The sequence below is a fragment of the Ricinus communis genome, chromosome 6, assembly GCF_019578655.1.
Source record: "Ricinus communis isolate WT05 ecotype wild-type chromosome 6, ASM1957865v1, whole genome shotgun sequence".
NCBI classification, from domain to species: Eukaryota; Viridiplantae; Streptophyta; class Magnoliopsida; order Malpighiales; family Euphorbiaceae; genus Ricinus; species Ricinus communis.
Window position 1 is genome coordinate 23,886,179 of NC_063261.1, and position 118,850 is coordinate 24,005,028.

Genomic DNA, 118,850 nt, shown 5'->3' on the forward strand with positions numbered 1-118,850 from the left:
ATCAATAGGGATATATATATATATATACCTTTCACATCTCACCAACATGTTTGGAAAGGTGACTTAAAATGGTAACACCAAAGGCACAACACAACATAATAAGTCAGGGAATTGGCCATGCATGAGATTACCAACAACCTGAATCCGTTGTTCAATGAGCCAAACTGTAGTCTTAATTGCCCTTATTAATTGACCTTTTTTAAAAAGAAAAAAAAATGAATTATAAAGAAATTTGAATGAGAATTTTTATTCAGTCGAGCTCTCTGGCTCATGATGAGTTTTGCATCAAACCAAATAAAACGTAAATGTCAGTAAAAGATTTTGGCACCAATCAAACTGAACAGTAGTTAGCAGAAATCAAATCAAGGCATCAAAGAAAAATAAATAGCTAATGCCACCAAATCCAAAGACATGATGATAGTGGGAAACTAACTCATTGCTTCACTGCTGCATAAGAAGCAATTTGACATCTTAGATTTTGCCCCACATTTTCAGGATCCTACATGTCCAAGCCTGCGTCTCAATCCAAGAATCCATCCAGTCGCATGATATCAAGAGAAATAAATGGTTTTAATTTAACTTTTAATCCATGTCACACGTTTCTTTCTTTCCTTTTAGTGCCATCACCACAAGCAAGAGGATGTAAAATTAGCTTCCCAACTTGTTGCATTCTAGTTTGACGCAATAATATATAGATTAGTCATGCAAAGAGAGTGAGACAAGTGGAACAAGGTTAGTTCATATTGTTAATTAAGAATTCAAGTGTGGAGGATGGCCATTGATAGTGGAGAACCTGAAATTACCACCTAGCTAAGTAGAACATAATGGAGGTCGACTTCATGAGTAATAAATCGATCACTAAAAGATATTTCACCATACTTGACTTTTTTCCATCTCTGTCAAGATAATGTTGCTAAGCTGCTTCTTCTACTAACAAAAGTTTACCATCTTAAACTCCAAATCAGCATCCCTATATAATCTTTAACTTGTTTGTGTGTGCGCCGCATGTGAGCGCACTCGCAAGAACAATGCTTGGCTAGACCATATTCGTTTTGATAATGATTGAACTAACTAAAGCAGTCAATTTCACTTGTCAATGAGGGTTATACTCAACCTATACCTGGTAAAAGTCCAGCATGAAAACACAAGAATGTGGTGCCAAATATAAATCTATACCAAGAATCTAATATCAGTGCTGTCACTAAAGCAAAAGAGAAGGATGCATCTGCCAGAAAGATAGAAACAAAAAAAGGATAACTGCTCAGTATTTGGAAAACGCCATACAATTTTCCGAACATAATTTGATTTCTAAGGATGTTTATGAGCTAAACCATGTTCTAATGTAACTAAAATTGAAAAGATATCATGTGTGCTTCTATCCTAGCTGATATTAAACTAGCATATCAATACTAGCCATATAAACCAAAAGAAGAAGCACAAGAAATTACACTCCTAATTGTGTTCCCATTAGTAGGTACTACAGGGTTGATACAGTAGCCTACAGCAGACTTGTTCCTGCAAAAGGTTGTGGGTACAATTTCCCTTCCCTTCCCTTCCCATGTGCGAAAGAAAGTCAACCTAGTTAAAACAGAATATTGTCAACTTTGCTGCAGACTTGAGCTGGGACTAGCCCACTCAAAACTAAGCATGTATCCATAATGTTCATACACAGGGTTCTGCACATAAAGAAGGCGACTACACACCTCACTAAATTATGACAGCAATCAGCACAAGGATATTGGTAACTCAATGAATATCTAGTTTTCATACCCTCTATGGTCAATGCATTAAAAAATATGCAAGCAATCTTTCTTTAACCTGCAACACAAGCTGTTCTCTCCATGGAGTTCAACCCTGATTTTTGAACTCTTGGAGTTCTAGATATCTCCACAAAACTCATTCAATCTATCAACTATGTGCAGTTAAGCGATTGCTCATCTCTTTTTCAAATTAAATTGTAAGTTCAGGCTATAGTAAACAAGATCAGTATTCCTCTCCAAAGGGGCTTTGGCCAGGACTTAAATTAAGCTCCTTCTGCCGCCTAAAGTAACATGGAGAAGGCAAATCTAATGAAATGCACATACATGATAACAACTCAAAATTCAAAAAGTTGAACTGTCCAAAATTATAACTTAAATATCATTATTAGAAAAGTTCAAAATATAAATTACCATTGTCTCCTCAAAATCATTAAAATCCCAAAGCAAGTTGGTAATTTACCAAAGATATATGCTGCTATCCATAGAATATACCACCTCATATATTCTAGAACTAGGATCTTCATCTTAAGATGACCCGACAACTTCATCTCTACCGTAGATACGCTGAAGCTCACGGGTGGCAGCTTGATATGATGCTGATAAGAAAAGGAAGATAGATAATTTTGTGAGAGAGTATATATTTACCTTCATCAAATCACATTCGTGGTAACTGTTAATGAGTTTTATGAAATCCTTTATATATGCATTACCTTTCCAGCTACGAAAATTCTTCTGATTAATTGGTGACCCAGTCACAGTTTGGATTGCTTCAAATAGCATCTCTTGTGGAGTGTTCTTCAGCTCCTGAACAACTCCATAAATGGTTTTTCCATTCTCAAAGTAAATGTGATTGTTGGGGTGCTTGGTCTTGCAGTTAGCATGACGCTCAAATTCATAAGCATTCAGAGCCTGCATGATGCATTTAATGTCAGGAAACTATCAGAATATTCTTTTATTGATTTTCATTAGAGCAGCTAAAACTATTATGAACTAATTACCTTAGTGAAGTTGCATTCCTGGCACCCACATAGATACCCAGCTCCCTTTATAAGTCCTTTAAGATTTTTCTGCCAAGAGAAGGTTAATACATTACAGAAAAAGCAAAACTTAATCAGTACAGAATAATGCATGTGTTCTCTGAACAATTCCACACATGATATAAGAATCTCACCTCCCTTGACCATGAAATATATTTCACAGGAACCCCATCAAGCATGCCCGTTGATAACAAACTTTTGACATTTGAAGGAAAGTTGTTTGGGGCGACCTTCTTAGATGGCCTTCCATCTTTATTCTTGGGAGTAACATCAGTTTTTGAATTAGCTTTTGGGACATTATTCTCAACTGGATCAGCATTTGACTGTACACAGTCTTCCTGACTGGGTACTTCTGAAGTCTGAGCTGAGCTCTGATTACCCACTAATACATCATAGCCACTGATGATACTGCCAGGGGGATTTGCCTCAGGTTCATCATGAAAGCCTCCAAAAGATATGCCATTGCTCTCACCCTTGTTATAATTGTGACCCATGGAAAGGATATTAGAATCCCCTTTGTCCTGGGCAGAACACATAGATGTGATGTTAGAATCTGCCTTGTCATAGTTCGCATCAATTGATATGATACTATCATCACCCTTGCTGTAGGAGGGACCCATAGAAATGAAATTCTCATTTGGTTTATCATAGGTGGGCCCCATCGAGATGAAGTTTTCGCTTCCCTTGCTAAAGGAAGGAGACATTGATATTACATTGCTAGCATCCTTTTCATATGATGGACCCATTGATATAAAATTAGCATCCCCCTTATCATAGGGTTGACCCATTGATAAGATATGGCCATTTCCCTTGGTATAATCATGACCGATCGATATGAAATTTCCATCTTCCTTGTTGAAAGAGTGTCCCATTGAAATGAAGTTGCCATCTTCTTTACTGAAGTTGGGGCCAATTGAAATCACATTCTTCCCCCTTTCATTATAAGCTGGGCCCAAAGATATGGAATCGGTAGCACCCTTGTTATAGGCAGCACCCATTATAATTGCATTTTTATCTCCTCTACTGTATGGGTGCCCCATGGACGCAGAAATGTCATTGTTAGAGTCCCTAACTTGATTGACTCTAACTTTTCGGATTCCACCAAAATTAATACCACCAGAGGCATCCTCAATGGAATGTGACATCGACAAACCCATAGAGGAATTGCTACCATAAGGGTCATTGAAATCCTTTCTTCCCATAACCATGGTCATATTTCCACCACCAGCAGAAGGAATATTTCTATCCACCATATTGACAGTGCGCACAGCCTCAGTCCCAAATAGGCGGTCACTGAATTGCCCAGAAACTGACTGAAAACTGGAAGCATTTTGCCATGGAGAAACATTCACGTGAGGAGTTCCCAAAACTGGCCTATTACCGACAGATTCAACTGCTTGCTTTTTGTTGCTGAACAATTCTGGTCCAGTGGAATCCATAAACCACTGATGGCCACGCTTCGGTTCAATTCTTGAGTTACTATCATAACCTGTCTCTCCATCAGTTAGACATCCAGTATCTCTTGGCATCCAAAAGCTTTTGTGCTGGAAAGACTGCCAGAAACAATAAAAATCGAATTGAACCATTGCAACTTTAACAAAACAGAAGTGGCTAAGAACACAAACTGAGAATTGAAATTCCAAAAACTATCACAAAGAATGAAAAAGAATTGGCATGGATATGAGACAATCTGACTCATGTCATCTCCAATCCCTAACCAACTTTTAAGTTAGAGAATAGCTGTGGATAGTATAATAGCCAGAGAAACGAAAAACTATTGCATTGGACACTCCAATTATGATGAATTTTAATTTCAAGGACAACCTCCCTATTCTACAGAATTAAACACGTCAAGTCCAAGAACAAAAATACGACACTCCAATTCTTTCTCGAAATTTAGGGACTGAGTAGCTGAAGTGAACAACCCCTCAACAATTGGCACGTAACAATAACACCGACTAACAGATCCATGGAAGGCCACATTCCAATTTCAAAGTCTAACTTCATTTATAAGATGATAGATTCTATTGTCAACTTATTCTTCATGTGTGTAACTTGTAAGTCCTCTTAATTATTATCTAACTAATTTCCAGCATCACTACAGCGACACAAGTCTATGGTTTGACTGAAAACAGGATGTTAGGTGCAGCAACAAAAAAAAAAAAAATCAGACATGGGAAAAAAAATCATGTGCATGCATCTGTGGCTTTACAACATATCTTTCAATTCCAGTATGAACACATTCCTCTACTTAAACAATAGTATGCCATAGTAGCAAATATAAAATCATGCTTGTGTCAAAATATATTGAGGTAAATTCACATCAGTCGCATAGATGTCAAGGAATTTCTTCACAATTAAAGGTGGATTGTTAAATAGAAAATGAGTACCGAAATCCTAAGGATACAAGTGTTCCATCCATAGTGCAATTAAACTACTCCTTTACAGCTGGAAATATCTAATTACAACTTTTTATAATACCATTTTAATATTTCAAGAATTTCGATGAGATGACTTAGTTGCCTTAAACAACGCTTCTCCTTCTTTATATTTTACATCATCTTAAATTGGTTCCTTTCCTTTTATGCTAGTTGGGATATTTTTAAAGAGTTCCTATATTGAAAATGCTCATAAATGTCATATTTCCTAATTAAATTAATCAATCATTTGCAAAGTAGGCATGGCATCAAAGAACAAACTGTAACGAACTTCAACATCCCACGATTTGTTCACATGTAATGCATTAATAACACGTTTTAATAACCATATCATCCTACTTGAATTAGACACCTAAAATTCTAATTTCCTCCGAATCCGTTCAGTAAGCTACTAATCACTCTTTAAAAGCAAAGCTTAATTATTGTGAGCCTGTTTCAATATGCATTTTATGAAAGGAAAACAAAAGGAAGCGGAATTGATAGCTAAATAAGTTTTAAAATATGGGAGAAACGGCAATTCATGAACTTGATATAAAGAAGGCTTATGAAACTAAATGTTGAGATTTCCTTGAATATGTCATGGAGAGGATGAGATTTTGGAGCCTAAATACATAGTTGGATTTAAAGATGTGTTAGGATTTCAATGGAAAGGGTTTAAAATCATAATGTAGGATCCCTTCCTTTAACTTATTTAGGCCTTCAATTGGTAGACAACCAAATCTAGAATCCTAACAATAAAAAGTTTAAGAAAGGCAATGAAAAGAAGGCATCAACTTTTTAAAGAGAAGAGATTCATTTTTGTCAACAAAACCTCCTCCAACCTCCCATTGTATTGTATATCCCTTTTCTCCTCCTATATTTAATGGCTAGTATCTAGAGAATGAACAAGACAATACAAAGGGAGAAGCTTGAATGCATTCAAGAAGTAAAAAAGAGGAGTTAGGATACAACTAAAGGAGAATAGGGTGATCAAGTAGCTCATTTTCAGAGATGAGAACACACAAGGAGTTCCCTTATTCATCCAAAGCACTTTTGAACAAGTCATTACGGAAGGTTAATTATAAAATATCAATTGTGGTGGTATACTAATGCTAATTTGTATAATACAAAGCATTGGATTTTTGTACTAGGGTGAGTTTCCCAAGGGTGACATCGGGGAAGTTTATTTTAGAGCAAGAGGATTTTTTTTCTCCTTTATGCTTTTTGAGTCGAGGAATGGGGAGTTAATTTCATTTGCACGTAATAAATATGTGATAATCCCATATTTGGAGAGATGGGATCATGCAATTTATTCCTTATTCATTGAACGCTCTTTTAAGTAGGTCATTATGAAAAATCATTCAATAAGACATCAATGCTAGCTATGTATTATTGCTTATACATTAGCTTTTTGAACTAAAAATATATGCTCATGCAGTGAAGTTATGGCAGTCAATTTCAAGGTGAGAAGTTTTCTTTTTCTCTCTTATGCTTTTTGAAGCAAGAAGTTCCCTTTCAATATGACAATTTGTGGAAACTTCCCTCTTTCTTGAACCTTCTTTTGTTGGATAAAAATAAATAGATTTCGGTTAGTTCATGATTGAATCAGTAGAACAAAGATACTACCAAGATAGGATAATTGGCTAAACTTTCAAGATTGACATTTGGGACCTTAGTCAATCTATAAGGAGGAATAAGCTAGCTAAATGATCGCCAACGCATTTCAAGGAGAATCAACGAGCTCTGGCTCCAGATCAGAAAGAAAATATGGTGTTAAGTCTTTTTTTTAGGACATCAAGCAACAATTCGCAATTTAATGAGAAGCTTCAATTCCATGGAGAAGAATTTGAAAGATAAAAGGTTGTATCTTAAATATCTTTGATATCAAGTCTTTTACTGTAAATTAAGCAATAATTCCAAATATGTTGATAAGCTTAATTTTAATTTTTCCACATAAGCGAATTTGGAAGATAAAGGCTCCCTCTAAGGTAGTTTTCTTCAGATGTAATATAGCAAAGGAGAGGCTAACAATTTTCAAAAGGAAGTAAGATAACATAACGCCATCAAATCAATGAGGCATCTTTCAATATTATTGGAATTCAATTAGATAGTTACAAGATGTTGCATACTCAACGTTTGAGCATTTCCCTCGTAGACATGGATGATTAGGCAAAATCATTAGCTCGAAGAGATTCTTTCGCACATGAACAAAAGAGAAGCACTTAAATTTTGATCTTTCAAACGAGCGTCGAGCAAGGAAATGGAATTGATAGGATAGCTCTAAAATGTTGCATACTCAATGTTTGATAATTTCTCTCATAGACATGGGTGATTGTAGGCGGAAGAGCCTCTTTCGCATTTGAGCAAAAGAGAAGCACTTAAATTTTGATCCTTCAAACTAGTGTCAAGGAAGGAAAGGAATTCCTTCAAAAGGAATTACGAGTCTCTTCCATTCTTAGACATACAAAAGTGTGAATCATAATTTTGATCTTTAGATTTTGAAATGGACTTCATAGATGAACAAACTGTTTTGGATTTATAGATTTCTTTTTGCATAGACAAGCTAGCTTTTGTATGTGTTGGCAATTGGTACTCCTTCCGTGTTGATTACAACCTTGTTGAAAGAAGAAAAGCAAGCACATGCTCAATCCTTTGAGACAACCATTTCCTTCTAATCAAGCAAAGAAGCATCTAAAGCTAAGTTAGATGACATAGCATATTCCAAGCAAGCAACATGAACAGATTTGCCTTTATCACGCAATATACAATGTACGTCATCTCAACCTAATCTTTTTCTTAATTTTCCTTGTATTGTTTACAGTAATTCATTCTAGCTTTACAAGCCAATAACATTAACTTGCATGCTCAAGTTATCTCGGTAATTACTTGCCCTCTATACCAAAGGCCTTTAAGGGAATACATGGTCGTAGTTACAAAGCACCAAAACATTCCTTGATTAATCGTTTAGGATCTTGGAAACATTTCCAATTCATCTCCAAAATGTTTCAGGTTTGTTTTTGTAATTAAGGAAAATCAGAAACCAATTTCCTATTTGAAAGGAGTTTCCTAGAAAAAAATGGAAATGGAAAATCAACATTAAGTAGACGTCCTTCATGGAGTATGTGTTATTGTTATGGAACTTGGGCACTTATATTTCAAGAGACTTGATTCCTTATTTGATATCCTTAGAAGTATTTTTCTTTTAATGATTCGATTCGTTTTTGTGCGAGATAGGGCCTTAGCTTAGGAATTGCATATGCAATCTTAAATTTAGCACATTTTACATGGAAGATAATAATCTCCATAAACGACCATAGATGTAATGCTAACTTACCTTTTATATAGAGTTGCCACACTATTACTATCGTGGTAGTATTTGAGTGGATATGTTTTGTCTTAATTCTTAAGAGCAATTTCTTTTGCCATGTTTTGGAAATTATGTGAAGTTGATTGATGAGGCTATAGGTTTCAATTTTTGTAGTTCCTCTTTTTGCTTATTTGGATGGATGTGTTTCGACTTAGTTTGTCAAAAGCATTATTTTTCTTTGCCATGTTTAGGACTCCAATAAAGTTGATTTATAAGGCTATAGGTTTCTATTTTCATAGTTTCTTATTTGCCCCTCCAATACACCCCATTTACTAGGTTCCCTTCAAATAAATATATTGTTTAAATGTAGCATGTTTATAACATGCCTACTTGGACCCTACGAAAAATGTTTGACATATAGGAAATGATGACAATTTAAGGTGCACTAAAGTGACGGAGGGTTCCATTAAGGATTAGATGATAAAACTAGCACCATCATCCTTGGATACAGTATATCACGCCATCAGGAAGCTATGTTCTCTTTGGAGTTCTTCTTATAATATCCTTTGTAACTAGACAAATTACCATTGAACTTCTTTAATCAATTAAGCTACATGCCTATTTAGGTCTTCAATGAGATATTTCAGCAAGTCCATCCTTGAAAGAACATTGGCGTTCATCTGATATTTAGAAGCTGAATACCGAATTTCCCAATTTCATAGCAAAATATTGAGATGCCTCCCTCCATTGATGCACATAATTCCAAAGCGATTGAAAACCAGTGGAAGTAAAGTTGGTGGTCGGTATATCTTAGGAGGTATAAGGATTGGCAATTAGGAGTCACAAATTGGCCTTTAGACTCCCATCACTAGTTTGAAGTGTTTGAAGACCATTGCTGGTGGAGTAAAGAATCAAAATCAGTCATTTGCGATTAAGTTTCAACTAAGAATTGAAAGTTGAAATTTCAAAAAATTAAAGGTTTGAACCTCCCAAGGCCCATCTCTAGCTGCCAACAGCTAATAACTAACTACTACAACCAATCGAAGAAAGCCTAAACTTATTAAAGACTATCGCCTAAACCTATAAAAGACTCTACTCAATAAAATCATGAGCTGGATAATATTCTCAGAGATAGATTTCTTCCTAAAATTGAACTCTTTATGTCAAAAGACATGTGCATAGGCAAAGTGCTTTTTTCATCAGATTTTTTCATCTTTAATTCAAAATACATTACTTTCCTTTAATTCACTCTAAAATGAGACATAACTCCTACAGAGTCTTTGTGTAAGAGTTTTTTGCATGGCCACTGTTGAACCTGCATATATCTAATTAATCACAAACAGAGCATGATCAAAAAGCATAGGGTGCTCAGAAATCATTCAAACTGCTCAAACCAAAGGTAATTGAGCTGATTCGAACTGTAAACCGTGGTCTTTTACTAAATGGTTATTTGGTTTGGTTTGGATAAAAGTATAAAGCGCAAGTTTAGTCTGGTTTTATTAAATTTTTCATATAATTAATTAATATATATCTTTCACAATAAATTGACATAATTTTAGAATTTCATTATATTTTTAATTTCTTTTATATAATTAGAAAATAAAAAATGAATAAAAATTTGTTGTAAATCAGATCTAAAATGAAATATAAAAAGTGAGTACAAAAACTGCTTAAACCTATCAAACCGCCCAAACCAAACCTAAACTGCTTATATATAACTTAGGTGGTCTGACTACTTTTCACGGTTTAATTCTGTTCGAACTTTTTTAAGGGCACATTTATCGGTTTGGTTTGGACATCCTATTCAAACCGAACCAAACCATATACACCCTAATAAAGAGCATCGTCTCAGCCTCTAGATATCAAGGTTTAATGATCTCTGTGATTCTAAATATATTATTTATACCCACGCTACAAAGGATAGCCAAAAATCAATCCCATTCCTCAACAGAATAAAATTGCAGTTGCAACATATATAGGAAAGTAAAACAGGAAATCAACATCAACTGAAGAAACTAATACAGAAAATTAAGATTATCATCCATTATTTATCTACTCACATGCACTATGCACTACAGAGCATTGCGATCAGTTTGTTATACTCAAAAACTATTATCAACCAGCGGCTTATCAGTTATCCGTAAAACATTTAACTTGTAAATAACAAAGCAATATATTCTGAGTTCTATAATAACAACAATCAGACTTCAAAGATAGAAAATTCAATGGAAATAAATTGCAAACAACATTCATAGAAAAGCTTTTAATCGTAGCAAAATGCTTCAATAAAGAGTACCATTTTTTTTTTCGCCGAGTCGACAACAACACCAGGTCTCTTTAACTCGATTCACACTCAAAATTGCTCCGATTGTTAAAACAGTAGGTCCTTGTCACGACGCCGTTTTGCTAGTAGTAGTAGTAGTAGAAGCCACTTATAAACATGATCAAGCTGCAGCGGATAGCCATGCAAAGCAAAAACCTCAGCGTTTTAAATTAAGCACAAGAAAAGGCAAAAACATTACAATTAACCTTCTGATCAAACAAAACATGCATTTCATAATCTACAGAGAGAGCGAAAAAATGAAAACTCTCCAGTTGTAAGAATAAAACCGCATTTCTATAGAGTAAGGCAAAGAAAGAACTGAGAAATTGAAAGCTCAAGTGTTGGAGGTTTAACGGAGACTACCTTCGCCGGAAAGATCGCCGGAGAATTATCCGGCGCGAATTGAAGTGTTTTGTTTTGTGTAGTTTTTATAAATTTTATGTTGTTTCTTTCTCTCTTTTTTTCTTTAAGAGCAGAAAATGACTTGTGTTTGAAGAGTACTAGATATGAAAGGAAAGAGAAGAGAGATACACTGTGATACTTCCGGAGTATTGCTGTTTATGGTGTGTTACATGGTCACCGTCCACGTGGATTTTTATTTTTGTTGAGGTGGGTTTGAGACCGTTGAAAATTTTGACTAATTTGGACAGGTGATTTATGGTAATGTTAAGGTGTAAAATGGTTTTGAGTGTATGTAATTAAGGTAAGTACAGTGTAAGATATGTTAGCTACGTGGTGCCCTCTTATTGGTTTGTTTCGGTGGGGTTATCTGGTGGATCAGGGCCACACTACAAGTTTTTTATTTATTTATTCTTTTTCTTTTTCAAGAAATATTCTTACCTTATAATTGAACTAAAGAAATAAAAATTAATCTCTCTATAATATAAGCTTTCTAAAAATAAATAATTTTAATGTGAATTTGGCCTGATTAAGATTAATTTTTGTTAATTGCATTCAAAATTATGTATTATTATAGTTTCTTAATTTTAGCTACAATGTCGAATTCAAATACACGAGGATTTGAATGTTAAATTTGGTATGAAAATTTTAAGTTCAATAAATTACAGGCAATACTAAATTTTTGTTTGCAGAAAATAATTTTCTCTTTAATATATTTTTTGGCATTTAGTTGTAATATTAAGAATTACTTAAAAAATATTTTTTAATATTTAACTAGAGTTTAGATTTTTTTTGAAGTAATAATATATACTATCATGTCTCATACGTATATTAGACTTAATTTCTTGAGCCTATAAAAGATAATGAAGAAAGAAACAAAAAATGAAATTATATTTAAAAAAAATTATAAAATTGATTGTTTATATGTCTTTATTTTTATAAAATATTTGAAGTCTACTTTTCATTCTTAAAATAGAAAGTTATTTTTCGATGTTTTGAAATAATTTTTCTTTGATCAGCAAACTATTTTTTTTAACTTATTTTCTTTTAGTATCCCAAACATTGAAAAATAAGAAGAAAAAGAAACAAACAGAGCCTTTGTGTATAATTAAAATCTCATTATTTAAGTTGAATTAAAAGAAAAAAATAAACTCGATAGAATGCATAATAATTCTAAATAAATTAACAGATAGAGTAAAATAGTTTTCTAATGAATTTTCTTTTATATATATATTTTTATTATACACTAAATTGATAAAAATAATTTATATTTATTAATTTTAAATAATTAAATATATACTGATAATCTAATTTAAAATCTAAATCAATATATATATATATATATATTATTCATAAATTCACTATAGTGTATATATTTATTATAAATAAGAATTATTTAATTATTATCGTTATATATCTTGCATTTTGAGCAGCTTCTAATTTATTTTATTTTTTTCAAAATGGCTTGTTTTTTAAGAAAAATGTGAAATTAGTCGAATCCTAATTTTCATAGCAGAATTCAGCAATTTCCCATTCATGGTTCTTTTTTGGATACTTTGTTGTTCATAATTGTCTAGAAAATCTAAAAGATAAAGTAGTGAGATAAGTGGACATTTAATTACAAAACTAATTGATTTTTCATATTTGGGAATTTGGTGAGGGACAAAAGTGGACTTTCCACTTGGCAAAAGGCACATGACACCTTAGATTAATTTTGCAAGCATTTCTTTGCGTAATTAGTCAACTAATCTAATCACTAATTCTAAATTTTTTTCTTTTTTCTTTAAATTTTATTTTTATGAAATATATTAGAGAATAAATATTAATATAAAATATTTTGTGAGCTGTGACCCATTTATGGCAGTTTTTTTAAGAAAAGAAACTGTGGGCAAATTTTACCATCAAATTTCTCCATTTAGACAACTTGACTGCCTAATTTCATAAAATTGTTAATTAATTTCCATCAAAAGAATCTTAATGCAGATTTCTTGCAGTATTTAGACTTAAAACTTTGGTAATAAAGGTTAACCTGCTAAAAAGTCTAGCTGACAAGTATTATTTTCCTAATGGGTCGAAACAATTTTTTTTTTTTTGAGATCAGTTGAGTCCTTCTTTCGGAAGAAAAAAAGAATCGGGACAAAATCGATGAAACGAAAGAGATCTAAGTGAATGGAAAAGAAAAAACAAATGATGAATTCTATTTTCACTTTAATGAAAGATGCTATAAAAATAGACCACTTTATGAAACTTTTTATCTGGATAAAAATCAAGAAAATTCAAAATTAGAAATATTGATAATAAAAAAAATCTTATCTAATTTGAAAAACCTCCTGTAACTATTTTTCTTGACTCGAACTGTTGGAATCATCTATTACGATATATAAAAAATGATCAGTTTGAAAATACTATATATATTTAAATAATAAATATACATATAATAAATATATTAAAAATTAAAAATATATAATATCAATTCAATTTTTATTAAGATCCTAAACATTTTAGTATCACAATTTTTGAATTTAGACAATTAAGAATTTCATTTGAAGCCTTAAAGATATTTCTCTTCATCTTGTACAAATTTCTACATACTTGAGAAGAGCTGTCATTGAATGGAATATGCCTTTAGGTTCAATTTTTATATACCATTATGATAATAAGTCACCTAATGACAAAAAAGAAAAAGATATTAACTTTTACTAACATTTTAAGTTTATCATAAACTTGAGATTATATCAATTAACCATATGGCTTTCAATTTTTTCTTAAATATTCTATCACATTACCGGTCTAAATCAAATAGTAAGAGTTTATTTTATAACTTATATATTTTTAATAAAAAGATATATATAATTAATTAATAGTCAAGAGGACTTAAATCTTATAAAATTTAATTTCATATTTTTTTAAGGATTTTTTCCTTAGAAATAACAAAATCGTAAAGCTGTAAGATAAAGAAGCAAATAATATCTCAAGAATAGGGACATATAATAATACTACAAGAGAACTTAGGTCTTATAAAGTCGTTATTTATTAGTTTTCAGACCATAATGTATTAGGATCTGACCCAAATACCATACGTGCATAAAAAATTAATGTGTTTTTTTTTTAAATAATTTATAGTCATTAAATCTTTATTGGATGTTTATTAAACTTACATTTTATGTTTATTATTTAAACGTCAAACGTCCATTCTTTGCTAACTTTATTTTGTTGAAAAAATATTTATACAATAATATAAATATTTATAATATAATTTTAGCTTCACAATTATTTTTGTTTACTAATTATAAAGACGATTTACGTTATGTCTATATTATATATGTTGTTTGAATCAATTAACGAATACGATGTTCATTATTGATAACTATCCATTAACAAACAAATAAATATTATGCTTAAATGATGAATGCTTATGTCAATTAAAAACATGTTTCAATATCTATTACAAAAACAGTGAATCTAATTTTCATAAAAAATCAATATCATTTTTATTCGTAAATAATATTTCATAGTAATATGAGGAACATATATAAATGTATAACTACTAAATTAACAAAAATATATTAATAAACATGTAAATCATAAATGATGAATATTTAAAAATTACCAAAATAAAGAAATAAACATTATTATAATAAATAATTATATCATACTTATAAATGATGAATAATTATTTCCATTATAAAATATAATACTTATGGCTATAAAATTATCAATTATATATGGAAGAAATTATGAATTTGTCAAACGTGTAAAGTTAGTTTCATTCACTGATAATGTAATTTTTTAATATATCAAGACTTTCGATAAATTATATGATGTTAACTCTAATAAATAATTTATTTTTTTATTTTATAAAGGCTTAATAATATTAAAAATCTAAATATTTGTCTCTTTTTATAAATTTGGTCAAATTTTTAAATTTTTACTTAAATGATTCAATTTGGCTAATTAATTACAATTATAGCTAAATTAAATTTCAGTTAAAATTGGATACTACTCTCTTAATCATAGATACTAATTTCTTTTTTACTTTACTAATATTGTTTACCTCTAAAAAAAAATGCACAAAACCACAATGAGAATGAGAAAAAAATGACTTCACCCTCCATTTTTCATCTTGCTTTATGATTTTTACTTGTCATTTATTTTCTTGTTCATTTGTAATCCAATCTTGACAACTCGTGTGTAATGTGTAAATATATGTGGCAATGACGTATAAAATATTGATAATAAATAATGACACATCATTCTATTTTCACTGAAATTTTAATTTAACTTTAATTATAATCAATTAGTCAAATAGAGCTATTTAAATAAAAATTAAAAGAACAAATCAAATTATAATTGAACGTAAAGATTTATATTTTAAGTGTGATTAGATCTTTATTAAAAGTATTTATATGTTTAATTTTTTTAAAATATGACTAATTAAAAAATTTAAAAAATATTTTAACAATAATATTAATTTAATTATCTGTAATATAAATTTTTTATATTTATATTAAAAAATCTATTTCACATATAATTTTTTAATAAAACATTAATTTTTATAATTAATTTTATTATAATTTTTTTTAGAAAGGTAGCCTAATAAAAAAGAAACAAGGACAACATTCTCATACGTATCTCCTAAGCTGTGGATCACAAAACATTTGCGTAAGACCATGAGCTAGTTGAAAAAGCCGACGATTTAGTTTATGAATTATTCCATGGTCAATTAATATTAATGCTATGTTAATTTATCTTATTTAGTAAAAAATATAAAATTAATAAAATTAAAAATAATATTTTAATATTATAAAATATATTAATAAACTAATACATAATATTTTATTAAAATTTAATCTAATTATAATTAATTTTATATAAATTTAATTATGTAAATAAATTTTAAATTTATAAATAAATTCTATAAGTTTATGGATCTCAATCATTCTGTTATATGTATATATGTTCAATGGTAGTCAGGTGGCATCATAGGTGAATTTCTGATTTTAGCTATTATTGATTATTATTATTATTATGTATATCGCATTGTTTAGTATATTACCTGTAAAAATGGGCCTAATCGTACCGACATGTAAACCCAATGGAAACGCAAGAAAGACTACTACTCATTGGGTAGGCCTACTTATGGGTCCAAGTGGGTTGATGCCATTTTCCCAATGTCTCTTTCTTTCCGATCCCAATTTTAACCCTCTTCTTCTCTTAGGAATCAAGCATACCCACTTCTCTTTCTTTCTTTCTTTTTTCTTAAAAAAAAAAAGATCTTATTGTAAGTATCTTATAACTTATGAGAGAAACATGATGAAATAAAAGTATATATACATATAGATCAATAAATAAATAAAATTATAGATATTTAAGTTGTTTTGACTCTTAAACTTTACAGTTAAATTCAATCGGTCTTTTTTAAACAATTTTTATGACCAATTTAGCCTAGAAACTTTGTGAATAAGTCCAATTTAGCCTTTTTTTCTTAGAAAGAGTTGCACCCGCCATAGAATTTAATTTCACTACCCAACTCAACTTGCCCTCACACGGGCTATAATACCCAATTTGGCCATCAAAATTGTTAAACTCAATTTGGTCTCTTCTTTCATGCTCTTATTATAGCATCTTATTCGCTAAGAAAGGACTAAATTGAACGTGTTTGAAAAGTTTAGAAGTTAATTTAGCTATAAAATTAAGAAAAAAAAAAAGAACCGAATTGAACCCTATTCCTTACAGCAATTAGCAAACTACTCAATACGAAGAGGATTTCCAATTCAACAAGATAGAGGAGATGAATGAATGATTACTTATGATAAGTTACCATGACAAAATGATAACCTTTTTTTCAGTTGATTTTTATTATTCTTTCAAATATATTTTAGGATAGTTTTTTTGGGATCCACACCTTTTTATATGGATTTAATTGATGACAGAATTTCATCTCTTATTTTCTTTCTCTTTTCCCTGAAACTAAATTTGATCTGATATTCTAGCTGAAGATATTGACGACTGCCTACCTACTGCCAACTACATTCTTAAAGTTCCCATACATTGTATCCAATATAGCTAGTAGTGTTTATTATTATATATAATTATGTAAAATGAGAAATAGAGGCACAGTAAAACGAGACATGCCATATTAATTATGTAGTTTATGCAATAAATCTCATAATGGAAAAGAAAATTACAAGGATTACTTCATAGATACAGTCATGTGCATTCATAAGCTACTAATTTGGTGAAGTAAATTATATCAGTTGCTTTACTGCAGAATGAGTTACTTACTGCATAATGTAGATACAGTCATGTGCTTTCCCCTTTGTTAAAAATAAAATAAAAATTGATTAATAATTGCATTTTATGGTCTTACAACTATTTTCTTTTGGTTATATTCAAAAGAGAATTTCATTATGAGGATTGAACTCCTGCAAACACTAAATTTAGATCACTGAATATAGAGGCATTGTCATTTTCTTTATATATATGTATCGTTCTTTCCCCTTTCTCTTCTTATATTTAATTCAAGTATATGTTATAGTAGGAGATTAATTACATACATAACTTAGGGCATGTTGATTTTACAGGTATGGAAATGAATAGTGTGACTTGACATTGAAATAACTAAAGTACCTAACTTTTGACACACAGAGAGACTTAGAGGACCTGAAATATGCCATAAATTCTTTCTATATGTCTTTCTTTTCTTTTCTTTCACTCACAACAATCACAACAAATATAATTTTATATGTCTTGATGGAAAAGATTAGAACTGAGAGTAAATGGTTTAGCTATTATGAAGTTACTTAAGCTTGTTAATTAATTGATTTATTACACGCATAAACATAACCGAAATATAGATAAATTTGAAATAAACATTATTTATCAAAATGTTTATAATAAAAAGAATTATTTTTTATGATATTCAGAAAGGCTTGATTAGTATTTTAAACGGCTTGATTAGTATTTTACTTGTATGAATAGGAGAAGTATCTTCTTCAATTTTTTTTATCACCATTTATTAATATTGGCGGAAATTCATAACTTTTATGACGAATATACAAAAATGACCATATTATATGTCTACAGCTCAATGGGTTTTCTATAAATAAAAAATGAGAATTTTCTTTATATTCAAATACAATTCAAAGTATATATATACATGTATACTAGTCATTCAAATGTGAAATAAGGCCATCGGTAATGTTATCACAAAAAAAATAATAAAAGAAAGTGTGAACTATAAATCTCATTATCCTAGAATTGCTATTCAAAATATATTTGAGTACATATTTTCATAAAATTAATACCCTTCCCATCTATCATAATTATGAAAGATGGATGATTGATGTCAGTCTTTTTTTTTTTTCCGAATTAAAATTCAAAACCCTAAACCCATCTTCTTCAAACACAGACAGTACAGCCAAAACCATTCATCTTCTTCACCTAAATTATAGTCTACTTTTGGCCTCTCCTTGAGACGAAACCAATGGCCCAAAAACCGGCACAAGCTGTGAGGTTTTTTTGTTGAAGAAGCTCATTATGGCCTTTTTGAACCCATGACACAAGTTTAAGGGTCAAAGTGACCCTTTTGTACACTAAATAGTAGCATGTGCACCACATCATGCTTGCCTCATGACTATGTAATAATAAGAATTTAAGAAAGAAAAACTTTTTCCACTTCCATCAATTGCAGATAAATAAGATTTTCTTAAGAAAAAAAAGAGAAGAAGAAGAAGAAGAAATTCCCATTTATATGCTATGATATTTTGTGTCTAAGAACAAATGAATAAATACAAATACAAGATCTGTAATTAACCCTAATCCTACATCAGAAAAAAAAGGGTTTTGACATATATATAGTATCTCAAATTAATTTACAAGTGTGTATAAGATCTACAAGAAACAGTCAACCATTGGAGCTGTCTTCCCAAGCCTAAACAACTCAACATCATTCTCATAAGGAGTCAAGTTCAAATCCAAGCACAAAACCCTTCTGCTATTTGATTTCTTCATGACAGGCGGCGCTACGCCCGCAGGCTTCACCGCCATTAATTCTGCACTGCTAGTTGGAGAAGGAGTGCTCAGGGAAGAAGAATCATTATTGATAGCTCTATGCCTCCTCATATGACCTCCCAAAGCTTGTCCTATAGCAAACTCTAGACCACAGATAGAGCACTCGTGGGTCTTAGGTTTTGCTGGGGATGACTGAGTCTCCAAGCTTCCTACATCACCATTCGTTAACCTAGGCTTCTTATGGCTGGCACGGTGCCCTCCCAGTGCTTGAAAAGATGGAAACTGACGATTACATGTCTTGCACTCAAAAACACGATTTGAGGAATTAATATTAGTGCCTTTCATGGCTTCAAAAGAAGGGAAAGAAACAATTTCCCTTCCTTGTGATAGTAACATGAGGCAATTAGCCATGGATAAGCTATCGATCTCTGCTTCACGAAAGCTTCTTTTCATGGTAGAAAAATGTGAACAAGATATTTAGTGGGTTTGTTTTTACTTTTTTCTTTTTCTGATTTAGTATGAAAGAGAAGAAAATTAAATAAAGTAGGAAAGAAAGACTAAGTTTTGGTGTTAGGGTGAAGGTATTTATACAGTTTAGGTTAGGGTTAGGCTAACTTGTTGAGCATGCTAACTGAAAGGAAAGTGTGGACTTTTATAGTTGACTTTTATAGAATGACGTTGGTACCCTTGTTTCCTTTTTTCTTTTAAATTATAAATGAGATACTCAATCTAGTCGTTCATACACTGCAAGATTGTTGTTGTTTAGATTTATTGATAAAATTTAATAATTTTTTTAAATATTTAATATTTTATTTATGGTATTTTAAAATGAAAATAAATTAAATATTTTTATATTTTTAAAATTTTAAAATTTTATTAAGAAATTAATATAAAATTATTTTAAAAATATTTATTAACTGATTTTAGTATCATATAAATTTGATATTATCCATATAATTGTTATTGTTATTTTTTAAAATTAGAAATATAATATTAAATTATTATTTTTTAAATTAAAATTATTATTGAATTAAAAAATAGTTTATTAATTAATACGATGGTAAAGTATAATTTATATATTATTTTTTATAATGCAATTAGAATCATTATCTTAAATAAAAAATTAATTTACTAATTAATATAAAATTAAAATAACATTAATGTATTATTTTTAAAATTTAGAATTATTACTTTTAAGAATTTAATTTATTAATTAAGAAATTAAGAAATTATATATAAAATTAAAATTTATATGTAAAAAATATATTATTTCAACATAAAATATTATGTGTTAAAATATAGATATTTATATTTTAAAAATTAATTAATATATATATATATATATATGGGAAAAACTCCCTGTCCTTGTCATTGCCTTATCCGTCAAGAAAGAAGGGTATGTCAGCACTCATATATACCATCACACTAAACCTGCAAATGCATATACCTTTTATTTATCATAAAATCTTATATCTCAAAATTAGTAATAAAAATTCATGTATGTATTTACGAACGTCCGTGAGTGCTGACATACCCTTCTTTCTTGACGGATAAGGCAATGACAAGGACAGGGAGTTTTTGGGAAAGTAAAATAATTGAACCATATCTAATTTAAACTGTGGTCTAATATTAATATAATTATATAACACAAGGGACACACACATACATAGGCCTCGTGTTCGGGAAAGTCCCGTGCGTATGTGCACGTAAGCATGACCGCCTAGCTGAGCCAATACTCAGAGAACGAGTCAGGAGCTGAGTGCTGGTCGGCGAGTTGTGATTTTCCTAGAACCTTCAAATTTCTAGAAGATTCTTTTCCCGGGTATGAATGGGTATGCGGGTTTGTGCAGACTGGATTTCAGGGACCGTGTATTCTTTTCTTCTTTTTTATTTTTCAAAAAGAAAATTATTTCTTTCAATTTCCAAGAATCTATTCACATTCTATAGGATAAACATACTCTTATTCATGCACCATTCAGAAATTTCTCACTTTAAAATTATTAATATATTTCTGACTTTTATTATATATAAAAAAAAGACTCAAAAGCATATAAATATAATAATAAATATATTTATAACTTAACTAAAATCTCAAAATTAAATTCTACATATATAATTTTGTTAAAATTCTTCGTGGTATTTTACCGCACGTAAGGATGCAGTCCGACACGGTAAAGAAAAGAAATAGTTCTTATAATATGGTATAAAGGGAAGATTGATCCAAAAAAGGAAGACAAGTTTTATGCCCCTTCACGTAGGAGTCACCATGAAGAAAATACATATATTAAAGGAAGGGTTTTTCATTTTTATTGACATATATATAACTTAGTAGCGAAGAAGTTGAGAAGAACTTCTCTTTGAAGTAGTACTTCAAAAGGGCTTTAATTGTTTTTGCTTACGTGACTTAAGGGTACTCACTCACTATCTATCTAACTAACAGCCACTTGCTCTCATGTAATAATAATTTCTTATATTTCTACGTAAGGAGGGATCTGACTGGGACGTCTGTTTTTACTTATGAGAATCCAATGATTTTTTGGGGTTTAATTAATCTTCTCATTGTCATTTGTTTGATATTCGTAAAAGTTTATTATGTTTATGGTTTAATATGATAATATATATACCCTTGTTGATTTTAACTTTATAATAGTTGAATTTAATAATTAACAAATATAAATAAAATTAATTATCCAAGAAAATGAGATTATATTTAGGTAGGATCTGTTTCCTATCCGAAATATTAATTATGATCCACGTGTTATATTTAGATAATTGAATAATTTTTTTAATTATTTTATATTAATTATTTATTCGTGCATTGCACGGCTGTTATTATTATTTCGATTATAAATTCAAATTGATAAATATAATTTAATAAGAATTTTAATATTTAATATTAATTAATAATATTTTAAAAATAATAGCAAACTAATTATTTTAAAATGTTATTTTTATTTTTAAAAAATTTTAAAATTTTATTAGTGTGATAATGTAAGAATATTCTAAAAATACTTATTAATTAATTAAAATATAATATGAATTAGTACTATAATCAATATTACTACTTTTTAGATTAAAAATTTATTATATAATAAAAATTAATCTATTATTGAATATAATATTAAAAATATTATTTTAGATATTATTCTTTAGAATTAGAATTATTATCCAATTAAAAAATAAATTATTTGTTAATATAATATTAAAATATAATTAATATTTTATTTCTTAGAATAGAATTAGAATTATTACCTGATTAGAAAATTATTTATTAGTTTATATAATATTAAAGTACAGTTAATATTTTATTTTTTAGGATTAGAATCAGTACTTAATTAGGAATATAACTTATTAATCAATAAATTAATAAAAAAAATTATAATTTCATATGTCTAAAATAAGTACACATGTCAAAATAAAAAATCTATGTGTCGAGAATTAAATACACAAATAAAAAAAAAGTCTTAAAAATATATATATATATAATCATAAAAGAGATTGGAGAAACAAAAATGAAAAACTGTTAAGAAATCTCTCTCTCTCTCTATATATATAGAGAGAGATTTCTTAACAGTTTTTTATTTTTATTTTTTCAATATAGCCTCTTGAATATAATATCTATTTTTTGATTAAATATAATAAAATAGTAGTCTTATATTTGATGTTTAAATTTGCACAGTATTTTGAAAATATTTTAGTCTGAATGACTCATTAATTATCCAAATTCTATTGGCATGAAAATAAAAATAGATTCATATTTCTCATCTAAATATTGTGTATATATATCATAAAATATATAAAAGTGCGAAAGAAAGAAAGACATAATTTTACTAATTCATTAGTTAATTAGGTTAATTTAGTTTTTTATTGATTTAATTTTATGATATATAATATAATTCATTTAATACAAGTCTAATTCTAAAAATTTAATTTTATTATAATTTTAATTAATAATAATTCTAATCCTAAATATAGTGTTTCAATTATATTTTTAAGATTATATTAACTGATAAATTAATTTTTAATTATATAATATTAAAAATAGCATATTGAGTAAATTTTAAATATTAATATATTTAATCTAATATCAATATAATAAGTAAAGAAAAATAACATACTAAATATAATAATAATAAATAAATAAATAAAATGCTGCATAAGAGAAACAATTAACACACTTGTAATGCTAATTTAAAAATATATATTATTTTATTTTTAAATAATAACAACTTAAATAGTTGATATTTCATATAATGTACATATCTAAGAAATAAACAGTATCAGAAATGATATGAACTCATACTCTATTCATTGTCATTCTATAAAATGAATGTAAGAAATTACTATTCTTTTATTATATATCTCATTGACTCATCAGTTCTATTTCTAAAAAGAAAAATAAAACAAAAAGCTAACAACTAGTTAAGTCGGTTCTATTTCTATATTATTATTTTTCAAAGAAACAAAAGAAAATAGGGTCAAGCTATAAAAGTTGAATCCAGAATGACAAATATATACATCAAACCCACTTGTAATTCGTTTTGCTCTAAGTGTTGATTGGTTCATGAGTGTGTAATGAGTCACAATTCATCCAATATATGGAAACCTACCTCTCCTTTACTAGAAAGGAAAGCAAAAGAATAAAATAATAATAATAATAATAATAATATCGATGTGGGTTGTTAGAGAACTTCTATGAAATAGGGTTTTGTTTGGAAAAAGTTATCATAAATAATATTGCAAAGGGATGACTCTTGACTGCAACTTCTTGTTGTGAGGTTGTTTAACAAAAACAAACTACAAAAACCCACTTAACATGTTTTTTTCCGAATTAAGTGGGCAAAACCACGTTCAAAAATTATTATTATTAGTTTCGAGATTCGTTTTGAAAAAGAAAATATAGATATTTTTTTTATAAACATATATCAAAAATTAATCTAATTAATTTAGAGTCTGCCGTATAAGAGCTTTGCAAATGTTTTTTTTTTTAATACATTACAACAACCTTAAAGAAACCTCTATATGTATTTATTAATGACTCAAACTGTTTTTATTTTATAGTTACCTTAATAAATTGACTTCCACAAGGAACTATTTCCTTTTGCGTGACAATTTGTACACTGCTTAACTTCGTACTAATCAAATAATAATGGATAATTATGTTGATGAGTAATCGGATTTGTTATTGGATAATATGATATATTCATTGACCATGATCTTAGTTTCTTTTTCCCGAAACCACAAGAAAAAAATATAATATATTATGTTATATATATATTTATTGTTTTGTTATTTTAACTAGAAAGTTAGAAAAGTAAACTTAGTACGTAAATTAGATTAAATTAATTTGGAATATTTAATTGTAATTACACCATAGTTTAAAAATTCAGAGCAAATTCTTTGTTAATTAAAGTATTATGAAACTAATCTAGATTATTCTTGTTTAAGAAGAATTGTTTATACCACATTCTTCATTTAGTCAGTTTAATCAATTAATGGGTGGCAATTGAGTAGTAAGTAAGAAAGACAATATATATTGTATTATGATCATTCACGTACCTGCTGAGGTCTTTGTGATTCTTTTCAGAAAATATTTGGTCGCAAATACTCTTATTTTGTTATTATTTTATATGTTAAGAGAATGTGAAATCACATATATTATTAATGAAACTAATTAGGGTTTGGAGTTTTATTTTTAAAGTAAAAAGTATGAAAGTATGCCCATCGATTGACTGGTCTTTAACTTTAAATCTGTAAGATTATTATTCATAAAAATCAGTATATTAAATATATTACTAACATGATACATTTATTTACTAATTGGGTATTTCTTGATATATATATTTTTCTTTTTGTTATCGATCAATAAAATAATTTATAATATATTGTATTTTATTATTAGAGTGAACTACATATAGTAATTGATAATGTAATTAAATTGTGGGCATCTTCTCTTTATTGGTGAAATAATCCAATATGTATATATATACTTTCAAGTTGGAAATTTCCTTTAGAAAAATCTTGATGAGAACTATCTAGTGTCCCATAAATGGTTTATAATTCTATGTCTGAATTTACTTGGCATCAATGAAAAGGAAGGAAGAAGTTATGGTGATTGGAGAAATTAAGCATTGGACTTAATAATGATCACTCATATATCAACATCTAGATGGTAGACTTAACACCAATCACAGAATGTGACTTATGTGGCTAATGACTACCATGAGAGTATGATCGGTTAGCATTTCCTGTTGGAAAGTTACTGAAATTAATTAAATAAATGAAGTGAAGTAGGTAATAAACCTTTAATCTTAAGTATCTATTAGGGTTTATAAATATTGAAGATAGAAGGGAGAGAGAGAGAGAGAGAGAGAGAGAGAGAGAGAGAGAGAGAGAGTCCTTAATTTTCTTTCAAAAAATACATATTCGTTTTCTCTTGTACTGAAAATATTTAATTAATAACTTAAAGCAGCCAATGATTGAAAATATATAACCTATTCTATTGGATAATTTAAAGTTCTTTGATAGAATTTAAAAAAAAAAAAGTATAATTATCAATTTATCATAATTGTTTGTTTTAATGACGGTATTTTTTTATTCCGTACTGGCTCATAATATTAAAAAATAAAAAATATAAAAAATAAAACCCATTTGTGAAATCAAATTAGAAAATTTATAAGATCTAGAAGCATCACTAAAAAAAATCCCCAAAAAAGAAAAATTAGATCTAGAAGTAAACTAGAGTGACACCTCCAACTTGCAATGCCGTGCAGTTAAATATACCTCTTAGTAGTTGCTATCTAAATAAAGTCTTTCTTTTTTGTTTCATAAATATTATATTACATAGTAATATTTATCAAATATCTTTATATTACAATTTTTATAAAAAGTAATTTAAGCGCGCAATGCACGTTAGTAATTATAATAAACATATAATTATTGCTATTTTTTCAAAATCTGTCATTATTATTATCATATTATTATTCATTCGGCAATTGTATTTTAATAATTATAAGACGACTCAGTACCAATTGAGATAAAATGGCATTAATTGATGTGTTAAATTAATGTAGCAAACTAGGAGTTTGGAATAATGTGTATAATGGTAGTTGATGACTTATTGGAAGAACTTGGTTTTAATTGTACGTTGCTGATCAAATTTGGCTTTATCAGCTCTCTCCCTCCTTCCCCCAGTTCCCACTAATTAATTGGTTAATTTCATACAAACACTAATTTTCTTCTTTGACTAAATGTTATTATCTCGACTTTTATATATTAAAAAAAACATTAAATATTCAATTATTTTTTATTTCAGTTTTTGTTATGATATGTCGTTCATTATTCTTATAAAATTATTTATTAATTTTAAATGATTAAAATACAGCTTTATAAAAATAGCAAGTGGGTAAAACGTAGGATAAAAATAGTAAATTATGCAGCGTGAGTCTATTATTAAATATTTTCAAGTGATATGCCAAAAAGAATAACTAAAAAAACTAAGTCTTTTCTTTTTTATAATGTGTGGATTTTTTTAATTTAGCATTTTTAGTAATTTTTAATTTGAATATATGTAGAATAATATTAAAATCTCTCAAATTTTATTAAAATTTGCATTTCTAGCTCCAAGAGTACAGTCAACATCCCATAAAGAATGGGGGAGAAACAAGTAGTCTCTTATATGTAATTAACTTAGCAAATAAGGATAATTAAGTAGCATTGACTTCTTTAGAGATTAGAAAAATTTAGGTAAAGCAAGTTAATTAGATTTATTGTCTTAATCACCAGCAACCTCATTTTAATTAGCACTCACAGTCATTATAATTCATAGTCCAAATAATGAAAAAAAAAAAATATCTGCTTACTAAGTAGTCTATGCAAGAGCTTGGTTTCCCTTGTTCTTTCCTTTTCTTTCTTTTTTTTTTTTAATTTTTTTGTATATTTTTATTTCAAGAGCACCTCACTTACATAGCAAAAATTGTTGTTGATTTTGTATGCAATGCACTGAGAATTATGTTGTTTTTCTTTCTTTTATTTTTACATTTTTACTTTTATTTATTAGACGCAATATATGTTGTATTTATATATTAAATCTTTGGTATTTTAGTTTAGTGATAAAATAAAACTATTTTAATAAATATTTAAATATTTATTACTTATATCTTATATGTTGACTATAAAAATAAAATTTAAAATGATAAAGCGAGCTAAATGTTTATTCAATTAATTAAGATCTATATTTACTTGTTTGCAATAAATATTAGGTTTTTTTTATTATTATTATTATTATAGAAAGGAAAAAGTAGAGATTCGAACTTAATATCTTTATTCGAATTGCATAAAGCTCTCTTATCAGACAAAAAATCTGATGGTGATCAAGTATTATTATTTGATACTATTTTATTTATTTTTAGAATATTTCTTCACAAAAGGAACTTCTTTTTCTTTTTTCTTCGAGTAGGATGATTTCCTTTTAAATAAAATAATATTTTAACAGACGCATAAGTCTCTTCTAAAAACTTGTTTTTTAATGAAAGTTACATCTTTTGTACAATTGGGAAGTGGCCTTATTAATGTTTCATATATGAGAATTTAAAATTTCTTGAGTTTCAGTGTTTCAATTCCCTATTTACCAATATTAATATTTCTAATTATTATAAGAATTTTGAGAATAGATTAAAATAAAAATTCAAAAACAAAAAATTAATACCAAAAATGCGAATATATCTCTTTGATTATTAGTTTTTTCCCACATATATTTTTCACAGAAAGCAATATACGAAAAAGTAGAGTATTTATTTTAATTCTTTTACTTTTTTTTTTTGTGAATTCACAGAATAGGGCTAAGAGGGTTCACATGAGTGTAGTAATTTTTAAGAAGAATTTTCACGGTGACCGTTATTTGAAATTTTTTAGGTCAATCTTTTAATGGGCTTTTTCCATAAAAAAAATTTCGTTAGAAAAAAGATATCAAAATTATATCTACAAAATATTTGAAGAATATTCTTAAAAAAATATTATTATGACTTCAGTTTTTATTTTTTTTAAATTTTGTCTGAAGAAAGATACTAAAAATATACCTAAAAATATCAAAATGATATATTTTTAATTTATATTATTGTGATTTCAATTTCTATTTTAGATCTTTTACTTTTTCTTTTTATAATTTCAGCTGAAAAAAAAATACTAAAAGTCTACCTAAAAGCTACCAAAAGTTTATTTATTTTTAATTGTATTGTTATGAATTTATTTTTTAGAATTTTTTTAAAAAAAATACTAAAAATATATATCTATAAAATATTAATAGAATAGAATTTTAACTTGAATTACTTCAAAATCGGGTAAATGAAATAAATTTATTATTTTTATTTTATATCTCTATATCTGGTATTCATGAATTGAATGATATTACATGTTTATAGTAATTAGTATATTTTAAAGACATAAAAATATGTGTTTTAAAAAATATATTAAAAATATTACTAAATACAATTTAAAATATATAAAAATATAATTTAAATAAAATTTAAAAATATTTTTGACAGTAAAAAAAATACTAAAAAAATTATAATACAATTCTAAAAAAACCGTGTGAATAAAATCTTTTAATATTATCGTAAAAAGAAACTATATAAAAAAAACTAAGCGCCTTCTCCTGTAATCCTAAAAGTCCCTTTATTTATTTGTCCATACATTTCAATTATTTGATGTTGCAAGGCAATTTCGTACTGTGTCGAAATCAAAGTACAAACATAACAAATGTCTAAAAATTGGACCAATGCCCCCTTTTCTCCCCCCTGTGGTCCAACAAATATATTTATTTCTTGCAACTCTTACATAGATTTCTTCTTCATGTTACACTGAATATCATTGTTATCCTAAAATATGACTTTTGTTTTTGGTTTCTCTTAAGTAATACCTCAGAATAAATTCTCTCAGAAACTTGTAAATTTCCAGGATACATACATAGAGAGATTGGTGCTCTTTTTGACAGAAATTCATTGAGTTAAAATTAAGAGTGGGTGTTTGATGAATAATTAAAATAATAATAAATGCAATTAAGAGGTATAAAAAGAATTTCACCGAAGACCATGAACTACACAACAAGAAATAATCATTTCATTATATTCGTTGCATATATTTTATATAATACCTTTAAATGTTTATAAAAAATATCCAAGAAATATTTGAATAAAAAAAATAAAAATGTGAAAAAAAATTATATTCATTAAATCAAAATCAATTAATATAACAATAAGAAAAGAAAAGTTATAGCTTTAATCAACAAGAAGATGAAAAGAGAGGGAAGGGGCTAAATTAGAAGGAATATTTTTTGTATATATATTTTGGTTGAAATATTATTAATTAAAGAAAGAGCCACGTGCAAGTGCATGCCCCCTGTTTTCATGTATTTTGCTTGGTCAAGCCCAAGTAGCCACTGACTTCGGCCTGAATTGCCACTAAATTAAGGAGTTTGGGAAATTTGAAAACTTATTGGCAATTGTATTCAAATTGGATTCAAGAATTATAGGTCTCTATCCGTGTACTTATTTCTTTTTACTCTTTTTTTTTTTTTTCTCATTTTAGTATTCATAGTTAATCAAATTAATTTAGATGTGAATTAGGACTTTTGCAGTTGCATACTAAGACCCAGATTCAAAATCTTAATTAAATTAGAATTGTTTTTTACTATTTCGTTAAAATTGACATCTATCAAGTTTTGACAAGAACATAAAAGGGGATTTTTAAGTATTAATATAGATAAGAGTTGAATCTTAATTAACCCAAACAAGTACTTGAAAAGTAAACCACCAGATAAAAACAATATATATATATATATTAGAGATATAAAACTATTATAAGTCTCACTTAATAATTTATCTTTTTCAAATAGATTGATTTTTTGATATAGTATTAAAGTTTATATAAGAAAAGGTCTAAGATTTACTTATCGGCTATTTTTATATTATTATTATTATTAATCAAATATTTACAGTGAGTCTGTATATACATAAAATTTAGAAAACAAACAAACTTATAGCTATATCATACGGAAATAACCATTTATGCATAATTGATGTTTCTTTTTTTATTTATGTAAGAGTCAACAAATCATAAATTATACAACATGAGATAGTCATCTCTTTATACGTATCATAAAATTAGAAAATTTACTTGTTACCAAAGAAAAACAAAACACTCTTGTTACTCCATATGCATAATTGATGCTATTTCATAATAAATAAATATATAACTATATTTATATGTAAGTTGTTAATGTAGGGCACACATATTTCAAACAAGTAGTACTTAAGAATGTGAACCAATAGAATATTATAAACATATATAATGTGTGCGTGTGAATCTACAAATTCAATTAAACTATTCATCCCAAGCTAAAATGCTAAAAAGTCAAGAAAATAAATATAAATGTGTACGTATAAGCAAAGATGAACATGTGAATTGTCAACTCAAAACTTTCAAAAGAGTATTTTTCTTCTCAAAAGTAAAAGAAAAACAAATTAAAAGAATAATAATAATATAGATGCGTTTAACACGCCTCATCATATATATTTATACTAAAAAATTATAATTGTATATTTAAACTTGTGAATTTATTATGAGAAATAAAATGGAATAAATTTAGTATATATATATTGCATAAATTAAAAAAAAAAAAACTTACCATTCAACTATTAAATATTTTAATTTTATTTTATTGAGCGTGTAGATTTTTATTTTATCCTGTTAATTTTTATCTTGATTAAGAATTCATAAAAGTTTTCTTTATTTTATTAAAATAATTACTTCTATTTCTATTATAATTAGGGAATACTGTGCCCTTTAATTAAAATAAAATAAAAGAGAAAGATTTAGGAGGATGGTAAGGCACGATTCCACGTACACAAGCAAGGTACATACAATATGCAAGTAGTGAGGCCTCAGCAGAGAATTTCGTTCGAGTAGTTGGCCAATATTTACAAGCAAAGTTTGATATATATATATATATATATCATACAATGTAAGGGTTTGACCGCACTTGCCGCCGCCAACCCCAACCAGTCTTCTGCCATTCTCCGCGTTACCCTACTGTTGTTTAGTTGTTAATGGATATTATGCATTTTTTTATAAATATTAAATTTTTATTTTATTATTTTTAATATATTTTTAATTATTTAAATATAAAATAAAGAATTAATTTTATTTTCTATTTTATATTTAATCAATTATAAATTTCTATCATTTTATGTACTTGATTAATTGTTATTTATTTATTTTATTTTTTATTAATAAAAATTAAAAAATATTAATTATTATTTAAATATTTTTTAAAATGTCTTTATTATTAAAATTATACTTTTTAAAATAAAGTCAACATACTTAAGATGGAAGCCATTTAGCAATTTGATAATGTTTTTATCTCCAAGTTAAAGAAATATTTTAATTTTAAATCTTGTTATCAACAAAAATTTATTATATTTATATTGAAAAATGTTTATAAAAGCATAAAATATATGTTTATTACAAAATTATAGAGTAAAATATTATCTTTTGTTAAACACATATATATATGTGTTTATTTCTCACAAAAAAATATTGTTAACGTGTAATATTATGTTCTTAGATAATTTAATAATTAATAAATTAAGATTTTAATTGAATAATAATTTTTATCCTAAAAAATTAATATTTTTAATATTATATTAACTAATAAACTAATATTCTAACTAACAATAATTGTAATTCTAAAAATACAGAATTTTAATTTATATATTAATATTTTATTAATAAATTAAATTTTAATTATAGCATAATAAAGAATTAGTAATACTTATATTTAGAGTGATGTTAGATACAACCAAGAAACCTATTAATAAATATTCTTAAAATAGTTTCTATATGATGATATTAATACAAATCTTAAAATCCTAAAAATATTTTAAATTGCTATTAATTCTAAAATATAACAAATAATTATAAAATATTAAAAAACTATTAAATTTTATCTATAAAATAATTTTTATATAAATATTTATAATTAAAATAATAAGTACAAATTATAAGTGTTTTAGCTAATCGATTTAAATTTGGTTTTGAAATTAAAATTTTATAATTATGGATACAATTTCAGTACAATAGAGGTACACCCAATGAGTGCTAACCTTTGTAAGCTAAAAGCCAAATTTGCTTTGAGGAAAGCTAATTCTAGTTATAGTCCAAATTAATAAGGTGAAATTGCAAATTGAGGGCCTAAGCAAGTTTAAATAGTGGGGTTGAAATTCATTTATGGTGAAGGAATCAAAGTACTGTACGTACATTGCCGTACGGTACAATCTCCACGGAAAGAAGGAACAAAGGAGACGAGTCAAAAAAAGAGGTTTTGAAGTCAGTGAGAAGTTCAGCAACAGTGTTGCTAGGAATGATCCTCTTCTATGTCATCACACAACAACCCCCTAGCAGAAGGGGGTATTATTATTATTATTATTTTTTAATTTATTAATTGGTATTTATTTAATAACTCAACGGCTAAATTTTAAAATAATTATTTTTATTTATTGAAAGGCGTAATGAATGGTTAGCTACATAAAAAAAAAATAGTTATTTTTTAATATTCATTATAAAAATAAAAAAAATTAAAATTCAGAATCTTTTAATACTAATCACTATTTGAACTAAATTTTAAATATAAAGCTTAAAATATTCTCTAGCTAACATCACTAGTGTGAATTTTATTATATAATAAAGATTAGTCTCATATTTAATGAGATTTTAATAAAAATAAAAAGATGTAGATTATTATTTTAAAATTTAACTGAAAAGGTAGTTTTGTTTTGCCAGTCTAATTCTCTGCCAATTTCAGGATAATTACTGACTAATATAATACACAGTTTTTTCTGGGTGTCAGCTGCCCATTGGATCCCAATATAAACAAAATGGATGCCTTCTAGAATCACCAGGTCAAGCATGGAAGCAACACTGTGGGTTTAGTAAAAGAAAGGATAAAGAAAAGTTAAACAATAAGGAAAAAAACAAGATTTATATTTCATCATCTTCTGGGAGTGATTGTTTTGTTCAGCAGCCACCATCACATGCAAATTATTCAAACAAGTTAAACATGATCTAGAAGGTCTTCTTTCAGTCTGATTAACATATTTTTCTTTAAAGGGTAAATATATTTTTCTGGATCAGACTGTGCATCAACAATGGCTTAAATTTGATCAATCTTTAAATTAAAAAAAAATAAATGTGGCTTAATATTTTATATAATTTTAGTTAGCTATTAGGTATATATGTTTAATATTTAATTATAATAAAATTGAAGCGAGTGTGATCATATCAGCAATAATGCACCGAACCCATTAGAATTTTAAATTTAAATATATTTGGACAATAGCAACCTTTTGACAAGTTCTCGTGTTGCATCCTTTATTTTTTTCTTTTATATAAAAAAACTTAATAAAATTGAAGCAAAAAGATACATAGTACTGTTCTAAAATTAATTTAGCTCCAACAATCAAGTATCTGACATTTTATTAAAACAACTTTCAAAAAGAAAAAAAGAAAGAGCAAATCAAAATGTCTTTCTGGAAGATCCCTAACAAATCAAAACGACAGCATAAACATAATATGACCAAAAGAAAGAGCAACTAGAAAGGGGTGGAAAAGAAGCTATAAAGTTTGATGATTTTATAGTCTAATTTTCTTTCTTTGCCAGAATAGCCTCTCCAGTCAAAGTTTTGCATGACCTTATCTTTAATTACTTTTTCCTGTTAAATTTTCTTGAACCATCTTTTCTGAACAAGGAATTAGTTGTTGTAAATTTTGGGTTAGGGTTACTTTATGAAACTTCTTCTGCAACATCCTTTGTTTCTTGATCTGATATTCACATTCACAAAACCAATACCTTGGTGGTGTGCATTATAGCACAAGTCAGAGTTTTGCAACTAGGAAATCCTTATTTTTTCTTCTTCGCCAATGGCTTAAAAAAAAAAAAAAAAATTTCATATTATAATAATGGTATTAAATGGTAGGTAGCCAAATTCCAAAATCAGATATTAATAATAATAATAATAATAATAATAATAATAGCCTCAGCTTATGCATGTTCTCATGAAATTATTGTTTTGACATTTGTAATTCACTGTTTCTCTTGTTATGGAAAGTCAGCAACTAGAAGGTTGATAAGCTTCAAAACTAACCTATGAACTTAATGAGGAAATAATGATAAGTCAAAATTGATGAGGAATTATTAATGACCCTTTCAAACTCTTTTTTTTTTTCTTTCTAATGAACTATCAGAAATAGTTCCAAAAGAACAAAAGAAGCAGAGCATCAAAAATAAACATTGTAAGGTTTTGATTACTTTGCTGTCAAAGAGAAACCATTTCCATTTTAAGGAGAGTCCAAGATTACAGAGGAGACTGTAAACTCTGTTAAGGCATGAGCAACAGAGAGGGTTAAAGCAGTTATTTGCATTCTCTGTCTTGTTATTTATCCACCAACAAATAAAACCTGATAGAATTTACTGGGTATCCTTGTAACTGTAAGGATTTCAAGGGAAACAGCCAAAGGACATTAGGACAGTAATAAAACTGGCCATCCCTTGCATAAACTCCGAATTAGAAATATATTTCTATGTTCATTGCTTTGTAAGAAGTTACATACACTAATTTCCCAACTGAATCCACATTCTGCTCTCCAAATAAATAGAAGAACTTGTTTTAAGTAGGAACAGAATCATCACATAAATGGATTGCTAAATTAACTCTGCAGGTTCCAGTTCTACAAAAGGCTACTCTTTAACATCTATAGTTACATGGTTTAAAGTTTAGTGCCTTTTGTACAGCGCCAATTTCTTTATGCTTGGCTTTCATCTCGGGCTAATATTTTCATCTCGAACATGACCTGGACTTAACTTTCTTCCCCAAACCATAAGATGCAGAAGTAAAGAAAGCACGGCATGTTCCAGGGTGAAAAAGCTTCTGCATCTCTCTTGGGCCTATAAAGCTAATATCCCATATAGTTGAAATAAAACCTCAAACTACAAGAACTTCTGTAATGATGACCTCAATACCATACATTTAAACACTTCCACAAGCACGATATTAGCATTTACTTATTGAAATTGATAGTCAACAATTAATAGGGTGATCTTTTATGGACTTCAGTGATTGTACTTTATAGTATCGCAGCATTAATATTCTAAGTGATACTCCTGAAACTAAAGACCTCAATCCAAAGCTGATCATACAGGTTCATAATCAACCAAGTCTCAAAAATCAAAGAAATATATCCCATTAAACCATAATTCCAACTTGGATTTTTTTTCAGCTGGTTAGACCAAGGTTTTACACCCTAAGTCTTACTGAATGAGATCTACAACTTATCTCTGGAAAACTGTCAATCTTACATCTATAAAACCATCATTAAATGCTCCCTTGGCCCCCACCTAAGCACATTTCATGATATTTGTGTTCTAGAGAATGCCACAAAAATTCTAATACATGATTGCATAGCAACTCTCAGTACTCAATTCCACACACTTGCCGTAAGCAGTCTGTCCAATGCTCAAGTATCCTAAATGAACAAAACCTACAAAATTCAAAATGAACAGAGCATTACAAGAAATATAAACAGAGAACTTAAGAAGTTCCATAAACTCAATTACTTCATTATTCACAAGGGTTTAAGCAATCTTCCATTCTTTCCAACCCTCGGATATTATTTCAATTCACTTCATTCATCTCAGATTCCTTTCAAAGCAATCAGATTAAGTAAACAATTGAAAACAGAAAACTATAATGATGCAAAATATTTGAAATTCAAGACTCACGTTTCTCTTTACAAACACAATTATCGATATCAGTCTCGTCATCATCATCATTCCTTCAAAAAATCCTCACTTTCCCTAAATTCGTGGGCACCATTACTGTCATTATCATTTTGGTTCAATGTCCCAAACTTCTGCTTGAAAGAATCTTGTCTCTGTAACCACATCATATGTCCCTTCAAACCAAACAAAGATAAAAGGAACAACCCATTACTGAAATGAATCCATTAAGCAGCTAAAGACAAAATTTATATAGAGTTACCTGGAGTGCAGCAGCCCAACCAATGAGAAAAGAAGCAAACCAGAATTTCTTGTCATTGAGTAATTGCTTTGCTTTCATTTTTATAATAATAACCAATTATTCTTTTTGTTTTTGATGAAGAAGAAAACCCTAACCCTAGAGGTATTGTAGAATTGGGGATGATCAGTTCACTCTGGTTCCTGTTTGTTTTACTCCAGCATTTACAGTTCCAGATAAGTGATTCGGGCATGGGCATGGGCATGGTTTATATTCTCACCCTTATCTTAACTGAATAAATTCAACCCGACCCGAGACTTAATTATATATTTTTCTCAATAAAAAATATCAGATATATGTAATTCTGACTTATTTAAAAAATGAATAATAAAAATTAAAAAAATCAGAAATAGAATTGATGCAAAACAGTTAAAGATTTAAATACTATTTGAGAACTCCTTAATAAGGTTTATATATATATAATATTTAAGTGAATATGAAAATTTGCATATATTTTCTTGGCAAGTCTTGCTTTTTATTTATTGAGAATGTCTTGCTTTCTGTGACTCATTTTACCTTTTTTTTTTTCTTTACAAAAATGAGTTCATTTATACATCAGCATTTTCTTTTTTGAAGTTACACATAATGATAATGCTTTAGTTTTATTTAGTTGTGGAAAGTAATATTTAATTTTAATTTTTTAAATTACATAAAAATTTCCATTTTTTTCTAAATAAAAGATTAAAAATTTGAAACGTACGCTTGTTTATCTATTTTTTTTTTACTCTCTTCATTTTCTTTTTTTATAATTTAGAAAAGTAAGAAATTTTTAATAAATTAGTTGTTGAACATTATTAAAAATTTAAAATATGTTATTTAAATATAAAACACTCAGAATATGTTTCACTGAATTCGAGTGTTTTTTGATAGAGCATTTCTACAACTAAACAACAAACCCTAAATTTCAATTTTCTTAAAATAATTTTCTCCAAAGGAGGCCTTAAATTCTTAATTTCTTGCATTACAAGATATGCATTCAATTATTAGGTTACTAATAATTCAACCCTTGCTCCTGATCAGATTGGCAATAGATCATTAACATAGTCATGGAGAATTATTAGTCTCTACTGGTTTGAGTATTTGCAATATCATATGAAAGAATGTGTGTTGTAAGATCTATATAAATAAATAATATAAAGTTAGACAACTGGTTCTTACAAATTGTTCTACTCCATCTCCTCTCAGATATTACAATCAGTTACCAAGGTGCAGCAGCTAGGCTTTCAAACTGAAGCTTGGTACTCAATATGTCTGCACTTATAACTTCAGCATCCACCTTTGAAGCATTATTCCCAGAATCTTTAGTCACCACCTTCATTGCCTGTTTCTCTCCTGACTCGCTTATTGTCTTGTCAGTTTTATCTATACCTTCTTCCAACTTCATCATTTCATAATTATGCTCTATGAGCTGAACGTGCCCGTTTTTCGACGGACCCTTGAGCTGTTCATACCTATCTTTCATTGACAGCAACATATTCAGGCGATCCATTACTGCCTTAACATCAAAGCCATGCAATCTCAGATTAGCAAGAATTTCCAAATAGCTTTGGAAAAGGTTTCTGGGATCGTCCACTCGCAACTTGGATGTCTTCTCTACCAACATGGCGAAGGTCATCATATGACGCATGGCGACCCCTTCCCGGCTTGCCTCCTCAAATTCAATCAGAGGACTAAAATGTGGTTTCTGTGGCAAGAGTCGAAAAACTTCCATGGATTCAATATCTCCCCAGACAAATGAGCTTTTATGAAAAGGCATCTCTTGACTCTTCACTAGCTCTGTGTCTCTAGGAACTCTGTTGCCTGGATGTCCTGGACAATTATAATAATTGTAACAAATGGTTAAGCTCGTGACAAAATTATTTCATGTGAGAACATTCCCAAAGGAAATGCCTGAAACAAAGTTTTTACAGCATACAACCTCTAAATGAAGAGGAATGAAGATGTTGCCACCATTTGTGAGCATCATATGCAATCTGATTTGAATCTAACTGAACCAATAGAAAATTGGTTTCTTTTTATGCAAACTTGTCCGTTAAAATTGTATAGACAATAGGAAAAAAAACATATCTGACTTTTCTTGTGACATAATAAACAAATATTCCTTTGCTTCCTGAGAGTGTTCAAAGATTCAATTTGAACTGATTAGCTAACCAGAATTGAACACAAAAATTCAGGCAAGCTTTAATTTAGGAAAGGAAAAATTAGCCAAGGTGTATATTAGCCTGTCTATATTCGAGTCAGTGATTACCACTAGTTGAGAAGAATGAATGATGTTTGTCAAATTTACCAGATAAGTAAAGAGATAGCTTTTCTCTCATTTCAGTGCCTGAATTGGAGGCAGATTCACAAATCTGTTGCCGATAATCCTTGTCATGACTATCAGACACCGGCATCTCATCAAGCACCTTATCTTCCATGTCAATAACAATATTATGCAGCAAGCAGCATACAAATATTATTCTTGGCAACCTATTTTTATCAGGCAGCCACATTACTCCATGAATAATCCTCCAAATTTCCTTCAGTCTTGTCAATGCAATCTGTGCTAATAACATTGTCGCTGAGTGTCGGTTGTTAAACTCGATCTGATGTTCCTGGTGTGGATGTTGATAAGGTGTAAATAACCATGGCATTAGGGGAAACCCTGCATCACCTATAATATATTCTCCCAACTCTGTTCCTTCCATGAGCTCCATCTTCTTCCCATTTAGCCTTTTCCCTTCTTCTGAAAGTTTAAAAAAACTTGAGTTCTGGAGCACAAGGGCATCGCTTAAACTACCTGGATACCCAACAATAACATCACGGAATCTCATGTCGGGGTCCACAATTGCTTGCAAAACCATGCTATGATTCTTTTCCCGATCAATCCATACGTCATTCGAATGATCAACAGCAGGCAGTGTCATGACAACGTGTGTAGTGTCAATCACCCCACAGCAATTAGGGAGGCTATGTATCTTCTCAAACTTGGACTTTATGGCTGCCATTTCTGTTTCAGTTGAAGGCCAGCGAAGATGGTGCAGCCCTCTTTCTTCCATTGCTTCCACAAACCGCCAGGTTACATGAGAAACAGTTGATTGGTTAACCCCAAACGAATCACCAATGCTTGACAATGATTCACCAGAGCTAAGTCTCCTAAGAGCAATGGCTACTTGGTCATTTGGAGATAGTGGCTTCCCATTGGTACCAGTCAAGTTAGATTGCCTAGCCTTCAGATCATTATTCACAAGTGAACAGATATAGTTGAATGTCTTTCTTGAAATTTTGAAAACAGATTCAAATTTCTTTGTATTTCTTGATCCAGATAGAGGACCTAATGAAAGGATTACAGATTATTAGTTGTGTATGTGCACATACGACAATCATATATCAGAATCTTTAAGAGAGCAACAAATTATAAAATATTCATGCAAAACAAGGGGATGTTTGGTCTTGTATCATATTGGAAGAGCAGCAAAATTAAACAAACAATAGTCCTTAACACCAACATACACAGATACTTGCATCTGAATTCACAAGAAAGTTTGATTATTTAGTCCACATGCAAAAGGACGGCGTGAATGTCCTAAATACAAGCAACCACAATAAAATTTCTCTTATAAATGTAATCGATCAGGCGCAACACTTAAGTTTCACAAACCCATTCAGTTCTGAACTTTCTAGAGAATTATTAGATGTTTGATATCAAGCTCAGTAACTTATAGCAAGCATTGTCCCTATGAGGCAAACTGGAAAACATACTTCAGATACAAATAAAGTGTATCAGTTTTAGTACATAACAGTTATAATTTCTGATCAGTATCTGGAGGAAAACATTTGGAAGCCTACAAGAGAGCAAGGAGTTCATGAAGAAAAAGAAAGTTTCTCTCTTAAATATTCTGAAAAAAATAAAAATCACTGAGAAAGTAAATAATTGCAGAAAGTTTGCTCTTTCTGCAAATGCTTTTATTAAAGACCATTAAAGTACTAATCTGGTACATATCTGAAGAGCATAACAGCAACCAGCTTAACTCTTAAAATGCTGTTACCAAAGAGACGTTGACCAAAAATTAACCAAAAAAGACAATATGAAAAATTAAGAGCTTAACTATTTTTCCTCTCTAATCATTAGCCTAGATGATGTAATTCAGATCCAATGCCACCAATTTCTTGCAATTTATTAATAAGGTTAAAGTGAAATCAAGAAGCTAAGTTTCAAGAGAAACCAATGCTATGTTTGGTTAAAATCCATTAAGGAATTCATTTCATTTAAGAAAAATACACGAGAAAGAAAGTAAAGTGGAAATATAAAGTTGAAGGAGATATTTTGGTGTTATGGAATACATTGATAAACTAATATGGAATTCATTTGAAAATTCTACCTATTTTGTTAGAATTTAGTTTAGCTATAACTAATTCCACACAAATTTAAATATGTAGAATTCTAAATTAACTTTCATTTCATTCAAAGCATGTAACTTTGGATTTGCAAATGAATACCATGAATTTTATGGATTTCAACCAAACACAATGTAACGCAACTTTGACAAGTAGTGATGCAAAATTTTGCATGTCAACCAAGCAAGATCTGTTAATAAATTTAATCAAAAGTTTTTCCTTTGCCTTTTTTCCTAGAAGGAATTCTCGTATATCTTTGTCTCTTTTTAAGAAAAACAAAGAAAAGTCAAAATCACTATTTTTCATACAATGAAATGCAAACAGGAGGATAGAAAATCAAGCATGAGGTGTCTCAACTTATATAAGGTGCCCATGTTGATTAATTTGCAGCTATGCAGAGCCATAACCAAAACAACCAAAGGTTTTACTTGCATAGATAGTGCTCAATCAAATTGTTGGCTAGGGAAGGAGCAAAATATGAGTTTTAGATATCAAAAGTTTCACTTTCTAAATAGATGAAAGAATTTGAAGACGAAAACAAAATAACATAGAAAGAGAACCACTGATGCATAAGGCTAGGTGATGAACAAAATTTGGGTTAAGTTCCTTGCTCCAATCATAACCAGTAAAAGAGATTACATAAATACGATAATCTCGTAACTAAACACTGGAATCATCCCCTTTGATCCAACCAGATGGAGGTAGCTGCCCCCAAAACTTCATTATATTTCTTAAGCATTATAAAAACCTCTCCACTAGCACTCATCAAACTAGTAAAACTAGGAAAGAAATGGACTTGACCCATCACCTGAAATTCTATCAGAAACATAACAAACCTAACTAAAGCAGTTAATAGTTATAAACAACAAAGCATGATTCTCTAATAAAGCAGAAAAAAATCAACAAAACCACAGCAAATTGATACAAGAAAAGAACCATACAAATAGATTAACAGCAATCCAATTGCAAACACAATTCTAAAAGAATGTAAAAAACATGTATAACACTAATTGGTTAAAGAATATAAACCATAGACCAAATTAATATAAACTCAACCCAACCCATGTCATAAAAATTCATCCAATGTAAAGCAAACACAACCAAAAAAATTCCTCACGAAACACCATATCTTAGAAACTAACTAAGAGCAATACGGACGTATAGAACCAACCAACCAGCAAAAGCTCGATATAAGAAAAATCGATCAGAATCAACAAATAGTAAAATGTAAAGAATGTGTACCAGTAATCCTTTTAGAGAAATCATCCCACCAATCTAAAGTTTGTTCTTGTTTCAATGAAGACAAAGCAGAAGCCAACACATTCTGGTCAACCTTCTTCTCTGCTTTCTTTCTTCTCTTTAAACCTCTGATGGGTCCCATTCAAAACCCAAGAAAGACTTTAAAAAAAAAAAAATCAGCAAGAAAGACCAAAGAACACACGAACAGTTTATAAAAGACTGAGACTAATGGTTCGGCTGCAAAAGGGTTTCTAATATAAGTGATCTTTTTAATGAGAACATGCAATGATAATGAAAAAACTGTGAAGGAAAGAAAGAGAAGAAGAGAAGGGAATTGAGTTTAAGGAGTGACGTTGAGGGGCTTATTTTCTTGCTAAAGAAAAGACAATGTAGCCAAAGAGAAGTTACACAAGCAATTTTCTACATATATATATATATATACACACACAAACACATATGGGTTCTTTCTTCTTTCTTCTTCATTCGTCTTTCATTTTAAATTTTATTTTCTGTGCTTTTGTATATCTAACTATAATAATAATTTTTTATTTATTTTTCTTTGCTTTCTAGAGTTTCTACGGTGGATTTGAGTGTTTACGATATTGATTAATTATTATGCTTCCAAAGTGGAAATAAGAAGTGATCCAGCAATTAGATTTCTTCTCTCAATGTAGTTTTTATAACTAAAATTAACAAATACATAATATAGGTGAGTTCTAGGGTACGTAAAATATGATAACTTAATTTTTCTTTAAATACTTTTTATGTATTTGTTCAATAACGATTTATAAAATTTAAATTAAACTTACATATAAAATTTATTTTTTGAGCAATTTATATAAAAAGATTTAAAATTTAAAATTTATAAAATTGTACATAAAAATTATGTATTAGAAATTTTTTATGTAAATTTATTAAAATTTTAAATATTTTTATTGAATAAATACATAAAGAGATTAAAAAAATTACATCTTTATAAATCACGATGCTATAAAATTTATCCATAACAAGTCAAATTCGGCAAAATTTAAAAGTCTTTTTTTTTTTATGTAAAATTTAGTTAATTATATGCTTTTATTATAAAAATAAGTGTATATTTCAATTTAAGCTTGAATTCTTTCTCTATCAATTTATAACTGAGAGACAAAAAAAAAAGAAACAAAACCTTAACAATTAGAAGGAAATAGTCACAGAAAATATAGTATAGAGGGCCGAAGTACTTGTCAGGAGGTGTTAACGTGCGATTGAATCTTTGTGATCTTCTTAAATAAAACACAGGAAGAAATGAGAGATCTATGGAAATCAAGTAATAAAAACTGAAGAAAAAAGAAAAGAAAAGAAAAGCAACCAATAGCGAAGTTAGTTGATGGAAGAACTTGCACTAGCAGAAGTTCTTTACATTAAAAATTGGATAGAATGAATCATATTTTTCCTTGATCTTTGTTTTTGGTATATATTGTGAATTCCACATTTTGCCTGTGATTTAAAAATTAAAATATTTAGACTAAAATTTAAATTGGATTATATGTTTTGAGACTGCATAATTACAAATATAACAGAAAATAACAATTGACAGTCTTCATTTTATGATTCATATCACAGAAAGAAAACAAATTAGAACAAAATGTTCTTTAACATCCTGAAACACTTCCAGTCTTGCAGCAGAAAATAATTCCATGTCCTGATAAGAGGTATTATGAATTTAAAAACTTGCCTTTACTTGCAGGCTAACTGGCTAGGTGATGCATTGTTCTACATTGCTGATATACCATTATTCAATACCTATTTTCCATCATCTCAAAATCTTTGAACCTTTTTGACCCACATCCGCATCTGATCAGCTTCATCAGAACCTTCGAATCATTCGTTCGAGCACTAGGATTATACCCTCCAGCCTTCTGATATCTATTATTACTGCTATCTGATCTATAAACTTCTATAGACTTTGAAGTTGGTGCAGAAAACTCCTTTTGCTTCAGCTTTATAGTGCCAAGTCCTTCAGGTTTAGTTTCTTCGATTTCCATTTTCACTCTTCGATTATCTTCTGTCTGTGTTGACACATTATAACCATTTATGCGAGCAGTTTCGGCCTTGTAAACTGTGTGTTCATCAATTGAACTCCATGAATTACTTTTGCTTCTAATGAGTGGAGAATTCGAGTCCTCAGCCTCACTGCTGGAGTTGTTCATCTCTGAGGAGCGTCTGGAGTTAGATGATGATGATATTGAGTCGTTGGATCGAAAGCTTAAAGAAGTTTCCAAGAGTAGTGACCCTTTCAGAACGTAGTCTTGGCCATGACAAGGGTATATAATGTCATCATCTGACAAATCTTGCCATAGGAACGCATTCTTGTAGCTCCTGGATGGAAAAATCAATCAAGATTCCTGAGAAAACTGAGAGAGAAAACACCAAAATGTCATGTTATTGAAAATTGAAGCTTGATAGTCATACCTTTTTGAAGCCCAAGAGTACATGCTTGCCATGCCTTGACCTCGGAGAATTTTTAGTGTATTCATCACATCTGAAAAAGGAAAGAAAAACAAACACTTAATCAACATAATGATATTGCAATCTTGAACTTGTAAAATTCAAGAAAAGAAATTTCTCATACACAAATATATTTATGAGTGTGGTGTCTTCTATATTATGTGTTACCTCTAAGATAGAGTCCTTGAGAAGAAGAGAGAGACACATCAACAAAATGAGGATGTTCAAGCTGTCCATTTCGGGATAGATAGTAGACAACAGCTACCTTCTTCTCAGGTTCAGGCTTTAGTTGAATCTGCATCTTGGCTTTTCCATCATTGGTTTCTTTGTCTTGATATTTCATTGAAGTGAAACCTCCAATCTCTTCTGTAGAATTGGTAGCCATTACAGCAGATAAACAAATCAAGAAAGCTTGAAGGTTGAAGATGCTTTGGAGCTGATTCTCAAGAAAGGCTTTAAATATTTAATCTTTTAAATGTATTTTGAGTACTAGAGATTTAGAAATTTGAGCTTGGAAAGAGAAGTGTGCAATTCCTGTTTTTATAGAGGGAACAGACTGGAGGAAAGCAGGGGAATTGTTGAGCATAAAACGGCATTTGGGTAGAGACAATTGCTAACAAACAAAAAAAAGGAAACTATTGAAGTCATCATCCTCTATAAGTTTGATCATTAGATAAAGTTTCCAAATAATCCTGATTCCATAGTATATTGTTTAGTGTTTGGAATTTTGACTATGATTAGTATTAAGGCTCTCTTCTTCTTATATGCACAAAACAAAGAAATTTGGAAATTCAAGTAAAAATTCTTAAGAAATGGGCTGAAATTTCTTGTTGCTTTGAGGTTTTGTGAATGACAAGACAAATAAGTATATTTAGAGCAAATTCCTGAGTTAATGCTAACATGTTTCTGCTCATAAGTTTAGGGTCAAATGCTGACATGGCTCCAAGCATATTGTTCTTAAACTATTAGCTCACGGACCAAAGTGAACTCAAGTCAAAGTCACCTCCATGAGACCATAAAACCCAAATCAGGGAGATGTATTTGGCATTTATCTAATGTTCAAACTTTCTATTTGCGAATCAAAAGTGACAAACTCACAAGCTCCAAGCAGGAGCTATAATCCATGAGGAATAAGGGTAGGTATCATTATCATATATCATATGCTTTCGTATTCATGTCTCCTCTTAATCCATGCAGTGATTCTCTACCTCACATTCTATTTTTTGTATCTATTCTTCACCTTGTGTAACTGGCAAGTCTTCATGCATTCTTGTTTTCTCAGAAGAGGATGCTGCAAATCAACATTTCTACTGGAGCTGAATTAAGTCATAGCCTGTCAAAGAATAGTAAATATAAGAATGTTGAAACAATTTTATATTTCAGTGCTAGATTCTTGACTCAATCTGATATGTGTACAAATGCATGGAAACATACAGTTAGGAATTCAAGAATGGAGCAAGAATTGATAAGCAAGGACATGTGAAACTGAGGAATATAGTTCTCACCTTGATTAATGCAAAGGCAGACACATTTTTTCAGAATCCACACAAGAAACCTTGTGGTGCACACCTCTCCTACAGCATTATAAAATTGCCAAAAGAAAAGAATTCCCCCAGTGTCTGGACCAGATCAGATTTAAATCCTGGTGCTTTAGTCAATAGATTGGGTTCAGAATTCTCTAGTCTTCATCTGCATATCTTTTAGCTGCAGTTTTCTGGGATGACATAAGCTCGGGAAATAAACAACAATGTTGGTACTCCGCAGCAAATTTATATATAAATTAAAAGGATCACGTTTTTACAACTGTGTATTTAACTCAACTGTTTAACAAATAAAAACTAAAGAATTCAAAATTTTAAAATCAACTGCCTATAACTCATCCAAATCCAATGAATAGTGATATGGATTGCCATGACAAATCTGACAAAGCACAATGACTAGTACATAAATGCTCAACTTGCATTAGAATTCGTTTCAATAATTTTCTTGTTTGGGCAAGCTGTAGAAATATGACCTTTCTGATTACATTCATAGCAGGTCCTCCTCCTCATCTTACCGCTGCTTGCAGCCAACCCATCATTATCAGCTTCATTACTTGTATCTTTGGGTGCAGCACTACTTGCATTTGTATTCTTATCAGCTTCATTTGCTATGACTGTGTCTGTGGCTGCAGCACTTGCAAGTACTTTTGGGCAGGCTGTAGAAACATGACCTTTCTGATGACATTCATAGCAGGTCCTCCTCCTCATCTTACCACTGATCGTGCTCAGCTCACCATTATCAGCTTCATTACCTGTGGCTTTGGATGCAGCAATACTTGCATTTGTATTGTTATCAGCTTCATTTGCTGTGACTGTGTCTGTGGCTGCAGCACTTGCAAGTACTTTTGGGCAGGCTGTAGAAACATGACCTTTCTGATGACACTCATAGCAGGTCCTCCTCCTCATCTTACCACTGACCGTGCTCAACTCACCATTATCAGCTTCATTACCTGTGGCTGTGGGAGCGGCAGTTGCATGTACTTTTGCTCCTTTCATAGGAACAGCACAGCTTATCTTGATGGCTCGTCCACATACAATCTGCTGATCCAACTTTAATGCCATCAACAATGAGAGATTGTCCGAAAATTCCACATGGCCATACCCACGGAATTCTCCTGTTTCCTTGTCTGTACCCCAACGTACAGATGATATCTTGCAACCTGAGAAAAATTTCCTCAGGTCTTCCTCAGTTATATCCCATGACAGATTTCCGACATAGATTCTGTTGTACCCCTCAACAATTTTTGGGGCAAAATCAGACACTTTTTTGGCTTGAAAGGTGCGGGTTGTCTTGTATGGTTGAATTTTAAGAAAAAATCCACCCCTGAATGTGTTAAAAGCTTCATAAGGATGATGTGGGATAAGGAACTAACTTATTTTTAGGTGGGTAAAAAACACACATTCAAAAGTTACTCACATGTCAGATCCATCAAGAGCCAAGGCCCGCTTAGCTGCAGCTTCAGTCTGTAAGAATGATTTTAGTAGAATCAATACAAACTGACGAACTCAACCACTAAGTTATTAAATTATTTAAAACTTTGAAGCTCTATTTCAGTTTTAGAAAAATCAAAATCTAGAATATAAGATGTAATTTATTAGATCAATCTCATGCCCATTATAGATTAACAGACTGTAACTTATAGCAAACCTGATGCTGGTTTAGAAGATGAAGCGAGTTAGTCTCTATGTCACTGGATTAATCTAATAACAGTTTTCAACTCTACAGAGGTGATCCACAGTGGTAGATCTTAATATTTTTTGGCAGGTATGGAGTAAGTCCTCCAGAATTTCCAATTCAAATGCAGAGCCACATCAACATATTTTCTGCATAAGATAAAGGTAAGAGGTCTAAGCAGAAAAACACCATGCATTCAGGTCAACTGGCTGCCTTGCCAGTTTCTTAATTTGTTTAATGGCCATTTCAAGCACAGAAACAGAATTAGAAAATCAGGACAGCCCACATGCAGTCTCTATGATAAGCATCTGAATGCTCGTATTCAACCAATTGTCTAAAGCTCTCGAGTCCCAGGGCTCTTTATCTACTCCTCCAAATATCATAAGATACACGCCTTTAGTGATCATTTTTTCCTGTTATGAACTACTTTATGGAATGCAAACGAAAGATTCCATCAAAATAGCCAGACAGGAAAGATGTTCTAACTTCATTTATATAAGAGAAGGGTAGAAGAAAAAAGTAATGAAACTAGTGGAAAAGCTCAGTGCAAGAGCATTCCACTTGCTGAAAAATCATTTCGTTTTTCACCTCACATCATCTCCTTTCAGGTGAAAATGCTTAATGCGATAGAGAGCAAACGGGAAAAACAGATGAAAATGTGCATTTGAGAAATGCTATAAAACCGTTTTATATCCTTATGATAGTTCTCTAAAAACACTTTCTTCAAGACAGTTGGCGCCAGTTAAAAACCCTCATGTGATATAATAAAGAAGATAATTTGTTGGGAGAAATTCGGTATTAGAAATTTATCTTAAGGCTTATTTAAAAGATACAGGGCAACAAACAACCTTCAAACTGCAAGTTCAAAAGGATTGATAGACAGGGAATATGTTCAATCCAGTTCCTGTAGATCCTGAGAAAAGCCTCCGTGTGTGTGAGAGAGAGATTATTTTTCCTCATTTTGAATTCAGATTCTTCATAGGACCTCACAAGTTTCTGTCACTTCTTTAAAAGCAAAATTCCTGTAATATTGGTACAGGTTTTGGTTGGCCAGAAAATTTTTCTGGTCTGCAGCAACTACCCAATCTTATTTAAAATTAAAAGACTTTTATGTTGCACATTTTCATATTCATTAGTCAACAGTAGATTATGAGAGAGAAAAACCTTTACCAATAACATTGTTAAATGTTGAGATTTCTGTCCAATTTAAGTTACTTTTGCAGCATAGTTAAGAGAATTAACCTATTGCGAGAACGATTTAAATTTAAAAGGCTACAATTACCTTAAAACCAATTATGGCAATTCCTCTGAACTTCCCACTGTCAGGAAACGTCATACAATCAACTTCAGTTATAGTGCCACAGCCCTCAAAGTAACTTCGAATATCTTCCTCAGTCGAGTAGTAGGGAATGCCTCCAACATAAACTTTTGTAGCAGAATCCTCACTGATTTGACTGCAAAGAAACATATTCAAATCAAAATTAAAAAAAAGATAAATGCAAAGGATAATAGCAAAGCAACTAATCAAGAAATACACTTTGATTAACATCCAAATGAAAATAAGAAGCATTTAGAAAAAAAATGACAGTGACATAAACTAAACAAATCTCCAATCTCCAATAATTAATAATACTTTCATCAAATGGGTAGCATCAAAATCCAAATCAAAGATCAGATGTATATGCTCTGGAAAGGAAAGTTACCTTTCACTGATAATATTTGTTTCTTCTGCAACCTCTTTTGCCTCATCACCTACTTTCACCTCCGCATTCTTAGCCTTCTTTTTCCTGTTCTTGTTCTTTTTCTTCTTGTTCTTTGTCTTCTTCACTAACCCATTATCACCATCACCCATTAAAACCTTTTCTTTACTTTCTCCCTCCTCTCTCTTTCTCTTCTTCTTTTTCTTTTCTTCATTGTTTTCAACGTTATGACCCTCACCTACTAAACCCTTTTCATTACTGTCTTCAGTTACCTTATTTTCTTGATCATTGTCTCTTATACGCTTTTGGGCATTATCTAATCCTTGCAAAGCTTGCTTCTTTCTTCCTTTTTCCCTCTTTGACAATTTTGAACTCTGTTTTGCTGCTTCCAGAAGCTCTTGAAGCCTAGGATATCCTTCTTGATTTGTTGTTAATCCCTTTCCGTTAGACACAGTTTCCACTAAACATTCGGCCCTTGCTTCTCTTATCTTTTGCTTTAGCTTCTTGTTTGATAATACCATTGTTTCTCTGTTTGCAAAAACCCTAACTTTTGAGGGTTTTTGAACATTTCTTTAGTTGTCCTCATTATTTTTTTAAATAAACAAATAATTTATGAAGTACTCCAAACGTCGTCGTTTTAGGGACGGATAAAAACCAGAAGCATTACAAGTTAGGCGGATAACATTCCCTCTCTGCCAAAAAAATGGCAACGTGTGCTTCTCTTTTCAGCAATACCCAGATAAAAGGTACCATTCAATTCTGTGCTTTAATTTCAATGTTTCCAGTAGAAAAATCCAATCTTTTTTATCAAGTCTATTTTGATTGCTGTTCTTCGCTTCATTCTGATAGATAAATTGCTGAATTTCTGACTCTTTTGTTCCTTCTGTAGGGTGGAGGCCTTTAGTGCACAAGAAACAAAAATTCAACTTTTCTGTAAGTACCCGTTAACTTGTTTAATCTTGATGGCTGTGGGATAATGGATAGTTTAGAAAGAACATAAGATAAAAAAAAAAGGGTTATATTTGTAATTACTGATGCTTTTAGCATTTGAGAATGGATCAATGTTGGATTAGCAATACGTTCTATGAAAAAATTCATTACGAGGTGATTAAGGATATTCTAAAGTGATGTTGCCTTGACATAAGGTTTTCTGTATAGATTAATAAGCAGCCATGTGAACAAGATTTGGATTTTTTTTTTTTCTTTCTTTTTGGTTTGTTGCGCTTAATCTACACTGATTACGTTGTTGGGCTAGTGTCAAACTCATCCTAGACTTTGTATCTCCTGTCCTTTAGCCTTCTTACAAGCTCACTATGTTCTTGTCCGTGGGATATGAGCTATCAAAACTACACTCAACTGCAAAAGGATGTAACCTTCGCATCAATCTGATGAATTCTCTGGCCTCTGTTTCAATCGCATCAATCTGATGAATTCTCTGGCCTCTGTTTCAATGTATCTGAAATCATGTTTATGGTATATAACCATAGCAATGTGTGTCTGATTGATGTGAAATAGCTAGGATTTGATGTTAAGTGTTTGAAAGAAGAATCAAATTTAAATATCAATCTGACTTTGAGAATTGTTATACATACAACTTTGGTGTCTTGTTTTTTATAGACCAACGTGTATTTTGCTGAATTTATACCTTTTCTAGCTTTCTCTGGACTTCTTTGATGTAATATAATCTTAGTTGGTTTCTTATTACTAGTTCCTTAGCATATGCTACTCCATAACATCTGTAAGAGTAAGAAGAAAATAAATTGCAGACCATGTCAAAGACAATGCTTGAGGTTTACATACTTGGACTCATTGTTTTATAATTGGCAGGAACAGTTCAACTGTCTAATAAGAAGAAATCCAAGTGATGATTATCATGTCTTGCAGTCTAGCATTCGTTGTTCTGCAGTAAACACTGAACTGTTGCCCACATATGCAACCATTTCAGAGCGCCCATTAAACAGTTTTGAGGACGTCCAGAACATCAATCTCAATGTAGTAAAAACATCTGAAGCTACCTCAAAGTTCATTCAGAGTTCAGTAGTGGCAGATTTAGACCCTGCCACAGCAAAGCTAGCAATTGGGTTTTTGGGGCCATTTCTCTCAGCATTTGGTTTTCTATTCATTTTGAGAATAGTAATGTCTTGGTACCCTAAGCTTCCTGTTGGAAAATTTCCATATGTAATAGCTTATGCTCCCACAGAACCGATTCTCGTTCCAACTCGAAAGGTGATTCCACCAGTCGGAGGAGTGGATGTGACTCCTGTAGTCTGGTTTGGATTGATTAGTTTCCTAAATGAAATACTGCTTGGACCTCAAGGGCTTTTAGTCCTTCTTTCTCAACAGGTTAACTAGTGTGCTTATTGCATGAGGAGGCAGGATATGAATTGGTCATCTTTTTTGTATAATGTGATGAGACTTGCATGGTTGTAACTATGTGACGAATTTTTTTTCGATTTATTTAACCATGAGATATTAATGGTTCTTATATATACATATATTTTTAAAAATATATAAAGTGTAAATCTGTTTGTATTATATACATTTTATTTACAGCACATGTTTGGATCAATTATAATTTTAATTTGAGATTATTCTTATAAAAATTTTAATTATCACTTCAGTTGATTATTACTAAAAATTGAAAGAAAAAAGTAATATCAAGCATTTATTAGTATTTTAATATAATATAAGTATTTATTCTATATTTTTAATTAAATTAGGTCAATCTTATCTAAATATCAAATACATAATCATGTTCGAACTGTGGATGTATGAATTCATTTTATAAAAATAAATTTAATTTAAATTTATTTTATTTTAGATAATTTATAACATTAAAAATGTTAATATTTATTTTAAATTTGGTAATTGATTTATTTCTAGAAAACTTTTTAGAAATATCATAAAATTAATAAAAAAAATATTATTTTTACTGTGTGAATCTTTTTCAACAAATACTATTTTCTAATTTTTTTCAAATTTATGGTGTGATTATTTTTTAGTTATTTTTTAATTATTTTTTAAGTTGTTTTACCCGAAAACGAAATAAATGACTAGAATTTTACACAATTTATGCATTCATTATTACACGTTTGAATATGCAGTCTAGGGATATACTTATGAAACCAAGAAAAGTTAATTATTAATTTAAGCTCAATTAGTCATTTACATGGGCATTGCATTACCATTGTTATTATTTTAATTATAAAATTAAATTTATAAATAAAATTTAATAAAATATTTAATATTTAATATTATTTATAATACTTTAAAAATAATAAAATATTAAATATTTTTCTTAATTTATTAATACTTTAAGAGTGCAATAATATAAATTATCTTAAAATATTTATTAATTGATTTTAGTGTTATATAAATTAATACTATCAGTATAACTAATATTACTATTTTTTAGAATTAGAAGTAATTATATAATAAAAAATTAATTTATTAGTAAAAATAATATTAAGAATATCATCTCAAATGTTATTTTCTAAAATTAGACTCATTATAAAAACAAATTATTTTTGCTATCAAAAAGTTTTGCCAAAATGTTGTAACTTCAAGTTTTATTACAAAAATAAGGTATAGTTTATGTTAGGTAACCTTTTTTTCTAAAATAGTATACATTATTATTGAAAATTAAATGTATTGATGTATATTAGTGAATTAGAACAGTATTTATAAAGAAAGATACAAGAAAATATAACTAAGGATAAGACATACATTTAAAGTTAAACAATAACAACCCAGATAACATATTATCCTCTACACTCTACCGCAAGCCTGTGCCAGAGACACATTGAAATGATGTTTCTTAGCATCCCAAGAAATTAAATTTGAGCCCAGAAAAGTTTCATCGCTAACAGCAAAACAATGTATTTGTAAATTTCGAGAATGTACCAAACCATAATTCATTGTGTCTTTTTACCACCTATCAATGAACATTGCAGAGTCTGTTGACAGAAAAAGCAGTATCAGGTGTTGATGATAGTGTAACATATTGCAGTGCTCGAACTGTCTGTCTATAGACATCACCATCATCAAGAAGCGTACCCATTGTTTTAGATAAAGAGACATAGCGGCAGAAGTGGGGCATGGCGGACTCCATTTTGGTTCGATCAAGCAGATCCCAACTGTATTTGCTTTGAGATAATAACAAACCATCAGCTGTTTTAATAACCTCCACCCCAGAAAAGAAATGCAAAAATGGGCCTAGATCTCGAACAGGCAAAATCAAGCTTTAAACCGATTGCCATCTATGCTAATGATATAGTAAAAACCTAAGAGACTAGTGATTATACTGGTAATTAAAGAATACAAGTGGGATGAGGTGCTAGATTCCTTAAGCAACGTTCAGGGTTCAAATTCTAGCATTAAAACCTTTAAGCAATGTCGAGGGTTCAACTCCTAGCGTTGTGAATGGAGTAAGCTGGGTTAGGAGGATCACTCCTAATAGTCTCTGCAGTACCGGATTCGGGTTAGTTAGCCCGTGGGCTGGATAACAAATGAGAGATAAAAAAAAAAAAAAACAGTTGGTGAATTTAATTAAAAAAAATGGTACAAGAATTAAATAGATGCCTCATGAACAAATTGATGGACTAATTAATTACTAATGAACAAAACTCTGTTTTTTTTATACTAAAAAGGAGATACCCAATAAAAAGGAGTCAGTAGGTCGTGAATTATACAATAGAGCCGGCTCAACACGCTTTGTAACCCTAGGTAATTTTTAATTTCTAGTCTTATTAATATAAATATATTTTAAAAAAAAATTAAATTTTTTTCTTATATTTTGAGATGTGAAATTATTAATTAAAGTTTTATTTTCAAGTGTAGAAAGTAAATATTTTTCAATTGATAATATATCTAAATTATTCAATCTTTTTGTGACACGGTTGAACACAAATAAAGTTTATTAATTTCAATTTTAAAAATTCATTTTCGCTCAAGCTACCATAACGAGATTGTTAATAGTAATCTATAAGTTATTCATGTAAAGAAAAAAATTATTTTTTTTATAAAATCTAATATTCTAATTGGTATTTTTATTTCCTATTTATAATTTCATAAATTTTAATTCTGAAAATAAATATAAATCACCAATATCATAATGTTTTAAAAAAATTTCTAAATTTAAATAACTTTTTTTTTTTCAAATTACCATCATTAAAAGTAATTTTAACTTAGATATATAATATATTTAATGCTTGCTTTTTCAGTTTAAAATATTTTAACAAGTTACTAAGTTGATAATTAAATTAAATTAAATTTATTTTTTAATAAAATCAAAAAAATTATAAATTAATACTTATATAATATATATATACTAAAAAATTGAGACTCTTAGTTTCTTATTTTCTTGGACCCTAGATATAGGTCTTAGTAGTTTATGTCTTGAGCCACATTGTTTATACTTGCTATAAGTATGAAAACTCACCTAATATGAAAGAGAATTTTTGAACATAAAATCTCGCTCTTGCGACTTGAAGTAAAACTTATGAAGTGTACAAAACTCAGTTTTCAACGAGCAATTTCAAATGGTATTTGCTTGCATACTTATCTAACAAGTTTGTCAAATGTCACCCACTTGTATTCTTAGCCTAATTAGTATAATTCTTACAAAGTCTAAACAATGGCTTGAGGACAAAAAACGAACAAATTAGCACATCTTAAGCTCCTTTTACGTATCATGAGATTATGACCCTTTAACAACATTGTAACCTATATCCAGTACTGTGTGAATCTCTTGACAAAAAACAAAACTTATGGATGATCAACATACATATATAATGACCTTTAAGATCGTAAAATCCTGGCATGATCAGAGTTGAAGCATCCAAACCCACTAGAGAAGAGTCGTATTTAGAGTAAGAATTCATGTACCTTTTGCTTTAATTCTGTTTACGCTATTTCTAATGCAAATAAATTATTAGACTAATCTGATTTTCTTTTTCTCTTTTTTTTTTTTAAATTTTTGAACAGAAAATAATTTATTCAAATCTCGTGTATTCAGACACTTTTAAGCTTGCTACCAACAAGAAATATGGATGACAGGATTAGTAGTATGCCTGATGAGATCATTTTCCACATCATTTGTTCACTTCCTTTTGAGTCTGCAATACAAACAATTTTCCTTTCAAAGAGATGGAGATTTCTATGGGATACATCTCTGGTGCAACATGGCACGGAAGAGGATGTGGCTAGTGCAATCTGTAGTTTTCTTGAAAATTTTAATGAGCGAGATCCATTAACAAATACCAGGAAATTTCGGTTCCATTTTGTCCATGGCAATGTGCTTTTAGCTATCATTGCACCTAACAATAAACTCTTTCTTGATTTCTCTGACGAGAAACAAGAATTTCACAGGCAGTTTAAGTTGCAATTAGAGTTCAATAATCCCCAAAACCTTGTCAGCCAGCCATCTCCCTCTACTTTCTTTGTCAAAAATCTTCATTTAACATCAGTTAGCTTTCTTACAAGTGAAGCAGTTTCTTCCATACTAACGAAATTTCAGTTTCTTGAAACCTTGAAAATCACTTGCTGCAACTGTTTACAGTCTTTAAGTATAGGTTCTGACACAAAGCTTTTAAGCTTGACAATCTTCGATTGTCTACCGTTAGAGTTTCTCCATATCAGATCCTTTAAACTTCGAACTTTCCGATATCGTGGATCACTACCTTCCTTTTTGCCTGAATATCACTATAACTTGGTTGATGCTTTTCTTGATTTCAGACAAGGTCCTAGAACTTGTAGCATCATGACTAATCATGATCTTGACTTGGTTCTTTTAACTATAAAGAATGTAAAAATACTGACTCTATGCAAATGGACATTTGAGGTATGCAGTAATATTGATAAAAGGAGAATGATTGTTATTCTTACTGACTTTGTTATTGTTATATAGTTAATTGTATATATTAATCTTCAAATCTTCTTGGTGCAGGCATTGATCTGCCCTGTGCTGTCTACATTTCTTGCAGAATTTCAGTTCTATAATCTAAAAGAGCTGTGGTGGATTGATAATTCAGATCAAGAATATGATTGTGATGCCTTAATCTCTTTCCTAAAACTATGTCCCTCACTGGAGCAACTCTTTGTCACAGTAAGTTTTCTTTGAGTAATAGAAAGAGATGGAGAATTAATCAAGCTCATGCTTTCTTTGTTTCTGATGCAATTCACATTTTCTTGGTTTCTCGTTCCTTTCTTCCCTTTTCTTGTGGTGTTCAAAATAAGCTAATTAACTATTAATTTTACACCAACCCTTTTGATTGTGTTAAGGTATGGTACTATGGGTTAACTTTTGAGTATCTGTACTAAATTAACTTTCAAAAATAGTGATCATGTATCATATACTAAATATTTTTTTTCACTTTATTATAATATTTATTAAGAAATTATTAATACTTGAGATCCAATTTAAGTGCAAGAGCGTTTAGTTTTGAAATGAAATTTTTTGGGTTTATATTCTCTTATTCGCACTAAGATGACTCATTGCAAGACTAGCTTATTATGGGGACAAAAAATCCCTACAATTTCTTATGATTTAAATTGTAATGCTGATGAGCAAATATGTTAAAAGTTGTTATTGTGATTCTAATGATAAACACAATTATCTGTAATGAGTTATTACACCAATATGCAGATTGATCCCAAAAGCTACTATATGGAAAGGACTGCAACTTGTTCAATACAAGCTGGTAGGAATACAAAATTGAAACACCTTAAAATGGTTAAATTGGATAGGTTTTCAAATGAGGCAGATGAGATACACTTGGCTAAATGTCTACAACAGATCATCACTAGTGAGCCACTAATCTTTGCATCAAGTAATGGAAGTTGCATGAGAAGACTGATTCATGACCCTCTGCACCAACTAAAGCAGAAGGGTATAGGCAGCTTGGAAGTGGCAGCTGGAGCACCGGGGCATGAAACGAAGTTTTCTTACACATCTGTCGAAGTAAGAGATATGAATCAATTGTGCCCTAAGCATGTTCATATGGACCTGTAAAAGTAGACCCCGCACACACATCTGTATTGATGAAAATTAAACAAAAGAAAAGAAAAACATTGGACATATACTTATCATTCAAAAGAAAATAATAGAATTATTTACTCATTATATGAATAATAATGTATGACTGATTAAATAATTATTTTTAATGAGAAATATGTCATTACTTGGGTCACTTCTATTTCTATTCTCTAGATTTTTAATTATTCATTACATATAATACTATTTATACCAACCACTTTCTTTATACAAAATAACATTAGAAAAAGAATGACATAAAATAACTTATTTCACTAATAATCCAAATATCAAATACTTATTTCTTAGTACAACTCATATAAAAAGAGAGACACGTAAGTTTAATTGATAAATTACAAATAATTCTTAAAGAAAGCTTCATTCTCTTAATTTATAAGGAATTCCGACGAAATTTTACATAAAAAAATGAAATCATAGAAAGGTACAAATGATGATTATATTTTATATTTATTTTTATTGTCACAAAATTTTAAATTGTTATCACTTTTAATTATATTTCAATTCAATTATTTTCGCAAACGAGAGATTGACATATTGCAAAAACATCTAATAAAAAATTAATAAAGAGAAATATAACATGTCAATCTCTTATCGACGAGATAACTAAAATTTAATCAATATCAAAATTAAATAATTTAAATAAGAATAAATTAATAATTAAAATAAAACTAAATATAAAAAATTAATAATTAGTTATATTATTATTCAAGTAGGAGACTATAAGGTGTGTAACAAATTAGAGATCCCTTAAACACTGAAGTCAAAGTCAAAGGTTTTTCAAGTTCAATGCATTACGTGAAGAAAAGACTAATGACAAATTAACAAAGGGATTATCTATTTTACATTGGGTTTGTCTTTTACTCTTTAATTACAAGAAAATTAAAATTAAAATTTGAAGTGGGAAACAAGAAATAAATTAAAGAGCTAAGAAAATTGAGATGTTTTTATTGGTGAATACTTTGCCTTATGGGAATACTTTTGTCTCATCAAACTCATTGTTTGTGAACTTTTATAGACGTCTCCACCTCTTAACATCACCAAGTGAACAAACAAATACAATGTGAATGAATCTCCCTATATTTTGTTCACACCCATCTATTTTTAAAATAATTTCAAAAATTAAATTTATGTCAAATAATTATATATTAAATAAATTATTTTATATATTTAAAGAATTCATTATATTGATTATGAAACTTTAATATCAACATAAATATATTAAATTTTTTATTTTTAATCAGCAAGTGTCCTGAAAATATTAAATATCAATTGTTTTAAAAAAGTATATATTATTACTTATTCATACTTTGAAAGAAAATAATTATTTTTATTACCTTTAATAAATGACAATATAAATTATTTATTAGCCCTAATATTATATATATAGTTTCTAACTTTGAAGTTATTACGATTAAAAAAGTTTCTAACTAATTGAAAGTAATTATTTATATATATATATACTAAATTGGGTTAAATTAGATTAGTTTGGCGAGACAGGAATCCTCATATTGCATCATGGTATATTGATTTTAATAGGTAATATTAATTTTCATGAGTTCTTAAATATTTTTATAATATTTGATTTTATTTCTTTTTGACTATATTAATTCTAATCACATTGTTTTAATTTTTTTAAATATTTTTAATATATGTCAAATAATTAATCAAAAACTATTTTTTTTTTTATCTATTGTATATATATCATAGGATATGTTCATAAGTAAAACCAAATTAATAATCACATGATCATCATTAAGATTTATTATTAAATAATTAAATAACATATAACAATGTTAAAATTTTATATTATCAATCTGGAGACCAAAGCATAAATAGTCTACGAATTATAAAAATTATACTATTAGAAGCTAAATAAATAAATAAAATTATTTATTAAATATTAAACGGAATAAGGCATGAAAAAAATAGTAAAGAAAAGATTGAAATTTAGTATCCAATTTCAAGAATCCAACCTATTCTTCTTTGATAAATCATATGATCTTAAATATTAAAAAAAATAGATAATATGTTGTCATATTATTTGTTAATTAATTTGCATCTCGAGAAGAAAAAAAAAACTTATTTTACATATTCAAAATTTATAGTTACAATTCATCAAAGAATGAACCACTGGCACAATAATAAAATTAAACATTTAATATTTTGCCTTTTTAAATATTTTTATTCTAATCACATTGTTTTTCAAAGTATACTTTTATCATGTTTTAAATATAAGTCAAATAATTAATTAAGACATTTGCTTTTTGTTTTTCTATTTAGATTTGTTACATGAATATTATAATACTTTTTAAAAGTAAAATCAAATCAATAACATATGATTATTACCAAGATTCATTATGAAAAATAAATTAATGACTAGGTTATAAATAGAAAATATATATATAACTCTTGGCACAAAGTATACTTTTATCTACTCGCTCACTCCGCTCCGCTCCAACATCTGTCCTTTAAACTGGTATATGAGTTATATCTAACAGATTGCGAAATAATTAATAGGTGATTTAGTTTGAACTTAACTCTCACTTTTTGATAGTAAAAGGATAACTTTATCAGGATGAGTTGTAATTAAACAGAGCTTTCTGGTTTTGTTCAGGGTTTTGAGCTGTGAGGCTGAATTGTAGCCTTAGGCTGAGTAGTATTTTAGATGCTCAACTATTTGGTTATTGGTCCTCTTATGAGGTTCCTGTTCCTGTGATCTTATATTTACTTGCTAAAAGTGTAATCTCTTCTAAGGAGAACTTCCTGATAGAACAATTGCAAATTTGGACAAAACAGCTTCATTGATTGAACAAGTAATAGACAACTACAGACCACTTTAAACTAGGTGGAAAACAACATCCAACACCCAACACAACCAAACTACAAAGAGCAAAATAAAGAAAACCACCACAAACTTTATTACCCCTCAATCTTTAGAAAAAAAGAAGAAAAGCGGAGGAGAAAAGTTATAATCTTAAAAATCATTGACGGGTAGTGGCTCATGTGCACCATAACCGATGAAAATGTTATCATATACAATGGCAGCAATGGCAGAACCAATCAATGGACCAACCCAGTAGACCCAGTGATTAGTCCATGTCCAGCTTACTACAGCAGGGCCAAAGGAGACTGCTGGGTTCATTGATGCACCATCAAAAGCTCCACCAGCTAAAATGTTGGCACCAACAATGAAGCCAATTGCAATTGGTGCAATGATTCCAATGTTCCCTTTCTTTGGATCTACTGCTGTGGCATACACAGTGTACACTAGGCCAAATGTCATCACTATCTCAAACACAACTGCATTCCATGAAGATACCCCTGATGATAAGGCAAATGCTGATGTTTCCTGTAGTGAACAAACCACAATCAGAATTGGTTAAACTGTCATGAATTACCAACTTTGCATCAAGCCCTTAAAAAGGGACATTTCATATATTTCATCTTCAGTTTGAATAAAAATAAACTTGTTGGTTAGGGAACATGTTTCATTTTTCTAAAGGTGTGAAAAAGAGTGGTCATGCTTCTGTCCCAAATGTAATGAAATTTAGCAGGACAAAATATCTTCAAGTTGTTAAGTAAATTATGGACAAATGGTTTCATACCAATCCACCAGTGGAGAATTTAAGGAGCAAGCAAGCAACAACAGATCCGAGCAACTGAGCAATCCAATACAAAATCCCTCTTAAAAGAGTAATGTGTCCTCCAATAAATGCACCAAAAGTGACAGCAGGATTTACATGGCCACCAGAAATATTTGCACCAACCGAAACAGCCACAAAAAGTGCAAATGCATGAGACAGAGATGCAGCTACTAGGCCTGACGGTGTTGTTGACCCACCATCGGTTAGCTTGTCTGCCAAATAAAAAACATCAAACCACCATTGGTACCCTTCTTAATTTTATGCCAGGATTCTCAAGAACAATTTATATAAACAATATTGATTGGTATAGATACAGGTATATAGTGTGTTAGTACTGGTATCTTACTAAAAGCCATGCCGGATCCTTCACCAGCGAATACGAATATGATCATAGAAAAAAATTCTGCTAATGCCGCCCTGAGAGCATCAGGTTGGCTAGCTTCCCCTGGATTTCCAACTGCAATTCTGCTGATTGGCATTTTTGGTAGAATTTGAGCTTCTTCAGATGTCGTTGCTGCCCAGAAGCTTTTCTTGCTTTTTCTGTTATTTGTATAGCTCAGTGAGGAGTGAGTCTAGTTCCCTCCTTTATATATATATCAGAAATAACGGCTGAGGAACCGGTATAATCGGTACCCTGGAAATAGAATTGAGCAATTAAGTCACATGTCGGTGACTTTACAGCTTGTGAAAGGGATTTCTAGCTATCAAATGGCGACACGTGTGTGGTGGAGATTGAACTCAGCCTCGGCTTAATCGGCAAGAACGAGGAGATGATTTAGTACATTGCCGACCAAAGAAAGGAGGGGCGGGTCCCCCTTGTATTTACGTGACGTGGCGGTCTATTATGCGAGATGGGCGGCGAGTTTCTTTGGTTGAGAAATGGACCGACGCTTGAATGAGTTTTGAATAATGAATATTCAAACTATATAAAAAGAAGAAAAAAAATGTGTTTCATTATTTGTAGGGTTTGCGGTGGGGCCACTAAAGGGAAGCTTTTGGGTAGGCTCTTGTGGGGCCCATTTATGATGGACCTATTTAATCACGTGGACGGTTACCTAGTGGACTATCATAAAATTATGATGATCTTGTGGTGGAAAACATGCCTATCATTGATTTGTGTCTTTTATGATAACAACATCAATAACACATAAACAAAAATAATTAATGATTTAATCTACCAAATATAAAAATAAACATTTATCTAAAAATAAAATTGACTAAAAGAATATAATAATTTTCATATTTATTAATGAGTTCCTAACATATAAATATATAGTTTATAGTTTGTTGCACTTAAATATTTAAACTGCAAAGGATTAGTTAATAAGCTAATAAATTCAGTAAAAAATTATTATTATTACTTAAATAGTTTAATGGGTTCATGTCTCTCAATTATAAGTAGATGGAATATTAAATTTTATCATATTTTTTTCGTCTGCAATTAAAAAAGAAAAACAAAAATATTTAATAAATTTTAATTATTATAAATAAATTAAAATTACCTTATATAATTTATTACACATATTTCAACATAATAATAAATTTAAAAAAAAATTAATATATATTAAATATATAAAATTGAGATTCTTTTTTTTTTTTTTTAAATTATACGAGAAGTAGTTTCATAAATACTTGGTGATCTTATAAAATGATTTTGAGCAGAGTTCTTGGATCTCACAAGGAGGGAAAAAAGAAAAGGGATGTTGGACCTTTTTGACACGGCAATATGCTAATTATTGCAAGAAGAAGCCAAAAATAATAAAGATGTTAAAGGGGAGACACTATAATTTGTTTACTTATCAAAAAATTGTGTCAGTTTTTTTTTAAATGTAAATAAAAAATAAAAAATAAAATTTTGTGCTTATTTTTAATAAAAATAAAAAATAGACTTTTTATATTTTTAAAATTTTATCCATAAAAATATTATGCACTAAATTACAAGTAAGCAATTGAATTAGGTGAAGATTAAGTGGTACATCCATCATCTTAAACTATACATATCAAACTAAATTACTAGTAACCAATTGAATTAGGTGAATTTTAGTGAAATTTTACTATTTTTATAATGAAAAATAAATAAAAGAATTATCATATTATTATTTTTTTCTATCTAGTTTATGCCTTTTAAAGTTTTAATAAAACCAGAAAAATTAGTTTATTGTCGCACTCAAATTATATTTCTTAATTTATTAACTCTATATTTAAAATTTGTGATTGGCTCTAAGAAAAATGATCCTTAAATTCAGTTTTTTTAAGAAAATAATTTGAATTTCTGAATTTCTTCTTGTATGTATTTGGATTTTTTTTTTTATTCTTTTTAAATATAGAGATTTAAATTTTGAAGTAATACCTCGAGGGCGACAGAGATATCATTTTTCCGAGAGAGGGATTGTGGTCATCAAATGAACAAAAACATTAACTGCAAATAAGCTCTCATTTTCAAGCGATCACTTGTGGCAAATTTGTTGTCTTTTCTCTTGATTGAGTTTATAATGTGATAAATTATGTGTAATTTTTTTTTTAAAATATCTCAAAATTAATAAAAAAATATTATTTTTATTATCTAATTTTTTAAAGTACTATTTTTAAAATTTACAGTAGGATTATTTTTTTATTGTTTTATCTAAAAACAACTAAAATTGTAATTTTTAAAAAAATAAAAAAAATTGTATTTTTAATATTTTAAAACAGTAAAAATTAGAAAAATTAAAAACACTGTAAATCTAATAAAAATTAAAAACAAGTATTTTTTATATTTTTTCTAAATTAAATCCAAGGGAAAGTATTCAAATTAATTTTCTTTTAAAGCAGGCAAAGGGCAACATCTTTTTCTTATTATTGGACCGACCTCTTATTGTAGTACATAGAGACTCTGATTCTGTTGCATCATCTCATAACTTCCTACCGACAAAAGCCCAATTAGCTTCGGCAATTTTTGTTGGGCTATGGAAATAAGAACAAACAAAAACTCATTTCACATTCCTGTAAAATTCAGAGGGAATGGTGTTCATAGTATGCTTTATTCTTATTATTATTATTATTATTTGTATTTTTATTTATTGGGTTCAATCAATTTGAAGTGGATGCTTGATTAATAGTGAAATTATAGGATTTCTCTTTTTGTTTTCATTATTATTCCTATAATATATGATATGTGAAGACTTGAATTCTAAAGTCTTAATTATCTACATAAGTTAACACTATCAGTTAAATTTATGAAATTAATTGTATATAAATAAAATTCTGTTAAAATAAATAAGAATTTCCAAAATTAATATATCTTCATAAAATCAATAAATTCTTTTTAGTTTTATCATTTTATTTTAAAATAAGTAAATACTATGTGGTTTTACCAATTTATGATTTTAAATATGTTTCTTTTTTAAATATATATAGTTACAAATTGTGATAAAAGAAAGTATTTTATTGTTAAAAGATTTTGATACACAATAATTTAACTATCTTTATTTCGATTAGTTATTATTATTATGTTGCTCATGTTTGGCAAGGTAGTTTAGAGCTTAACAACTACTAATTTCTCTATTTAACCGTCAAATTGATCTCATCAAGACAGTCAAACAATGAATACTAAAAATTATTAAACTCTAGATTTATGTTATCAAGCATGAGTAATATAATAATGATGGTCGATCGTAATAAAAATAGTTAAATTTTACAAATCGAGACTTTTTTATAGCGATATACTTTTTCTTGTAACGATTGTAATGACAATATTTCCTATTGTCCGAAAAGAACACATATTTAAAATTATAAAACAGTAAAACCACATTATATTTATTTATACTTATCCCTTTATTTTATTATTTCTGCTATCTTGTTTTCATATTTATTATAAGAAATTTCTTATCATAACTTACTCCAACACAATATTCATTTTATTTAAATTATAAATATTATTTAACACCCTCTTGCATAAAAAGAAGTAGACCTAAAAATAATTTCAATTTTAACTTGTGATAGTTTCTAGAGGTTTCCCTATTCCACCACATGTTTTCATCAGAAATATAAAGTTTAAATAAGTGAAGGCAAGACTACCCAAATCTAACAAGAGTCCCCTTTGCAGCTCCATGTTAGAATAAATTTTGTTAAATGGCTACATGTTCACAGCTACACAAAAGTATGTACAGAAGCAACATCTAAAGAAGCATCACAAAACTATTTATCCATATCAATGGTTAAAACAGTAACAAGTAAATGCAAATTACTTCCTAATGGTAAATCTTTTTCCTAATCTCTTGCACATGGCCTCTCACAAATTCAATCCTGCTCGTGATCGTCAGCTTTGCAAATTAACCTTAAGAAAAAGAAAATCTAAACTTGCCAAATTAGTATTCCTGCCCAAATACAGCAACTCAGGAGAAAAGCCAGTCCAGTAAATCTTCATAGTTATTACCAGCAGGAACAGTTTGGTAAGTGATATCCGATGAGCTGAAATTAGCCCAGTCCCAATTCTCATCTTGTCCTGAATTGGTCTTTCCATCAATAATTTTATACCCATTTACACAACCAGAGTTGTGTACGTGATCAGTGATTATGTTGCTGTCAACCTGCTTGCCCTTCATCCCTGGAAAGGAGAAGTTAACAATTCATCATAATCACAATGAAGACGAGCAGTAGTGACATATTGCAAGACAAGCAGGCGATTATTTGTGAAGGTACTAAATGATCAATGATTATGCATGAATTCTTGCTAATTGATCAATGACCCACAAAATTTTGAAACCAACAGTTTGATTAAACAGGATCATTGTACCCTAATCAAGAAACAAAGGAATTATATATAAAAGTACAATGGTCGCTAATTAATTGGAAAGATAAGGTAGTTACCACTGTAATGGATCCAAGATGTCGACTCTGGCAGCTCTAATAAATTGTTGCTCTTTTTGCCAATTGGAACATTCAATGGAAGAACACTAGTTCTATCAGAATTGTGCACAGAATCGGAGTCTTGAAGGGTCAATACATTGTTACTGTCAATTTTGGCAGTTGGAGAAGTATCACTGATGTTACAAGAGGAAATATAATCAGTTTGGTTTAGACTGCAAAACCCATTAGTAGTTATTAAGCTGGAATCATCAGCGATTTGAACAACCCCATCCCCACCATTTTCATTTCTTAGAACGCAAGAAACTGAGTTATTAGCCCTACTCTTGGCCTCATCAACCAACTTCTCTAAAGCATTAACCACCGGTCGCAACTCCTCAATCGATTGGGAATTTTCAAAACACTCAAAAACAGAAGAAAACCCAGATGCTACATTCTCTAAATTCTTGTTTCTTTGAGTGCTGCTACTCTTAATATCTCTCTCTAAGCCTTTGATTTCATTCAAAAGAGAAAGTGCCCGTTGCTTAACTTTACCGTCACTGGCAATGGGAAGATGGTTTTCAAGAAAAGCATCAAGTATAACATCGACAGAAGGATGGCCAAAGGAGTAAACCTTTCGTGAACAAGGAGAGGAAACAAGAAGAGCAAGTTGAGCATCACAAAGCATGAACAGTTCTGCTGCTTTGTTAAAAAGGCCGTAACGTCTTTTAGTGAAACTAACAGATCTTTGCTTCTTAGTTTCTCGCTTCTTCATAGGAAGCTTTCTTGTTTTAGCCATTGCTGCTCTTTCTTCCTTGTTTGTTTTCTTTCCAAACAAATCCAGTTTCTGTTTGGAGTTGACAGTAGTGATATAGTATCCTTTTATAAGGGTCGGTTCCTCGCCGATCTACCCTTAAAAAACCTTTTCCAAGAAACTTCCCTTTTCTTTCCCCTTGCAGCCCTATAGGCCCGGAACTCCTATTGGTCGGCAGTAAATGAGAGAATCGAATCCCATACTTTTAAAAAAAAAAAAAATAGAAAATTTCATAAGCAAGAATCTATCTGGGAATTCCCTATTGATAAATTTACCTTAATTAATTACAGGTCAAATCATTTTCTTTGTTTTATTTATGCTTTTGTTACACGTTCTAGGTATGTTTTTATTGATGTGTTTGGTTGGTTGTGTGAGGTTTTTATGTTAGAAATCCAAATTTTTTATTTAAATTTGATATATATTTTTAATTATACGTTAAAATAATAAATAAATAAATATATTTATTAATTTTAAATGATAAAATATATATTAATTATTTAATACTAAAATATAAATATTTATATGTTAGTGTAACTTTTCTACCTATAGTAATTCTAGATACAAATTTCTCATTATAAATATAATATTTAGATTAGAATCCGGCGGAGTAGCTTTTGAAATTTCTCATTATAAATATAACAATCAGATTAGAATTTGGAGAAATAGCTTTTGAATTCATAAACTTTCAAAATTTTAGTGTTTAAATTTAATTCAATCATTAACTTGGTTTTGTAAAAGGATGCCATATTTTATATGATTTTATATTTTAAAACAATATATAATGTAATTGAGAGAAATGATCTTTAAGAATGATAATCTTTTCAAACATAAAATTATTAAGAATATAAATAAATAAATAAATATATATATAGAGATTCAATTATGTATTTTTGGAAGATAGTCATTAGATCATGTTAACTTTTGCATGCCCATCATTTTCTTGACATGATGTTAGTCCATCAAAAATTATGTTCTGACCCTTGTCTGTCCATCCCAGTATCCCACTAAACATGCTTTTTGAGTGTGTATTTATGCATGTTGTGTTAAAGATATGCATACAAAGGTCCCTCACTTTAGTCATTAGCCCATCCATAATATCTATGTGCTTTTGCTCTCTCCCCAGTACTTGGAAAAAAGGGTTTTCTATTAAAGAAATACTAGTTTCCAAAATCCCATCTTAAAATTGTCTTCTCCATGAAATAATTATCTGAAAATCTTTTGATGTTCATAGAAAAATACAAGGTATCCACATTGTTATCTTTGCTATATTTGATTTAGGTAAAAACAAATTTGATACTTTTTAATTAATTAACTTCAACTCAAACTGGGTATTTTATAACTTTTAAAGCCACCTGTAATACTAATTAAATAAATAATTTAGTTTTTTTTCTGAAATTTTTTAAATATTTTAATCATAAAAGAAAATATGTGAATCTATATTTCATATCTTTAAGAATAATAAGAATTGAATGATTAAAATTAAGTAATTAGAGTAGAAGTATATACAAAGTAAAACCTAAAATAGGAAAACAAATCTAATTAACTAGCCATGTGATCTTTAATTTAAAGGCTAGTACACTAGAAATAAGGCTAATTATAGAAACAACAAAAAGTATAAAAACCCACATGTTATTCTTGTTGCATTAGTGCAATATAGCAGCCAAAGAATCTTATGTTATAAATAAAACATCACATTGCTATCATCAATCAAAAGAAACCAAAAATTGTTCAAAGAAAAAGACATGAATTCAGAAATAAACCAAAAGTATACCCAATTGATAACATTAACCTAAAAGGAAAAAGAAATTTTTAGACATAAAGAAAAAGAAAAATAATAAAGAAAGAAAGGAAAAAAAAAAAAGAGGACCCAAATGGACAGAGCAAATGCACTGGCAACACATAAAAAGCCCACACACAAACCTCTCAATGATGTCTGCTTCTTCTCTAGTTTGTGTCTCTCTCTCTCTTTCTATAATATAGTCTTATGAAACCTTTTCCTTTATAACATTGCCATGGCCACACTAATCTCACCAGCCATTGCACTTTTTTTTGGTACACTTTCACCCAACTTACTATACAAAACAAAACCCACCCACACTGGTTACCTCTTTTGGCCAACTCAGCACAGCTGTAGTGCTGTGTAACACAGTTACCAACACATTACAAATACCCTTAATTTCTTAATACTAATAAAATTTTATTTAAATTTATTTAATTTTATACTAATTTTCTATCAATAGAAAGAAATTGGCATAGTAGGAAGCTGAGTGACTACAAACAATAGAATATAAGAATAAACAAAACATAATTTAATTTTCTACAAACAAAATCAAGTTGAATTTTAATAAATTATGTGTGAAAGACTATACATCTTTAATTCATATAATTTTAAATTAATTATATTAGGGTTTGCTTATTTTCTACTAATTATGTACTTTAGTCAAATCTCCTCTTTATAACATCATAAATCACTAAATATACTTGTAAAATTAACTGATATATACTATAGTTGTTATTTCCCCCCCTTATTTGAAAGGAGATACAAATAATGTTTTTTTCCTTTCAACTTTGACTGATAATTAAGAGTTTGCTTCAGATTGAAGAGAATTTGAATTAATTATCATAGGTTATTTTGCAAGGCAATTAGTTATTATATACTTGAACCAGTCAAATAAATAGTTAATAAGTTGCTATTAATGATGTTAGTCATAAATTTATAAGTTGTTTCTTTTATACCATAACAAGGCATGCATTTACTACAATTGGTCACATTAATAAGTTGTCTTCTTTGGTACACTCCACATGCTCATAAATTGTAGTTACAAAATTCACTAAATATAAAGATGAACACAAATGGTTGTTTTCATTACAAAAGCTCTATGATTGAATATAAAAAGGAAATAGTAAAGTTCAATATGATCCTTGATTTTTTCACAAGTAGCAAATTCACTCCCTTTTGATTTTTATAAGTAAATAAGTATGGAACATTCAACTTATAGACTAATGCAATCTTTTTTTTTTTTTTTAGTTTTCTTTAGAACAAAAAATCAATTGAACCCTTGAAATTTTCACAAGGGCCAATTCATCCATTTTTCTAGTACAAAAGTGATTTTATTTTGTTTTAATTAAATTTTTAACTAAATTCCTATTTGTAATAAAAATAAAAACCCAAAATCAAAAAAAGGGTTGATGTGAGAAAAGGTCAAGCGTCATCATATTCCACTACATTCTCTTTCTAAAAATCAACCATGAATATTCAATTATTATATAGAATGAAAGATGATGGCTGGGGATGATAGTCGAGATTTGAGAAATTAAATTTCCTGTGTTAATTTTTCTACATTTTAAATATTTATGATTTATATTTTTTTCTAAAATTATAAAATTACTTTACTCCTAATAAAATAAAAATTAATCTTATTAGTCTTAAGAAAAAAGTAATTCTCCTTAAAATTTGAATTGATCCATTTACTTTTAAATCTCAATGATAAAGGACTAAATTAGTCCATAAATTTTATACATTTTAGCCACCAAATAAATTAAAAAGAGACTAAATTGACCATATGCAAAAGGTTTAAGGATCAAAGGGACTTTATTCTAATAAAAAATGGAAAATAAAATAAAACTGTTACAAATTACAATGTTATTTTTGCCGGCACTTGACCGTTAACCTAACCACAACCAAAAACCAGAACAAAAACATTTTTTCTAATTAAAAAAGAAAAAGAAACGTTTCTGTCTCCGTCTACTTCATTTCTGATGTTTGGTGCTACCGTGGGTGAGACTTGACATTTCCCTCTTTGTCCGCCTCTTTTGACCCAGTCCCACTCTCCTCTCCCTCTCTCTCCCTCTCTTCCATTTTCTTTTTTCCTTTGAAGAATAAAGGAAAAGAAAATCAAAGACAGGAAAAAAATTTATTTACAGTGATCAACCAAACAACACAGATCATTAGAAAATAAAGAAAAAAGAAAAGAACCCAAAACAACAAGAACTCACAGATCAAATCGAACTCACGATAACACAAATCAAAAGTGGTTCTCTTCAGTTTTCTCCCTCTAAATTTAAGCTTTAGAGGACTGAAAGTCAGTGAAAGAAAGAAGCAAAAGAGAGTGATCAATTAGGGTTTGTTTTGTTGTGATATTGGAGTGAAACCCGTTAAAGAAAATCTTTGAAGATGATGATTTCTAGGGGACTATTTGGGTGGTCCCCACCGCATATACAACCGTTAACACCGGTATCGGAGGTATCCGAGCCACCGGAGTCGCCGTCTCCTTACTTAGATACAAGTGCAGAAGCAGCTGCGGCAGCTGCAGCGGCGGCGCAAGCGGAGGCGGAGGAAGAGATGGAGGAGGCAGAAGAGATGGAAGCGCCGCCTGCAGCGGTTCCGTTTACGGGATTGTTTGCGTGTGCAGATGGAGTGGATTTGGGACTTATGGTAATTGGTTCAATTGCTGCTGCTGCTCATGGAACTGCTCTTGTTGTTTACTTGCATTATTTTGCTAAGATTGTTGAGGTTTTGAAGATTGCTCCTGATGAAAGATTTGACAGGTTTAAAGATGTAAGTTCAAAGTTTTCCCCCCTTTGTTTTTATAGCTCAGGTGTGTTCTTTTAGATGAGTGTACATTTGCTACTTAGATGAGCTTGGTAGAGGTATTAGTTCATAATTGGGGTTTCAGACTTCTGATTGGAAATTGGTAAGGTTGCAATTTTGTGGTTTGCTTCAGTCAATTGGAACCATTGATTCAGTACAATCTACAATTATTTTCGGTAATTGGATGAGGAAGCGGTTTTAAGTGTGTATTGTGAAAGGTGTGCTTTAAAATCTGCATGGCTTAGTTTAGTTTTATGGCTAGCTACTAAGCGAGCGCTTGTTGACATTGTTCTGCATCTCAAGAAAATTGGGGTTACTTTTAGCTATTCGACATACTGTTTAGTTGTTCAATTAGTTTAAGCTAGGTGTTTCATTTGGTTTTAGAGATATGGAAGTACCATGTTATGTCTTATGAAGTCAAGTTTCTGTCAGGAATGTGTTTTTGATACACTTCTCAAAGGGTTGAATTATCGTCTTTATGAATAATAGAGAACAAAGAATACAGTTGGCTTGGCACAATAATATATATTTCTTGTAATGTGGTTGGGCTAGTGGAACAGATATCACTTGTGCGGAAAATTTTCCACTCATTCTTCAGAGCAGTTTAGGAGCTAGGGTTTATAGTTTTAAGTCTTTAGCAACATTAACTTTTAACTTCAGCAACTGAAGATATGATTTCAATTAAGTTCAATTAATGATCAACCTACTGTGGTGAAGACAGTTAAGAAAAATAGCACTATTAGTGAAGTTTACAACTAATAGCAATACTTTAGTGCCTCTTTCACTAATTTCTTTACAAATTTTGTTAACTATGGGGAATGAACAGGAAGGGAATTTGTAGATAGGCATGATGTATGAATTGCTAATATCTCAAACAAAATGAATCTTTAGATACTGTATATTGGTTTTACTTTCTTTTCATTCTCCCGTTGGGTTCTTTGCATTTTAATAAAGGAGAATTTGTGAATCAATATTGTTACTCTCTTTTGTATATCAAATACAGATTTAAGACCTTAGGTTTAAATTTCCTCGCATATGCAAGAGGCCAAGAAATTATACTTAGTTTTCCACTTCTCTAGAAAAATTTACTGTCTTTGTCTCTCTTAATTTTCCGTTTCTTACATTGAATATTCAAATGTTGGATTTGCCAAGGTCAGATTTCAAAAGGATTTTAAGAAGTTATTTTTCCCTTAAGAGGCATGCTTTTATCAATGGAATTTCTACTCAAAGAGAGTTGCTGTTCCCATTTTTTACAATCATAGAATTACTTTTATTCATGTACTTGTAATTTTAAATGTTCTATTAGTTTAGGTTTAATTTTCTCTTAGAAGTATTCCCTACTTGTCTTTAGGATGTTTGTTTTAGAAATTTTGTCAATGTTACTTTGTAGGAAGAGATTGCTGATTTTTTAAATTTCAGTTTTCTGTTCGTTATGGATGGCAATGGGTAAGTTAAGGTAGGGTTATATCTTTACCCATAACCAAAAGAATTTATATCTATCCTTGGTACCCATACTCATTTGGGCAACAAATATTAAACTCTTTCCCATACTCATAGGGTTATGGATAACCCATTGCCTAAATAACTATCAAAATCCAGTAAAATCTCTTTAAAATAATACTATTAGGAGTAAAAATATATTATTTTTCTAGAAATGAATAATTTATTAATTTATCAATAGTGAATATTTAATAATTTAGGAAGATTTTTTTTGTAATTATTTGTATATGCATTTATTTATCAAGATTCATGTATAAATTATAAATAAGAAAAATATGGTAAAAAGTTAGTGTGCATATACATAGAATTCAAAAGTTATCACATATGTACATAAAAAATAGTATATGTTACATATATATATAGGCTAAATAAAGATATATAATGAATTTAGTGATAAAAATCTTAAAAATGTCAATTTATGTGGTTTAAACTACATAGACATATAGTAAATGTAATTTTTAAATTTAATACCCTAAAGATAAAGTGTCATAAAATGCTTCAAATACATAGAATATAAGCTTTATAAGTTTTAAACTCCAGAGTATTATAATGTCTGTAAGGATTCCTATTTGAAATGTGTAAAGAAAATGTATATTAACTGATGAGATAAAGAGAGCGTCCAATGAGTGTAATGATGTTTGATAAAAAAGAAATGAGTATAATGACGAGCATCCCTCTTAAAGTTAACAGAAGTTTCAATAGTGGGTTGAAACAAGCTTTTCCATTATTTGTTCTTTTATCAAACCAACAAACAAATTCTTAAACATTAGAATGAATGAATTGCAAAAATAGGAGTTGTCTAAAACAAATACCTTTAGTATTATGAATTTTTATATATTATTTTTTTATGTATTTGATTAATTATTAATTTGTAATATTTGTTCATCTCTAAAGGATTTGAAAATATTAGTATCTTATGCATTTATTGAGGTTGTTAATTTAGTACAGTGCCCTGAGTTAGGATTGAAAGATTTTATTATTTAGTTGAAGTTATTACTTTATTGAACATTTATTTACAAAGATGTTACTGTAACTATAAAAAAGAAAAATGAGTATATTAAAGCATAAGTATATAATTTTTAATTTATAATTTCACTGAACTAAAATAATTAGTATTGTATTCAATTAGACTATACTAAAATAATATAAATTAAAAAGCTAATAAAATATTATAAAAAGGTGAACAATTAAATAATTTGTCTAATTCTTCAAATACAATTGATTATATATTTAAAATTAATAATTCAATTATAAAATTCCTAATATTGTACATCTAACTTATAAGGAAAAGATATTTCGGATAGGGTTTGGTTACGGGTATGGGTAAGGTACTATATTATCTATAATCTACCCAGTCAACTCTGGTATTACCTGATTTGACTGGGTAGGTTCCAGGTAGGCGTCCACGCTAGGATATAAATTGCCATCCCTAGTTTGTTCTTTGGTGGATTCTTTTGCATGATAAAACCTAATTACTAAAAGTAATTAGTTTCCAAAATCTAGATTTATCCCAACAATGCATATATTCTGTTTTAATTCTACTTAGCTTTTTGGACTTTATATCGTGGTCTTTCATTGCTTAGGCTTCTTTTTAATCATATTTAGTTTTATCTGTTAGAACTACTCATTAACAAAATGTGTACAACAAGTAAGAAAGCCAATGGTTTTAAGAAATCTTATCAACAAGTATCAAAGCCAATGGTCCTCACACTTGAGGATGCCCCTTCAATTCATATATGAAGGAACATATAATAGTCGTCAAAGATGCAAGGTGGCCCGGTACGTGGCGTCTAGGCATCATGTATAAGTGTAAGCCAAAGAATATGAGGTGCATGCTTATTTAAAAGTTTATAGACTCTTTCTTAAGTTTTCAATTCTATAAATTTTAATTGTTGAAAACTAAAACATTTAAAACTTTTGGAATAGCTATTGGGTGGTTAGAACATCCTATCTTTAGAGATAAAGAAGGGCGTGAACTTTTTGTATGTCATATGCCTACTTCTCTTAAAACATTTCCAGTTGTTTTGGTAGATGGAGTTTGTCTCCCTTTCACGAAAACGAGGAAGATGAATTATGTATTTTTTTTATTAGATTATTGATGGGCGATGCTTTGATCACTTGAACTACAAGTTCAAACTGCAATGCTGTTATTAATTAATATTTATATTTCAATATCTCATATGGTGAAGGCATAGTTTTTCTTTTTCTTTCAAATAAAAACCTATTGGCGCCAAGCAGGAGGGAATGCTGAATGTTTGGTAAATTTTCCTCCAACTAGGATAAAAGATGCCACTGACGCATAAAAAACATCTCTATGGAGTGCCTTGTGCACACTAGAGAGCATTGAAATCATCTCAAAACATCAACAATAGTTATCTCCAAAGTCTAATCCCCAAGCTACATCAAACATTACAATATAATGAAGATGGCTGCTAAGTTTTCCAACAAAAGCCATTTTCAACCAGCTTGCATGGCCAATTCAGTTTCCTTTCTCACTTTATTATATTCTTTTTAATATATCTTGGAAGAAAGAGAAGGTGGGTTTGTGAGGGGTGGGGATGGAGGATGCTTTCTTCCTTTGACCTAAAAATCTATATAGAAGTGTTTTATTCTTGCCAAGCAGATTAACCTCTGTTTATTAACCAAGGGGCTTGTTTTATGCAGCTTGCTTTAACCATTGTTTATATAGCTGTGGGTGTTTTCGCAGCTGGTTGGATTGGTAAGTTTTAGGTATCGTCATAATTATATAGTTATCTTTTCATCCATAGCTATTTTTTTGTAGCCATTGATGCTAACTTGCTTTCTGTAATAGAGGTTTCGTGCTGGATTTTAACTGGAGAGCGTCAGACCGCTGTCATCAGGTCTAACTACGTTCAAGTGTTACTTAATCAGGATATGAGTTTTTTTGATACCTATGGGAACAATGGAGACATTGTGAGCCAAGTACTGAGTGATGTGCTGCTCATTCAGTCTGCACTTAGTGAAAAGGTACGTTAGAGATTAGTTGTTCCCCCATTCTGAATCTGCAAATATCTTATCTAACTTGTTTAAAGGTACTTGTTGTAGGTTGGAAACTATATTCATAACATGGCAACATTTGTTAGTGGTCTTGTTATTGGATTTGTCAACTGCTGGCAGATTGCCCTTATAACATTAGCCACTGGTCCTTTCATTGTTGCTGCTGGTGGTATATCAAACATTTTTCTTCACAGGCTGGCTGAGAGCATTCAAGATGCATATGCAGAAGCTGCTAGTGTTGCTGAACAGGTTTGAACAACCCCTTCCCTATCTAAAAGGACCCCTAGCCCTTAAAAAAGAAACACCCCTTTGCTTTGGTCTTGCTCTTGCTCTGGGTTGCCTTCTGTCTATAATGTCTCTTCTGATGCTGCAGTTAGTTTAGCGTTGGTTCCTACGGAATTCTAATGCTGTATCTTATGTTCTGAATAATGTACTTAGTCTGTTACATGAGTTTTGATATGATAAAAGATCAGATTCTTGGATAATCGTTAATAATGTAATCATGCCAAAAAGGAAAGATAATTCTACGTCGCTATGTTTGCCAAACATTTGACTTGGATCTGGCTTCATGTACCTATTTAGAGCTTAGATTCTCCTTATATAATGGTTTTCATAGCTAGATGGTTATATAATTTATTTATATTGATGTGCACCCTTAAGCAGTTATATTTTTTTTCTGGCCAACAAGGCATGATCCAGCATCTTAAGATAATGATTGAAGAATTGCTATGATACTGTCAAGATTGTATGTGTTCTCTTCGATAAGAAATTATCAAAGATATATAGTGGGCATGTATGAGATTGCTGTTGGGCATTAAAAAAGCTGATTTAGAAATTTTTATTTTGATTTAATAGATTGATCTTTCAAAATCTCTTATAAACTGTTTTTGCCAGACCTGCTTTTGGAAAATACATCAATTTACTTGCTAAACAATTTTCAAAATCCAAAAAAGTTATTTCTTTTGAAAAGCGCTTTTGCCAGCCTTAGATAATGATTGGCCTACCTAGGTGGTAATGAACTTATGTAAACTAGAAAGTTCTTGAGTGAAACTGGTTGGTGACAGTTTTTCTTGAGGGCTGTCTCAAGTACTTGACAGCCAGTGAACTGTCCATGCCTAGGGGTTCTGTGGTGGAATTTGGAAGTCAAAATCGCTTGAAGATGCATGTTACTGTTTGTTGCAATTGTGACCACTATAATTGCTTATATCTTAATGTTTCCCTGGAATGGAGTAGCTCTATCTTCCTAAAAATTATAAATAAAAAGGAAGTCAATATATTTGGTTGCATATGCACTGCAATCAAGCCAAAAGGAGATGAATATAGACACACTGTCACAGCTGTGTGCATATATATGTTCTATTGTTTTATTCTATTATAATGCTTTTATTGTTTAATACATACATTGCACTTTTGTACTCGTCTTAGAATATAGTCGTAAAGCATAGATTTTTTTTCTGAGGGTCTATGTAGTGTATGACATTACATCTATATGCCACATTTTGCGCACACTAATTAATGTTTTGAGGATAAAAGAAGAATGGTAATTTTAAGTAGTAAATGACACGCTTCCAAAGATCAGTAGTTTACACCAATGCATGCAAGTCAAAACCATTACATAGGATTGCATTTTTGAAGTTTGAGAAAATCTAGCAAGGCATCTTTTGGTAAGGCAGTTATTTCATATTGGATTCTCGGTGAGGCCATGATACTCTGGCGAGGTTGAAATTAACATCTTCGAACGAGGAAACATTTCTAGAACTAAATTACGGTTTTGTGAACTTTTTATTTCTTTGTTTGACAAGAATTTGATTGCTTGTATGTGAGTTGCTTACTTCTGATTGCAATTTAATATTGTCAAATGTCATGAAGTCTTGAAGAGAAGTGTTTCATGATCATACAAATGCTGCTTTTATCTACATTATAACATATCCTTAATTTTATTTGGATTTGGTGCATTTCTTCAATATACTAGGATTTTATATTGTGTGACTACATCCTATGAATATGTTTTAATCTAGTGCATTTTCTATTCAAATGTAGTCTGCAAGAAAGAGTAAAAATTAGGGCCTTGTTTAGTTGTAGAGAATTTTTTCTATTTTCATTTTCTAATTTTTAAGAATAATGAGAACTTTTCATTTTCATCGAGAATTTGTAAAAGCATTATAATAGAACTCTTCTATTTGGGTAATATTTTAAATTTAAAGGGTAAACTTGGAATAAATGAAGTAAAAACTTCTTGTTTTCATTTGAAAACAAATGACTTCTGTATAAAATAAAACATGGAAAACATGTTAAGGTTTGTTTTCCAAAGTTTAGTTATAATTTTGAAAACATGAAAAAATGTTTTCTATCATTTTAGAAAAATATTATAAGTAAACACAACTTAGGTCTTCCAGTCCAATATGGTGTCTTTCTACACTTAGTGGCTAATTATAAGGAAAGATAATGAATGCATGTTTTGGTGTATCGGTGTATATATTGGACACTTTTGGGGGCTTAGAGCCAAACCTTTTTTCTTTTCGGTTATTCATGATTGAAAGTATCTATTCTTGTCTTTGCTTAATAGTATCAGCATCTGTCACTGTAATCTATTTGCAATTGTTTATATGAGTTTTCTTCCTGAATTTACAGACTTTTTAGTTGATCTAACATGCTTTTGTTATTCTAGCGAAATGACTTATCTCAGTGATACAGAAAGCTAATAATCTCTTAAATTACACAGGCAGTTTCATATATTAGGACCTTATATGCGTTCACAAATGAAACTTTGGCGAAATATTCTTATGCAACTTCACTACAAGCAACTCTGAGATATGGTATTTTGATTAGTCTTGTGCAAGGACTTGGTCTTGGTTTTACATATGGGCTTGCGATATGTTCTTGTGCCTTGCAGCTATGGGTTGGAAGGTTCCTGGTTACTCACCACAAAGCTCATGGTGGTGAAATAATAACAGCCCTTTTTGCTGTGATTTTGAGTGGCCTGTAAGTCTCTTCTTCCTCTCTTATTGGTGTTGTTATTTTCTCTGCGCTCTTCTTATCTGCCATATTGTGTTTTTTGCAGTGGGCTGAATCAAGCAGCAACAAACTTCTATTCGTTTGACCAAGGACGAATTGCTGCTTACAGACTTTATGAGATGATAAGCCGATCATCCTCAACAGTTAATCAAGAAGGAAACACTCTAGTGTCAGTGCAAGGAAATATTGAGTTTCGGAATGTTTATTTTAGCTATCTGTCTCGTCCGGAGATCCCTATCTTGAGTGGGTTTTACCTCACTGTACCTGCTAAAAAAGCTGTCGCACTTGTTGGCAGAAATGGCTCTGGAAAAAGCAGCATTATCCCCCTCATGGAGCGGTTTTATGATCCCACCTTAGGTACTGCAATGTGACTCGTGTTATATTATTTAAGGTTTCACTGTATTCCTATGGCTTTTCATGTATTGATTTATTGTGATGCAGGGGAAGTTCTTTTAGATGGAGAGAATATTAAAAACTTGAAACTGGAGTGGCTTAGAAGCCTTATAGGATTAGTCACCCAGGAACCTGCCTTGCTAAGTTTGAGTATAAGGGATAATATTGCTTATGGACGAGATGCTACTTTGGATCAGATTGAAGAAGCTGCCAAAATAGCACATGCACATACATTCATAAGCTCACTTGAGAGAGGCTATGAGATGCAGGCAAACTAACAAGATTACATTTTTGTTTGAACCTTTGTTATTGCCTCTCTTTTGGCCAATCTGCTGAGAAGTGAATTCTTATGCATTTCAGGTGGGTAGAGCTGGTTTATCGTTGACAGAGGAACAGAAAATTAAACTTTCGATTGCTAGAGCTGTGCTTTTGAATCCAACAATTCTTCTGCTTGATGAGGTTACTGGTGGACTTGATTTTGAAGCTGAAAGAGCAGTTCAGGAGGCGTTAGATCTCCTCATGTTGGGACGATCCACTATAATTATAGCTCGACGTCTTAGTCTTATTAGGAATGCTGATTACATAGCTGTAATGGAGGAGGGTCAGCTTGTTGAAATGGGAACACATGATGAATTGTTAAACTTAGATGGCCTATATGCAGAACTTCTCAAATGTGAAGAAGCAGCAAAACTTCCGAGAAGGTATAGCCTGAGAACAATGAAGATTTTTTTTAATGCACCTTCTGTTCTCAATTACAGTTCTTTTCTGATAGTCAAATGTAATTGCCATGCTAAATTACATGATTATGAGATGCATGTCTTTCTCTAGGATGCCAGCTAGAAACTACATGGAGACTGCTGCTTTCCAAGTTGAAAAGGACTCTTCTGCTGGTTACAGCTTCCAAGAACCATCCTCCCCTAAAATGATGAAATCACCATCTCTTCAGAGAGTTCCTGGTATATCACGGCTTCCAGATGGCACCTTCAACTCTCAGGAATCACCCAAGGTTCGTAGTCCGCCACCTGAGAAAATGATGGAAAATGGTGTTCCCTTAGATGGAGCTGATAAGGAACCAGCAATAAGAAGGCAGGATAGTTTTGAAATGCGACTTCCAGAGTTACCCAAGATTGATGTGCATTCTGCACAACGACAGACATCAAATGGGTCAGATCCCGAATCACCAGTATCACCTCTTTTGACATCTGATCCGAAAAATGAGCGCTCCCACTCGCAGACTTTTAGTCGACCCCATAGTCACTCTGATGATGTTCCAACTAAATTCAAGGATGCAAAGGACACGAAGCATCGTGAAACACCATCATTTTGGAGGCTGGCAGAACTTAGTTTAGCTGAGTGGCTTTATGCTGTGCTAGGAAGCATTGGTGCTGGGATTTTTGGCTCTTTTAATCCACTTCTTGCTTATGTTATTGCACTGATAGTGACTGCCTATTATAGGCCTGATCGCCATCACTTGCAGGAGGATGTAGACAAATGGTGCTTGATAATTGCCTGCATGGGTATAGTAACAGTGGTTGCAAACTTTCTGCAACATTTCTATTTTGGTATTATGGGTGAAAAAATGACTGAGCGAGTTCGGAGAATGATGTTCTCAGGTAAATAATCCTTGATCTTGTTATAGGTACTTAGAATAGAAAATGCAGAAGTATGATACCTTGTCCATGAGCTTTACCTTTTCCGTGCTCCTTATGTAACAGCTATGCTGCGCAATGAAGTTGGATGGTTTGATGAAGAGGATAATAGTGCTGATACATTATCCATGCGGTTGGCAAATGATGCTACATTTGTGCGAGCAGCATTTAGCAACCGTCTTTCTATATTTATACAGGATAGCGCTGCTGTTGTTGTGGCTGTTATCATTGGCATGTTGCTTCAATGGCGACTGGCTCTTGTGGCGTTGGCAACCCTGCCAATTCTCATGGTTTCTGCAATTGCACAGGTTTGCATTTCATTCCTATTATACAACTTAAATGTCATTTAATTGATCACTGACTTATTCCATTTACTTTTCTCAATTTATGAAAGAACCAACTTGTTGGATTTTTATTTTTTCAAACTGTATCTCTGGCTACATGTAAATGAAACAGATCATAGTAGTTGCCTCTCTAATCTTAGCAGTTTTTATTTTTAATCCATTTTCAGCAATAACTGAGTCAATTTTCTCATCTCTGTATTTTATGTGGCTACAAAATCAACTGTGCAATTGTTCACTTGAAGGCTGACTCGATCGATTTATCCTAGTGTCAAGGCTTTTAGTTTGTTGTATTCATTGTGAATGACAGATATGAAAATTTCTTGTACTTTTGTTAATGTATGAAATGCTCGGGAGCAAAGACTCCCAACATGAATTTGAAGCAGCATCAAGTCTCTTGGTGCGAGCATAAAGTTCATCTTTGTCAGAAATGACACGGGTCATGGATCATCCTATAAGATGTGATTTGTCTTTTAAGTCATGGATATGGTTGCCAAAGTGTAGTGAATATGTCAACCAATAAGATCTTTTTATGCTACCTTTTAGTTTGCTGCCTTCTCATCTGTAAGACATCTTAATGGTATTTGAGATTTGATAATAAGACATCTATAGTATAAGACATTTGAATGCAAATTTTCTGCACCGAATTCTGAATGATGGCAATTGAAATACTGCAGAAGTTGTGGCTTGCTGGCTTTTCAAGGGGCATTCAGGAGATGCACAGGAAGGCATCATTGGTTCTTGAGGATGCTGTTAGAAACATTTACACTGTTGTAGCATTCTGTGCTGGTAACAAAGTAATGGAGCTCTACAGATTACAACTGAAAAAAATTTTTAAGCAGAGCTTTTTCCATGGAATGGCCATTGGTTTTGCATTTGGCTTTTCACAGTTTCTTCTATTTGCCTGTAATGCCCTTCTTCTCTGGTACACTGCATACTCTGTAAAGGAAAACTATACGGATCTGCCTACAGCTATCAAGGAGTATATGGTTTTCTCATTTGCGACATTTGCACTAGTAGAGCCTTTTGGATTGGCTCCATATATTCTTAAACGGCGGAAATCTCTTATTTCAGTTTTTGAAATTATAGATAGAGTACCCAAGATTGACCCAGATGAGAACTCAGCACTGAAGCCACCTAATGTGTATGGGAGCATTGAGTTAAAGAATGTTGATTTCTGTTATCCTACTCGCCCGGAAGTCTTGGTATTGAGCAATTTCAGTCTCAAAGTCAATGGTGGACAAACTGTAGCTGTGGTAGGAGTTTCAGGGTCTGGTAAGAGCACTATAATCTCTTTAATGGAGAGATTTTATGATCCAGTTGCTGGTCAGGTTCTACTTGATGGGCGAGATCTAAAACTCTACAATTTGAGATGGTTAAGGAGCCACTTAGGCCTTGTTCAGCAGGAACCAATTATCTTCTCAACGACAATTAGAGAAAATATCATATATGCTAGGCACAATGCTAGTGAAGCTGAGATGAAAGAGGCTGCAAGAATAGCGAATGCTCACCACTTCATTAGCAGTCTGCCTCATGGGTATGACACACATGTGGGGATGAGGGGTGTTGACCTGACACCGGGACAGAAACAGAGAATTGCAATTGCACGGGTGGTACTGAAGAATGCGCCCATCTTGTTATTGGATGAAGCTAGTTCATCCATTGAATCTGAATCTAGTAGAGTGGTACAAGAGGCACTTGATACACTGATTATGGGAAACAAAACAACTATTCTGATAGCTCATAGAGCTGCAATGATGAGGCATGTTGACAATATCGTGGTTCTAAATGGAGGGCGAATCGTAGAGGAAGGGGCTCATGATACTTTGATGGCCAAGAATGGTTTGTACGTCAGGTTGATGCAACCCCACTTTGGAAAGGGTTTGAGACAGCATCGACTTATTTAGGTTGGGTTTTGACATTTGCGTTTAGTTCCTTTGTATAGCTCTTACTGGTCAACTTTAAGTTGCTGGAAAGTGTTCATAGCTGTTGGCATCCATACAGTATTTTCCAGAGTGGGCAATTGCAAAATGAGAGTGATGAGGCTGGTAACAATTTTTTTTATAGTTGGATTGGGTGGGTTGAAAATGGTGGCACCGGCAGTTATAGTGTTCGAATGTAGGGTTAGAAATAGGAATTTTAGAGCTTGGTTGGCCATTTGAGGACATGCTCTCAGGGTTAGATGATTTATTCTTTGTGGAGGCAAGCGTTAGGTCGATGCTTTGTCTTCATGGTATATTAATTTGTTCATTATTCAGAAGATGGGTTGGAGAGGAGATAATTCTAGTCCTAATGAGGTGTGCTTCTTGGATTTTGTCTTATTTTCTTTATTTTTTTTTTCCAATTTCCTAGATAATTTCTGGCTTTTGTATGGATTAATTCAACTTCGACAAAGCTTGGATGATGATGTATGTGTTTTCATACTGTAAATTTTACATTTGCGAAAACGATCCAAAGTTTAGAAGAGGAAAAGAGGTGGAGGGCATTTGTTGTAATCTTCCTTTGTAAATAACCACGTGGATAATTTATAAGCTTTTTAACTTTTTGCCGGCTTGATTACCTTTATCATTTTCTTTCTTCATTCCAGTTTGTTTGTAGTTTTATCAGGTTAATCAATGCCCTTTTGATCTTGTAAAGGAAAGCAGGAAATCATCTTAAACTGGCATTCTGCATGTTGTAATGACTGATGATATATATATTCATCTTTGTTTTTGATGCTTGGAAATGTGGCCATAAGACTTGATAGAAACAATAAACAGAGTTTGCTATGGATAACCAACCTCTAATGTGATTTCATGCAAATTTGCACATAGGTAGCAGCATAAAACATGGATAATTCATTCTTAACTGTCTAGGGATGTGAAAGTGTAGGAAATCCAAGGAGATGATACAAAACTCTGCTATAAAGTATATACATCAAATGCAAACTTTCATCTCATTCTTGATCGGTTAGATATCCAGCATCTTGAAAGAATCTGCCACCACTTTAAGCTGGTTGCGAAATCTCTTCCACCGTCTCTCGTTTGCTCCCACGATCAGGGTGTAATATCTTCCTGTTCAGTAGGTTAATGTTAATGTTATAACAGTGGTTTATTATTGGTAGTAATAGTTAAATTGCTAACATGCTAGGCAGAGATCAGGCATATGGTGACAGTTTGAGATGGTGGTAAATTTACCATTGCTAATCCCTATGGTCGCAAAGGAAGCACTGGAGTAGTTTGGAGACGTAAGGATATATTCAACGGTGTAGTAGTTTTTCCCATCTGCAGAGCGCTGCATTTAGTAGATAGTCATCAACGAGCTAATCAGTATGATTGTTGTCTGGATATCATTCTATTCTATTTTTATGCACAAAGAAAAAAAAGATGCTAGTCAGTTTCGTCGGGCATTGTCAATATCAACCTCTTGTATGTCAATAATGGTTGGCCTTTGATTTGGTGCAGCATACACATGTTTTACTAAATCAGATACAACCTGCAGAACCAAATTCTGGTTAAGGATTATCAAGACATGAACAAAAAAGTTCAAACAACAGCAAAAATGATACATTTACCTGCTCCATGGGTCCCAAATCATGAATGTCTTGTTTATCAGTAGGTATGAATCTCACTCTAACATTCTGCAATTGCTTGTATCGATCCTTAAACGCAGAATCATGTGCCCTGAAATCAAAATCCTACGCATGGACAAGAAGCTGTTCTGAGTTTCAACAGCTAAAAAGTTGCATTTCCATATTACAAGAACAGTGCAAATAACTTACTATCCAATCTGAGGGGTAATAATATGAATATCCATCTTTCAAATCAACGAAAGCTCGATAGTTCTTTGGTACCTCTGCACAATACCCAGATATGAGAAAGGTCTGATTTATATGTAAACCAAACTACACGTAAATAATTTGCATGTATGACAGCTCCCTATTTCTATTTGTTCCTATTTTATTTGGATTCTCAGGGAAGATGAGTCATGACCTCCACTACAATATATATCAATCAAGTTTATCCTAGTTAGTAAAACATACTACAATTGGGGATTGTAAAATATTGTCTTCTATATATTTATACCTTCAGCCAGAAGAGGGTTTACTGGGAGTAAACTTGTTGCCAGTGCTCCAATTCCCAACAGTATCACTTGTCTCCTGCAATTGCCTAATGCACATTGGGAATTAAGTTATCTACAGCACAATCTGTGGTATCCAAAGTCAACATTCCATTAGTCAATTTTCCAAATTCCCATTCTAAAGTTCACACTAACATTATATTTGATTGAAATCTATAAAATTTATGAAATTCATTTACAAATATAAAATTTATGTGATTTGAATAAAGTAAAAATTAATTTAGATTTTACATATTCAAATTTGTATGTAATTAGTTATAGCTAAACTAAATTCTATAAAAAATTTACAAATGAATTTCATATTAGTTTGTCAACATATTATATAACACCAATATATTTTTTTTAACTTTATTATTTTCATTTTCTTTTCTTTCTTGCGTATTTTTCTTGAATAAAATGAATTTCTTAATGGATTTGAACTAAACGTGACCTAAAAAAGTATATATTGTGCCAAGATTGCTGTCATAAGTCCAAGAAACATAACTCTTGTTGATTTTCCCTACCAAAGATAGATAAGAAAACAAGTGGGAAAGAAAATTCACATCATCCATACTTTCACCATTCAGATTCATGGACCAAAAGGAAATCGTATCTCTTAATCTTACTTTCTTGATTGAAGGTTGTTTCTGCAGTGCATGTAACAGAGTTATTACCAGCCAACGGAATGGCTCGAGGCAATTCATTAGAAGAAGGGACATTTAGCTGGAAACAGGGAAGACATTAAATATGAAGAAATTAGCTATTGCAGTAACATTGAACATCATCAAGCAAAGGGTAGAACTCAAAAGGAGAGAGGAGAATGAAAATGAAACTACCTTTGGGGACAAGGTTGTTGAAACCAAACTTAAAGAAACTGAAGACATAGCCATTTGATGAGTTAAGAAGAGTAGCTTCAGGCTGCAGTAGCTTCTCATAAGGTGAAGTAATAACTGATAAGTCTTTTAGTTTGGTTCTTGATGTGGTTAGGAGCTTGTGGTCATGTGATAGAGGGTGGTTCTTTCTTTTCCCCCTCTCCTATTCTTTTATTTATTTTTCTAATTAAATAACTGCGGCTTCGTAGGCGGTTTAATATTAATATCAATAAAAATCATGAATTATGAATATTAAAATTAAATAATACCATATTATAAGAGATTTAAATATTAAAGATAAATTAAAATTAACTAACTAACTAACTAACTAACTAACTAACTAACTATATATATATATATATATATATATATATATATATATATATATATATATATATATTATGTTGAATTTTTATTGGATATATAAACATGTTATATCTTTTTAAATATTTTAAATATTTATTAATTTTGATAATAAATTTATTCACTAAAAAAATTTATTATATCTTTTTACATGGTTTAATAATCTTTTATAATTATATTATAACTTGATTTAATATTAGATTATTTATTTATTTTTAATATATTTTTATTGATTTAATATTTTATATATTTTAAGTATATAATTCAATAATATTTTTTTACTTTATATATATAAGAATACAAATATTTTATATTACTTTTTAATTTACTAAATTATAAAAATTTAATTTAAAACTTAATTTTTAATTAACTGAATTCTTTACTTGAAATTGAACCATATCAAAATAATTTCATTGGAATATATCTAAAATAGAATGCAACGAGAAATGAAAGGTGTAAATAAATATAAATATTATAATTAAAAATAGTTCTTAAATTAATAAAATAATTATTTAATTATGAGAACAGAAAATCTAATCAAAAATTAAAATTTTAAAGAAGAATTTAAAGAAAAAAAGACTATTAAATATTTAAAATTTATAATCAAAGTGTTGTATATTATAATATAATAATGAAAGAAAAATTATTTAAAGTGAAAGTTATAGATAAGAATATAAAAGAGTATATGAATATGAAATAATTAAATATCCTATTTAAAGTGTTGAAAGTTGTAATATAATACTAATAGTAGAAAAATATGTTAGAATAGATTGATTCTAAAATTTTTTTAAAAAAAGTTTATAAGTCATGTAATATGCCAATGTAGAATAGAGAAGAATAATATTAAAATATTGCTCTCTCATATATATATAAATATATAGACATAGATTTATTAAATTGCATAAAAAATATAATTTAGAGATTATTTTTTAATAAATATATATTAAAAATACTTTATTTATTAATATAAAATTAATTTTATTAATAAAATTTTTTACTTTAAACTAAATTCTGTCAAAATAATCTTAATGAAATATATGAAAATAAAATTTAAAGAGAGGCGAATGATATAAATGAGTACAAATGTGATGAATAAAAGGAAAAATAAATATTAAAAAATAATAAATATTACCATTTTTGAAATTATAATTTACTATAAAATTAAAAACTAATTCTAGTTAATAAAATATTAAAAATACAATTTAGAACATTATTTTTTAGAATTACTAATTAAAAACTAATTTATTAATAATTATAATATTAAAAATATAAGTAAAATATTATTTTTAGAGATAAGAGTGATTATTTAATTAGAATATAATTTATTAATCATTAAATTAATAAAAAATGATAAAGTTATATATATATATATATATATATTTAATTCGTCTGTGTAAAAAGTACATGCACATATGAAAATATATATTTCTAATGTAGAAATGTAAAGAAACATGCCAATAAATTTTATGTCTGAGAATTTAATATATATTGATCGTTTATTCCGTTTTGCATTACTGTTATTATTATTTTAATTATAAATAATAATATAAAATTAAATATATGAATGAGATTTAATAGAATTTTAATATTTTATAATTATTTATAATATTTTAAGATACAACATTAAATTAAATATTTTAAGTGTCTTTTTAAAACAATATTTTAAATTTAAGATTTTATCAGTGCAATGCTATAAATTAATTTAAAAATATTCATTAATTAATTTTTACTATTATATAGATTAATGTTATAAATATAATTGGTATTATTATTATTTACGATTAATAATTATTATTATATAATTACGAAATTAATTTATTACTTAATATAAAAATAAATACAATTTAAAATGTTACTTTCTAGAGTTAGAATTATAGTCTAATTAGAAAATCAATGTGCTACTTAATATGGTGTTAGAAATATAATTAAAATACTATTTTCTTAAAATTATGATTATTGTTTAATTAGAAACGTAATTTATTTATCAATAGATTAATAAAAAAATTATAAAATTACATAAGCTTAAATTTTATATATAAAAAGTAAATAAAAAGTGGCAAAATAAAAATTTTATTATTAAAAATAATGATATATATTAAAAAAATTTATGTCTTAAAATTTAATATATATTAGTTACTTACCCATGCATTGTATATATCAAAATTTATAAAATATCAAAAAATATTTATGTCTGAGAATTTATATATATATATATATATATATATATATATATATATATATATATATATATGTGGACTTTAAATAACATATTTTTATAAATAACTAAATATGGTTTATACAAACTGCCGTACAATGGCGAATATAAAGTGGCAAAACAACCCTCCATTTGAGTTTATACACTTAATAGTCACATAGGCATTTGGGTTTTCTACCAAACAAAGATTGAGTAAGATACAGTTGTTTGAATCTGGAGTCCTGGCAGTGAGTGCGATGCTTCTTTCCATGGTTCAAGGAGAAGTCCATTATTATGATTACTCATTAGTTTTATAGGTCCTATGAGACCATAATTCTGATAAATTCTTTCTTTGTTTTTTTGGTCGACTCTTCAGCTCAAGGCTCTGTAGCACATAATCTCTCTGGTTGTCAATGGAAGTCTTCCAGGACCTGTAATTTTTGTTCACATAGTGATACTGTTTACGTTAACGTTCACCTCCAGGGAGGTTATAATAAGGTCACCATTCATTGGTTCGTATTCTATTCATATATGATCTCTGTTCAAGGATCCATAATCGATATATGATTTCTTTTTTATGTGTGTTAATTTTTAGTTACACCATCTTTTCATATCTTTTTTTTAAGGCAAAAGCATCCCTTCTACTGTGATTTTTGGTTGTTTAGCAAATATATTCTTATCTTTAAATTTTAGCATTTTGATCCATACTTTTGCTTTTTCTTTTTTTATATCACATTTACTCAATCTCATTTATTGATTATGTAAGATATAAATGCGTCTTTTCTTTGCCAACATGACTAAAACCATTCCATTTATTTTAATTTTCAGCGATTTTTATAAACATTATCCTCATCAAGTTAAAATTCATCTTTTTTTTTTAAAAAAAAAAATGAAATATAGAAACAATCAAGCGGTGTGTTTATACAGAGTAAGATTTTAGAGAGAAAAATCGAATGAAGAATTATATTTATAGAGAGAGAATTATAAAGTAATTAATAATTCAATCAAAACATCTATACAATTAGCATAGAATCAATAAAATAAGCACCAAAATTAATCTATATCATAAAAAAGAAAAATCAAAACAAGAAACCTTACATTGTTTTAAACTGAACCGATCAAATAATTAAAAAAAATTTTAAAATAAAAAATTACTTTAAAATCAGCAGATTCCAAGTAAAAACAAATATCCACGAAAAAACTAACAAAATTAAAGAAATTGACAAAAAAGATTAAAGCATCAAAACATCAAAGGCACATGTATACCTCTAAGCTATTTATAAGGAATCAACAATTATTGACGCCATTTGATATTCCTATTTCTTTTATTATTGTTCTTGGGTTTCGTCAAATACTTCAAACTTATTCTTGGGTTTCACCAAATACTTCAGAAAATAACGACAAGAAAAACTTTGCTTTGTACCTCTCATCCTTTTGTGTACGATAGTTGGCACTCTCTTCTTTATTTTTTTTTGGAAAAAGGCTCGAGTTTGTCCTAAAGTATAACCTTAGTTACAGATTAGTCTTTATATTTTTTTTAGCCAGTTGCACGTAATATCTCACTAAATGAAGTTCTTAAACCTCTCTTTTGACCTGTTAACTGAAGAAAAAAACTTTCGTTAAATACAACTGAGGTGAGGTGTTCGATTGTATCCAAAACGGGCAAACTTTGTATCAAAATTCATCAGTCTCTGTAGTCCTCTTTCTTTAATTATCAGTGCTCGAAAATACTCGCCTGAAGAAGTCAGTATTGACACACCATGCGCTGCCTTTTCTCTTGCCGCAATCATAGCACTAGTCGAAACAAGTAAATGAACAAGAAGTGGTATTTCACCTTCTTCTGCTATAGCCATCTTGATGTCCTTAATGCAACAACATTTGTAATAGCACCAACTGTGTGTGTTCGAACAGCCTCCAATCCAGATCGACACGCCTCAATCAACACTAAAACACCTCCATATGCGGAAACCGCCTACCCATTATCTGGAGCAGAAGTAATTGCCTCAACAGCAACTGCAGTCTTTTCTTTTAACGACATAGAACATGTATCCAGGACTCGCAACAACGGTCCCAATCCTTCTTGTTCAAACACAATCTTTCTCGCTTCATCATTCGCTGAAGCTAATAAAGAAACAGCCAAAATCGCTTGTTCTTGAATTACGTTATCCAAGTCCAGAACTAAACTAACTAAATACCCAACGTTTCCCTCTTTCATAATTAAACTGGTGGATTTTTCTTCTTTCAAGATTCTAACAAGTGAATCTAATGCTTTCTTTCTAAACTTAACCCCACTGATTTGTAATCTAGTAAAAACATCTCTAACAAAAAATGCCAGTTTCTCTCTGCTTGAACCTAGACCCAGATGCGAGAGAATGATGGCATTGGACTGATCGAGGACACCAAATTTTAGCAACAAATCAAGGTCGTGAAGGTGGTTTGAGAGCCAAGAGGAACCGATGTCAAGATCACTTTGGAAATGGAGTTTGCCGTCAGTCACGGAGGAGAGGGAGTGGAGGCGTTAGAGAGCCATCTCTGGCGATGAATCAACAATTCGAAGTGCTTTTCTTGCGAATTTGGTTGAGGGGACAAATAGAATCTTTTCATCAGCGATTCGATGAAATATCTTGGATCTATGTTGAATTGCTAAATACATGTATCAATCAAGCGAATTTCGGTGGTGAGGTTCGGCCTTGATAAATTCATTACATTGATATTTATATTTATCAAATTCAATATCAATAAACTCTTTTTTTACCTATATTCACTAGTTTAGTCTAAACTCACTAGGTAAATCAAACCTTGCCGATTCTGTTTCAACTTACTTTGCTTATGATTGTGCCTTCGGGGAACCCAAAAACAAAGTCTTTCGACTTGATTCATAGATAGAATCAATGATAGATAGACAAAAGACCAGGATACTTTAATTTCGTACGTTTTCGCAAACATGATCGGATAAGTTACGTATCATACATGCCAACTTGTGCGTAGGTAAGATAAAGAAACGAGAATTATCCGAAAGAAAAGAAAAAGAATCGACCGTTCGAGTATTCAAAATTGCACGAGAAAGAATGAGAGTAAGAGAAGTATATATAATAAATGTGGTATATATACATCTATTTTTTGATGATTTTAATTTTAATGTTTTAGAACTTACTATTTTCAATTCATATAATAGAATGCGCTCTTGGGATAACAATAGGATAGAACACGTCGAAAGGGTTGAAGGGAGGAGAGGGTTTTCAAACCAATGACTAGACAGGACCTCCCACCATTTTCAATGAATATTTTTGTATCAGAAGATTTGGCTAGCAGACGGTCCCACTTCTTTATAAAGTTATTTCTACATGTGAGTCCTACTAACCATTATATATGCCAGTTTTTCAGCTTCGTCCTTGAACAGGTCAAAAAAGGGGCTTAAAAACTTCGTTTGGCGAGATATTATGTGCAACTGATTAAAAGGAAACATAGAGGGCCAATTTGTACCTGAGATTATACTTTAGGGGCAAATTTGAGCCTTTTTCCTTTTTTTCTCTCTATGAATAAAAACTTTCATTTTCTTTCTCTTTCTAAAATATTTTTATCAAAAGAATAATGATGTCATCTATACTTTTCTTTTTTATAAGAATATATTTGTAAAAAAGACCAAAAACTACAATAGATGTGATAATTTTAATCAGTGTTGAATTTTATGTTATAAAAAAAATATTTATATGCCACATTATCAGAGGCACATCCATAAATGAACTTAGATAAATTTAGTAAGAAAATGCAAAATACTAAAATCGGAAAGTTTCAAAAAATGACTGATAGGTCATAAATAGTTATATTTATTGTGTTTAATTCCCTTACAATTTGGTTGAATAATGTACTTAATTATGAAAATTCTGTTTATTCTGACTTAGGTGATGATATATCAAGGATGAAGTAAAATTCAGCTTCAAGACATGTTTTAAGTCCTCACTTGTCAAAAACCAAGTCTTTGGAGGAAATGCAGAAATCTGTACAGAAGATCATTGTCGATAAGGCGTGACCATGCCTTGAATCCCATGAGTTGCTGCAGAAATCTGTACAGAAGACTACTGTCGACAAGGCGTGACCACACCTTGCATCCCATGAGCTGCTGAAAGATGCGAAAGGGAGCTTCGAATTTTTCAGAGATTAATTTGTGGTGGACCTATCTTTAGTTAATTTTCTTTATTTTTGGAAGTGTTGGATAAAGATAACTTTCCCCCATGTATTTAGGATTTTATTTTATTTAGATTACTCTTTATATTATCCTTCCTTATAGGGATAAGATTATATATGAAGCTTATTTCTTTTCTATAAGAATTCTCTTATTAGGGTTTAAGGTTTTACTTCCTATAAAAGGAGGCTAGTTCTATCAAGGAAAGGACGGCTGAGTATTTTGAGATTCATATTCTTATTCTTCTTCTACTCTCTACAATTCTTGTGAATTCTTACACCACCATGAGTGGCTAAGTTTTTAGTTTCTAATTCAAGAGTGAATAAATTCCAATTGTGATTTTGTGAGGCTTTGTGCTTAACAAAATTCTTCTTTAATTCAAGTATTCTTTATTTCGTGTTCTTTATTATTTATGAATTATTGATATTGATTGAACTGACGACTCAACTTTGATATTGATTTTTCTACTGCTAAACTTTGAGTTTGTGATCCGTAATTGTCATGAACGATTGACACAAGTAGCAAGGAGCTGGCTCATGTGTGTGTGATTGTGGCTTATTCGAATTACATAGCTTGCATGATAGGCTCTAGGGAAATAAAGGAACAAGGTTATTTCAATTGCAGTTATCTCAATTAATTAATGTTGGTTTAGTCATTCTCATTATTCTTAATGCTATCATTAAGTTGATATGGAATGCTATCGTGCCCAGTTGACTAATTGTAAGTTTTAATTTGGATGTTGGGTTTGAGTCAATTATATTAGGAGAATTACACTTATTGCGGCTTTTTCGAATAAGTAGACTAAGTACTTGAATAGAAGGATTGATATTTTAGCCTATAATCATTATTACAATTGGATGGAATTAGCACTAAACTGGCTACACTTCCCAAGACTGGATGGCTTGCTGTTCGATTCAGAGCACTAAACCCTGGTATACCTTCTTTACTCAAATCATTGAGTTAAACATTCAACTATATATGCATACTAAACATGACCTGATTATTGTTTTCTCACAGGAGTATGGCTATGGCATTGTCACTTTGATCACTATTTCAGTTATGGAATGGAATTTGTTATTATAGTGAAAAATGGTTACACTCCTGAAACATCTATCGGTGAACCTCCCTCTTACATGCCCCCTCGTGATGATGCACCTCCAATTCAACTGACAAAATCTGCACATACTTTTTTTTTTTAAAATTTAGTATTCAAAATTAGTCTCATTAATCTAAAGCATATTGCTTAGTAGGTGGTAAAATAATTTTTCTCTTTTTTTTTTATTTAGTAATTTAGAGTACGTTTCAGAGAAATTCTAAATGGAATTGTGTTTTTGTTTTGGACATCAAAACTCTTTAAATACGATCCAGAGATTTTAAAAAATATTTTTATTTATTTTTGAGGTTTTTATAAAAAATTTATAAAATTTCTTTCCATTTAATTAGATTTTCTATTTAAAAAAGATTTTTAATATTTATTTTACTTTCTATTTATAGATGATTCTTAACGTTTTCTTATTATATTATTTATTTATTATATAATATTATTAACTCTTAATTATTTTTTAAAAATATTTATATACATGTATATTTATATTCACTATTCTTTTTTTTTAGTTCGTAGTAATTATATAATTGCTAACATAACCAATTATTAATTGTATTTAATTTATATTTTTTACGATGATAAAAAACATAATACAGTGGAAAATCTATATATATATATATATATATAAAGTTTTTTTTAACGTTTCATTTTTTAGTTTTTTAAAAAATTTTGTATGTATCCTGGTGTCGTGTTTTCTGTCTCCTTACAATCTAAACTGGCACTTTCCGAGGCACTATGTAGTCTTTGTTCACCATAGCAATGATGTATCCCTTCAGAAACAACCTTGAAATTCCTTTCTGTTTAGCTAATTGCACCACTCCCCTTAAGCCCAGTGCCTCAACTAAAGCCACACTAACGCAGTTTTGTAGCAAGCTGGCTTTCCAACCATGAACTGCACCTGTATGATCTCGCAAGACGCATCCGAAGTGTTATGAACAGCAGATAAATGACAACAGATAGAGTAAAAGATATAGAAGTTGGAAGGAATTCAACTTGTTTTATTTAATAAAGAAAGCATGTTTTAAATAAGCAGTAGACTAACAAGCAAATAACAAAGAAAGTCGAAAATCTGGTAACCGATTCCTAAAATGCTTTGGAAAGCATAATTTGTCACTACTTGTAACACCCGGAATTTTTATATATTTAATAATGAGTTTTTATTTAAGTTAATTTTAGCTTCATTATTATTGGGTTTAATTTGAAATGATTTAATGAAAAATTTAATATTAATCAAATAAATGAGTTATTTTCTATACCCAATTAGTTTGAAATTTTAAGAAATTATTCAAGTAAATTATTTGAGAAATGATTATATTTTGGTTATTCAATTTTTTTTCCAAATGCATATTTATATAAGTAAAATTATATATTGGAAAATTTTGGAAGAAATTATAAAGGATGTTTTAATAAAAGAATTTTGGGAAAATTGGTATTATAATTGATTAGTATTATTAAATTTTAAGTTGGAAATTGATTATTTAATTTAATTGTGTGTAGGATTTAATTGGAGGATTATTTTGGAATAAGGATTAAAAGTATAATTTTATTTTTATGGGGTTTTAATGGAAATTTGTGAGCTTGGTATTTTTGTAAATAAATATGTCGGTCAGGGGTATTTTTGTAATTGTGTATTTTCAATAATTCGGATTTGGCCCAAATTAAATAGTTAGGGGCTTAATTGAAAGGCTAAAAAGAAGTTTGGGGGTTAAATTGGAATTCTGCGGGATGAAATTGTAAGTAATTAAGAAAGTTGAGGGACCAAGTTGTAATAAGGAAAAGTTCGGGGGCCTAATGTCGATATTGAAAGAAATGGAATCGGGGAGAGAGAAGGTAGAGAGAGAGAGAGAGTGCGGCGCCGGGAAGAGAGAGAGAGGGGCCGCAGCGTCGGTGGCAACTCGGGGCGAAGGCGGGAATCGCGTGTGGCGGCCAAGGCCGTTCGGTGATCTTGGTGGCGATCAGCTCCCCTTGGAGAGAGCTTCCTTTTGGCGGCATCGGCGTCGGTTTTGGTGGCTAGAGGAGAGAGTTCTGGCGAAGTGGTGGCAGCCGTGTTTTCTGGTTATTTCGGCGAGCTCCGGCGGAGGATGGACGATCGGAGGGCATATCTCAACTCTCCTCATCTCAAGCTTCGAAATGGCACCGGTTTGGTGGCGATCGGGCTCCGTTTGTAAATCGACGGCCATGATCGTCCGTAAATCTCTCCGGACGATCGGGTGTCAGATCGGAAAATCGAAAGCGGGGATCGTCATCAGCGCGTCGTTGTGAGTCCAATGGTGTGTTCGGATCGTCGATCGGACTCCGGCGGCTGGAGGCGAGTCGACCGAGCGACCGAGCGTCTCGGTAATTATCTTTGGCCCGTTAATTTTGGAATTCTTGGTTTAATTGTGTCTAATGGTTTATATTGAGTATTTGATGTTATTGTGAGTCAAAATAATTGTCCGCCTTGTGTTTTGTCTTTGTGTGGCGAGTCGGAGATAGTGAAGTTTGGGGACCCGACTCCCGTTGTTTAAATTGTTGGATATTGGAAGTGTTCTTCTGGCAGGTCCTAAAGCCGTTTTTACGGGGGGTAATGTTCGTGTTGTAAGGGAGGTTCTGATTTTCGGTAGAATTCTCCGAGTCGAGATTCTTAGGCAGTCCCAGGAGTCTAGACCTAGGATTAATGATCGATTGTCTCAGTTTTGATAAATTGTTTTCCGTGATTAGATGATCTGGCTCGCTCCAACCGAGGCACCGGAGCAGAGCTAGGAGGTCGCCCAATTCTGTGAGTTAAAGTCATTTAATCATTGCACTATTGCTAAGTCTGATTTTAATATGCTATTTTGGAAGTTTATGTTTAACATGGTTACTAATATCTCAACGTAATTAATTTTACTGGATTATTAATTATTGAAGATAATATAAATATTATTATTAGTAATGTTATAATAATATCAAATATTATCAGTTTTCCACATGAGTTGCATGATGTCTTACTTTAAAATTGTTAATCGTTATTTTGATATAGTTGAATGACTTCTTTAGACAATAATATTTATTAAATGTGGTGATTGCGATTTGGGAAACGTGGCTTGTAGAACATGCCGCCTGATGGGTTACATCAGGACCGCGTGCGCACCGGTAATGATCATGGACATGTAATAAGATATTTATGGGTTTGCCTTGGTCGAGCATGGCTCTCTGGGCTGATTTGAGTAAATTGCCGGAGGTAAGGTCCCTGGTCGAGCATTGCTCTCTGGGAGCCGGCTTATTTGGATACTTAAGTGACCAGACTGGAGGTAAGGTCCCTGGTCGAGCATTGCTCTCGGGGCGCCAGTCTTATTGGATTAAGAGAGCCGAATGGCTACTAGATTTTGGGGTTTAGGATTCTACCAAGCCACTCGTCCCGTAAAAGTAAAAATATATTTTTATTTATTCATTTATTTATTTATTATGGTATGATTATAACATGGATTGTATTTACGTGCATGGTTGATATATTGATTCGAATGATTAATATTTTCTGTGAAGAAAGTAATAGGGTATGACTGGTATTTATGTGCATGGTTTGATATACTGATTTGAATAATCTATGTTTTCTGAGAAGAATGCAATAGTCCCCGGATTATTTGATTTTAACTCACTCTAGGACCGAGTCTCATTTTCTTATTTTGATTCGTGACTGTTAGTCCTCTCGCGACTCTTATTCAAGAATCCGACTCCTTCATCATCGGGTGATGTATTTGATTTGGTATGTAAATTGGTAAATCTTAGATTCTCCGCAGTAGTAATAGTAGATGTATCAGTTGTAAATTTTCGAGTTTCGGGTCTCGCCTAGTTTTTTCCCGGCGATCAAGTATTTATGTAGAATGTAGTACGTTAAGATAAATTGTGGCTTTAATAATATTAATTTGAGATGAGATTTGTTTAAATCAGTGAGTGTCAGGCTTACTACGGGTTTCGGTGGCCTTAAGCCTACCCATTCCCTAGTGCCGGTCACAGGCCCACGGGTGGGGTCGTGACACTACTGCTGTAAAAAAGACTGCTGTAGACTAGGACTCAACAACTGAAAAGTAGACTAGGACTTAACTACTGAAAAATATCTAACAAACCCTCCCTTAAACTGTCTGATATCAGTTTAAACACAAAAACTTCCTGCGTTTCCAACTCCAAGCATCTGCCTAAACTTCTAGAATGCTGTAACTTTGAGACCCTTTATGAATATGTCTGCAATTTGATCCTCACTCTTGCAATAGACTAGATCAATTTCTTCATTACTTGCGCGATCTCTCAAGAAGTGATAACGAACATCAATATGTTTGCTTCTCCCATGTAAAACAAGATTTTTTGACAGCTTAATGGTCGAACTATTGTCACAGTAGATGAGAGTTGATCCTGTTTGCTTGAAATGAACTGCCTCAAGAAGCTTTCTTAGCCATATGGCTTGACAGACACAAGCTGATGCAGCAACGAGTTTTGCTTCTGTTGTTGACAAAGTGACAATTGGTTGCTTTCGAGATGACCACGAAATAACTCCTGACCCCAGCTTAAAAACATAACCAGATGTGCTCTTTCTATCATCCTGGTCATCAGCATAGTCGCTATCGGTAAAGCCAATCAAATCCGACTTTTCTCCCTTCTTGTACAGAATTCCATAGTCACTTGTGCCTTGCAAGTACCTAAAAATTCTTTTTGCTGCTTGAAGATGCATTTCCTTTGGATTCTTCATATATCTACAAATGAGACTTACAGCATACATTATGTCTGGCCTGGTTATAGTGAGATACATCAAGCTTCCTACAATTTGCTTGTACAAAGTGTTGTCAACCTTTCTTCCATTCTCATCTCTTACTAACTTCAAACTTGTCTCTGCTGGTGTGCAAACCGGATTGCAATTCTCCGTCTGAAACCTTCTAAGAATCTCTCGTACATACTTCTTTTGAGAGATAAAAATACCTGCATCTGATTGAATAACCTCTATACCCAGAAAATAATGCATTCTTCCAAGATCAGACATATCAAACTCAGCCATCATTGATTTTTTAAATTCATCAAACATAGTCTGATCATTTCCTGTAAATAGCAAATCATCGACATACAGACAGACCATCAACAATTTTCCATTATTTTCAACTTTCACAAATAAGGTATATTCATAAGGACATTTCTGAAAACCTTCTTTGAGAAAGTAAGCTTCTATACGACTATACCAAGCTCGTGGGGCTTGCTTAAGTCCGTATAAAGCCTTTTTTAACTTGTAAACTTTATGCTCTTGTCCAAATTTAATATAACCAGGAGGTTGTTTAACAAATACCTTCTTATTCAAATCTCCATGCAAGAAGGCTGACTTGAAATCTAATTGAAAAATCGGCCAAGAATTTTGTGCAGCCAGTGCTATCACCATTCTGATTGTATCATGCCTAGCAATTGGAGCGAAAATCTCCTTATAATCGATGCCGAACTCCTGGTTGTATCCTTTCACTACCAAGCGTGCTTTGCATTTGTCAACTTTGCCATTTTCTTTGAATTTTGTCTTATACACCCACTTCACATCGATTGTCTTTTGACCATTTGGAAGATCAATCAACTCCCAAGTGCTGTTTCTTTCAATGGCAGCAATTTCTTCATCCATTGCTTTCCTCCACTTTGATTGTTTAGCTGCCTCTTTAAAAGCTACATGATCACAATCTGCAAAAAGAGCAAAATATATAAATGGGTTTTCAGATTGATTGATCCCAGGTACTTCATAATCCTTCATCCATGTAAGTCTTCTTCTTATTCGTGAGGATGTTGACTATGCTGTAACTTCCGGCGTTGCGACTTCTGGCACATTTTGAACTACTGTTTCTTCATAAAGTGACTGTGAATTATCCTCAGCTAGCATCTCTGAATTTTTTTCATCAAAGTCTATATCAATACTCCGTTGAGCTTTAACTTTATCCCATTGCCAGAAATTTTCCTCATAAAAAACTACATCGCGGCTGATGATAATGTTCTTAGTGTCAGGATTATATAATTTGAAAGCTTTGGTACAATCACTAACTCCAAGAAAGATGCATCTCTCTCCTTTATCATCCAACTTCTTTCGCTTCTGATCTGGAACATGGGCATAAGCAATACACCCAAAAATTTTGAAATGGCTGACATCAGGTTTCCTTCCGCTCCATGCCTCTTCTGGAGTCATATTCTGAATGGCAAAAGCTGGACTCCTATTCAGAATATGAATGCTCTAGTTGACTGCTTCTGGCCAGAACGTCTTCAGAATTTTGCTGCCTTGCAATAGACTTCTCACCATGTTAAAGATGGTCTGACTCTTTCTTTCGGATACACCATTCTGCTACGGTGTATAGACTGCTGTCAGTTGCCTTGTAATGCCTTGCTCCTCACAGAAATTTCTGAATTCATGCGAGTTATATTCCCCTCCACGATCGGTTCGCAGCACTTGAATTGACCATCCTGTTTCTTTCTCAACCATTGCTTTATAGCTTTTAAAAGCTGTCAAAGCTTCAGATTTTTCCTGCAAGAAGTAAACCCACGTTTTCCTGCTCAAGTCATTAATGAAGGTGATTAGGTACCGTTTACCTCCATTAGAAGTGGGATTAATTGGCCTGCAAATATCAGAGTGTACAATCTCCAACGGTTTTCTTGCTCTCTCGGATTTTCCTTTTGGAAATGGTTCTCGATGTTGCTTACTGAGAACACACTCCTCACAAACATATTTAGGACTAGAGAGATGAGGAAGACCAACCACCATATTTTTCTGTTGAAGTGTCTGTAAGCCTCCAAGGTTGAGATGACCATAACGAAAATGCCACAATTGCACTTGATCAACTAGACTAGCTGCATAACATGATTGAGAAGAATGATTGAGGTAGAGGGGAAACATTCGATTTGCTATCATTGCAACTTGGGTGATCAATCCCAATCTGTCATCGACAATTCTACACACACCACTTTTAATTATGATCTCATAGCCTTTCTCTTGCAGCTGACCGATACTTAACAAATTGGTCTTTAAATCTGGAATAAAGAGAACATTAGACATTGTTTGAGTAACATTCCTTTTTGTTAGTAAAGTTACCTGTCCCTTTCCCATTACAGAAACTGTAGAATTGTTTCCAAACTTCACATTATCTCTAAAAGATTCATCAAGAGTGGAAAACACTGACTTGTCTCCACTCATGTGATTGCTGCACCTGGTGTCTAAATACCACAAGTTCTTGTTGCTCGACTTACTTGCATGACAAACCATCAGCAATGAGATTTCTCCATCCTGCTCTCCCTCATTTTCTGCAAAATTGGACGCTTCACCATGGACATTTGATAGATTCGATCAACATTCTGATTGATAATGACCATACTTGTGACACCGATAGCATTCCACATTCATCTTGTCCACTGACTTTGAATGATAACCATCCCGTCCTCTTCCTCTTTCATGAGATTGGTTCTGTTGATAGTTGTAATTGCCTTTGCCTCGACCTCTGTTGCTATTGTTTGATCCACGTCCTCCATCTTCTTTATTCGAATGATCTGATGAGACTTGCAGTGCTAACTCTGCACTGTCTTGCTGCTGCAATTTTCTTTCCTGAACCAGTAATGAGCCCTACAATTCATCAATTAATAAAAGATCAACATTTTTTGATTCTTCGATTGCACAAACCACATAATTAAATCGAGGTGTTAGTGATCGAAGAATTTTTTCCACTACAACCACATCCTCCATTTTCTCCTCAAAAGCTCTCATCTTTCCAACAATGGCCATCATTCTCGAGAAGAAATCAGAAACAGACTCTCCAAATTTCATCCGATAAGTTTCGAACTTCGTACGAAGTGCTTGAAGTTGCTGCCTCTTTGCTCTGGTTGATCCTTGGAATTTCTTCTTCATTGAGTCCCAAATTTCCTTTGCTGTGTCTTTGCAAAGGATAGTCTCCAAGATAGAGCGATCAATCGCTTGAAAAAGATAGTTCTTTGCCTTGAGGTCCTTCAATTTTAATGCTTCAAACTCTGTTTTATGTGCATCCGTTGCTGCTGTGCCCTTACCCAACTCTGGTATTCCCGTAGAAATCACCTGCCAGTACTCCTTGGATCTGAGAAAATTTTCCATCAACATGCTCCAATGATCATAGTGACCATCGAAGCGAGGAATCGCTGGTTGTACAAAATTATCAGAGGCCATCTTCTTCTTTAGCCCTGGCTCTGATACCACTGTTATGAACAACAGATAAATGACAGCAGATAGAGTAAAAGAGATAGAAGTTGAAAGGAATTCAACTTGTTTTATTTAATAAAGAAAGTCTGTTTTAAATAGGCAGTAGACTAACAAGCAAATAACAAAGAAAGCTGAAAATACGAAACTGATTCCTAAAATGCTGGAAAGCATAATAGCTACAAGCTGTCACTACTGCTGCAAAAATCCGAGATGAAGCCTTAAGTGAAAAGACTGACCTCGAATTGCAGTTGAGCGTAAGTGAAGATTGGACAGTGACCACGCTTGCCGAGCTACATCATAGTGAAAAAAAAAAATGAATTAGTGATTCAAGGGAACCACACCACTTACACATTCCGACACCTGAGGTAGCCGTTTGGCCATTGTCTCATCCACGACTAAACCTTCATTAAGTTTTTCTACTGTATGATTTGACGACCAATATATCCGGCGCGGAAACCAAACACTGAGCTGCTGAGGTGTAAATTATATCACACACATAAATTATATCATATACATATCATAAATTATTTTTACAGTTAGATAATATAAAAAGCATCAAATTAAAATAATTTTATAAATATTTATAATATAGTATAAATAACTCTTTCATAAAATAAAATAAATAAATAATAAATATTTAATATTAAATTAATAAATATTCAGTATATATTTAATAAATATAAATTAATAATATTCAATACTGAATAAATTCAACAAAAAAAATACATATCAGAACTTTAACGCATGTACTAACCGAACCACATTACAATGTCATCTGGGTGTATGATATGGTCACTGCAGTGGACACTTGAGAAGTATTTTTATAAATATCTCAATAATAAAGTCTTGAGGAATGCCAACAATTGTCATTTTCATGGCTTCTTCAAGTTTAACCTTGTAAAAACAATATCGCTGCTTCTTGTGTTTATTGTATTTCATTGCATATTCTTATATTAAAGATTAGGCTCGTTGCCTATTGGAATGATTTTATGGGCTATACAATATATAATAGAGTAATTTATTTCTTATATATCACTTCTTATAATAATAGGAGAGTCTTTTTAACTGATATTGATATACTGGAAATAAAAATTCAAAATTTTCTCAATTCTCATAAATGAAATTATCAATCAAATAATTGAGATAAAAACTTCGGTTCCATCACTTTCCTTTTAATAATAAGACATATTATATATTTTCTAAAACATATTATTAGAAAAAAAAATGATAATTTTATCGTACTCCTTATATTCTTAGGATAATTTTTTTGTCTTAAACACCTTAAACTTTGCTAATTTGTTTTCTTTTCTTTAAAGTGACAAAGTAAAATTTATTTTGTTTTTTGATGGGTCTAAGTTAGTACTCGCAAGTGCACGAATCATTTCTATAGTAAGGGTAAGTTCATTATGATGTCGATATCGAAAGAAACTATGATGCGACTTATTATAAAAACTAATTATCAACACAAAATAATAAAAATAAATCTAAAAATTCTAAATCAGTATTTTGAGAGAATAATATTTATAAAGTAAAATAACCAAATAATAAAATAAAATGCAATACAAATGCTTATGATTTAAAACTATATGCTAAAGACAGTATTTAGCCTAGCCAATTACTTAGTAATGTCCTTGTTTTACTTCAAGCCTAGATCTAATAAATGAGATGACGATGCGCTTTTTCTTTAATTATTTAAGCTAATGATGCAACTAAAGTTTCTTATACCTACATAGATTGAAGCAAAGTTGATGTCTCTAATACATTCATAATGATTATTAATGCTAAATTAATATGATGGTTAACTAACAATAATAACTAAAACTAATAAATATATGAATGTAAAGAAATTATTTATTAAATAAATAAATAACAAGGTTCATATAAAAGTAAAAAGGCTAAACTAAACACTTGTGAAAACTAGCATAACTTGGTATTAAATAGAAAGACATAAAATAATAAAGTAAAAGCTCTCTCTAGATTTAGAATTTTTTCAAGTAGGAAGATGATTGGTCACCACTCTCTACTTCTTGAAAAATTCCTTAGATCTTAAAAAGAACTATAAAGAATTATAAAGAGAATAATGGTGTACAGATACAGAAAGCATATAGGAGAAAACTCTCCTCCTTTAAAAATTATGTTTGTAGAGATATATATAAAGAATAGTCATACTCTAAGTAAGTCTCCCTAGAGATAAGTATACCAATATAAGTTTATCTGTTAGATAAGATTATAGGTATTCTTATCTCCACCAAGTACTATCCCATAAATAACTACTATTTCATAAATAACTCTTAATATAAATCATAATAATTATACAAAATGACTAAAATATCCCCTTTAGGCCTTTGATTTTCAGCAACCACAGCAAACAGATCCATGTGTTTTAATTCTAAGCCTTGACACGAACATATCTAATTAAGTTCTTTTAGTATTTTTTTCTCTTAACTAATGTTATTTAAAAATAGACAATTAAGCTTAAGTGAGGTATACATATTTATCTTCACCATATTATATATAGAAAATATATCATTAAAGCTTTAAAATATCCTAAATATCTATATATAATTTGGACCTATCATTTTTACTTTACTAATTCTCATTTTTTAACATCATTAGTTTATAAAAAAAAAATCATTTCGTTGGTTTTTCAACACAAAATTTATAAATAGTATACTCAAAAATTTAGTTTCATCTTTGTTAGTTATTTTTTGAATGCATATTTTAAAATTTAAAAATTACCTTGCAAGAAAAGGGTAAAAACTCTTTGCATTTAGGGATGCTTGACTAGAAAAGGAATAGTCAAAAGGCACTAATAATTTGTAAGAACAACTTTAAATATTAATTAAAAGAAAAATGAGTTTGAAGTCAAGCAAACTCGTAAATCATATTTATTTATATTATAAGGAGTATATGCAGAAATTAGGAATCCAAAACACATTCTAATTTATCATTTTTTCCTAAAAGATTTTAAGAGCCATATTATATCTACTTAAATTATAATTAGGACAACCTATATATGCGATGTTCTATTTCTAGTTGGATAAGAAGACTTTCAACGCCAATATAAAAAGCTATGACTCGACGTTTACAAGTACATGCTACTTCATATTCATTATACTTAAACCACTTTTTTAATAACTTTTTGATGTAATCATCGAAGTAAGTGGTTGGACAACTCTGTCTGACACTTTTTAACCATCCTTACAGGACTCCGAAAATCAAATTAGCCTTCGGTGATCTTGTTGATAGCTTACTTCTTGACTGTGTTATCGATATTTATTCTACATTATAAGGAGTATATAGAAATTAGGAATCCAAAACACATTCTAATTTATCATCCTTTCTTAAAAAATCTTAAGAGCTATATTAGCTCTGCTTAAATTTAAAGAATGAGAAGATGACTCTTTGAGAGCATCTCTAACAAACTCTTAGATCAAGTAATTTTTCTACTGAGAAATGCTAGCAACAGTCTCTTAGACAATTATTTTATCATTGGTATAGTTTTCTAATTGTTTAAGAAAATATTCAAGAACAAGTATTATTAGTATTACTCTAAATTTAATAGGGAGACATATAAGAAGTATTAATAATATTTCATTATTTTTCTTTTTTCTTTTTTTAACTTTTTCAAAGTCACGAATGTTCTTATTTTATATACTATCTATAATTTTTCTTTATTAATAAAAAAAGTTAATTAGAAAGTATTAATAGGAAAGGCACGTATTTTGAGATAATTAAAATAGAAAGGTTAGGGTCAGACAATTTAATGGAGAATCATATAGGAAGGGTTATTAGATACCCTAAAAATCATAGAAGAGAAAATCGGCAAATCAAAAGGTCTTGAGGTGAGGTAGGTGAAAGAATGGTAAATGGTCTGACCCTAAGCTTAAAAGCTACAAGTCAAGAACATTATCCATATTGGGGTTGCATCAAAGAGTTATTAAGATGGTTCTGATCAATTCGGAGTTTCTAGTGGCTGTAGTTGTGTCAGTGAGTGCCACGCTTGATGCTTCTATAAAAGAACTCGTAAAGGCCTTGCCATTTCCAGCAAGAATTAGATTCACCAAAAAATTTAAAAAGAAAAAATGGGTGTCTGTTAGATTTGGAATTCTATTGCGGCGTTGGTTCACGGAGAGGTCCATTACCATGATTTTGTTGTAAGAATATATATCAGACAAAGTCATAGTAATGAACCTTTCCTTGAAATGCACTGTACGTAATTAGTTATTCTCGAAAATTGCACATTGACTACAATTAAGAGAGTTGGATCCAGAACAAAAGAGGAGACAGACGGCTGCATGCACTGATCTTCCAAGGGGAAAAAGAAAATCACACTCAAGAAGCTGATCCTTCGAGGTTTCCACCTGCAGACTTTTATGTGAAGGATTTCGATATATGATGGGCTCGTTGAAGCAATTAAAGCTCAACAACGCACTCGGATCAAATTAAGTGGCTAAGTGAGCCAACTCAGATCGCTAGTTTTGGCATTGATTTTAAGGAAAATTCTTGCTAGAAGAAATGATAACTTAGCTTTACTAAATCCTTTCAAGCCTTACAAGAAATATTACTTGTTTATCTAATTGAATATCATCTTTGATGTTGATCGGTGGCAGAAGGAGCATTTTTAGGAGGGGGAGGGGCAGGGGCGGATTATAAATTTTTAGAAATTACAGTGAGATATATACACTGAAATATGAATAATATTAGTCAAAAACAATTTATAAGAAGTTTTAGGAAGTTAGGGGAGCGAATTAAAAAAAAAATTAAAAATTTTGATGATGATTGTTTTAGGTTTAGGGATTGTTCGCCTAAATCCCTAAAAAAGACGGATTGAGTAAATTATTAATAAAGTGATGAGTGAGTAGCGATGCTATGAAAATTTGGATTAAATAACTAAAAATTAATGAATTTACTAATATCTTTTCTAAATAAAATGAATTTTGTTAATGTTTAATTACATCAGTTAGAATTTTTACGGATGGTAAATTACTATTTTAAAATTTTTAAATACAATTTCGTATTCGAAGTTTGAATTCGACACCTTAGGCTCTTGATTATATAATTTTATTTTCTTTTATGCACAATTATTAGATTTCCTTCAGCATAAAGAAGAGGATAAACAGAACTTCTACTTTATTTGCAGTATATATTAATTGCATTTAAGAATATACGAGGGGGAAAGTGAATTTCCAAAAAGGATTTGCATACAGCTCTTAGAATTATACAATGGTTGCCTTAGAACAAGAAAAGAAGAAGACAAAAACAAGAAATGAGGAAGCATAATACATTGTGTTTCCAACTGAGACCTTGTACGATTCTGGAAAATGCGCACTGGTGCTTTATATCAGCAAAGGATTGCTCCTGATGATCAGACATTAAAAATTTTGAACGAATCGGTGATCTCGTGTAATTTGTCTTTCATCTTATCCCACCTCCTCTCATTGGCTCCTGTCGTCAATGTGTAGAATTTACCTGCCATGGAAATGTTAGATTCCAAATGAAAGGCAGAGTAGAGCTGACAATATGCTTTACAAAGAGTCGAGGTTTATTTGCTGCTATTAATGGGTACATCTAAGAACAGACATTGTACCATGAAATAAACATATTTATTCAAGCTATTTCTTTGTAAACGACTCTGGAAATACTCGTGTGAAAAGATTCAGGGTTCGGTCTCACTTCTCATATCAAGATAAAAATTAAAGTAAACAAAGTTTTCAGTTGTTAATATGTAACAACTTGAGAAAGCAGTAAACTTGTTAAGTTCAAGCTTCAAAATTCCCAATTTATCCCCAAAAGTTCCATTAGCAATTCTATTTCTCAGTAACATATGAATTATAGTGAAATGATTTCATACCGTTGCCAATGGAGATTGTACTAAGAGCATGGCGAGTATAGTTGGGAGCCCGAGCAGTAAACTCAAATGTGTAATATGTCTTTCCATCCACATCATGCTGCAACAGACACATCAGACAATTAACAGCTGTGCTGTTACCCACACAACTAAAATAGAAGAGCTGATATGGGATACAATGATAGAAAGAAAACAGAATGTACAACCAAGCATAAAACTGTAGCTGTTGAGCTATGGATGATAAAGGAGAAGATAATCTGCTGTCATTAAAAATTCAAATTCTCAAAGTCACCCAATCATCCTGAGATGGTATTGCTTTTCTTGACATTAATTTAATTTTAGCAACTTGGAGCAATTATCAGCTACCTTACAAATTCATTCTATCTGAAAAATCCATTAGTAGCTAAAGATTTCTTCATAACATTTAATTAGTTTTCATGCTTCCAAGAAGTTAAGCAAGACAAAACATTTATCTTATACCTACTTCAGGTAAGAAAGGATTGGCAACATTCCAAATGCCTTATGCACTTCACTGTTGGCATGATGTTGCTCATAAGAACTTAGCATGTAAATATAGGAAATAATCTAAATCCATTGTCTTTCTACTTGGTACCCGATCACCTCTTCGCGAACTTGGAAAATCCAGAAACGTTACATGAAAGTGGTTGGCTTCATATTGTTGAAAGCAGATGAATCCAGTTCAATTTGATTATCACAAAAAGAGATTTTGAAGTATTGAGTTGCCTCAGCTATTCATGGTGCGCTACATGCAGATGTATCACACCGAAAGAATAACATCAAACATAATATGCTCTGTATAAAACTTGAAGATAGGAAATCAAACCTCAGATGCCTCAATTAGTTTAGTTTTCTGAGATGGAGGGGCCAAAACTTTTTTGATCAATACTTCGGCAACCTGAGAAGATTAAATAATAAACATTAATGCCTTCTATTAGCTAGAGATACACATGCAAATTATTTGACCTTTCCAAAAAGAAGAAAAGGGAAAATAAAGACTTCTTTTCTCGTATGACCAAGGTATCTGGTGTTTAAAGTACATATGAAAAACCTGTTGTGGAGGTCCAAAGTCTCGAATATCTTGTTTGGAGGTTGGGACTGTCGTAACACTGACATTTTCTAATGGCTCGATAATATCTTTAAAGACTTTGTCTTGGCCTTCAATAAACACTTCCTGTCAACATCCCAAGGAACAAAGTATTAAATATGGACATGAAGAGTAACAGAGAAGGGAAACTATAGCAGAGTTACCTGCCACCCAAATGGATAGAGGAATGAGTATCCATCCTTCTTGTCTGTGACTAACAGAAATCCCTTTTTAGTTTCTGCAGCAACTGAACCATATCAAGGATGTCCTCTTAGGATATCAGAATCATAATTTAGAACCAACGCACTGCATAATCAGCAATGAGTAATAGAGCAGAAAATTGAATAGAGATTTCACTAACTAATAAGCAATCCAGAAAACAGAAAAGTGGCACAGCTGGAATATAAATGCTTACATGATGGTGAGGTTTGGTTAACCAGAGAAACCCAAGGGGCAACCAAACTGACAGCAACTAATTGGCGTCTCCCAGGTCTAACTGCAAAGATAGATCAGAATAAACAGAAAAAGCAGTATCAATTAGTGTCTGTTGCTGGTGTAATGTACTGCCTATATAAGAAAAATAAAAGCACGCTAAAACTTAAATATATTTCCTAGTCTCAATAAGGTTTCTTACCAAAAAGTTGTTAGCTTCAATTTGATTATAGAAACTGAAAATACTACTTTCCAAACTAAGCTGAAATCTTATATTCATGAGAAAAATTTGATGTCCCCAACTCAACTAAAACTTTTAGTAGTGACCAAGTATGAATTGTTACTTGCAGCATTAGATAGTTAGCTTTTGTTGTCTTTTCTACCATGTAACTGAATGCAGTTCAGCAATATGAGTTGATATCAATCATAATGCTACAGGATGGAAATTTCTTATGCCTCTTTTATGAGCAAGTAGGCTAGAGAGAATTCTCTGTTCTCCTGTGCAGTTGACCTATAATTATTAACCCATACATCTAGAGAACTATTTATTCATAATTAACCCATCATTCCACTTGGTTCTATGCTAGTGGCGTCCGTCCAATGTTTATCACTAGACCTTAATTTGATAAAAATTGCTGGAGAAAAGCAGCATTTTCCGCAAATTCACTTCAAATTTCATGAAACTGCACAAACTTATTAATCTCCATTAGAGAAAGATTTTTACTTTCTCAGTAAACTGTATCAATGCTACACGAATGCATTTTCACACATTGCTTTGGCTATGTAAACTTCAAATTGCCTAAACAGAAATGCTTATGAATCCATCAAAATTTCACAATTCATAATTCACCTCATGCTAAATTAATTTCTCATTAGCAATTATGAAATTATAAAATTCATGGTAGAGCAAGAGGCACTTAATCAAACAGAAAGAACTAACCTTGAGAAAGAGAAGTTAAATTAGGCAAAGAATGCTCAGCTCGAACAACAAAAGAAATGCCTTTTCTACAGCAAGGAAAAGAATCATAATACCTTTGTAATCCTATCTGCAAATAACAGCAAAACAAAAGAAATCCCATATAATTAAGTACACTAAAAATGCACTAAACATACACAAATATAGTTAGAGAGAGAGGAAGGACCTGAGGAAAAGAGTTAGGAGACAATGTATAACAAAAAGATGGTGAATTTTGTAAAGAAGCCATTGTTATGTGAAATGGGTAGGAGTTGTAAGGACAAGAAAAGGCTGTGCCTATAGAGATTGGTGATTGCAAAGATATTTGTGGTGGAGGGCCGTCCTCTTTTAGTTTTTGTTTTTTGAGTTCTTCAGCTTTGCTTATCCGATTTTAGAAGCTGTTGTCTTTTGCATGTCCAGTCAGTTAAATAGACGCGGGTCCATAGGGACACCTGCCAATGCCCTGTTTGGTTTTAGGCATTTTCGAGTTTAACAGCACATTGAGATTAAAGAAAATTATAATGATATTTTAAAATTGTAATCATTATGCCGATCATCATTAAATTTAATGACCTTTTTGTATATTTGGTAACAATATTAGTTATGTTTGAATTATATGGATAAATAAATGAATATGATTAAATAAAAGAAATTAAATTTAACTCGCAAATAAAAAAATCAATATTTAAAATATTTGTTTGCACTTGATTTTATTTACTACAATATAGATTTAATTTGAAATTTATAAATTATTCATACAGTTCAAACTTGAAACTTAATTCAACTGTTTTACGTATAGTAATGCTTTTTATTTTTAAAAAATATAAAATCTTAAATTTAACTAACTAAATTACAATCTACTTACTTTTAAAAAATTTTAACTTCTTATAAATTTTAAACAAAGAAATATATAGAATTACCTACTAAAATATTTTAATTTTTTTATGGCTAATTTAATTTGTATAATTTTTATAAAATTTGATCACTGATTCAATTCTGATTGAAAATAGACTTCACTGTCTAAAAACGAACTTAATTTTAATTTATATCTTTTAATTTTCTTAACCATAATGGAATAGCATATTTTAGTTACCGTGTCTTATGAGTTATTTTTTATTTATCTTTTTTGAAGGAGTTGCCAGTTTCTTGTAGATTTTGATTAATTCAAACATTTCAAATTTAATTGCAGCCTCTAGACACTATATAACCCTACAGGTTTTTCTCTACCAAATTTCAATTTCTTGCAAATTTGGAAGAATGCAATGCCTTGGCGAATTGCTTGAATTCTTACAGAATCTCTGAATTATGTTACTCGGGATGTGTGGTTTAAAGAGACAAATAAAACTTATGGTATCTTATTAGGAAAAAATGACAGCTGAAACTAAAATAATACATAGATCTTTAGTACAGACTACGTCTGATGCAAAGTCAAATTTTCATGTTGTGCCTAAAACATAAGAACGACATTTGGCTCTTGGATTCAAGCATTTTCGATTTAAAAAAAAAACAATTATTTAATTTAATTTAAGGTTGAAATGTAGAGTAAAACGACTGTTGGATTGAAGTATATGCCATTTTGTTGTTATAAATGACAATGCATTTACCATATTTTTGTCCCTTCATTTTTTTTATCAAGAAGGGACGAGAGGTTAAAAGAGGCTTCTCAGTTTGGAGATACTGATGCCTTGGATCGCATTGACGAGGTACCTTTCGTTGATACGCCCATTATACATCGCTGCATCTTATGGGAAAATTGAATTTGCCATGGAGATCGATGATGAACTTGAAGGCATCATTTGTTAAGAAAGATTCGCAACTTTTCAACTAAATCAAATTATTCAGAATGAGAAAAAAAAAACATAGAGAAAATACCACATGCAGGAATATTTAATAGAACGTATTTTTGTCTCTAATTCTACCATAAAATTTTTTTATTAGAAAGATAAGCTCTAACAAATGGAACAGTGATTTAACTAAACTAAACCAACTTGGGTCCGTATCTTTCTCCTCATCAAATCTCTTTTACTTGTTCTATTGGCTATTATCTATTTTCCAACAATCTCTCACTTGAAGACTGATTTTAATCTGTCTTCACACCTCGTTCTATGCAGCAGAACTTTCTGGCTTGTTACTCTTGTAGGCCAACTGAAGTTGAGCACGACTTCAATTTGTCAATAGTCACCGTCTTTGTCAACATATCATCCATATTCTTGCTTCCTTGGATCTTCTCTAACTTTAAAACTTCATCTTCTAACAAAGACCTGATGAAATGATATCGAAGTCCAATATGCTTAGTTCTGGAATGAAATGTTGAATTCTTTGCTAAATGTATTGCATTCTGACTATCACTGTACAACACATTATTCTCCTGCTTAAATCCCAACTCAGTTAGCAAACTTTGAAGCCATATCATCTCTTTACTAGCTTCAGTCACTGCTACATACTCTGCCTCTGTGGTGGATAGAGCTACAATCTTCTGTAGTTGCCATATCCAACTCATAGCTGTAGTTCCAACAGTGAATATGTAACCCGTGGTGCTTTTTCGGTGATCCACTTCACCTCCAAAGTCTGCATCTACATAGCCTTGTACTTCTAGTTCACCCTTACTAAAGTACAAACACTTCTCTATGGTGCCTTTTAGATACCTTAGTATCCACTTCACTGCTTCCCAATGAGCTTTTCCTGGATTTGACATGTATCTACTAACAACTCCCACTGTATGGCCAATATCTGGTCTAGTACAAACTATCGCATACATTAAGCTTCCAATGGCCGAGGCATAAGGGACCTTGGCCATGACATCTTTATCATCCTCTGTTTGAGGAGACTGGTCCTTGGATAAGCGAAAATGACTAGCCAATGGTGTATTGACCAGTTTAGCCTTATCCATATTAAATCTCTCTAAAACACGATTGATTACTCTGATTGAGACAACTGCAAAATTCCCCTATGCTTATCTCTAGTAATCTGCATCCCAAGAATCTTTTTTGCTGGACCTAAATCTTTCATGTTAAACTCCTTTGACAATCGTTGCTTCAATCTTTTGATATTATCAATATTTGAACCTGCTACTAGCATATCATTAACATAAAGTAGTAAAATGATATAACTAGACCCATAGCTTTTGAAGTAACAACAATTATCAGCATTGCACTTCTGGAAACCTTCCTTGTGCATGAAGCCGTCAAACTTTTTATACCACTGTCTTGGGGCTTGCTTTAGGCCATACAAACTCTTCTTGAGTTTACACACCATGTTCTTTTTTTCACTCTCCGAGAAACCTTCTAGTTAATGCATGTATATCTATTCATCTAAATCTCCATGAAGAAATGCAGTCTTTACATCTAATTGTTTGAGATGAAGATCTTCAATAGCAACAATACTCACCACTATTCTGATAGTATTCAGCTTCACGACAGGAGCAAATATCTCAATATAGTCAACTCCTTCCTTTTGTTGAAATCCTTTGACAACTAGTAGTGCTTTGTATCTCTTAGAGCCATCATTCTCATCTTTTACCCGATATACCCATTTGTTGTGAAGGGCCTTCTTCCCCATAGGTAATTCAGCTAGCTCCCATGTCTGGTTTGAAATTAAAGATTGCATCTCATCTTTCATTGCAAGCTCTCACTTGCTTGCATCACTAGTCTGGCAAGCTTCATCATAGCATTCAGGCTCTCCTCCATCTGTCAACAATAAATAATTCATGTATCTCCTGTTAGGCACATGAGGCCAAGAAGACCTTCTCAATACAAGAGCTGGAGCAAGAGGTTCTGTCGTGCCACACTATTGCACACTTTGTTGTTCAACAAGCTCTTCTGACTGAGAACTTGCTATGATCGGCTCCGTCATAGGACTATCTGGAACATAATCTACATCTGCAAATACTAGCCTACTCTGATCTGAGTCACTGATGATAGTTTTATGCATGTCCTTATACATGACTCTTTCGTTGAAAATTACATCTCTACTACGGATCACCTTCTTGTTTTGGTCATCCCAAATACGGTAGCCAAACTCATCCTCTCCATAGCCAATAAAAATGCATTTCTTGGATTTTGGATCAAGCTTATTCCTGTCTTGATCACTAATATGCACATATGCTACACAACCAAAAACTTTTAGATGTGACAATTTTATCTCTTTCCCGCTCCATACCTCTTATGGTATTTGGTAATCTAATGGAACCGATGAACCTTGGTTGATTAAATAAGCAATTGTAATGACTGCTTCTGCCCATAACTGCTTCGATAGACCTGACTGTATACGAATACTTCTGGCTCTTTTTGTCAATGTTCGGTTCATATGCTCAACTACACCATTTTGTTGAGAAGTGCCTGGCATTGTTTTCTTCATTCGGATCCCGTGTTCATAGCAGAAGTTTTTAAATATGTTGTCCATATATTCGCCACCATTGTTGGTTTTAAGCCTTTTAACTTTCAAACCTGTCTCATTCTTAACCATGGCTTTCCATCTCTTGAAAACCTCAAAAACTTCAGACTTGTATTTTAGAAAGTATACATATACCTTCCAAGAGTGATCATCGATGAAAATCATAAAGTAGTGTTTCCCACCAATGGATGAAGTGGTTGTTGGTCCCCAAACATCAGAGTGGACAAGCTCTAATCTTTCCTTTGGGTTTCTACCATTTGTCTGAAAGCTCACCCTCTTATACTTTCCAAGTATGCATCTTTCATACATGTCCACCTCTATTGACTGTAGACGAGGTAGTTTCCCTTTCGAATGCATAACTTTCATCCTTTTCTCACTCATGTGGCTAAGTCTCTGGTGCCACATATTGGAATCTTCATTCCCTACTGCAACTGCAATTGAACAACATGCCCCTGTTGTTATGTAAAGAGTACCACTCTTTTTTCCATGAGCAATTGTCATTGCACCCCTTGAGATCTTCCAATTATCACCATGGAAGCTTGTGTTATAGCCTTCGCTGGCCAATTGCCCAACTGATATCAAGTTCTTTCTTAGGTCGAGGATGTGTCTAACATCTTTTAGCTCTTATATAAAGCCATTCAACTTGATCTTCACTACACCTTTACCTATGATAGAACAAGGTTGATCATCACCAAGGTACACATTTCCAAGGTTTTCAGAGACATATCTCTCGAAGAATTCTTTCTTCGAAGTGGCATGAAATGATGCTCCAGAATCTAACACCCAAGACTCTTCCTTGCTCTCCAAAGAGCATATCAACGCATCATCTCCTTCTAAGGTTGAAGTAACATTTGCCTCTACCTTCGTCTCTTAGTTCTTCGGTGCATTCTTGCACTGATTTTTGTAATGCCCGGTCTTCCCACAATTCCAATACTCAATAGTCTTGGAGCTAGAGGAATTATTTAGATTCCTTGATTTTGACCTCTTATCTCTTGATCTACCTTGATAGCTTGATCTTTCGTGTCCATTCCCTCTGGTTGAATTCCTTCCTTTTGACTCTGTATGCAAAACTGAAGAGGTTGATGATTCACCCGACCCTCTCCGTCGGATCTCTTCACTGAGGACCAGATCACGAACATCATCAAATTTCAACTTATTACTTCTTGATGAACTACTCACAGTCGTGACAGTAGCATTCCAACTATCTGGAAGAGATGACAAAAGTATCAATGCTCATACTTCTTCATCGAATTCAATTTCAATCGGAACTCAATTGGATTGTGACTGTATTGAATGCATTCAGATGATGAGCTATCGATGCGCCTTCAGTCATCTGCAAATTGAATAATCGCCTTATCAAATGAACTTTGTTTGAGGTTGATGGCTTCTCATACATATTGGAAAGAGCCGCCATAAGACCTGTCGTGGTCTTTTCCTTTGCTATGTTAAAAGCAACATTGCGAGATAATGCCAATCGAATAACTCCAAGGGCTTATCTATCAAGAAAATTCCATTCTTCATCTTTCATAGCCTCTGGCTTCTTTCCTAAGAGAGGCTGGTAAAAATTTTTCTGGTATAGATAATCTTCTATCTGCATCTTTCAAAATCCAAAATCTTCACCGTTGAATTTTTCGAGTTTCACCTTTCCTTCATCTGCAGCCATATCTCCCACTCAAATCTGACTTCCTTTGGATCGTTTTGAACCAACCTGGCTCTGATACCAATTGTTAAGAAAAATACGCAACTTTTCAACTAAATCAGATTATTCAGAATGAGAAAAAAAAAACATAGAGAAAATACCACACATGGGAATATTTAACATAACGTGTTTTTGTCTCAAACTCTACTACCGAACTTTTTATTAGAAAGATAAGCTCTAACAAATGGAACAGTGATTTAACTAAAATAAACCAACTTGGGTCTGTCTCTTTCTCCTCATCAAATCTCTTTTACTTGCTCTATTGGCTATTATCTATTTTCCAACAGCATTTTCCAGGAATCTAATTCAAGATGGATTATTAGTCCCATGCACCTTGCTTTGTTAAATGGCTAGACCCTCTTCGTCCTTTTGCTCCTAGACATCGATGGAGGCCTTGTCCGTATCAAAGGAAGGGGAGGCTTTACGCCTTTGCATTATGCAGCTGAACGAGGGAACTTGTCTATTTTGAGAGAGTTCTTTAAAGCTTGCCCTGAGTTCATTAAAGATATGACCATCCAAAGTGACACTGCTTTTCACATAGCAGTAAGAAATAACAAGATTGAAGCTTTTCAAGTCCTGACGGAATGGCTTAAGAATCTCTTTTTCGAAGATGCTGCATTTTGGGAAAGAGAAATTCTCAACTGGAAGAACAAAGAAGGCAACTCTGTGTTGCATATTGCTACTTTAACGGGTCAACACCAAGTATGTTTAAGCTTTTCAATTCATTTCCCACTTAAATTTGTTTCAATATTTGGATCAATTATTCTTGAAATTCCATTTCACTTCAAAACAGGTGGCAGAACTATTGATGAAAAGTTATGTTTACTCGAACATTAAGAATTCAAATGGCATAATAGCTATGGATATATCACAAGACCAAACACTATACAGAGGCAGCTGGAGATTTTGGATTAGGCAAAGGCTTTACCATGGTATTTTAAGTACAAACACCTGCAACATCAACGAGTTGAAGAAAATATCACCTGAGAATCCAATTGCCCTCCGTTTAGCCCGTTCGAGAATGAAGATTTCACCAGACAGGCGCAAAACGCAACTGGTAGTCTATGCTCTGATAGCAACAATCATGTACTAGGCAGCAGTGAGCCCACCTGGTGGTGTATGGCAAGGAACAGCTGACATCAATTCACCTACTCTACAAAAAGTTCATGTTAAACCAAATAGTCCATTGCAGTATGTGGGAACTACAGTGATAAGCGAGGAAAATTTTGGTCTATTTTTGTTTGCAAATACTGCAATCCTTGTGATAACAGTTACAAGGATGATGGTCATGACTCTCCCACAAGACTATAATGACATTTCAGTATTTCCGCCATCCATATTTTGGTTGCTTTGTTGCTGTTATTCATTATCAATGATAATCATATCGCCAACTAAAGACTGGTCCTCGTATAATTTCACTTTGTGTTTATCATTGAAACAAGCGTTCTTTCAATTCACTTGCAGTGTATTTTCTGCTCTCCGTGATCATGAAGCATAAACAAGCATGGCAGAGACCACGCCAGCCTATGCACGAGAGAAAATAATGGTGGTAATTATCCGGTACCAAAAAGTTCATGTCAAACCAAATAGTCCTTTTCGTTAAGTCCTGAACTAGTTTATGCTGTTTGTGTATTGTGGGTGTAATATACAGAGCACATGTAATCTTAAATAAGCTGTGTACTGATACGACCTTTGTGAATATGTGTGATGCAATTTGCCAATTCTTTCTGAATCTATGCCTATCTTGTTCGCCACATCAAAGCCATTATAGTCCAGTGTTGCAACCTGTCATATGCCTTGTTATTAGTTCCGTCAGGCCCTGTCTTGGAATAAGAATTATTCAGGGTTCAGGATCATTGCCACTAAAAAAGTAATATCAGGTTTTTTTTTTTTAATAAACTAATATTACCATGTTATGCCGTAAGACATGAAATCTACCTTTATGCCTCGGCTTGTTCCGGTTTCTATTACTATTAAAGCCTTGAACAGTTCAATAAGAGTTCATTCAGAATCAAATAAACCTTTTTTCTCCTCCTAATTATCCCAATAATTAAATAAATTAATAAATGAAAACAATTTCATTCAATAGTTAATTATTAATCTCTATTATGAACAGCTATATTTATTCTATTTTATTATTATCTATATTATTTATCCTTACAGGATCTGATAA

General features: G+C 31.0%; 14 protein-coding genes and 1 pseudogene across 17 annotated transcripts; 4 read left to right on the plus strand and 11 right to left on the minus strand.

The window, feature by feature from the left end:
* Positions 1–2,116: 2,116 nt before the first annotated feature.
* LOC8265992 lies at positions 2,117–11,367 on the minus strand. Its single transcript, XM_048375820.1, has 6 exons — positions 11,208–11,367; positions 10,818–10,970; positions 2,932–4,350; positions 2,759–2,827; positions 2,471–2,669; positions 2,117–2,356 (listed from the first exon to the last, which is right to left on the minus strand). The coding sequence occupies exons 2-6, from the start codon at positions 10,818–10,820 to the stop codon at positions 2,286–2,288; spliced, it is 1,761 nt and encodes a 586-aa protein (XP_048231777.1). The 5' UTR covers positions 10,821–10,970; positions 11,208–11,367; the 3' UTR covers positions 2,117–2,285.
* Positions 11,368–18,976: 7,609 nt separating this feature from the next.
* Positions 18,977–19,822, minus strand: LOC8265993 (zinc finger protein ZAT11). Its single transcript, XM_002528423.4, has one exon. The coding sequence runs from the start codon at positions 19,707–19,709 to the stop codon at positions 19,137–19,139; it is 573 nt and encodes a 190-aa protein (XP_002528469.1). The 5' UTR covers positions 19,710–19,822; the 3' UTR covers positions 18,977–19,136.
* A 15,711-nt stretch (positions 19,823–35,533) lies between these two features.
* On the minus strand, positions 35,534–36,576 carry LOC8275930. Its single transcript, XM_015727096.3, has 3 exons — positions 36,347–36,576; positions 36,088–36,260; positions 35,534–35,846 (listed from the first exon to the last, which is right to left on the minus strand). The coding sequence occupies exons 1-2, from the start codon at positions 36,422–36,424 to the stop codon at positions 36,135–36,137; spliced, it is 204 nt and encodes a 67-aa protein (XP_015582582.1). The 5' UTR covers positions 36,425–36,576; the 3' UTR covers positions 35,534–35,846; positions 36,088–36,134.
* An 899-nt stretch (positions 36,577–37,475) lies between these two features.
* LOC8275929 (protein ALP1-like) lies at positions 37,476–42,723 on the minus strand. Its single transcript, XM_002531937.4, has 3 exons — positions 42,002–42,723; positions 38,670–39,695; positions 37,476–38,191 (listed from the first exon to the last, which is right to left on the minus strand). The coding sequence occupies exons 1-3, from the start codon at positions 42,138–42,140 to the stop codon at positions 37,581–37,583; spliced, it is 1,776 nt and encodes a 591-aa protein (XP_002531983.1). The 5' UTR covers positions 42,141–42,723; the 3' UTR covers positions 37,476–37,580.
* An 833-nt stretch (positions 42,724–43,556) lies between these two features.
* LOC8275928 (protein SOSEKI 5) lies at positions 43,557–46,131 on the minus strand. Its single transcript, XM_002531936.4, has 5 exons — positions 45,991–46,131; positions 45,726–45,818; positions 44,654–44,851; positions 44,450–44,519; positions 43,557–44,356 (listed from the first exon to the last, which is right to left on the minus strand). Exons 2-5 carry the CDS (start codon positions 45,751–45,753, stop codon positions 43,774–43,776), a joined length of 879 nt encoding a protein of 292 aa, XP_002531982.2. The 5' UTR covers positions 45,754–45,818; positions 45,991–46,131; the 3' UTR covers positions 43,557–43,773.
* A 108-nt stretch (positions 46,132–46,239) lies between these two features.
* LOC8275927 (phragmoplastin interacting protein 1) lies at positions 46,240–49,922 on the minus strand. The gene is made up of 4 exons (XM_015727095.2): positions 49,405–49,922; positions 48,984–49,155; positions 47,444–47,490; positions 46,240–47,350 (listed from the first exon to the last, which is right to left on the minus strand). The coding sequence occupies exons 1-4, from the start codon at positions 49,920–49,922 to the stop codon at positions 46,438–46,440; spliced, it is 1,650 nt and encodes a 549-aa protein (XP_015582581.2). The 3' UTR covers positions 46,240–46,437.
* An 84-nt stretch (positions 49,923–50,006) lies between these two features.
* LOC8275926 (protein COFACTOR ASSEMBLY OF COMPLEX C SUBUNIT B CCB3, chloroplastic) lies at positions 50,007–51,910 on the plus strand. 2 transcript variants are annotated; one of them, XM_015727098.2, is made up of 3 exons: positions 50,007–50,147; positions 50,291–50,334; positions 51,235–51,910. In XM_015727098.2, the coding sequence occupies exons 1-3, from the start codon at positions 50,105–50,107 to the stop codon at positions 51,751–51,753; spliced, it is 606 nt and encodes a 201-aa protein (XP_015582584.1). In that variant the 5' UTR covers positions 50,007–50,104; the 3' UTR covers positions 51,754–51,910. The 2 variants fall into 2 exon arrangements, with proteins under 2 accessions (XP_015582584.1, XP_002531980.1); XM_002531934.3 differs by having other exon boundaries at positions 50,044–50,147; positions 51,229–51,910.
* Positions 51,911–55,005: 3,095 nt separating this feature from the next.
* On the plus strand, positions 55,006–57,596 carry LOC8275925 (F-box protein At2g39490). 2 transcript variants are annotated; one of them, XM_002531933.4, is made up of 4 exons: positions 55,006–55,271; positions 55,387–56,242; positions 56,348–56,506; positions 57,047–57,596. In XM_002531933.4, the coding sequence occupies exons 2-4, from the start codon at positions 55,448–55,450 to the stop codon at positions 57,410–57,412; spliced, it is 1,320 nt and encodes a 439-aa protein (XP_002531979.2). In that variant the 5' UTR covers positions 55,006–55,271; positions 55,387–55,447; the 3' UTR covers positions 57,413–57,596. The 2 variants fall into 2 exon arrangements, with proteins under 2 accessions (XP_002531979.2, XP_048232151.1); XM_048376194.1 differs by lacking the exon at positions 55,006–55,271 and having other exon boundaries at positions 55,279–56,242.
* Positions 57,597–60,236: 2,640 nt separating this feature from the next.
* LOC8275924 (aquaporin TIP1-3) lies at positions 60,237–61,676 on the minus strand. The gene is made up of 3 exons (XM_002531932.4): positions 61,445–61,676; positions 61,060–61,310; positions 60,237–60,803 (listed from the first exon to the last, which is right to left on the minus strand). The coding sequence occupies exons 1-3, from the start codon at positions 61,575–61,577 to the stop codon at positions 60,429–60,431; spliced, it is 759 nt and encodes a 252-aa protein (XP_002531978.1). The 5' UTR covers positions 61,578–61,676; the 3' UTR covers positions 60,237–60,428.
* A 3,590-nt stretch (positions 61,677–65,266) lies between these two features.
* Positions 65,267–66,958, minus strand: LOC112536733 (MADS-box protein SVP). The gene is made up of 2 exons (XM_025159588.2): positions 65,947–66,958; positions 65,267–65,683 (listed from the first exon to the last, which is right to left on the minus strand). The coding sequence occupies exons 1-2, from the start codon at positions 66,719–66,721 to the stop codon at positions 65,472–65,474; spliced, it is 987 nt and encodes a 328-aa protein (XP_025015356.1). The 5' UTR covers positions 66,722–66,958; the 3' UTR covers positions 65,267–65,471.
* A 3,534-nt stretch (positions 66,959–70,492) lies between these two features.
* Positions 70,493–83,799, plus strand: LOC8275922 (ABC transporter B family member 6). Of its 2 annotated transcripts, none has more exons than XM_015727094.2 (11): positions 70,493–71,294; positions 75,492–75,546; positions 75,640–75,815; positions 75,894–76,094; positions 78,568–78,827; positions 78,907–79,217; positions 79,302–79,522; positions 79,614–79,954; positions 80,082–80,866; positions 80,969–81,210; positions 81,921–83,799. In XM_015727094.2, the coding sequence occupies exons 1-11, from the start codon at positions 70,911–70,913 to the stop codon at positions 83,148–83,150; spliced, it is 4,206 nt and encodes a 1,401-aa protein (XP_015582580.2). In that variant the 5' UTR covers positions 70,493–70,910; the 3' UTR covers positions 83,151–83,799. The 2 variants fall into 2 exon arrangements, with proteins under 2 accessions (XP_015582580.2, XP_048231204.1); XM_048375247.1 differs by having other exon boundaries at positions 78,739–78,827.
* A 210-nt stretch (positions 83,800–84,009) lies between these two features.
* On the minus strand, positions 84,010–86,361 carry LOC8275921 (photosynthetic NDH subunit of lumenal location 1, chloroplastic). Its single transcript, XM_048375248.1, has 8 exons — positions 86,178–86,361; positions 85,968–86,064; positions 85,308–85,391; positions 85,004–85,077; positions 84,797–84,919; positions 84,646–84,717; positions 84,420–84,516; positions 84,010–84,296 (listed from the first exon to the last, which is right to left on the minus strand). Exons 1-8 carry the CDS (start codon positions 86,274–86,276, stop codon positions 84,193–84,195), a joined length of 750 nt encoding a protein of 249 aa, XP_048231205.1. The 5' UTR covers positions 86,277–86,361; the 3' UTR covers positions 84,010–84,192.
* Positions 86,362–89,279: 2,918 nt separating this feature from the next.
* Positions 89,280–91,288, minus strand: LOC107262271 (annotated as a pseudogene).
* Positions 91,289–107,359: 16,071 nt separating this feature from the next.
* Positions 107,360–110,978, minus strand: LOC8275919 (psbP-like protein 1, chloroplastic). Its single transcript, XM_002531927.4, has 8 exons — positions 110,774–110,978; positions 110,572–110,677; positions 109,615–109,695; positions 109,364–109,446; positions 109,164–109,286; positions 108,939–109,010; positions 108,098–108,194; positions 107,360–107,715 (listed from the first exon to the last, which is right to left on the minus strand). Exons 1-8 carry the CDS (start codon positions 110,834–110,836, stop codon positions 107,612–107,614), a joined length of 729 nt encoding a protein of 242 aa, XP_002531973.1. The 5' UTR covers positions 110,837–110,978; the 3' UTR covers positions 107,360–107,611.
* A 976-nt stretch (positions 110,979–111,954) lies between these two features.
* On the plus strand, positions 111,955–118,334 carry LOC8275918 (ankyrin repeat-containing protein BDA1). The gene is given in 7 exon segments (XM_048375357.1): positions 111,955–112,013; positions 112,226–112,307; positions 112,309–112,375; positions 113,011–113,102; positions 115,988–116,264; positions 117,057–117,379; positions 117,465–118,334. Coding segments are annotated over 7 exon segments (1,611 nt in total). The 3' UTR covers positions 118,176–118,334.
* The last annotated feature ends 516 nt before the right edge of the window (positions 118,335–118,850 follow it).

What these genes read in the sequence shown, in the direction of transcription:
- LOC8265993 (XM_002528423.4), bottom strand. Translation starts at nt 19,709, where the DNA reads ATGAAAAGAAGCTTTCGTGAAGCAGAGATCGATAGCTTATCCATGGCT.
- LOC8275919 (XM_002531927.4), bottom strand. Translation starts at nt 110,836, where the DNA reads ATGGCTTCTTTACAAAATTCACCATCTTTTTGTTATACATTGTCTCCT. An exon ending in AACTAATTGAGGCATCTGAG is followed by an intron (nt 108,195 to 108,938) that starts GTTTGATTTCCT and finishes TGTCTGTTGCAG; the next exon opens with CATGATGTGGATGGAAAGAC. An exon ending in TACAATCTCCATTGGCAACG is followed by an intron (nt 107,716 to 108,097) that starts GTATGAAATCAT and finishes TTTCCATGGCAG; the next exon opens with GTAAATTCTACACATTGACG.
- LOC8275926 (XM_002531934.3), top strand. Translation starts at nt 50,105, where the DNA reads ATGGCAACGTGTGCTTCTCTTTTCAGCAATACCCAGATAAAAG. An exon ending in CAGCAATACCCAGATAAAAG is followed by an intron (nt 50,148 to 50,290) that starts GTACCATTCAAT and finishes TTCCTTCTGTAG; the next exon opens with GGTGGAGGCCTTTAGTGCAC. An exon ending in AACAAAAATTCAACTTTTCT is followed by an intron (nt 50,335 to 51,228) that starts GTAAGTACCCGT and finishes TATAATTGGCAG; the next exon opens with GAACAGTTCAACTGTCTAAT.
- LOC8265992 (XM_048375820.1), bottom strand. An exon ending in ATATTTCATGGTCAAGGGAG is followed by an intron (nt 2,828 to 2,931) that starts GTGAGATTCTTA and finishes TTCTCTTGGCAG; the next exon opens with AAAAATCTTAAAGGACTTAT. An exon ending in AGGAATGCAACTTCACTAAG is followed by an intron (nt 2,670 to 2,758) that starts GTAATTAGTTCA and finishes TGCATCATGCAG; the next exon opens with GCTCTGAATGCTTATGAATT.
- LOC8275922 (XM_015727094.2), top strand. Translation starts at nt 70,911, where the DNA reads ATGATGATTTCTAGGGGACTATTTGGGTGGTCCCCACCGCATATACAA. An exon ending in GCAGCAAAACTTCCGAGAAG is followed by an intron (nt 79,955 to 80,081) that starts GTATAGCCTGAG and finishes GTCTTTCTCTAG; the next exon opens with GATGCCAGCTAGAAACTACA. An exon ending in TGGTTTCTGCAATTGCACAG is followed by an intron (nt 81,211 to 81,920) that starts GTTTGCATTTCA and finishes GAAATACTGCAG; the next exon opens with AAGTTGTGGCTTGCTGGCTT.
- LOC8275921 (XM_048375248.1), bottom strand. Translation starts at nt 86,276, where the DNA reads ATGAGAAGCTACTGCAGCCTGAAGCTACTCTTCTTAACTCATCAAATG. An exon ending in ATTACCCCTCAGATTGGATA is followed by an intron (nt 84,920 to 85,003) that starts GTAAGTTATTTG and finishes GTCCATGCGTAG; the next exon opens with GATTTTGATTTCAGGGCACA. An exon ending in GACCATAGGGATTAGCAATG is followed by an intron (nt 84,297 to 84,419) that starts GTAAATTTACCA and finishes CCTACTGAACAG; the next exon opens with GAAGATATTACACCCTGATC.
- LOC112536733 (XM_025159588.2), bottom strand. Translation starts at nt 66,721, where the DNA reads ATGGCTAAAACAAGAAAGCTTCCTATGAAGAAGCGAGAAACTAAGAAG. An exon ending in ATCTTGGATCCATTACAGTG is followed by an intron (nt 65,684 to 65,946) that starts GTAACTACCTTA and finishes TCTCCTTTCCAG; the next exon opens with GGATGAAGGGCAAGCAGGTT.
- LOC8275928 (XM_002531936.4), bottom strand. Translation starts at nt 45,753, where the DNA reads ATGCATGAAGACTTGCCAGTTACACAAG. An exon ending in AGACTTGCCAGTTACACAAG is followed by an intron (nt 44,852 to 45,725) that starts GTGAAGAATAGA and finishes CCAATTCTACAG; the next exon opens with AAGAGATTGGAGGTTTCACT. An exon ending in TCAAGGACTCTATCTTAGAG is followed by an intron (nt 44,520 to 44,653) that starts GTAACACATAAT and finishes TTCCTTTTTCAG; the next exon opens with ATGTGATGAATACACTAAAA.
- LOC8275927 (XM_015727095.2), bottom strand. Translation starts at nt 49,922, where the DNA reads ATGGTATTATCAAACAAGAAGCTAAAGCAAAAGATAAGAGAAGCAAGG. An exon ending in ACAAATATTATCAGTGAAAG is followed by an intron (nt 49,156 to 49,404) that starts GTAACTTTCCTT and finishes GTTTCTTTGCAG; the next exon opens with TCAAATCAGTGAGGATTCTG. An exon ending in GCTCTTGATGGATCTGACAT is followed by an intron (nt 47,351 to 47,443) that starts GTGAGTAACTTT and finishes TAACACATTCAG; the next exon opens with GGGTGGATTTTTTCTTAAAA.
- LOC8275925 (XM_002531933.4), top strand. Translation starts at nt 55,448, where the DNA reads ATGGATGACAGGATTAGTAGTATGCCTGATGAGATCATTTTCCACATC. An exon ending in TATGCAAATGGACATTTGAG is followed by an intron (nt 56,243 to 56,347) that starts GTATGCAGTAAT and finishes TTCTTGGTGCAG; the next exon opens with GCATTGATCTGCCCTGTGCT. An exon ending in TGGAGCAACTCTTTGTCACA is followed by an intron (nt 56,507 to 57,046) that starts GTAAGTTTTCTT and finishes ACCAATATGCAG; the next exon opens with ATTGATCCCAAAAGCTACTA.
- LOC8275930 (XM_015727096.3), bottom strand. Translation starts at nt 36,424, where the DNA reads ATGAAAGCAAAGCAATTACTCAATGACAAGAAATTCTGGTTTGCTTCT. An exon ending in GTTGGGCTGCTGCACTCCAG is followed by an intron (nt 36,261 to 36,346) that starts GTAACTCTATAT and finishes TTTGGTTTGAAG; the next exon opens with GGACATATGATGTGGTTACA.
- LOC8275924 (XM_002531932.4), bottom strand. Translation starts at nt 61,577, where the DNA reads ATGCCAATCAGCAGAATTGCAGTTGGAAATCCAGGGGAAGCTAGCCAA. An exon ending in AGGATCCGGCATGGCTTTTA is followed by an intron (nt 61,311 to 61,444) that starts GTAAGATACCAG and finishes TTTATTTGGCAG; the next exon opens with ACAAGCTAACCGATGGTGGG. An exon ending in AATTCTCCACTGGTGGATTG is followed by an intron (nt 60,804 to 61,059) that starts GTATGAAACCAT and finishes TGTTCACTACAG; the next exon opens with GAAACATCAGCATTTGCCTT.
- LOC8275929 (XM_002531937.4), bottom strand. Translation starts at nt 42,140, where the DNA reads ATGGGACCCATCAGAGGTTTAAAGAGAAGAAAGAAAGCAGAGAAGAAG. An exon ending in TTTCTCTAAAAGGATTACTG is followed by an intron (nt 39,696 to 42,001) that starts GTACACATTCTT and finishes TCCTTTCATTAG; the next exon opens with GTCCTCTATCTGGATCAAGA. An exon ending in GCTATCTCTTTACTTATCTG is followed by an intron (nt 38,192 to 38,669) that starts GTAAATTTGACA and finishes ATAATTGTCCAG; the next exon opens with GACATCCAGGCAACAGAGTT.